Source organism: Coregonus lavaretus, assembly GCF_964263955.1.
Source record: "Coregonus lavaretus genome assembly, chromosome: 4".
NCBI lineage: Eukaryota > Metazoa > Chordata > Actinopteri > Salmoniformes > Salmonidae > Coregonus > Coregonus lavaretus.
Window position 1 is genome coordinate 17,510,038 of NC_139991.1, and position 133,935 is coordinate 17,643,972.

The window sequence follows — 133,935 nt, forward strand, 5'->3', positions numbered from 1 at the left end:
GGGTGCTGTAAGCACGGAGTGGGGACAGTGCTAGGTGGCGACTGATATTTACCCGTCCAGCCTCGGCTTGAACTTAAAGCGATACCGAGGGGAGAGCTTTAGCTTGGAGGGCACTTGTGCCCAGAACAACCATGTTTTAGCCCAGCTTCGGCTAGAGGTTGTAAAAACTAGCCTTGACGCGGTAGCTGGCTTGGTTTTAGAGTTTCTTGGACCGGAGGACCGTGTAGGTGGGACCAGTTAAGTAAGCAAGGACGACCGACTGAACGTAGGTGAACTATGCAAGAGAGCTAAGCTAGCCGTGTGCTAGCTGAGGTATGCCACGTGAGAGTTTAGCCTAGCTCAGGTTAGCAGTGGTAACGCTAGCCTTGCCGCGTTAGCTAGCCTGTTTTATGCCGTCTTGTGGACTGAATCACTGAGTAGTGGGACCGGTTCAAACAGTAAGCACAAGCAACTGGGTGCTAGGCGAACTATATACGAGAGATAGGCTAGCAATTTACCAGACGGTAGCTAATACCATGCTGGCGTTCACCGCAAGGGCTAGTAGCCTGTTTTAAGCTAGTAGCCTGGCTTAAGCTGACACAGACCAGTTCTAGATAACGCTGTACAACACTCAAAGGACTCGGGTTGCCGAGAGCTGCCTGAGCATGTTAACCGGGTTATGTGTGTGCTAGACGATGCTTAGCTATGAGGTTCTTGTAATTGGCATTAGCTAGCAAAGTGGTCACCCAGTGGACTACTAGCTTAGCTATAGCTAGCACTGGGTTAGCTGAAGAGAACCATGTTGCTATTCAGTCTAGAGAGCCTCTTTTGACCTTACTTCCCTGCTGTGTAACTGGTCAGTTTATTCGTAACTAGCAATTCCAGGAATTTGAGTGATTGGCTTAGTTCGCCCAGTACGGGGAAAGCAGTAGCCATAACTCAGAGAGAGACTGTTTTGTCAGCCAAGTTATGTGTGTACAACTCAAAGTCTGAACATGGGGTCTGTACAGCTTAGCTAGCTAGTAGCAGCCTAGTGGGCTAAACGCCTAGCTATATTTAGCACTTCGTTAGCCGGAAAGCACCGCGTGGGGATGATGCTCTACAGGCTGAAAATCTCCCACAACTGTAGTACGGAGAAGAGGCAAAACCAGTTAGTCTAGCCAGTGCGGGCGCTGATAAGCTAAACGAGGGGAGAAGTAATGCTACCAAGTGCAGGTAGGAATAGCTAGCAGAAGGAGTGAGCTCTTATCGTGTGCTGGCCGACGTTAGCTGTGGAGCTCATCCTGGCGTTAGCTAGCTAGCATTCTCCCTTTGGGCTAATAGCCTAGCTGTTGCTAGAACACTGCTAGCTGGAGAGAAATCATGTTCTTCGTGAGCTAGCTAGGTTAGCCTTGCCTTGGAGCATGGTCTAACCAAATCTCAAACGTCATGGTGGGAAAAAAAGTGTGCTCAATCCTCACGACGGGATGCTGTTATCCTACGCTCGGTGGCGAGTGCTGAACAGGTCACCTGTGAATATTGTGGAAAATAACCACTATACTTTATTACAAATAAGGTCTTACAGAGTTTTTGTTGCATCAAGAAATTACTTTATAAAAATTTCAACAAAGCCGATACCAGTCTGCAGAGTGGCACACCGTTCTTCCTCCCTTACGTCACATTATATACCATCATCCCCAACTCTTCTAGCTCTAAATCCCTCCCTCTTCAGTTTCCCGCTCTTTATCACTCCACACCCACTTCCTTTGTCCCTGAGGACGGCTGAACTATTACTCCAACCAATCACTCGCTCCCCTGTCTTGCACACACACTCATGTTTAGTTTAAACATGACAAGGTCCTAAATTCTTGAATCATACACAAACCTCACCCCCTCATGCTGTAATCAATCAAGAAGTTACCAAGGAGACAAAGGTCTAGCCCAAACTTTATTCAACCCTGGTGCCGCTCCCTTCACTGTGTTTGAAGAGAGAGACAAAAGGCCACAAGCTAGTTTCAGTCTCTCATCAGATAAAACAGCCATGGATTTAAGTAAGAGCAAGCAATCTGACCCTAGGGCAGATTCCCTTTCTACTCACCCACACAGTGAAATTAAATGACCCAATACAATTCCTGGCCCAGTAACAAATAATTCTAACTTTATGCTCTTGATTAACCCAGTTCTACCTCATAGTCCATTAAACTCTACAGTTCATTAATAATAATTCACCACATATCCCTCCTCATGGGATTACTAATCCCATAACCTTACAAAAGTATATTATGTTTATGCTATCAATCACCATCCTTGCATTCAAAGTTATACTCATAATGAACAATTTTAATATTTCTACCTAAACCAATTCCAATATAAGTGTTAGTATCCTAACACATTAAAACTAACGTAGCGTTGTTTTAGCCATACTACCTACGACATGTTTAAGAATAATATCAATATCTTTAACTCACATAACTTCATTCAGATCAATCAGTCAGCTTACATTTCATAATCATACTCAAATTAATTACCCAAAACAAATTTAGAATGACAATTCTTAGTTAGTCACCTTGGTTCCATCATTCAAAGTTAAAACTCTCACCTTGGCACATATTGACACTGGCATACTGTATTGTTATATTATCACAATTCTAACATGACCTTCCCCATAACGAGAATTACAACAGATCAGTATCCCAATGCATTCCTAGTCTAAATTACTATAAATGTAGCAGTGTATACTACCTCCTCAATTCAACATACTATCTTAACTAACACTCCCTTCCTCTACCGGCACTCAATCTTCTGGCGTCCTCTTTATGTTCTTCAGATAGCTTCATAGTTCATCTTGGATTGCAATGTCACACCTGAGCCGCCCCACCTCCACCATCATTCTGTTTTGTCCATTTTGCCAACCAGTATACCCAAACTATGAAGAATGTTGTATTGGCATAGATCTCTCTTCCTGCTCACTCCACATGGACTACTGTCACATTCTTGAGAGAAAAGGCACAAAAGAGAAGGCAATTGATTGCTTTGATTTGATGCTGGATTCAGGTCTCCTGGCAGAGGTGGTGTCGTACAGGAACGTCTTCAACGCCTTTGTTGCTCCTCTTCAGCCGGGTAGAGGGTTTTTGGTTTTTATTGAGGTTTACACCGTTCTGCACCAAATTATCTCTGCTATGCATTACGACACCATCCGTAGTAACCTCAGGAAAGGACAGATCATAACAGTTTAGTTGAGTTCATTTCTAATCCAAAACATCCCTATAAGCATTGACTATATGACAAATTATTATGTTTCACCACTCATTCTTAATACCAATTTCTACTACTTGATCCTGCTGCCTGATAGATCTTTCTTTGAGGGGTCCCTGTATTCCAAAGGCTATCTGTTTAAACGCCCCCTAGTTTCACATTCTCCCTTGAATTCTCCCAAATTATATAACCCAATTGTTTTATTGTAACATTCCTATATTTCCTCATAGTCTATTTGATATTACTCTGGTGCTTCCCTTTTCCTTGTTCCTATTCTAACAATTGCTTACACTTCTCTCCTCGTCCTGGTTGATCATAAACTTGTTTATAGTTAGAATTTCCTAAATATTACAAAAGTTGTGATTGAATCCTAGCACACAGTCCTGGTAACTGTGAAGATTTTGAACTACTGTTAATTATTTTACAGGAGATGTGGTGCATATTAGACTATTTTCTTTATTTAATTGTAATGTAATATATTGTACTCATCTATACCAATCATTGTTTAATGGCTCCTTCCATTCCCTTTCTTCTGTATTTGGTATGGCTCTAACATGTACAGGGTTTAGTGCACTTTCCCAAGGAATAACTACTCCAACAACACTTCCCCTGGAACTCTAACACTAAGTACTACATCAAATTGTTTACCTAAGTCTTGAACTGTTATCCTTATGTCTATGATCCATCTGTCTTTTTCTTTTATTATCTTAAGGTCACCGTTACCCCATGTGATTTCCCCATACCCCCTGTGCTGGTTCTTCCCACACCAATAACCATTTAACCCTTGTATTTTAATAGTGATCCCTTTCTGTATTTTAGTTATGGTTCCTGCCTGTGCAGGAATATACATTCTAATCCTGTCTATATCCCTTCTATGTCTTGTTCTTCTGCTCTTTACTATTATCAGTACCCCATTCCCCTTATTCTCAGGGAACTAGTCAAGTGCAAAGAAATCAATGATGGGGATATCTGGTGCGTCTTGAATGTCTTGAATGTCTGGAATATCTCGAAGATCTAGAAGGTCTTGAAAATCTTGAATGTCTCAAAGGTCTTGAAAGTCTCGATGTTCTGCCCCTCCGCCGAGGGAATCAGCAAGAACACGCAGCCGGCCGCGTTGTCCAGGGTAGGGGAGGGAATTGCCGGCAGGGATGTAGCTCAGTTGATAGAGCATGGCGTTTGCAACGCCAGGGTTGTGGGTTCGATTCCCACGGGGGACCAGTATGAAAAAAATAAAAAATAATAATATGTATTCACTAACTGTAAGTCGCTCTGGATAAGAGCGTCTGCTAAATGACTAAAATGTAAATGTAAAATGTAGCTCATCAGTAATTGTCATCCTCCCCCATCTGATTCTCGCTAGCATCCTCAGCTCTCTCATCTCTCAGTCCTCAGTTCCCTCACTCTGGTACAATGGTTTAGATGATACCAGGTCACGCTCCCCTCTATCCGTACCGCCGTTGGTGTAACCTGGTGTCATGATTTAACTGGATTTGAACCCAAATGCAGACAACTACACCAAGCCAGAGAAGGTTTAACAGGTTTATTTACAATGTTCAATTAGTCCAGGTTTCCAATAATAGGGGAAGAGCAAGTCCAGGTTACAGGGAGGGTAGCAGATCCAGGTCAGGGCAGGTGTGGTACCGTAATGTCCTAGTGTCCGTGGTGAGTCCAAAAGGGAGGTCCGGTAGTGGAAAGCAAGATGGTGGTGGCAGGAGTGAAGCGGAGGCAGGAGTCAGGTTCCAATAATCTGTGGCACAGGAGAAAAGTAAATAGAACAGGCCAAAAACACAAAGAGCGAAAACAAACAGGTTGAGTCGGCAGCGAGACTAACATGGTCGTCTTGACTATGATCTGATGATGAGTGGCAAGTTTGACCGGGTCTTAAAGGCTGAGGTGATTATGGTGAATGAGCTGCAGCTGGAACCCTGACTCCCGCACACCAGACTTCACTCCTGCAATCAAGGACAGACAGAGGGGAGGGGGAGAGCAGAGAGAGAGCTACCTAGCAGCAGTAGGCCTAACACCTGGACGACAATGTATGGTCACTTTAGCTATTAACCTTCTTCCATCACATAGTCTCCAGGGCGCAGAAAATACTCAGATTCTCCTACTCCGTTGGGCAGAGTTCCCTTTACCCATGGGAAAAAAATCTTAAGAACATTGTTAGGTTAGGTGAGATACAGTATGCTACTTACAGTGGGGAGAACAAGTATTTGAAACACTTCCGATTTTAGCAGGTTTTCCTACTTACAAAGCATGTAGAGGTCTGTAATTTTTATCATAGGTACACTTCAACTGTGAGAGACGGAATCTAAAACAAAAATCCAGAAAATCACACTGTATGATTTTTAAGTAATTAATTTGCATTTTATTGCATGACATAAATATTTGATATATCAGAAAAGCAGAACTTTGGTACAGAAACCTATGTTTGCAATTACAGAGATCATACGTTTCCTGTAGGTCTTGACCAGGTTTGCACACACTGCAGCAGGGATTTTGGCCCACTCCTCCATACAGACCTTCTCCAGATCCTTCAGGTTTCGGGGCTGTCGCTGGGCAATACGGACTTTCAGCTCCCTCCAAAGATTTTCTATTGGGTTCAGGTCTGGAGACTGGCTAGCACCTTGAGATGCTTCTTACGGAGCCACTCCTTAGTTGCCCTGGCTGTGTGTTTCGGGTCGTTGTCATGCTGGAAGACCCAGCCACGACCCATCTTCAATGCTCTTACTGAGGGAAGGAGGTTGTTGGCCAAGATCTCGCGATACATGGCCCCATCCATCCTCCCCTCAATACGGTGCAGCCCTTTGCAGAAAAGCATCCCCAAAGAATGATGTTTCCACCTCCATGCTTCACGGTTGGGATGGTGTTCTTGGGGTTGTACTCATCCTTCTTCTTCCTCCAAACACGGCGAATGGAGTTTAGACCAAAAAGCTCTATTTTTGTCTCATCAGACCACATGACCTTCTCCCATTCCTCCTCTGGATTATCCAGATGGTCATTGGCAAACTTCAGACGGGCCTGGACATGCGCTGGCTTGAGCAGGGGGACCTTGCGTGCGCTGCAGGATTTTAATCCATGACGGTGTAGTGTGTTACTAATGGTTTTCTTTGAGACTGTGGTCCCAGCTCTCTTCAGGTCATTGACCAGGTCCTGCCGTGTAGTTCTGGGCTGATCCCTCACCTTCCTCATGATCATTGATGCCCCACGAGGTGAGATCTTGCATGGAGCCCCAGACCGAGGGTGATTGACTGTCATCTTGAACTTCTTCAATTTTCTAATAATTGCGCCAACAGTTGTTGCCTTCTCACCAAGCTGCTTGCCTATTGTCCTGTAGCCCATCCCAGCCTTGTGCAGGTCTACAATTTTATCCCTGATGTCCTTACACAGCTCTCTGGTCTTAGCCATTGTGGAGAGGTTGGAGTCTGTTTGATTGAGTGTGTGGACAGGTGTCTTTTATACAGGTAACGAGTTCAAACAGGTGCAGTTAATACAGGTAATGAGTGGAGAACAGGGGGGCTTCTTAAAGAAAAACGAACAGGTCTGTGAGAGCCGGAATTATTACTGGTTGGTAGGTGATCAAATACTTATGTCATGCAATAAAATGCAAATTAATTACTTAAAAGTCATACAATGTGATTTTCTGGATTTTTGTTTTAGATTCCGTCTCTCACAGTTGAAGTGTACCTATGATAAAAATTACAGACCTCTACATGCTTTGTAAGTAGGAAAACCTGCAAAATCGGCAGTGTATCAAATACTTGTTCTCCCCACTGTATGTCCTCTCATCCATCAGGAGAAGCCTTGAGATTATGAAGCGCACCTCCTTCCAGCTCGTTGTAGTCCACTCATTTCATAGACAGACCTGCTCTACACCATGCCTCCTATCACAAAAACAAAAAAGATTTAACCTAACCCATAACACATTATTACTACTGCTCATATCCTTAATACAATTTGCATATCTTACTACAAAAACATTAAAAATATTAAAACCACTAAAAACCATTACATTTCCTATAAGCCCAAAAATCAGTAAAACACCTGTAAAACCCCTGTAAGCCCAAAAAACTAAATCGTTAACAACTTCCCCCCTTTGGACACATGCATCACATCGTGATTCATGTGTTCAAAAAACAAAACAACAGCAATATTGCTTGTTAAACCAAAAATAATAACTGAACTTCAAATGACAACCCTTGATGATATCTTAACCCAATTTCATTCCATAACATTATTCAAGGATATCTCTCCTTCAAGACTAACTCTCTCACTTCGTCCTTGTCCTGTTTGGCATGATATATAGGATTAATGCCAAATTATATACTTCCTCACAATTCCTTATTATAATCAACCCCCAATTCAACATGCCTCCAATATGTACAGTGTGGGTGATCAGGCCACACTATAAAGCCAGGACAGATTGCAAAGGTCATTTGAAATCATTCAATTCATTGTTCCATCAAATAGTACACTACTCATTAACAACCGTCAAAACATTTCATATATGTTGTATCCCAAGTGTACAGTATGACTTTAGTACAGCTCTTTTCAAAATAAATCACACTTATTTACTTATCCCTCAGTAAATAAAAGCCCAAATTACATGTGTTTGCCCCTTTTTCACTTCCATCCTGTGAAAAAACCTAAAATACAAATAAAAATCCTATACAGCTAACATTTCATACTAAGTGGTTTGTTTGTGATTATTTGAACACCATATAGTAAAACAATAAACAAACAAAAAATGGCCAGGCCTTATTTATCATCTCAGAAAATATTTCAAAGAAAAGAGAATCACTCCCCCCTTTTTCCTGGAAGAAAAAGTACACATTTAGTTAGTTTCCATTTTGATACCTCTTAATCCGTCCACACAATCTAAATTCGAAAATCTCACTCTCTTGCAACATCTCCTGATCCCTCCTTTCAGACAACCCTCAAGAACATAATTTGTGACTGCTCCCTTCTCCGGTGAATTCCACAATCCAGCGCACATAAAACAAAATAAAATCCCATAAGATTTAAACCCCTAGGCTTTTCCTTAGCCGCACTGCTACCACTCAATCACCCCCAACATGCTTCGTGACGTCGAAAACTCAAATATGCTATCTCTTGCCTCGTTGGTTGCACTTTCCCACATGCCCTGTGACCCCCCTCCTATAAAATCATTTACTAATGTGATGATGGTTTCACCCATTAGCGTCATCGTCATTTGACACCCATAACACTTTACTACAATCCATAACACTCAAATTCAACCCCTCTAGCAATTGTTTAAATGCAGCATGATACACCATTTGACTATTTGTAACCCTCATTCGCGCTGTCACCCATACATACTGTCAATTTACATTTCACCTTTCAGAATTAATTATCTTTGACCCTCGGAAGGATTCTTTAACCCCACTGAATGTAATACTTTTCCCTCTCACAAATACAGTCAATTCCTCAGTCTAAGGAATCAGTGATATTTGATCCCAAGTAAAAATATAAATTGTTGTGTAAAGCTGTGCCACTAGAGATCCTGGTTCGAATCCAGGCTCTGTCGTAGCCGGCCGCGACCGGGAGACCCATGGGGCGGCGCACAATTGGCCCAGCGTCGTCCAGGGTAGGGGAGGGAATGGCCGGCAGGGGATGTAGCTCAGTTGGTAGAGCATGGCGTTTGCAACGCCAGGGTTGTGGGTTCGATAAAATAATGTATGTGCTAACTGTAAGTCGCTCTGGATAAGAGCGTCTGCTAAATGACTAAAATGTAATGTAAATGTAATCAATCCAGAACCTACAAAAAGTTAGTCCTGTCCCCTAGTCCAAAATAACAGTTTATACCTAAATGTGATTGTTCTCCTCTTCCTGGTGTGGAAACCTGCTGCTTCCTTTTTTCTTCTTCTATCTCTACATTCCCTGTTATTGAGACTAAACCTGTGACCTGAGAATACTGCCCCCCTTCTGTGTATGGTGGTGGTGTAGTTGAACCAGCCTTTTTTGGTTCACTCCCTCTCTCCATTTTCTCTCTTTCTCTCTCTAATAATATTCTTCTGATTTTTTGTTCCCTTATCTTATCCCAAACCTATAAAATAGTGTCGTGTATGACGATTATGACTAGTCTTGAGGGACAAAGAAGAACTGTTTATCTTAAGTTTGAATGTAGCCGTTTGGAGGGTGACGCCCCAGGGGAGACTGGTGATTGGCCAGAAGAGGGAGCCACCCATCTTTTTGCATTGTTTATAAGTAAGGGGCTAGACAAAGAGAGGCAGAGCGGCCATTCTGAGGCGTCGCTCTCCGGATGTCATGACATCTGTCACTTATGCTGTAACCGTGTGATATTAATAAAAGCCTCTAAAACACGGTGCAGCCTAAGCGGACTCCTTGTTGACAGCAATAGCCAAGGACAACAGACACTACAATAGCACTGGATACTTTTCCTGTCCCTAACTATTTTCCCAGTACCCTATTCGTTCTAGGTCGCTAGACCACACCCTACTTTCCCCGATCAATATCCTCGTTACTGTATTTTTCAAAAACCCTCCCGTTGTACTAACGTACTCTATTTTCCCCGTATCTGAACTTTTGTATCTGTTTTCCCGTGGTTCTCTTTCTAATCTTTGTCTCTGCATTTATTCCCAAACCTTGGCTTTCAACTCTCCCATTTCCTTGTTTATATCTGGACTGCTACTCCCTATTCTAAATTCTCCTATCTAGATTTCTATTATTAATCTCCCTTACAGCTAGATTTGTACTCTCTAGTGTCTCTCTTTTACACGCAAACTAAAACATGGCATTAGTAAAGTCTATTCCCAACCCACCAATACCTAATAGTATTTTTGCATTCATATTATTAAAATACATTACTTTCCTCTGTCGTCCATACAATTCACCGTTGAAATTCTAACTTCCCTATTAAATTGCTTTCCTTTGTTATCAATTCAAATCACGGCCTCAGCTCTATCGCAATTGCCAGTCCGCTATTCAATTTCTGTAACTGTCCTTTCTGATTACGCTCTAATTAATAAAACAAATACTTGCTATCGTTGACAAGCATACATTTAATTCACATCCATATTCAATTCACTATTCCAAATTCCAATTATATTCTCAGTAGTTTTCAAATTATCAAGTCATTCGGGCGGCAGGTAGTCTAGTGGTCAAGAGCGCCGTGCCAGCAATGGAAAGGTCGCCAGTTCCATTCAATTTTAAATCAGCAAGCTGCTAAATCGTCCAGTCTTCTAACACAAAATGAACACTGACTGTTCTATCAATCTAAGCAACCCTTAAACCTAATTGGACTATAATCAGAACATTTAGATTTTAGTCAGTAATGCAGAATCTATGCTTTATTGGAATGACAAGTAAATCCTCCGTTATTCCAATTCTAAATGGTCTGTATTTCTAGTATCTTGCACATACCACATTTATCACAAAATAGCTTTGAAGGACACAGATCTCACACGCTCAACGTATAACTTAGCAGTCAACGAGTCAAACCCATATTCATTGACTTGGCAACAGATCTAACGACTTAACTAAATTAATTATATTTTCCCCCTAATATACTAAAATTCCTTGACTATATCACCTCTGCTTCTGAAATGATAGATAGCTATTATAATGCTGAACCTTTTCTACCACACGCTCTATGTACTGTCTCCCATCCCCCACGTACGTCTACGTGTTTGGGCGCGCAAGCCAGCACTTATATATTATTACACTTTTATCCACTCTCTATTAATCAATTACCCACACATAACATACATCATATGTCAATATTATTCATATCATCCACCGCATTCGTATTTCTAATGATTCTTTATTGCCACATGTTAATCTCCCCTAATCTAGTCCCAGCGGAACATCAATTTAACAACCTAGACCCCCGTCCCTCAGTCATAGCATCCTCTCAGAATCCTATAGACTGGTCACTGATCTTACACTATTCTATGCCAGGCCGCGTTGTACACCCCCCAAGATATTATTATATAAAAAAGCTTATTATCCACACGCTCTATAACATTATCATACACACCTCTTTATCTCTTCATCATATCACATTCACACAACGTTGTTCTCAAACACGCTTCATCACTATTTGCATAACCTACCGGAATATTCCTTTACTATGGTCAATTTTACCATAATCCTATATCCCTTCTAAATTTCCCAACTTTAATTACCCCCTAAAAGCTTGACCGAAATTCTTTGTGTCGACGTCATATGATCACCCCCGTACACGTGACCTGTTCCTTCAACAGGATTTCTCTCTCTCTCCTTTACGTTAGTAAATGAATATCCACTTACTATTAATGATTCTCTCCCTAATGCAAGATTGGGCTTTCCCTTTCTCCACCAGCCTTAGAAGCTTCAAACGACCTAAAATATAGTCCCTTTCCTTACACTTTCTCCACAAAGACAAGGCTATTATTTACAGGATTTCTTTTTGTTGTCCAATCACCCACACAGATAAGCCGCCACTCATGCTTAAATGAGTCAGACACAATGACAAGCAGGACGAACAATAGTGTCAGACGATTGAACGACGCTTACCAAATGACAACTTAATCACAATTGAATGAACCACAGCCGCTCAAACAAACCATTCCCCCGCACAAGATGAGCAGACCTACTCTATCTTATTATTTCTCTATACTTTGAAGCCCTGGTGGCTGTTCACAACCATTCACCTACTCAGGATGCCCGGCACTACTTCCAATTTATGGTGTCACCTTCTCAGGATGACTTACTTAATTTTAGCTGTCTAATTTGTGCATCACCTCAATCAGGATAATGCACACCTACCGGAGCCGTCCTCTAACGATGAACTCCACGTTAGAGCGGTACCGTAGGCCCTCTCAGTCTATGTACAGTACAGTCTTATGTACAACTCTTGGCTAGCCACCTGCTCTTCCAGCCCTCTGGAGTGCTAACTTAGCTCTCCACAGCGGTACCACAGGATTTAACTTATTTACACTTTTCAACAATCACATTGCATGCATGTTTATTCCTGTCACGATCGTTCAAGGAAATGTCGGACCAAGCCGCAGCGTGGTAAGCGTACATTTTATTTAATTAACGTACTTAACTAACACGAACAAAAACAACAAACCAAACGATACGTGAAGTCCTGGGTTGAACACAAACCTTCCGGAACAAGATCCCACAAAATAACAGTGCCAAACAGGCTGCCTAAGTATGGTCCCCAATCAGAGACAACAAGCTACAGCTGCCTCTGATTGGGAACCACCCTGGCCAACATAGAAATACACGAACTAGAACAAAACATAGAAAATAACACATAGAAAATCCACACCCTGGCTCAACATATAAGAGTCCCCAGAGCCAGGGCGTGACAGTACCCCCCCCCCCCAAAGGCGCGGACTGCGACCGCGCCAACCAAACACCAGAGGGTAGGGGCCGGGTGGGCATTCCGCCTCGGAGGCGGATCCGGCTCCGGGCGTGACCACCACTCTCTCTCTACCCCCCCGTAGCGCCCCTGGTCTGGTCTGGCCCCGCTGGTCGGAGCTGGACTGGACATCGGTGGAGCGGATTGCTCTGGCTCTGGTGTGGAGCTGGCGACGCGCACCACTGGCTTGGTGCGGGGAGCATGAACAGGCCGGACCGGGCTGGCGACGCGCACCACAGGCTTGGTGCGAGGGACAGGAACAGGCCGGGCTGGACTGTGGAGACGGACTGGAGGTCTGGAACGGAGAGTTGACACAACCCGTCCTGGCTGAATGCCTATTTCCACACACTCTGTGTGAGGCGTCAGCACAGGACGTACAGGGCTGTGCACTCGTACTGACACTACAGCACGTGGCACTGGCGCAGGATATCCGGGACCGAGGAGGGGTACTGGAGGCCACGAGCATTGAGCCGGCACACTCCGTCCTGGCTGCATGCCCACCTTAGCACGACACGTGCGTGGTGCTAGCACAGGACGTACAGGACTGTGCCGGAACACTCGCGGCACAGTACGTAGCTCCGCATAACTCGGAACCTGCCCAGTCTCACGCTGCCTAGCCTGAGTACGGGAAGTTGGCTCTGCTCTACCTCTAGGCTCCGCCAACCACCCTTCCAGCCCCCCAAACCTGGTGGCCTCCTCTCCTAAATCGCCGATGCGCCCTGTAGCTGCCTCCAGCAGCCCCGTCGTCCATGCCGTGTGCCCCCCCCCACATTTTTTATTGGGGTTGCCTCTCGCGTGTCCGTCGTCGGCACGGTTGGTGCCGTTTCTCCTCTCTTGCCAGGGCCTGTACCTTTGCCCAGGGCCCTCTGCCCGCGAATATGTCCTCCCAAGACCACCATTCGCCCACCTGGGACATCGCCAACTCCTCCTGCTTGGCACGCTGCTTGGTCCTTTTATAGTGGGATCTTCTGTCACGATCGTTCAAGTAAGTGACGGACCAAGGCGCAGCGTGGTAAGCGTACATTTTATTTAATTAACGTACTTAACTAACACGAACAAAAACAACAAACCAAACGATACGTGAAGTCCTAGGTTAACACCAAAACAAACCATACGGAACCTAGATCCCACAATAAACAGTGCCAAACAGGCTTCCTAAGTATGGTCCCCAATCAGAGACAACAAGCTACAGCTGCCTCTGATTGGGAACCACCCTGGCCAACATAGAAATACACGAACTAGAACAAAACATAGAAAATAACACATAGAAAATCCACACCCTGGCTCAACATATAAGAGTCCCCAGAGCCAGGGCGTGACAATTCCTCATTCCAACAAAAACTCTGCTTCTTCTGCTAAATCTGGTCCTTTAATTTCTGGAGAGAACCCTTCCGTACCCCACCCTCAGATTCAGCTTGATCGAAACACACAGTTTAAGTAAGAACAAAGCTTACCTTTCAAACAGTGGCCACTGAGTCTGTCTGAGTCGCTCAAACTTCCTCAGACGGTAAAGCAATCAAAGATCTCTATAACCAGTCCCATCTGGGTCGCCAAATATGTTGTGGAAAATAACCACTATACTTTATTACAAATAAGGTCTTACAGAGTATTTGTTGCATCAAGAAATGACTTTATTAAAATTTCAACAAAGCCGATACCAGTCTGCAGAGTGGTACACCGTTCTTCCTCCCTCACGTCACATTATATACCATCATCCCCAACTCTTCTAGCTCTAAATCCCTCTTCAGTTTCCCGCTCTTTATCACTCCACACCCACTTCCTTTGTCCCTGAGGACGGCTGAACTATTACTCCAACCAATCACTCGCTCCCCTGTCTTGCACACACACTCATGTTTAGTTTAAACATGACAAGGCCCTAAATTCTTGAATCATACACAAACCTCACCCCCTCATGCTGTAATCAATCGAGAAGATACCAAGGAGACAAAGGTCTAGCCCAAACTCTATTCAACCCTGGTGCCACTGTGTTCACTGTGTTTGAAGAGAGAGACAAAAGGCCACAAACTAGTTTCAGTCTCTCATCAGATAAGACAGCCATGGATTTAAGTAAGAGCAAGCAATCTGACCCTAGGGCAGATTCCCTCTCTACTCACCCACACAGTGAAATTAAATGACCCAATACAATTCCTGGCCCAGTAACAAAGAATTTTGTTCTACCTCACAGTCCATTAAACTCCACAGTTCATTAATAATAATTCACCACATGAACAGTTAAACAGGATAGTAGTGGTTCAAGTCATGCTGAGGAGAGATAGAGATCTTGCCTTTGCCATAAGTAAGAACACGAATCATAAAGTAGAGGATGGGAGCGTGGCACCTTATAAGGAGTGGGGTTCTCTGACAGATGTTGTGTAATTGGAGCTTCCTGTGACTCTGCCTAGAAGGGTGTGGCCCCATAGCGAGAGACCAAAATGAGTATTTGAAAGAGGACCCACTTCCACCATACCAAACTGTTAGCTGAAGGCGAAACACACATTGATTGTTACACAGTTGATTAATACATAAAGTGAAGGAAGAAGAATGCCTGAGTAGTTGTACACTCTGCATGGATACCTTCATCTGGATTGTGGTTTGAGAAGACCACAGCCTCTATCAAAGGACTGACATCATGAAAAGGCTCCAGACTACTCATCAAATGAACAATACAAGGATACCAATGCTTGGATAAATTTGAAGGGGAAATTATTTTTGTTTCACCCAGAATGACATCCCTATTATTCTATATTCCACTTGTGTAATAAACTGATGTAATTACTGTGTTTAATGCTAGTGGTTATCAATTGAGATAGGCCTGTAGGCTATGCACCAGGGCACTGCAGGAAACATTTTTACATATGTAAAGTCACTGTTGATGCAGAAGCATTTGGTAGGAAAACATGTTCAGATGGCCTTTCATTGTTCATAGATTTTTGCATAAAAGAAGTCCAACAGCTGAATATGATTATTTATTTGTAACCTAATTACATCCATCCCCTCAACAGGTACAGTTGAAGTCGGAAGTTTACATACACCTTAGCCAAATACATTTAAACTCAGTTTTTCACAATTCCTGACATTTAATCCTAGTAAAAATTCCCTGTTTTAGGTCAGTTAGGATCACCACTTTATTTTAAGAATGTGAAATGTCAGAATAATAGTAGAGAGAATGATTTATTTTAGCTTTTATTTCTTTCACCACATTCCCAGTGGGTCAGAAGTTTACATACACTCAATTAGTATTTGGTGGCATTGCCTTTAAATTGTTTAACTTGGGTCAAACGTTTCGGGTAGCCTTCCACAAGCTTCCCACAATAAATTGGGTGAATTTTGGCCCATTCCTCCTGACAGAGCTGGTGTAACTGAGTCAGGTTTGTAGACCTCCTTGCTTGCACACGCTTTTTCAGTTCTGCCCACATATTTTCTATAGGATTGAGGTCAGGGCTTTGTGATGGCCACTCCAATACTTTGACTTTGTTGTCCTTAAGCCATTTTGCCACAACTTTGGAAGTATGCTTGGGGTCATTGTCCATTTGGAAGACCCATTTGTAACCAAGCTTTAACTTCCTGACTGATGTATTGAGATGTTGCTTCAATATATCCACATAATTTTCCTTCCTCATGATGCCATCTATTTTGCGAAGTGCACCAGTCCCTCCTGCAGCAAAGCACCCCCACAGCATGATGCTGCCACCCCCGTGCTTCACGGTTGGGATGGTGTTCTTCGGCTTGCAAGCAACCCCCTTTTTCCTCCTAACATAATGATGGTCATTATGGCAAAACAGTTATATTTTTTGTTTAATCAGAGCAGAGGACATTTCTCCAAAAAGTACGATCTTTGTCCCCATGTGCAGTTGCAAACCGTAGTCTGGCTTTTTTATGGCGGTTTTGGAGCAGTGGCTTCTTCCTTGCTGAGCGGCCTTTCAGGTTCTGTCGATATAGGACTTGTTTTACTGTGGATATAGATACTTTTGTACCTGTTTCCTCCAGCATCTTCATTTACATTTACATTTACATCATTTAGCAGACGCTCTTATCCAGAGCTACTTACAAATTGGTGCATTCAACTTATGATAGCAAGTGGGACAACCACTTTTTTTCTTCTTTTTTTATGGGGGAGGGGGGGTAGAAGGATTACTTTATACTATTACAGGTATTCTTTAAAGAGGTAGGGTTTCAAGTGTCTCCGGAAGGTGGTCAGTGACTCCGCTGTCCTGGCGTCGTGGGGGAGCTTGTTCCACCATTGGGGTGCCAGAGCAGCAAATAGCTTTGACTGGGTTGAGCGGGAACTGTGCTTCTGTAGTGGTAGGGGAGCTAGCAGGCCAGAGGTGGATGAACGTAGTGTCCTCGTTTGGGTGTAGGGTCTGATCAGAGCCTGAAGGTAAGGAGGTGCCGTTCCCCTCACAGCTCCGTAGGCTAGGACCATGGTCTTGTAGTAGATGCAAGCCTCAACTGGAAGCCAGTGGAGTGTGCGGAGGAGCGGGGTGACATGAGAGAACTTGGGAAGGTCGAACATCAGACGGGCTGCGGCGTTCTGGATAAGTTGTAGGGGTTTAATGGCACAGGCAGGGAGCCCAGCCAACAGCGAGTTGCAGTAATCCAGACGGGAGATGACAAGTGCCTGGATTAGGACCTGTACCGCTTTCTGTGTAAGGTAGGGTCGTACTCTGCAAATGTTGTAGAGCATGAACCTGCAGGATCGGGTCACCGCTTTGATGTTAGCGGAGAACGACAGGGTGTTGTCCAGGGTCACGCCAAGGCTCTTTGCACTCTGGGAGGAGGACACAATGGAGTTGTCAACCGTGAGGGCGAGATCATGGAGCGGGCATGTCACGATCGTCTGGGTAAGGAGTAGACCAATACGCAGCGTGTTGAGCGAACATGATTGACTTTATTAAATAAAGCACGAAAACCAAAACAATAGACGATTCGTGAAGTCCACAGTAACAATGACCGTAAAGGAACAAAAACCCACAAACACAAAGTGAAACACAGACAGTTAAGTATGGCTCCCAATCAGAGACAACCAGCAAACAGCTGACACTCGTTGCCTCTGATTGGGAGTCACTTAGGCCAACACAGAAAACAACAACCTAGAACACCCAACCTAGAAACAACCCACACAGAACGAACACACCCTGGCTCAACATACAGAGTCCCGGAGCCAGAGCGTGACAGGGCAGTCCTACCCCGGGAGGAAGAGCAGCTCCGTCTTGCCGAGGTTCAGCTTGAGGTAGTGATCCGACATCCACACTGATATGTCTGCCAGACATGCAGTGATGCGATTCGCCACCTGGTTATCAGAAGGGGGAAAGGAGAAAATTAATTGTGTGTCGTCTGCGTAGCAATGATAGGAGAGACCATGTGAGGATATGACAGAGCCAAGTGACTTGGTGTATAGATAGAATAGGAGAGGGCCTAGAACTGAGCCCTGGGGGACACCAGTGGTGAGAGCACGTGGTGCGGAGACAGATTCTCGCCACGCCACCTGGTAGGAGCGACCTGTCAGGTAGGACGCAATCCAAGAGTGAGCAGCGCCGGAGATGCCCAACTCGGAGAGGGTGGAGAGGAGGATCTGATGGTTCACAGTATCAAAGGCAGTGGATAGGTCTAGAAGGTGAGCAGAGGAGAGAGAGTTAGCTTTAGCAGTGCGGAGAGCCTCCGTGACACAGAGAAGAGCAGTCTCAGTTGAATGACCAGTCTTGAAACCTGACTGGTTTGGATCAAGATCTTCACAAGGTCCTTTGCTGTTGTTCTGGGATTGATTTGCACTTTTCACACCAAAGTACGTTCATCTCTAGGAGACAGAACGCATCTCCTTCCTGAGCGGTATGATGGCTGCGTGGTCCCATGGTGTTTATACTTGTGTACTATTGTTTGTACAGATGAACGTGGTACCTTCAGGCGTTTGGAAATTGCTCCCAAGGATGAACCAGACTTGTGGAGGTCTACCATTTTTTTTCTGAGGTCTTGGCTGATTTCTTTTGATTTTCCCATGATGTCAAGCAAAGAGGCACTGCGTTTGAAGGTAGGACTTGAAATACATCCACAGGTACACCTCCAATTGACTCAAATGATGTCAATTAGCCTATCAGAAGCTTCTAAAGCCATGACATCATTTTCTGGAATTTTCCAAGCTGTTTAAAGGCACAGTCAACTTAGTGTATGTAAACTTCTGACCCACTGGAATTGTGATACAGTGAATTATAAGTGAAATAATCTGTCTGTAAACAATTGTTTGAAAAATTACTTGTGTCATGCACAAAGTAGATGTCTTAACTGACTTGCCAAAATTATAGTTTGTTAACAAGAAATTTGTGGAGTGGTTGAAAAACGAGTTTTTATGACTCCAACCTAAGTGTATATAAACTTCCGACTTCAACTGTATTTCTATTCCATTTCCCATCAGTTTTCAACATTTTAAACAAGACTGTATGCACAGACACAGGCTACCTTTTAAAGATGTTACAGAACAGGTGGTTAAATCCAGATGTGAATGATGCACAATATAATACTTTTTATGCATGTACTTTCACTTTCCTACTGTAGTTAGAAGTCTCAGGTTCTCTGGCTCTGATCTGATCTGAGAACAGATGGGAGTGCCACATGTTGGATCTTATTCCCTGCTTCATACCAGTCCCTACACGTCCAGGCTGTAATGTGTGTGCAGAGATAAGGTCATTCGAAAACATTCCTAATGTGTTGTATTGCGTTTCCTATTGTCATCCTAGGCTGACCTGATATTTATATATAACTATTCTGATTCACAGACTTGCAAGACTATTTGCTATCTTCAATGGTAATTCAATGCCAAACTCTGTAGGTTATTGTTTGTTGTGGCACTAAGAAGACGACAACAATTTAACATTTCCTGATTCATTCTCTAGGAGGGAGTTGTAGCATGGATGTGCGGAGCAGGTAGACAGGCAGAGAGGAAGAGGCGAAGGGAGAGGATTTACTCTGCCCAAAATCTGTCCGCGTGAGATGAGTCCTTTTTTGTATGGTGGTCTATAAGAGAGTGTCGAATTACGTAAGGCATATTTCATCAAATAGAAGTTTCATAATGTTTAGGCTGTTACAAGTGTACTGACATAAGTGGATGCAAGCTGCATTCCGGCACTGAGAAAAACGACTTAGTTGTGCCTGTTGTTCACACGCGTATCTGCCCTCTCATTGGCTAGAATGGTCCCACCTGATCTCGTTTGCCAATAAACATTGAGGACATGTATTTCCAGTCTTGTTATAACATATCATCTTTGACACAGGTGAGTCGCCGACAAAGGTGAGACTAGAACCATGTGGGAAAGTGCAGTTCTGTTGACTTGTGTGTCTGGACATTATTGCTTTATTGTGCTGAACTAAGGTAGGCCTAATTGCTGTCTAAATAAACATTGTTTCGTTTGACCAAGTTGGTTCAAAACCCAGGTGCGTCTCGTTGTCGCGGTGGGAGTTTCCCTATAAAATGCCAGTGTTTTCCAGTGGCATCCTGGACAGCCTAATCGTAAAGTGTAAAATTTCCAGAATGTTTCGAAAAACAGATTATCCACATGTAAATATAGTCTTACCATCATACACGGCTACAGGTTACCAGGTGTGTTTTTGATGACGACGAACTATTGCTAGATATAAAAACACGTTTTAAAATATTTTGTTATGGAGAATTACATTTGTACCATGATCATGCTCCTGACAAATTTAAGCATTGTACAGAACGAAGTCGTTTCCTCGCCAGCTGCGTAAAATTTACATTCTGCATGTATGCAGAATGTCCCGCATAAAAGTTAGATATAGTGGGCGATTGGGCATCTAAATTTGACATACAGTACACGTTCTAGGCTACATCTGACCTTTTTCTTGAACGCTTAATCTGTGACTGTCACTCTGGGTTCGTATTGAAGAGAGACTAGCCTAGATTCATTGGACATGCAAGCATTTCGTGGCGCACGGACTGTCGCCTCCAGGTATTGACGTGGTCGCCAGGCTCGAGGTAAATTAAATGCCCTCACTCGAACTCCTCTAGAATGGGTTCTTTCATAGAAAAAAATTTATCCAATGATTAATTCATTTGCTCATTTTTGGGGTTCACAAAGTCAGCAATCAAGGTTTTGATAAGAGTATGAAAAACTGAGTGCATGACAGTGCAGGTCAAATAAGGTGCAGGTCAAATCATTACATTATTAGAAATCATAGAACCATTATGCACTGTAAGATGTTGCCGCGTTGCTCAGTCAAATGAGTGTATCGTAATTCATGCATTTCAAGCATGAAACATCCCTTGCGTTTGACGGATAGCCTCACACCTACCCATGTTGGAGGATACATCAGATCGTGGGCGGCACCAGCTGTCTTTTCTGGTGTTTTCACCACCACATTGACCATCCTAGTGATGCACTGCACTGAAATATATTAAAGCTATTTGGCATGATGTGTTGTGGGAGGGCACATAATGCACATTATGTCATTCGTAACGCGTATGGATTAGATTTCTTGTTTAGAGAGAGCGAGAGAGCGAGCCTCTGTAGTAGGCTAGCCTTCGGTGGGGAGGCAGGGGGACGTTCTGTGGGAAACCCAACGTTTGCATGCCACATCAGTGCATTGAGCCCACGGGCGCAGTGAAGGCTTCGACTAGATGATTTTCAGAGCGTGGAGGACAGAGAGAAGAAATCTGTTGAGATAAATAGTCTGTTCAAATGGAGAGACATGGTGGTGGTGATGATGATCCAATGCAAACCATAAACAATCATGATAAAGTCTCTGGTAAGTTAATGCTGTTTGATTAAAGGCTGATTTGAAATTATTTTCTAAATGTACAAGCTCCAATAAAAAGAAGCGCACCACAGGTGCTATGGTTGTATAAGGTATAGAGCTACATTTGATGGATGAATATGCGGCAGGTTAGCGGTTAAGAGCGTTGGCCAGTAACTGAAAGGTCGCTGGTTAGAATCCCCGAGCCAAGCAGGTGAAAAATCTGTCCATGTGCCCTTGAGCAAGACACTTAATCCTAATTGATCCTTTAAGTCGCTCTTGATAACTGTCTGCTAAATGACTAAAGTAAATGTAAAATGTAGGAAGGCAGGCTTGTAGCCTAGTCTTTAATTATAATAAAGCCCACTCGATTTATTTTTAACACATTATTTTTTGCATGTTTATATTTGACACATTTTTGGGGGTTGGAAACGATTTATTACACATTTGTCATCATGACCATTCACTGTAAGGTTATAGCCGACTGTAATGTAGCATTGAGAGGTTTGTTTACCTGGCTGTCAGTGCTGATCAGTATTCCGAGACGAGTGTTCCACCGTGGAACCAGTTGGACTACTCTAGGCTACAGTAGCTGATAGAAGCACAGACTGAGATATTTATGTAAGCACGACTCCATTTAAGCATGCCTTATACTGTCATCCAAACCATTCTAACTTGAATTCATAAAAACAAATATGTTAAGAAATGTTTTTGACAGCTTTTGTTTTATACAGTATCTATCTATGACTACTATTGAATTATTCTAATGTTGAATGGTATGAGGAATGGAATTAGCATAGGAAGGTATTCTTTCTGATAAGCATGTAATTTCATTTTGCTTTAGCTACTCCATCACTACATATCATATTCCTTCAGCTCTCAATAAGTTCACATAGGTTTGTTTCATGTTGATATAACAAATCAAGCTTCTAAATCAGAAAAAAAATCACTTTACTATTTGCCAATTTTGATTCATATAGCATCTTTATGGAGAGATACAAAATAGTGTTTGTATCATTACTGAATATTACTGAATTGTAAATTCTAACACACAATTCTGCAGTGCAAGACAACATCAGGTCACTAGTTTTGACTGAATGGAGCTGTCAGTGTAATTATATCATGTAATTCTTAAGCCTATTATGGTCCATATCAGGCTCCTGCTAATTTCAGCACACACTCCTTTTTTCTCCTAAAGAGCACCAAAGGGCCCTTATCTGTGAAATGTTATTACAAGGACTTGACTTACAGTATATATGAGTCTTTGACTGTCAGAAGCTGTCCCTAGCATTGCCTAGGGTAAGGGAATCCTTGTGAGTCATTGCCCAAGAATAGGCAGATACTTGGTGGGGTTCCTTTGTATTCCTTCAAAGGTTTTCTCAATGTAAAAGGCATCTCAATGTTTCCTAATCAAAGACCAGATCTGTACATTGTCTAGGTACGCTAAGATATTAAAATATTGATAGAAATATTGTCATACAGGCATGTGGGGTGACAAATGAACACAAATCAAAGCGGTAAACCGAGGCAACGTTAGCCTTTAGGCCATGAGAGATTCATGGACATGCTTACACAACCAGTGCTTTTACATTAGCTCTTTGAAAAAAACAAAAACATTTTTGCTCAACATTCACACAACATGCACGTAGATGTTGAGTGCAATGAAGATATGATCAGATTCTCAGTGATTATAGTCAACTATATGGGTACTTCCTCATCCACATGGTTGGTTTACCCTAGAAATTAATACCCAAAGCATGTTGGTTCTTTTTTGTGGCTGTCAAGAACGTCATCATACAATACACAATGGTGGGATGCTCATCTGGACAGTGCATTCTTAGCACCATTTGACCTGAAAGCACATATCAGAGTATCAAATACTTATATTGTTCCAACCTAATCATATCTCTTTCCTCCCCCACAGGTAAAACCTTTATAGTACACGACCTCTCTGGTAGTCTTCTCACTGAGTTGGAAGAGCAAGGCGCCATGAGGAGGAATGACTATTATATCCCTGTATCCGTTGAGGAGAAGGCAGCTGACTTTGGGAACACTAAGGATGGTGGTGATGGCAAATACAACCGGTATGACTCCATCGTAAGTTGTCTTCTCTACATTGGGAATTTGTATTTGTATTTATTAGGGATCCCCATTAGCTGCTGCCTTGGCACTGCAGCCTTGACTCTTTCTGGGGTCCAAACACATTAAGGCACTTACATCACACATAAAACAAAATATAAAACAGTACATCATAGAGCATTATTACACCACTACATATCTGCAATACAAAATGTATAATACCACCATACAACAATATTACAATGTACGTGTGTATAGAGTGCGTGTGATGGCGTGTGTGCATATGCGTGTGTCTGTACCTGTGTGTATGTATCTCTTCACAGTCCCCGCTGTTCCATAAGGTGTATTTATATCTGTTTTCTAAATCTGATTCTACTGCTTGCATCAGTTACCTGATGTGGAATAGAGTTCCATGTACTCATGGCTCTATATAGTACTGTGTGCTTCCCATAGTCTGTTCTTGTGAAGAGACCTCTGGTGGCATGTCTTGTCGGGTATAATACAAAATAATTTGACATTTGTTCCTCAAGATCAAAGCATTTAATAAAGTAGTTCAAAGTGTGTAAACAACTGATGGGCATATCTAATCCTGGGTGGAATCTTTGTTTTAATCCTCATTCATCATATTTACCACACTAAAATGAACTTATGTGTATAATTAGTGTATGTTAATAACCTAAAACCATTCAAAATAATCTCTTCAGCACTGTTCAACTGGCTTTTGAAGAAAGAAATGGAGCAAATAAAGAATTCTCATAGGAAGTAGCCCCCATCTACTGCCCTGTGTTAGCAGTTGTGTAGAAAGTCAGAGGTGGTGTTCCTCTCTTGATGAGGACTACTCTCCTATCACTGTGAAGATTGTATGAGGTCAAACTTGTGGACCTTTCATTTGGTCAGCGGGTCATTTGGACAGTAATTGCAGTCTTGGTCTATCTAATCACAGACACTGGGAATGATTAAGCGAGCTGAGATAAGCACCTAAAGCAGGCAAGAAAGGTCAAGTACATTGTTCGAAACGCAGTCAATTAAATCAGTGCGGAATGCGGATGTATTGTTATGTATCAAGTGACTGCTAAAACATACACTGACTGATTATTTTTTTGGGTGAGGACCTATTTCCAGAATTAGCTTATGTATTCATTATGATATAAAAATTATGCAGTATTGTTGTTCAGCTATCCTATAGTGAACTTACGGGTGTTATGTTCAAACCTCTCCCACAGGACTCTGCTGATAGTGAATCGGCATGATAGTTAGATGGTTTAGCACCAATAGCAATACAGCTGTAAAGGTTGATATGTAAATGTGTAAGAAGATATGCATGCGTCTGTAGATTGGGGGGCCTGTGGCTGAGTAATAACACTTGATATGCATGCTAGTTTTGCTCACAGCACAGAAGTTAGGAGGTGGGTGGTTGAATTAAGGGTACTGGTTCTCTCCGTTCCTGTATCTGTAACATGCCGTAACCACATCCTTATTTTCCCTGTGAGGAGTGACCTTTGCTGTGACTTCCTGTTCTGAGGGGGCTGAGGCTTGTCGTCCAGTGGGATGCTTGTACTGAGATGTTTCTCCAACGAATAGGGCTTTTTTGTCTCTCGATTATCAAATAGGTTTGTTTTCCATGAGGAAACTACTGTTTGTTCTCAAGGCATGTTCCATATGTGATTGAAAAAGCAATGAATTTCAAGCAAATAATTGCAGAGCAAATATTGTGTTTGGGTGTGCCATACCAGTAGAGAGAACATACAGGTGAGGCCATTCAAACTAGAGTCCTTAAACAATATCTACACAAATGTACTTTGTGTTAATGCATACAATCCATTTTGAGTTATTTTAAGGTAAAAATACCTATATCCCTATTATATATCAATGTGTGTCACCATACCTAACAGTTATTTTGCAGTAACACATCTATATAGCACAAGGGGAAAATATGTGTGCTTAATATATAAATGTGTAAACATGACGGTATAGCATTGTATTCATGAACCCTTCCCCGCAGAGAAGGATTATTTCAGAGTCAAAGTTGTGGTGTTTGTTTATAACATACTATATGGCACACATTTAGCTTTTCACATATCAGCTGTAATAAGATGCAGTACATTTTATTTGACAAGGTCATGAGTTCAATGTGGACAAGTGCAGTCCATTTTTGAAAGATGAAAAACAATACATACGTCATTTACACAATCCTCATCTGTAAAACAAACATTTTTGATTCTGTAAATGGGGACAATTTGAACTACAACATTTATCATTTATTATCCCCTTTGGCCAGGGTCGGGGGCCTCACTGGGCCGGTGGCTCGAGGTGGGAGGGGTCGAGTGCACCCTTTGACAGGAGTGCCTGTTTGTTTTGTTTGTTTGCATTTTTAGATATCATTTTTAGATGTGTGTTTTGATGTTTTTGTTTGTGATGCATATTATAAAAAAACGACAATATTCCATTTAATTTAAAGCCTTACTTCAATTTGCTGCCAAATCCCATTTCACACTATAACAAATCGTGAATTAAGCAATAATGTTTTTAGGTCACAGGCTAAGACAAACACCAGTCTCTTTGTTACCATATGTTCCTCTGAGTCGTACTGTCAAATAGCGTATCATTGATTTGGTCACTGGTCTTCAGGTACAGTATGTCCTCATGAGTTGGATTAGGACATGTAGTATTATGAGAAAGTCTAACGTAATGTGTTGCAGGGTGCAAATACTATTTTGTCATCTTTTGAGGGGCATCATTTAATCTCTACAGAATGATTAAATTCCCCCTCCTTGAAGAAGGCAGTAGCAGAGATGGGGTTGAGTGCACAGATGCATCACGGTGGAGAGGGGGGATTTGACTAGCCACATGGCTTAAGCTTTTGCAATTTAAAAGATAAACAAATGTGCAAACAACAAATTCTCACAGGCTAGAATTACACATGCCTTGTCTTCATGATCTGCCAACATGTCTCCATTAAAAACTACAATCCCCTTTCTCTCTCTTCTCAGCACTTGAACTTCCTCAAGTCAGATGAAGCAGCCTCAGGCCCAAGGCAGGGGCCTACATTCCAGGATGGCCAGCGGCGGGTGGACTATGTTCTCACATATCATGTCCAGAAACCCCAGAGTGTTCACCGCAAGACATCCCGCTTTGCAGATTACCGCATCCTCAGGAGCCTACGCCGCTGTCTGAGCATGATGAGAAGTCGGGACACACCACCACCCAGAGAAGACCCTGAGATTGCTGCCTACAAGCATCGCCTTGACTACCATGAGGATGACAAGCGCTTCCGCCAGAATGAGTTTGAGGATAACCTTCGGGAGATGGGTCTGGAGCTAGAAAAGGATGAGGGGGTGAGTTAGTGGCCTTCGACTGTGTCTTTTCCCCACACTTTGGAAAACCTCAACAGTAGAACATCTCAAGAGGTCTTTTTGGAATAACCTAGCAATTAGACACCCTAACCTAACTGATACCAAAAATGTTGATCGAACTATTCTGTAGTAGACTCGGGTAGTATTCAAGCCCTGGTGTGGTGGTGCATTTAGCCTAGATGCTTGCTTGTTGTCTTTGAGGTCAGGTTGTACCATTGAACACGACTGAATTCTCCATTCCTCCTAATATTGACTGGTTGACATTTGTCCATCTATTGTTCATGTAGCGATTGTATCATCTATCTTTATACTGGAACAAAGCACATTGACCTGCCTCTTGCAGTGAGGGTTTCCTGTGTTCAGTTATGATTTTTCAAATCTACAATAGCCCTGTATTCGTCAAGTTATTGATCTTTATCAAATGAACAGCTTTCACCAAATATACAGCACCAGTCAAAAGTTTGGACACACTTTTTGAATGTTTTTTTCTTTAGTTAGACTATTTTCTACATTGTAGAATAATAGTGACGACATCAAAACTATGAAATAACATATATGGAATCATGTAGTAACCAAAAAAGTGTTAACCAAATGAAAATATATTTTATATTTGAGATTCTTCAAAGTAGCCACCCTTTGCCTTGATGACAGCTTTGCACACGCTTGGCATTCTCTCAACCAGCTTCATAAGGTAGTCACCTGGAATGCATTTCAATTAACAGGTGTGCCTTGTTAATTTGTGGAATTTCTTTCCTTCTTAATGCATTTGAGCCAATCAGATGTGTTGTGACAAGGTAGGGTTGGTATACAGAAGATAGCCCTATTTGGTAAAAGACCAAGGCCATATTATGGCAAGAACAGCTCAAATAAGCAAAGAGAAACGACAGTCCCTCATTACTTTAAGACATGAAGGTCAGTCAATCCGGAAAATTTCAATAACTTTTAAAGTTTCTTCAAGTGCAGTCGCAAAAACCATCAAGCGCTAGGATGAAACTGTCTCTCATGAGGAACACTACAGGAAAGGAAGACCCAGAGTTACCTCTGCTGCAGAGGATAAGTTCATTAGAGTTAACTGCACCTCAGGTTGCAGCCCAAATAAATGCTTCACAGAGTTCAAGTAACAGACACATCTCAACATCAACTGTTCAGAGGAGACTGCTTGAATCAGGCCTTCATGGTCAAATTGCTGCATAGAAACCACTACTAAAGGACAACAATAATAAGAAGAGACCTGCTTGGGCCAAGAAACACGAGCAATGGACATTAGACTGGTGGAGATCTGTCCTTTGGTCTGATGAGTCCAAATTTGAGATTTTTGGTTCCAACTGCCTTGTCTTTGTGAGACGCAGAGTAGGTGAACAGATGATCTCCGCATGTGTGGTTCCCACCATGAAGCATGGAGGAGGAGGTGTGATGGTATGGGAGTGCTTTGCTGGTGACACTGTCTGAGTTATTTAGAATTCAAGGCACACTTAACCAGCATGGCTACCACAGCATTCTGCAGCGATAAGCCATCCCATCTGGTTTGCACTTAGTGGGACTATATAATTTGTTTTTCAACAGGACAATGACCCTACACACCTACAGGCTGTGTAAGGGCTATTTGACCAAGAAGGAGAGTGATGGAGTGCTGCATCAGATGACCTGGCCTCCACAATCACTTGACCTCAACCCAATTGAGATGGTTTGGGATGAGTTGGACCGCAGAGTGAAGGAAAAGCAGCCAACAAGTGCTCAGCATATGTGGGAACTCCTTCAAGACTGTTGGAAAAGCATTCCAGGTGAAGCTGGTTGAGAGAATGCCAAGAGTGTGCAAAGCTGTCATCAAGGCAAAGGGTGGTTACTTTGAAGAATCTCAAATAGAAAATATATTTTGATTTGTTTAACACGTTTTTGGTTACTACATGATTCCATATGTGTTATTTCATAGTTTTGATGTCTTCACTATTATTCTACAATGTAGAAAATAGTAAAAAATAAATAAAAACCCTTGAATGAGTAGGTATGTCCAAACCTTTGACTGGTACTGTATATCTGATAAGAAAGGACAGCATGTGTAATAGATTTTCTCTACAATGGGAGTAATTATTTTCAGCCTTACATGCAAAAATAGGCCTAATGTCATAGGTTATTACATACACCATATAGAGTGGCTATTGACCTATTAATCATTACTCATTTATCATAAATCATTACATTGATCAAGACACAAGATACATTGTGTCTCCCATTCAGATTGAAATACCTTTACAGTATAAAACATGTTTGGGATTTAAAAACCATGGGAAACTGCCCTGTATGAAAGACTAATGGTAAGGCCATAGTTCCTAACCACTCCATTTTGCTAACCAATACTGAAACCACTTAAGTAAAGATTTGACATGTGTTTCCTGTTCTATCTTTTATTGTTGATATGTGTTTGTTACGTGACATTTTGGCAGAAAAATGGTAGGAGGCATGTGGTTCTGTGGGAGTTGGGTTCCCATTGCATGCATGAAGAGGTCTCCTACCATTTAGTGATTGTTGCTCACAAGGGAGAAGTTTTGTTTTGAGTGATATTAAGGCAAATTCAAAATGATTTCATACTTGTTCACAACATCCTTATGCTTTGTTGAGTAAGTCTGTACATAGTTTATTCAACACTCCTTGTTTTCTTTTATTAACTTGTCCATGAATGAGGGTTGTTTGTGGATAATCGAACCAGAGCCCGAAAATAGAATTGGCAGGATCTGTTCTGCTTGATATTGCTGTGGAAAGTGTAGTCTGCCACAGTGTTCTCAACAGACAGGGCCAGGACCCTGAAGTGGGCTGGGAGGTGTGAGGAAGTGGGTCAGGAGCATATGAGAGGGACTTACATAACGACAGTTGTTTTTTATAGAGGAGATTGTGGAGAGAGAACATTTGTCCGGTATATTTGACTATGAGACATTGTTTTCTTTTCAAGTGGATACAGCCTTTGGCTGACTCTAACCGACAACAATCCTTTCTACTGTAGCATTGCGACTTTTTTGCAGTTGCCATGCTGCAGTAGCATTGCTGTGCTTTACCTTGGAGAGACTGATTAGTCCTTAGAGGTGTGAAGGTAGCTTTATTCTAGAGACGTATATATCACGCAGATAAAACAGGGGAAACTTATTTCAGCACACGTAAAATTTCCATGCAAACCTTTTGCCTTATTTAAAAAAAAATTCAACACAACATTCTCTGTTTTCTAGAACAAAATCCCAGGAATTGGCTTCCTGAAGATCCATGCTCCCTGGAATGTGCTCTGTCGGGAGGCAGAATTCATGAAGCTCAAGATGCCCACCAAAAAGGTATGATCTGCCTTTAGATGAATCACTGTGGATCACTGGTCAGTTTCTATGGGAGGCCTGCACCCCAACAAGCTTCCCCCTAAAGTCAGGACAACGAAGTCCCTGCCCAACTTCCGAAAACGTCTAAAACCCTATCTCTTTGAAGGGTCACTTAAATAACTCTCACAGTGCCCCGACGCCTCCCTCTCCCCCCAAAAAAGAAAAAAATGCACTTCTCTTGTTCTACTAGCACTGATGTTGCTGATAAACACATTGTTGAGGGAACATGTTCTTGATAAGATTGTGATGAGTTGTTGTCTCACCTAGCTATCATAAGATGAATGCACTAATTGTATGTCGCTCTGGATAAGAGCATCTGCTAAATGACTAAAATGTAAAAGATATAAGAATTATGTAACTAAAAGCCTTTCATGCACTAATTTCTCAACATGTTTTCTTCCTGTTTTCCCTTTCTCTTCAGGTGTACGAGGTCAAACAGGGAAGTAATGTGGTGGAGAGGATCAATCTGTTCATCCACAAAGTGACTGCACCACTTCATCCTAAAGTGGAGCCGAATAGACCCCAAAATGTGAAGCATCTCTCCCACCCTTTCTCCAGGGAAAAGCAGCACCTGTGAGTATAGTAGTAGCACTGAGACATGTGGCATTGAACATTAAGCACATTCTGACGTGATCAACTTTACGGAGCTCAAAGGTTAATAGGTGTACTTCCTGTACTATGGATGTGAGAAATTCAACGTGGCTTGAAATGTGTGTCATGCAATAGGGAAGATATATATTTGCAATGCAAGACATGGGTACAATGCTACAGTATAGCTATTGCAATCATTACAGTAGGGGCCTCCTGAGTGGCGCAGCGGTCTAAGGTGCCACTACAGCCTGGGTTTCGATCCCAGGCTCTGTCACAGCCGGCCGTGACTGGGAGGCCCATAGGGCGGCGCACAATTGGCCCAGCATTGTCCGGATTAGGGGAGGGTTTGGCCAGGGGCTTTCCTTCGCTCATCGCACTCTAGCGACTCCTTGTGGCAGGCCGGGCATCTGCAAGCTGACTTCGGTCATCAGTTGTACAGTGTTTCCTCCGACACATTGGTGCGGCTGGCTTCAGGGTTAAGCGAGCATTGTGTTAAGAAGTGGCTTGGTGGATCACGTTTCGGAGGACACATGACTCGACCTTCGCCTCTCCTGAGCCTGTTGGGGAGTTGCAGTGATAAGACAAGATCGTAACTACCAATTGGATATCACGAAATTGGGGAGAAAATTGCGTTATTAACACTAGAACCACTAAAGCAGTCATTTTGACTGCTCATGAATTTAAAACAATTATTACTCTGCCATTTTTAAAGTCTTGCCCCCCTCCGTCCTTGACTTTTCCTAAATAAGTCTATATAACACGCTAAATGACTAAAATGTAAATGTACCGTTAGAATCTTAATATGAAAAACAGAACTGGAGTTATAACCAGTTTTATGTTTTTCCCCCATTGTTCCTCCTTTTCACGATAGTAGAGCCTGCTCTGCTTCTTCTCCCAACAGTGAAACTTGCAGTTTATAATTACCCCAATAATTGCCTCGAAACTATACCGAAACTAATTTCACACATATAACAACAGATGAAATAAATGAAGAAAGTATGACTGGGAGGATGGGTGTGTTGACGAGCGAAGGGAAGCGAACCATGCATAATTATGCAATCACCAATTATGAATGAAGAACAGGGTGGCCCATTCAATTTTATTAGTATGTTCTAATTATAAACTCAAAATGTTATGTACCCTATTTCACTCCACCAAATCTAAGCAGGTTTATCAGTCTACTCTGGCCTACTTGGAGTACACAGTGAGAGCGTGCGTAATTTACAATGGCAAGAAGACCAAGACGAATGGATGCACATGCTGCGTTAGCGATGCTACAAGATCCAAATGAAAATGACTGATGGCGGGGAAAAAATTGATCATGACATCTCTGATTATTCTTCTGATTCTGAGCTTCAGCCTGAATAACCTACACCTTCTAGGCTTAAGCACAAAAAAGCCAGAATGATAGGCACTGCGTAGGTGCCCCCGCCACTACCAAATGAAACAGTGAGACAGGAGAGAGGAAGGGATGGCACTGTTTAGATAGAACAAGTCGATGACAATTCTACATGGCGATTATCAGCACAAAATGTCATCACTGAGAGAGCAGGCCCTACTTCTCAAGCAAAAAACATCAGCAATGCAGTCACCAACTTTCGTTGTTTATGGGACTGTACTGTGGCTAAGGCACATACGGAGTAAGGAGACACTGCCTGGGATCTGTCTGTTGATGAGCTGGAAGCGTTCATTTTAATCCTGTATGTCTGTGGAGCATTCGTTGGAAAGAGTGTGTATATGGAGAGCTTCTGGTCAGACATGTATGGGATACTTTTCTTTGGAGAAAACATGTCACGGGATCGCTTCAGAGAGAACATACGTTACCTCCATTTTGATAACAAAGAAACAAACAAATTCACCATGGTATCCAAAGTTTAAATAATTGACTGTTTTTCAGTGGTGTCATATCGATGCTTCTTATAATGCCATTATTGCTTATGTGCTGATTTTCACTATTTATCAAGCACATTTGGTGCCTATAATGATGTTTAGGCTACTGAAGTTTTTTTTGTCATTATAAACAATAATCTGTTAGCGTGTTCAATGGGCATATTGTATGCTTTCTGTTTTCATAGTTGTAACAAAGGCACTCCACAAATAAAATTGATTGAACACTTTAATTTTTGTGTTTTTATTTTATACTTTTTTTTTACATACTGTATAGCCTACAGTAACATAACCTAATGAAAATGCAATTGTTATTTTAAGTAAAATAAAGAGTATTCTGTTAGAATGTTGCAGTCAAAATGACAGCTCATTAGCTTGAAGAGGGGGTCCCACGAGGCACAGCGGTTTCAGTGTAAAATATTTTAATTAGAGAGCTGGATGCTTTTACAGTGGCTTGCGAAAGTATTCACCCCCCTTGGCATTTTTCCTATTTTGTTGCCTTACAACCTGGAATTAAAATTTATATTTTGGGGGTTTGTATCATTTGATTTACACAACATGCCTAAAACTTTGTGAAACAAACAAGAAATAAGACAAAAAAACAGAACTTGAGCATGCATAACTTTACCCTGATCCCACCAGATCTTATTTAGGGGCTTCATAGCAAAGGGGGTGAATACATATGCACGCACCACTTTTCCATTATTTATTTTTTAGAATTTATTTAAACAAGTAATTTTTTTTTCATTTCACTTCACCAATTTGGACTATTTTGTCCATTTAGATAAATCCAAATAAAATCCATTTAAATTACAGGTTGTAATGCAAAAAAATAAGAAAAACGCCAACGGGGATGAATACTTTTGCAAGGCACTGTATGTGCAGAAGATGTGATTATGTATGAATGATACAGGCTGCTACCTGTAATTATTAATCTCAGTAGGTGCATTTCCCCATAATGTGTTATGGCCCTCTTCTACCCCCGCAGTCTTTGCCAGTCTTGAGCTTTTTCTCATTTTTTCATGGCTAATGTCCCCACTGTGCCCTACAGTAATAATGTAGAGGTGCAGTCAACAGGCACAAAATGTGAACCAAGATGTTTGTAAGACATCCATACTACGATTCAATATTATTTTTAAACAGAGACTTATCCTCTGATGTTCAGGGAATAGTTAATCCGCATTTGGATGTTAGAATATTATGTATTGTGAAAAGCACAATATTTTAATGTGTTTTGAGCTAGGTTTTATTCAAGAGAGTGGGCATAGAGGTTACAGGCTATTTTGAGCTCCTGACTCTCAATGAACACTGTGTAGGCCAGGCTGCTGACTAACACTAGCTACCAAGACATGTTGCAACCATATTCTCCCTGTAACCACCTTGTATTGTATGTCTGGTCTAACTAATGACAATATGTGTATGACATCTTGGCCACAAAAAAAACATTGCTGTCCACGTACAGTACCTACAAAACTGATATGATACAGTGCCTTGCAAAAGTATTCCCCCCCTTGGCGTTTTTCTTATTTTGTTGCATTACAACCTGTAATTTAAATGGATTTTTATTTGGATTTCATGAAATGGACATACACAAAATAGTCAAAATTGGTGAAGTAAAATGAAAAAAGTGGTGGGTGCATATGTATTCACCCCCTTTGCTATGAAGCCCCTAAATAAGATCTGGTGCAACCAATTACCTTCAGAAGTCACATAATTAGTTGAATAAAGTCCACCTGTGTGCAATATGTGTCACATGATCTGTCACATGATCTCAGTGTATATATACACCTGTTCTGAAAGGCCCCAGAGTCTGCAACACCACTAAGCAAGGGGCACCACCAAGCAAGCGGCACCATGAAGACCAAGGAGCTCTCCAAACAGGTCAGGGACAAAGTTGTGGAGAAGTACAGATCAGGTTTGGGTTCTAAAAAATATCTGAAACTTTGAACATCCCACGGAGCACCATTAAATCCATTATTTAAAAAATGAAAGAATATGGCACCACAACAAACCTGCCAAGAGAGGGCCGCCCACCAAAACTCACGGTCCAGGCAAGCAGGGCATTAATCAGAGAGGCAACAGAGACCAAACATAACCCTGAAGGAGCTGCAAAGCTCCACAGCGGAGATTGGAGTATCTGTCCATAGGACCACTTTAAGCAATACACTCCACAGAGCTGGGCTTTACGGAAGAGTGACCAGAAAAAAGCCATTGCTTAAAGAAAAAATAAGCAAACACGTTTGGTGTTCGCTAAAACGCATGTGGGAGACTCCCCAAACATATGGAAGAAGGTACTCTGGTCAGATGAGACTAAAATTGAGCTTTTTGGCCATCAAGGAAAACTCTATGTCTGGCACAAACCCAACACCTCTCATCACCCCAAGAACACAATCCCCACAGTGAAGCATGGTGGTGGCAGCATCATGCTGTGGGGATATTTTTCATCGTCAGGGACTGGGAAACTGGTCAGAATTGAAGGAATGATGGATGGCGCTAAATACAGGGAAATTCTTGAGGGAAACCTGTTTCAGTCTTCCAGAGATTTGAGACTGGGACGGAGGTTCACCTTCCAGCAGGACAATGACCCTAAACATACTGCTAAAGCAACACTTGAGTGGTTTAAGTGGAAACATTTAAATGTCTTGGAATGGCCTAGTCAAAGCCCAGACCTCAATCCAATTGAGAATCTGTGGTATGACTTCAAGTACACCAGCGGAACCCATCCAACTTGAAGGAGCTGGAGCAGTTTTGCCTTGAAGAATGGGCAAAAATCCTAGTGGCTAGATGTGCCAAGCTTATAGAGACATACCCCAAGAGACTTGCAGCTGTAATTGCTGCAAAAGGTGGCTCTACAATGTATTGACTTTGGGGGGGGGGGTGAATAGTTATGCACGCTCAAGTTTTTTTTTGTTGGTCTTATTTCTTGTTTGTTTCACAATAAAAAATGTTTTGCTTCTTCAAAGTGGTAGGCATGTTGTGTAAATCAAATGATACAAACCCCCAAAAAATCAATTTTAATTCCAGGTTGTAAGGCAACAAAATAGGAAAAATGCAGAGGGGGATGAATACTTTCGCAAGCCACTGTATGTCTGCATGGAACACCAACATACTTTCTCCTGGTTGAGTACATTGCCCTTTAAATAAACCCCTGACAAAAGGCTCCTCTGTCTTCTGTATTAACAGGTTTGATCTCTCAGACAGAGAGTCTTTCTTCGACAGCAAAACCAGGGCCTCAATAGTAAGTACTATAGATTTGCTTGAATGATGGACAAGACAATAAAAAGCTCTTCACACCACAAGTAAATTTATGATTTGTAAATGTAATTCACTTTTCATTGGATTTTTTCTCAATCAGCATAGATTGCTCCCAGTGGAGATGGTGTGGAACTTTACCGCTTAACAGAAACATCAATACTGAGCTATAATGACTTTGGAGATCGCTGTGAAGCTTGAAAACAACTTGTCCATCAATGCATTTAGAGTTGTTCATTAATGGCCAGGAGTTGAATTTTAAGAGGTCAATTTCTTAACATTCATGGCACAAGACAGGATTTCTGCCCTATTTGGATGTGATGATTACCTGAGTTCATCTTAATACATTGCAGAGGTATTTTTTTTAATTTTCATGTTATTTACCCATTTAGGTATATGAAGTGTTGAAACGTACAAGATGCACTAAAGCCAAATACACCATGGGTAAGCCAAGCCATGTCCCCTCTCTCTTAGGGATATTATTATTCATTCTGATCCTTTAGGGGTGTAAATGACATCTGTCTTATTATCCCAGTAAAATACCTTTATAGACAGCACTATATGTAGGATGCTATAGTAGAATATTATTGCTATTGTGTGCCTTCTGTTTGATAGTAAATTTGATCTCTTGAAAATGATGTTTACAGGAATCACCAGTCTCCTTGGCAATGGTGTTTACACTGCTGCGTACCCTCTTCACGATGTGAGTATATTACCACACATATCAATACCCATGCAAAGCCAGGCGCTTTGTGACCAGACAACACTCATTGTGTCATTACTTGTCTTGCAGGGGGATGTTGACGGCGTGGGGGCGGAGGCCAATGACAGAAAGGTGAGACGAGCAAATCATTGGTCATGTCAATAAGCAATCGATGAAACCACAAACTAATCCGTTATTTGTGTCACTGTTAGCGATTATCATAAACCATTTTATTTTTGTGAGGACAGGAATGTCTTGTCGATAGTGACAGAGCATATTGAAAAGGTTAAAGCACAGAATTCAAACGCTATCTAAACGCAAGCCCTTAGCAGCGATGGAGAGGAAAAGCCCCTTTTGGCTTAGAGAATAATTATACTGTATGTATTGAAAGTGTCACCACGGCAACAGGCTTAATCCCTTTTCACCATCCTCAAGCATTGTATGACAATCAGTCTGGTCGAATCTAAGCGATTTAAGCCCAGAGCAAAGAAAATCCTAAAGCCTCAGAGAAATACTCAATATCCAAGCTGCCGTATGGCAGTGGTATGTTTTTTCCCACCCATGTGCTGTAGTCCGGTGCACAGAGCAAATTGAATGCTCACAGAAATTATGTTAATTATTAAATTATGTTCTTGAGATGACGGCATGATCACATTTCAGAGTTGATGTCGTTATGAGTTGTACCATGGTTTGTTGTTTTTCCAGTCCTGTGTTCTTTTACGCTGGTCTATGATGAGTCACAGGCATCACTAATTTCTCTTGCAAAGTGGGCGCTCTGTTTGGGAACAGACAGGGCCATTGGGGCGGAGGATAGTAACCTACTGAAGCTCTGTTTGGTGCTGTGCCATTGGGACTACTGTTCAGTAAAAATATAATATTTGTGAGGCTCTGATGGCAGGACCCCTGGGTGCCCATTTCCCTGCCTGAGAGCGATGGCATTTTATTAGTGAAACCTCGTCTGACAGGCAGAGGAGTGCAACATGAGACCAACAATGAAATTCACTTATATAATTTCATGTAGATGCACGTTAGCGACTAATGATGAGCAATATGTGAGTCGTCTAAATAACATTTGATGCTCAAGGATGACCTTGAGCTTGAACCGCCTACTGTCAGACGACACAGACCACAGAATCTGGGCCTGAAGTATGGAAGTCCAGAGAGGACATATTAATACAAATAATTCCCTCGTTATCGAGATCACAACTTATTTATATCATGATCACAACATAACAAAAGTTGTCTTGTCGAGATCACAAGATAAACTCTATAAATAGGAGTGGACGTAATGATGCTGGATTGTCAGTATGGCTGAGGCGGCAGAGCCCACAGTGGATCAGCGCGTACGTTTCTATTGATTTATACACTAAGGGATGGTACATTTCATGCTAACATCATGCTTTCATTTGTGTTTGGAGCTCATTATCAGTTTCTAAGTTAGAATGTTAGCAAGCTAAATGTCCCTTACCTTGAGCTAAGAGCTTCTGAACTCGTGGGGCATTTAAGCCCTGAACGATGCCTGAAAGGCAGCACTGTCTCCGAGGCTGTGCGCCACCCCAATGACCACAGCCAATCGCATGCAAGCAACAACGCAACTAACTTGCCTACTCTTGTGAGTGAGCGCGTGAGCTACCTAGGTAGTCTTGTTAGCTAGCTTGTTATCCATGCTGGTTGTTGCTTGCATAACTGATATGTGTATAATTGTAAGGGACACTTGGGTCATTCTACAGATTCGGTGCCTTTTGTGATTGAGGAGGATGAAACAATGAACATTAAAATCTTAAGCTTTTTTTTATTTGATGTGACAAAGTAATGTGTGTACTTGATAGAAAATACCTTTTCCCATCTCAATGTAGAGTATTAAGTTATTATTCTGTATTATTTTCTCAAACAAGTCCCAATTTAATTCAACCCCGTCACAGTCATTTTGTTATTCAACTATTCATTTTTCCAATAAGCTTGAGATCAGCTTCTGGCATAATCTCACAGTTTAGATATCCCTTGTAAATAATGGCATATTGTAATTAAAGAGAAAATCAAGAAAAACTGACCAGCACCATCCTTTCCAGTTTACGATGAAGAAATGTCTAATCTAACTCCACATTTTCGCAAGAAATGTGCAAGAATGCTGCGTAATTCCTGACAAAATTGAAATAGCCTTATTTACCCTGATTTAATACACACAATAAAAACACTATTGATGTTATATTTTGTGTATTTAATACAAAAATGTAAAAAAATAATCTCGTAACAGGGATGAATGCACCGCAACAGGGTTGAAAATCATGTAACAGGGTTGAGTGAAAAGCATCACGTGTCATATGTTTTATCTTTTGAGATCACTAACATGTTGCCATTTTTTAAACATTTTAAACATTTTTAAACCTACTGTCAACATAGCTTTTAAAATCTAAAGAATCTAGATGAAAGCTAGACAGAGTAAAAAACATTAATGAACTAATAACAGTAACAACATTTCATTGATTTCATAAAAATATCCATCTGATAATGGCAGGAGTCTGTTTGAACATTGAGCAAACATCTTAACATTGATAACCTATATAGGTCACATGTTGCCATTTTTTAACATTTTACACTACTGTCAACATAGCTTTTAAAGTTTAAACAATCAAGATGAAATCTAGACAGATTAAAACACATTAATAAACTAACAACAGTTACAACATTTCATTGATTTCATAGAAATATCCAGAGTAATGGCAGGAATGTCTGTGTTGTTTGAATGTTTGAACATTAAGCAAACATCTTAACATTAATAACCTATAGGTAAGCCTACAGTTTGTTCACCATTTTTACTGAGAGAGCCTAGCCCACACTTCCTTCTGTATTTCCATGTGCCTAGAAGTCACCGGTTTAGGGGGATCAATGTGTTCCAAGATGTCCTCAAATGGATACCACAGGATATCATCAAGAAGTGGCCAGAAGTACCTATTTGGTCCAGCACAGCACATGCATTTGACCTGCACATGGGATTCATCTGTGGCTAGAATTATTCTGGGATAGAAATCGTCATCATATTTGGCCACGCACCATTTCCCGCATATGTCTGGATTTGCCCAATCAACCTCCCTCTGTGACACGACTGATGTAACTTTAGGGGTAAATGTGAAATGTTGTGTATTGAAACACTGGCATTCCAGTTTCTTGTTGTGGACTGTGCACATACAGCTTACATCACGGTAGGCAATTTGCCTTGCAGCCACACAAACAACTTGGTGGATCCGCATTGTGGATGGAACTACTGGCAAATTGGCTGGCATACCTTGGACGGCTTTCTCGATGGCCTCGTCTTCAATGAAGTAAAGCTTGATGGCAGTGTTGTTCTCCTCTAAGACCCTGTACAGAGTATGAGCATTTGGGATGTCACATCCTTGACTTATCAGCCTGTCTGTGGTTCTTTTTAGGGTTGCACCAACACCATCTGGTGCTCCCTTCCCATGCCCTGCTTCAAAGAAATTCCAAGACCCTGCCCTCAAGCCCCTCTTGGCCAGTTCTGTGCTGAACAGAAAGAAATTGCCTTTTTGCCTGTACTGGGTACAAGGGCCATCGCTGAAGAAGTGTACTGTTGATATGTTGGGGTGGGTATGTTGCAGGTCATCAAGCACAGGACTGAGGTGTGCCCAGATAGCAGGAGGAGCCTTATTCCTTGATGGAGAAATGGTGGTGAAGCAAGTTGGTTGCTGATTCTGTCCAACGTAGAGGACACCTGTGTGGAGGACGGCCTGTTCATGAGATGAACCAAAGTGAACAGACTGTATCTCTGTCCCATATCTGCAGGTGAAGTTTTCTGAAAAATCAATATGGATAAGGCACTCATCTGCAGACATGTTTTTCTTTAGTTCGCGACAGTAAGCATACTGCTGTTTAATGTTGAAAAGATGTTTCCGAAACCTAAAGAGGAGCGTATGAAACAACTGTACTAGTTGTTCCTGCGTCATGTTTACCTCATCCTTCACAGTGACTTTTACTGTTTGACCTTCCTCATTTTTTCTTTGCTTTTCTTTGACCATCCACTGGAGAAAGACAACATTTTCATCAGCAGCATACAAGCTTGACATTGGAACTGTTTGGTTCTTGCATTGTTCACATTCACCGTACATGCACTGCTTATTCAAGGAACTACAACACACACTTTCAACTAAATCTTCAAGCACTGACGATTCAATAAGCTTAATTTGTTTGAGCTTCTCTGCGACAAAGGTCAGGTTTTCGTGAAGCTTACACATACAAGTGTCCCGATCAGCAAGGGAAGGGTAAACCACCCAGAAAGGCCGGAGGCGGCTGAACATGGAGTATGAAATTTCTTCTGTGTTCTCTGCAAGAAACTTCCTATGCAGATTTTTCAACGTGTCAAGGAGGAACCTCTTCTGCATCTTCTGTTTGTTCTTTGTTTTAGTTTGCTTTTTGCCAGTGGTCATTCTACTGATATCATCACGTGTGAAGAAATCCCTCACCCTCTTCTTGATGTCCACAAAGTTTGAGATTTTCTTTCTTTGAAATGTAGATACACTGCCTGTGAGCTTCCAGCGTTTCTTTGAAAAACCCAAAGCAGACTCTGAAAATGATTGCAGTCTATACTTCTTAATAATGTTACCTGCCACTACTCTGGATATAATTTGCTTCTCTCGTTCAGTTTTTGCATTTTTATAATGCTCCTTTATTTGAGCAACGAGTGCTGTGTGATGCAGTGCAGATCTTCTGACATCACTTGGTACAGCTGTGGATTTTGACGAAGTCTTCTTTTCTAAACGCTGGAGCCTTTTTTTTTACTTTTCTTTGGCCCTCCTTTCTTCATCAAGACATTTCTGTAAATCAGCTACCTGCTTTCTCAATTTGTCTTTTGTCTTTCTTGATTTTTTCTTCCCCTTCACAGATTGTCTAAAACAAACAAATAGACAATTCAATTCAATTTTATTTATTGTATCAAATCATAACAAGGTACGTTCATAAGCAGTATAAATAAATGTTAAGGATACTATTACAATGTGAATATGTCTAAGCAGTTTTGAAGAAATAGTGTACAAAGTTACCAGAAATCATATTTGTATGCACTCCTTTGCACTCCTATTCTCTCTCTCTCTCTCTCTCTCTCTCTCTCTCTCTCTCTCTCTCTCTCTCTCTCTCTCTCTCTCTCTCTCTCTCTCTCTCTCTCTCTCTCTCTCTCTCTCTCTCTCTCTCACACACACAATCTTTTTCCTAACCTTGTGGGCTCATGTGACATCACCACGTCTCTATCAGGACTTTGTGGAGGGGTGGCAATAGTATTAACAGCCATTTCCCTTTGCTTTTGCCGCTCCTTCGCTTTTCTCCATCCCGTTCTCCTCATCTTTTGACCTCTCTTATCTAGATCTCCTATTCCTTTCTTCTTTCCTGCTAAAACATATTTTGTCCATCTCATGCGTTCACTCCTGAGGTACTTTTCCCTTCGTTCTGGATCAGCATTTCTTCTTGCCCTGTACTCTCTTTGCCTTTCTGCTGCTGTTTTTGCCATTGTTGAATCTGAAATTGTAGGTCAAGGTCAAGTCAATGACCAGTTTACTCTCCAAAACTAATTACTGTATCCTTTTAATCACTATGTAGTAAAATGAACGTGAACTTGCAGATAATACTCCTAAATATGTCAGTACAAACCAGTCGGCTAGTGAACATGAACCCCTCACGCACCAGTTGCCAAGGCAGTATACTGTATGTCTTTTTAGACTAGTCTTCATTTACATTCTCTAGTCTTTTTATGCATTACCAAATTATGCTATAAACAACAAAACTTTATTTTCTGTTGATTGTGTGTCCATGACCACCACCACCTCGTGTCTTAAAGATCTTACATTTCCAGGAGAATTACCTGACCACCGGCGCGCGGATGTCCCTCACCTTCCTCTCTATGTGTGTTTCCTTTCTGCTGCTGTTTTTTCCATTGTTGAATCTGAAATTGTAGGTCAAGGTCAAGTCAATGACCTGCTTACTCTTCAAGACTAAATATTGTATCCTTTTAATCACTATGTAGTAAAATGAACATGAACTTGCAGATAATACTCCTAAATATGTCAATGTATATAGGAGAGAGAACAAATTAATTGTCACTTTTTTAAAGTTATTATTTTCAAAAATTCCTCGTACTTTTAGTTGATACTGTAAAACCGTAAACAACAAACATTCAACAAGAAAATATGATTGGTATTAAGCAATATACATTAAATATTGCTAAGATTTAACAGCTATTCAACCCTGTAACAGCCATTCAACCCCGTAACATTGAAAAATGTGATGGGGTTGAATGTGACAGAGTTGAAGATTTTGTGCTAATCTGTTGCTAATTCGGGATGCTAGCAGCTAGCAGTGTGCCACATGGCCTTATTCAACAAAAGACATTGTTATACTTCATAGCTATAAAAACAATTATTGGTAAAATCTTAACTATGAATTCCCCCCCCCCCAACAGAGTTGAATACCTGAGATTGACAAAGCCCATATGTGCTTAAAAAACATGAAATATTTATAAAAAGTGAGAGAGCAGCTTACCACTTGTCACACCAGGCTTCTCTGAAGACTTGTATGATGTCACTTCCTCATAAATGATGTCCACAGGATCAAACCATTATTTAATTGTGAGTGGGGGTATTGTTGCGTTACGGGGTTGAAAGAAATACAAGGACAGGGGTAAAAGCCTGAATTTCTCAGAAAATAAAATGTCTTATGCTGAGAAAATGGATTATGCATAATAAGGGGGCATATACAATTAATTTAACAAAAAAAAAGCATTATTATTTAACACTGTGTACTCAAAATGAGTCACGCCATTTGCATGATGGTCAATAGGGACAGGCGAAATTCTTAATACTCCTAAGAAAAGCAAACATATAAGTATTGAAATTCATCTCTGTTTAAAATCATATTCTCTACTCCATATTAAAAACATGTAAAACTTTGAAATGTTGTAATTTAAGTGTAGTTTGATAAATGTTCTGACAAGTTATAACACTAGTACATCTTGGGACACTGACAATACTGAAATGTCACCGAATCTGTAGAATGACCCACTTCATGTTATATGGATAATTTAAGTTTACAGAGTGGGTGAGCTCTATTCCTGACAGGCTGATCAGATTCGAAAGCAGCCTCAGAGGCTGATAAGTGAGGATGCTGCCTTGTATGCTGTCTGCAAGGAGCCTTACATATGAAACAGCCTACAAAGCAGCATCCTGGCTTATCGGCCTCTGACGCTGCTATTGAATGATCAGCCTGCCAGGAAAAGAGCTCAACCCCTGGATCAGATATGCATCTGCCTATAAAGCATTTTGACAGATAATCTGCCTAAAAGGAGCCTTACTTATGAAACAGCCTACAAGGCAGCATCCTGACTTACCAACCTCTGAAGCTGAAATTGAATGTGATCAGCCTGTCAGGAATGGAGCTCACTCACTGTACATTTTTTAATATTAACACAAAACATGTGTCCCTCATACACCTATCAGTAATGCAAGTTAACAACCAGCACAGATAACAAGCTAGCTTGCTAGCTAACAAGACTAGCCAAGTTAGCTGCGTTGTTCCTTGCATGCGACTGGCTGGGGTCTTGGGGGCGGCACACAGCCTGGGAGACAAGGCTACCTGTCAGGCATTGTTCAGGGCTTAAATGCCCTGCATTGCAATCAACGCAGCCACAGAGCTCCTTGATGAGGTGGTTATTGTGCATCTGAACAAATGAATGGATGATGCGGGGTACTTTTATCTCGTGATCTCGACAAAACAACTTTTGTTATGTAGTGATCATGAGATAAATAAGTTGTGATCTCCACATAGAGGGACATTTTTATTTTGTATTCATATATCCTCTCTGGACTTCCGTACTTAAGGGTTTACCTTAAGGAATAATTTTCCCTTACCTAAGGGAATTGTTTAACCTTTTACTGCAGTGGGCTAAATCAGGGTCACGGAGTGTTTCTTGGTAGTCTTAAACAAATATACTTTGAAACAAAGGTATGCACCTCACACACATGGTTATGGACTTTAAAAAAAGAAATGTTGAAATGTATTACATTTTTTGTTGGCGTCCCAATATTACACTTTATATACATCACAGAAGACTGAAATATAAGAACCAGTTGACATAGAAACACCGGATTTTCTGTGTTTAAAAAATAAATGTTTATTAATTATGAAATAGTGAAAAATATTTATATTATTAATAACATTCCACCCATGAGGCCACTTGGTCATTTGACTGCAGGAAAGGGTTTTAAGGACGTTGCATAGAGACCCTCAAATTTATCCTCATGTAAAGGCATACGTAAAACCTGTTAAACTCTTAGCGGTTGTTCCAATTCACTGTGCCATTTTGGGCTGAGAGGAGACTCACTACCCAAGCCAGACTCAACTAGTTTCAAGTGTCCAAGAGACGTCATGTGATCTCCTACTGCTTTCTAGTGGACGAACTGGGAATCAGACAAAGGATATATTTACATCAATGGATCGGTAGAGACTTCAGCTTTCTCCTCATATGTATAAAATGAAGGTATGGCACGTTACACAAGCCCTGCACTTTAAAAATGGCTGTGTTCCAATGGGGATTTGCACATGTTTAGAGTGCCACCATTACGTAAAAGATCTGTCCCAAAGAAATTCATACTTTTTTTACATTCCTTTTGGAACAGTAATTGGTGACATATTTTATCTCAAACCTAGACTTTCAAGCCTCTTATTCCCCAACATGGGGACAATTGGGGGGGACCCCCACCCTATGAAAAACAAATGTAAATGTGTTTTGTTTGGTCTGCTGTATCTTGGGCTCTGTAGTAGTCACATTGTTTCTGACACCTTTATCGGAGTCCCACAGTTCTTACCGTTCTACCAGTACTAAGAATGTGTTTGTAGGACTTATAGTTTTGGAACCGAAACGTAGTTAATGTAGGTAGTATACAATATTATGCGTAATTTAGAAAATGCCACCAGAGTGGGTCAGAGTTGAACAGGTTAAGGGGTTTTATGGTAGTTTGAAGGCATGTACTGAAGAAATAGTATCTGGTTACCATGGAGATGGCCTGATTCACTGACTAAACGTCTCATCAAAGAGATCACATTTATTTTGTGATCTAGCAAAATAGAACTTCTACAATCAAGACAGGATAGCCAAATTGCTTCAGAAGATAATACACCACGTTCCTTGTTGTTACTTCTTTCTCAACTTGTTTCTATTAGTTTTGAGCACTTCAAGCTAGCTTACAGAGTAGCTAGCTAACTAGCCAGCTAGCTTTGTAGCTATGGATTGTGCATCTTCCATTGTTTAGTTAAGTAGCTTAGCTGGATGATGTTTTCCTATTGTAACCAGGGCAGATGAAAGTAACATTCACCTCCACAAATGCTGTTTACATTGATATCCATACTGAATGAAGCAGTTAAGGGACTTCATAGGCACCCTTAACTTTTTTTACTTAATTTAGGGGGGGAATTCAACTTAACTTTAGTCAGTTGCACAAAACATTTTAAGGAAGCTTTAAGGGAAAATATCAGGGGAAAATAACAAATGTTATGCAACCGGCCCCTGGGCCTTAATGGCACTGATTCTGTGTACAGATGTACTCAATCACACAGGTACTGTACTTTGAATTTGGCAAAACTAAGGCTGCAAATATAGCATTGAGATCACAGCACAGCTGTGACTAGTAACGGCCATGCAATATTTCATAAGGGCTTTGTGATGGGACTGACCGTTTCCTATCGGCATTTTTTAAATGCATAATCGGCATGATGAATTTCAATCATTTATGATCCCAAACCGACTTCTCCTCTGTTCTATAATGAGAGTCTCAGAGGTAAGATAATAAGCTCGATTAAATAGTCATTTAATTAAATTGTCTTCCATCATGGATTTGCCTCACTAAGTATTTTGTTTCATTAAAAATGTTGTTTTACCCGTTATTGTCTCATCAGATCTTGTATGAAGAATGGGCAAGCTACAGTGTCTTCTACAAGTACCAACCAATTGGACTAATCAGGTGAGAGAATCCTGCTCTAAACTCTAGGACATGACAAAGCAGAGACTATATACTATACTGTCTTGGAGCAATCAAACAGACAAAGCATTATATAATTGGCTTGAGTTAATGTTAGTTAACCACCATATCTGAACTGATTCCTGATGTACACTACCAGTCAAAAGATTGGACACACCTACTATTTACTATATATATTTTTTTACATTGTAGAATAATAGTGAAGACATCAAAACGATGAAATAACACATATGGAATCATGTAGTAAACAAAAAAGTGTTAAAACAAATCAAAATATATTTTACATTTGAGAATCTTCAAATAGCCACCCTTTGCCTTGATGACAGCTTTCACACTCTTGGCATTCTCTCAACCAGCTTCACCTGGAATGCTTTTCCAACAGTCTTGACGGCGTTCCCACATATACTGAGCACTTGTTGGCTGCTTTTCCTTCACTCTGTGGTCCGACTCATCCCAAACCATCTCAATTTGGTTAAGGTCGGGGAATTGTGGAGGCCAGGTCAACTGATGCAGCACTCCATCACTCTCCTTCTTGGTAAAATAGCCCTTACACACGCTGGAGGTGTGTTGGGTCATTGTCCTGTTGAAAAACAAATGATAGTCCCACTAAGCCCAAACCGGATAGGATGGCGTATCGCTGCAGAATGCTGTGGTAGCCATGCTGGTTAAGTGTGCCTTGAATTCTAAATAAATCACAGACAGTGTCACAAGCAAAGCACCCCCACAGCATAACACCTCCTCCTCCATGCTTTACGGTGGGAAATACACATGCGGAGATCATCAGTTTACCCACACCGCGTCTCACAAGACACGGCGGTTGGAACCAAAAATCTCCAGACCAAAGGACAAATTTCCACCGGTCTAATGTCCATTGCTCGTGTTTCTTGGCCCAAGCTGGTCTCTTCTTCTTATTGGTGTCCTTTAGTAGTGGTTTCTTTGCAGCAATTCGACCATGAAGGCCTGATTCACATAGTCCCCTTTGAACAGTTGATGTTGAGATGTGTCTGTTACTTGAACTCTGTGAAGCATTTATTTGGGCTGCAATTTCTGAGGCTGGTAACTCTAATGAACTTCTCCTCTGCAGCAGAGGTGACTAGGGGTATTCCATTCCTGTGGCGGTCTTGATGAGAGCCCGTTTCATCATAGCACTTGATGGTTTTTGCGATTGCACTTGAAGAAACTTTAAAAGTTCTTGAGATTTTCCGTATTGACTGACCTTCATGTCTTAAAGTAATGATGGACTGTCGTTTCTCTTTGCTTATTTGAGCTGTTCTTGCCATAAAATGGACTTGGTCTTTTACCAAATAGGGCCATCTTCTGTATACCCCCCTATCTTGTCACAACACAACTGATTGGCTCAAAGGCATTTAGGAAAGAAATTCCACAAATTAACTTTTAAGAAGGCACACCTGTTAATTGAAATGCATTCCAGGTGACTACCTCATGAAGCTGGTTGAGAGAATGCCAAGAGTGTGCAAAGCTGTCATCAAGGCAAAGGGTGGCTATTTGACGAATCTCAAATATAAATTGAGTTTTGTTGAACACTTTTGGTTACTACATGATTCCATATGTGTTATTTCATAGTTTTGATGTCTTCCTTATTATTCTACAATGTAGAAAATTGTACAAATAAAGAAAAACCCTTGAATGAGTTGGCGTGTCCAAACGTTTGACTGGTACTGTATGTACTCAGTGCTGCTTTCCTTCTTCTCCTGCAGGAAGTACTTTGGGGAGAAGATTGGCCTGTACTTTGCCTGGCTGGGGGTTTACACCCAGATGCTGATCCCTGCTGCCATAGTGGGGGTCATAGTGTTCCTGTACGGCTGTGCCACTGTGGACAATGACATTCCCAGGTACACTGACCTCCCACAACTACAACTACAATTAAACCCACAACTATAAACAATTTCACCTAAAACTTCACTTACACCTAGACCATAATTTAGATTTCTAATGGCTTGGAAGCACTAGTGATGGTTTATCAATAACCCATTGTTGTAAGAGTTGCTAAATACAGTGTTGTAATAGTTGCCTGGCACAGACATGCCGTGATGTTTTGTAATTGCTTTTCATTTTGAGTCTGTGCGTTCTTGGTATTTTATCTGTATGTATCTATAAGCGCCCCTACCTGCCTTTTATATTCTCAGTCTGCTGGCCTGAGTTAAGAGACTCTACCAGTTATGACAGTGTGTCATCTTGGCCCTAAACCAATGCTCCTGTGGTTATTGCCACAACACAAACAGTCTATCTAGAGCAGAACGAGTGGGTGGCAGACCAATTTTATGATCACATATCCCTTCAGGACATTCCCTGGAGAGCTATCATCCTGTAGGTTTTTGCTCCAACCGCAGTTGTAACGAACCTGATTCAGCTTATCAACCAGCTAATTATTAGAATCCGGTGCGCTAGATTAGGGTTGGAGTGAACCTACAGTACGGTAGCTCTCCAGGGGCCTCATTTGTCAACCGTGCATACATTTCTCACTAGATTCTGGCGTCTGTGGAGTCTAGGATTTGCATGCTCAACAAACTGTTGTATGCAACATATACGCATGTTTTCATTGATAAATCAGAGCCATACTGTATTTCTGCGCTCGTTAACGAGCGTTACAACCCCGCCTAGAAAACGCCCTCTATTCACCTTTTATGGTACCAAAAATGCCCTGATTTGCTGGAGATGTTGGAACTGGACCATGACAGTTTATAAAAGAAAGTGCAATGGCAAATTTGATCACATTTCTGTAGAGGTGTGGGCAGTATGTTTTTGCAGTAACTTCTTTAAACAAAAAATGAATGCTGCCTATACCGAGTGCAAAACACTGGCATTCTACAAGATTGATTGTCTATTGAACAGCCAACACTTCTATACAAAATACATATTGTTGTTCAGTATTTTGTTTATCAATACATGATTGTGTTTCTATCTCCCGTTCATATCTCCTGCCTTGGTATAGCTCTGAGATGAAATAGGCCATTATGTCGTGCTCCTATTGCACAGCAATACTGTAGCCTACCCATACCGTCATAGGCTACCATTCGATTTACTTTCGAGCATGGTTGGCTATTGAATGAGCGATGGATAAATTGTAGGCTAATATTTGTTGTGTAGCGGTAAATAAATGCTGCTATGCGATCTTCTTACCAACGGCAAATACATCCGTTTTATCAGCAGACCTATGTTTTTATTAGCTTACCATCATTATAATTACTGTTCATCAACCACCTCCATTTCCCCCCAAATGACAACATTTGCTTGCAATACAGTTGATCAACCACTAGAAGTTGTGCATATGCATGGTCTGAGATTTGTGTGGAGATATGCACACTTTCCTGTCAAGTTCAACATTTGATAAATAACAACCTTTGCGGGAAGTGGCGCAGGCAAGATTTAGTATTTGTGTGCGCACGCACCTTTGATAAACAAGGCCCCTGGAACAGGGTTGGAGAGCCCTGCCCTAGAATATTTCACTATTACATTATTGCATTCCTCGTTTGCTGTTGGACTCTATAACCTCTAAAACTGGTAACTGAGTTGATGCTGATCATTATGGTTAGATCTCTTTTACTGAGGCGTTCCACTAATGTTTTTCTCCCACGCAGCATGGAGATTTGTGATCCGAGAAACAACATCACCATGTGCCCACTGTGTGACCGCGCTTGCAGCTACTGGAAGCTGAAGACCGCATGTGGCACAGCCAGGGCCAGCCATCTTTTTGACAACCCGGCCACCGTCTTCTTCTCCATCTTCATGGCCCTCTGGGGTGAGCCGTCCCTCCCATGTTCTCTCCCATCTTCTGCCAATAAAACAATCCCATCTGCTACAGACCACAGGACCAGGCAGAGTCCTGCAGGGCAACCAGGTCTCAGCCAGGTCCCACCCTGCTTTCATTTTTGCCTTAAAAAACCATCTGTCTTATGTAACCATACCAAACGTAGCATATCATACTAATTTGAGTGTCCCGGATTTACATTTACTATGTTATGTCTAGTCTATGAGACCAGGCTGTGCAGAGTCACAGGGAGACCAGTGTCAGTTGCCATTATAAGACCGTCTTTTGAGTTAAAATTGTAGTAATGGTTTGGATTTTAGCTTCCTATTTTAGGAGGAGATAAGATCATAACCTGTTTGCGTTTTAGAGATGTTTATCTTTTTTAATATACTGCATTTGAAGTATAAACCCTGGTCCATTCACTTTGCTATGTCTTTCTCGTACTGTAGTCATTAAGCAGTCACTCCAGGATTTCGTGGTGATAAAAAAAATTATACTTGTGGGCAGAAATGCTTGATTTTACTGCTGCAATTCTGATATTGTTCATTGCAATATGCAAAAACGTTGTCCAATTTGTCACACGTGCGCTGATGAGGGAAACATTTTGACGTGACTTGATTGAACCATATTATGCGGTAAATGTGCCGTGATTGGTTGAAATTGCGAGTCCTCTTTGTAGTGCGGTGATCCGTCAGTTTTAATGGGATAATATTGCAGTGATTTGACTGTTTTATGTGGTAATAGTGCAGTAATTGGTCAAATTTGCAAGCCCTTGCATAGTAGTCTCGAAAACCAGACCCTAGGCAGTGACTAGGGTCTGGTTTCAATGTTGGACTCTTTTGGCATAGAGCAGGGGTATTCAACCAGGAGTCTGCGAAAGTACTGCAGGGGGTCTGCAATTTTTCCCCAATGTATCGCTAGCAACAACAGAATAAATGTTATTTTTTTATTACATGCCTACAGCAGAAAGGAGGAGAATATCTTATTTCTAATTATGTCAACTTTATGGCTCAACTCCTAAAATTGAGCAAATTACACTAATTGGAGCCAATTACACTCACTGGAGTATCTGACATAGGCTTTAAAAAAACACCCGTGAATAGGCTACCAGTGTGGCAAGTGCAACTGGCTGCTAGGAAGCTTTCTTGACTTAGACATACATTTTTGCCAACACATTGCTAACCTTTGTTTAAACAGCTGCTCTTAGGAGTTTCGAGATACCTTTCTAGCTTATGGGCTATGTTAGTTTACGCTTTCTCTTCCAATTATGTGGGGAGGTCAAAATAATGAAAAACTATTTTTAAATGTTGATTACTTCTCCTTGCCATATTATTTTATTTTTTGCTAACGTATGATTGGGATCCCTGGGCCGCCGGTTTGCCTGGGAGGGGATCCCTGGGCAAGAAAAGGTTGAATACCCCTGGCATAGAGGAACTTCAACACTGCCGACATCAGTCAGTACTCTATCCACTTGTATAAAATACAAAATAGTAGCTAGCAAGATGGAGATCAGAAGTTACTTTTAATGAGTGCATTTCGCAAGTGGCTAGTTTGCATTAACTACCTTTACTAAAACCACTGCAAAGGTTTGCCTTCAAACTTTGGTTTTGAATCGCGACGTTCTGGCATGTCTGCCTTGTGATTTGTTGGGAGAGTTTCTGTCTGAAGAGGACCCACCCCGGATAGAGTAGTGACATAGGCAGTGACGTAGTTCCTCTATGCCAAAAGAGTCCATCGTTGAAACCAGACCCTAGACACTGTTGCCTAGTGTCTGGTTTTCGAGACTACGCATAATATGCAGGAAATTGTTGATTTTGCTAAACAAATTTTGATCCCAAAATCCTGGAGGGACTGATTTTAAGGATGGGTTGTGTTTTATTTCCCAGCTGCCATGTTCATGGAGCACTGGAAGAGAAGGCAAATGAGACTCAATTACATCTGGGATTTGACTGGCTTTGAAGAGGAAGAGGTGAGCCTATGCCCTTGCTTTGGAACCTGTTTGGCCAATTTGGACATGAATATCTGATACAATAAACAATGAAAAATGATTTATTCTCTTAATCATGTTTTTTATGTTTTATATTATGGTGGTTCCTGAAGCAGGCGCACAAGGTTTGAAATAGATTTTATTTATTTATTAACTTAATTTTCTAGCAGCTTCCTCTGCAGCTGCTGTTACTCAATACTAACCAACTTCCCCGGACAAGGTTTATAACACTCTCCCTCACTCTGACACTTATCTATTTCAGACAGAATTCATGGTATGTTATCTCTAAAATAGAATAAGTCAATGTTTATATGACCCCCCTTTCAAACAGTCCCTTATTTGCCACTTTGAGGGGTGGGAGTAGGCTAGTGGTGATCTGGCCATCATTTCAAGTTTCAACGTTTATTTGCCACGTGATACAACGGATGTAAAACAGTACAGTGAAATGCTTACTGGTGAGCTCTTTCCCAACAGTGTAGTGATGAAAGTAACAATATAGACAACATCAAATCACAAATAAAAACACAAGAAATACGAGATAAAATAAAGAAAATACCGCAACGATGACTAGGTCTTGAGGCAGAATTTAATGTAGCACGTTTTTTACCCACACCCTTTTTTAGATATAAAGAAGAGGCAGTATAAAGAAGGTGTTTTTTTGTCTAGATATAAAAGGAATATCTGTTCTCTCTCTTACCATCTGCCTGTCGTCTGCGTCTCTCCCTCTCTATCGCGCTCTCTCTCTTTCTTTGTCTCTCTCTCTCTCTCTCTCTCTCTTTCTCTCTCACTAAAGTGCTTCTTAACATCCCCTGTCCTCAGCATTATATATATATTTTTCGTTTAGGCACTAGGCAGCACCTACTGATGGTAGCAGAGTTGACAGTTGCTTACCTCATACCTGCCTTACCACCAGGGTGTCTGGTAAACTGTTCTTCATGACTGACTGCTGTGGTTCTCCATCGGCTCTTTGCATGTCAGAGATGGTTAAAAGACACTTGCTTTACCTCCTCTGTTTCTGTCTGCTCGCACAGTTATGGGCTGTCTTCTGTTTAATATAAAGTGACATGCAGTGGTTTCTGTTTACTGGTAGATGGGGTTAAGGTTGTTAAGAAGACCGGCAAGATAATTAATGTCACCTGTAGAGGTATTCTAATAGGTGTCTTTATCAGAATGAGGGTAAAGTAAATATTTCCAAATGCATGAATGCCAAACTCATATTTGAAAGCCTGCATCCCCTCTTACTGATACTGTACTCACATTGTTCTGTCACACATTTCCTCCTGTATGCTAGAAATGTTGGTGTACCCCGCCGCGCTGAGCTGAAACACTTAGCAACACCCACACAAAAAACTCTGTCATCTGCTATGTACTTGACAACTGGTAAAAACGCCATTTGACCTGGATGATGTCAGTTCCTCCATCTTGAGGAAAATGTGTTGATACCGCTAAGGTGATACCGCTGGACGAGCATGTTTATTAATGTGTATCTGTCCCCCCTAGGGCCACCATAGGGCTGAGTATGAGATCAAAGTCATGCAGAAGACCCTGAAGAAACAGGATATGTCTCCCAAGGTAGGCCTTTTCCGATCCCTCATGTGCCTCTTGGTGGGCTGTCAAAAACACCATAAATAATATTCAATTATTTATTTATTCTATGTATGCTTCCATGCATAGAATAAATTAATTATTGAAGATTATTTATGTTGTGTTGTCCATCTCTTTCAATATGGACTTTTCCTTTGGATAATTAATGTGTTCAGTGTTACTCTGTCTATTATTTTTCTGCATCAATTGTCTGTTTCGCTGGTGCGAAGATGGGGGCTGGAACCATCCTAATGGAAGCACACAGACTGCTTCTCCCCTCTCTTAATTCTCTGGGCGACATTTCCCTTTCGCAAACACGCATGCACTATGAGTAAAGGCACTGTAACGTAACACATGGAATTTGTCGCCTCACGTGAACTCCACTATTGTAAAGTTAAACATATTAGCCACAGTCCAGAACTTTAATGTCACCTAAGAATTCCAATCTGAAGTTGGACTCCTATATAGATGACCTAAATTCTACTGTCACTGTATCCACATGCACATCTCATCTTCTCCTCTAAAATGTAACGTATCCTGGAGTTGTCCACAACCCATACCCCCACCCTCAGATACTCCTATCAACTCTTTTATTAGTCTTAGATGCTCTGCAGTCTATAAGCTGAACAACCTTCACTGTCTCTATTTACTGCTGTATAACAACAGTTAGCACAGGTTGGATATCAGCACATGCCAGGGTGGTTGTTTCTGTCTGGCTTCCTCTGTTCAGCAGCAAAACTGCAGTTCATGCATGTCAGCTCCTTTGTCATCAGACCACGAAGGGGTCATTACATTGTCTTGCTCATCTGGAAACACTGTCTGAAGTCGCTGACCCTCTTTAAAAAAAAAAAACAACGTATACACATTGAAATGCGATTTGACCGCACGGTTTCGCTCCCATTATGTGTGCTTGGTTGGAGCGGCGTCAGTCTGCTCGGGGCGAGAGTCACTCTGGCTTGTTTGGAAATGGCCGTGTCAGCATAAGCAATCACTGCTGAGGTCACGATCGCCGTCAGATAGATACTACTGCTTGTTTTCTTCTTTATGTGTGCTCTTATTTCTCACCTGATTGTGTATTAATTACTCTGTTTCAGGATGAAAAAGTGAAACTGACATGTACAGACCGTGCACCAGCATATTTGACTGGCCTTTTCATTATGCTTTTTATGGTAAGTTGATGTGCCCAGGGCCCACATATCTTGTTAGTCTGTGGTATTAGATCCAGGGACGTCACTAGGACCGGGATTTCAGGGCTTTAGCCCTGAATGACTTTGGGTTAGCCCCAAATGTTTTGCGCTGCTGTGATGGTGTAAAAAAAAAAAATTGTCAACTGAATGCGTCGCTTAGTTCATAGAGCCGTGGTTACGTGAAATTCCCAAAGTCATCCAACCGTTATAATAAATGTAAAGCAATTGCAGTGTGTGGTCAACTAGATGGTAATTTCAGCACTGTTTTGATTGGGACCACGGCATTGTGCTGCCTTGAGACAAGCACGGGAATTCGTCTTGATAAATCAATCCATGTCTGATTTTTGTTTTCACTGAATCTCTGTTTGAATATTTGGTTACACAATTAGGCTGGGAAATGTTAGCTAAGTTGAGGTGAGTGCTCATGATCATCGGTCTAGCAATTGAAAGCAATGCAGATCTTCTGTGCACACGCACAATTAGGCCTACAGGTAAATTAGGGAGTAAATGAGGGATACAAAGTATATTGAAAGCAGGTGCTTCCACACAGGTGTGATTCCTGAGTTAATTAAGCAATTAACATCCCATCATGACGTTTTCCTGAATTTTCCAATACTTTTCTGATGCATTTCAGTCACTTAGCCTACTGATGCTAATACAAATTTTTACACTTTTCCCATAGGCTATTCAATTTTGACATATTTTCTTATTATCCTTATGAACATAGAAACTGTGCTACAATGGTTAAAAAGGTCATAAGGCCTATATCGTTTCTATAAAAATATAGCTAAAACCACTATCCAACTCATTTTCGAACGCTTTTAAAACATGGAAGCCAAACACGGAAACTATGGATACAACTTCCTCTCCGCTCGTGCATTATCATAATTCATGTTTTCCACTAGAAATCCCTGCATTAGCATGATTCTGTTAGCTGATACATACTGACAAAATACACCATATTACTGGCCTGCTAATGTGCCTGGACCATGTAGGCTAAACTGCTGAGAAAAAACCCATATCTGATCCAAATGGTTGCCCAATCAAGCATCCAAAACGCCAGGCTTTGGAGCGGCTATTCAAATGACCTAGGCTATTCACTGCAGTTTACAGCCTAGACTGGAGTTGTGTACTCACTTGAAAAAAATAATAATATTCTTCATTACATTGTGTTGTTGTAGCCTAGGTAGCATACATTTCTTGTCCCTAAAAAACTGAAACAAAAGGGTAGCTTTTCGAGCTGCATACCTGGGGACTGGGAGGGAGGGCAAACGCAGCCTCGGGAGTGCACATAGTGTAGGCTACGATTTCGTTATCTGAAAAAATAATACATAATTAATTGTGGAAATTGACGGTTATATTCACTGACTGGTAATACAGACATGCTTCTGTTGGTCACAGATACCTTAATAAAAAGGTAGGGGCGTGGATCAGAAAACCAGTCAGTATCGGGATTGACCAACATTTGCCTCATGCAGCGTGACACATCTCCTTTGCATAGAGTTGATCAGGCCGTTGATTGTGGCCTGTGGAATGTTGTCCCACTCCTCTTCAATGGCTGTGCGAAGTTGCTGGATATTGGTGGGAACTGGAACACGCTGTCTTACACGTCAATCCAGAGCATCCCAAACGTGCTCAATGGGAGACATGTCTGGTGAGTATGCAGGCCATGTAAGAATTCAAACATTTTCAGCTTCCAGGAATTGTGTACAGATCCTTGCGACATGGGGCCGTGCATTATCATGCTGCAACATGAGGTGATGGCGGCAAATTAATGGCACTACAATGGGCCTCATGATCTCGTCACGGTATCTCTGTGCATTCAAATTGCCATAGATATAATGCAATTGTGTTCGTTGTCCGTAGCTTATGCCTGCCCATACCATAACCCCACTGCCACCATAGGGTTACTCTGTTCACAATGTTGACATCAGCAAACCGCTCGCCCACATGACACCATACATGTGGTCTGCGGTTGTGAGGCTGGTTGGACATACTGCCAAATTCTCTAAAAGAGATTTGAGGTGGCTTATGGTAGAGAAATTAACATTAAATTATCTGGCAACAGCTCTGGTGGATATTCCTGCAGTCATCATGCCAATTGCATGCTCCCTCAACTTGAGACATCTGTGGCATTGTGTTGTGTGACAAAACTGCACATTTTAGAATGGCCTTTTTATTGTCCACAGCACAAGGTGCACCTGTGTAATAATCATACTGTTTAATCAGCTTCTTGATATGCCACACCTGTCAGGTGGATGGATTATCTTGGCAGAGGAGAAATGCTCATTAACAGGGATGTAAACAAATTTGTGCACAACATTTCAGAGAAATAAGCTTTTTGTGCATATGGAACATTTCTGGGGATCTTTTATTTCAGCTCATGAAACATGGGACCAACATTTTACATGTTGCGTTTATATTTTTGTTCAGTGTATTTCAACTGATTTTCTTTAGCCTACTAATAGCCTATTGGAGGACAGATGCATGCTTGCTCTTGCTTGCTGAATGTAAAATAGGCTAAAGCATTAAGAACGGGCGGGGAGTTGGAAAGGAGAAGCCCATATTTTCCTATAGTAGGCCTAACACGATAGGCTACATCCTGACAAAATACACCATATGATTGGCCGGCTAACGTACCTTTCTGGACCTTTCTGGAGAATAGACCCAAACTGATCCAAATGGTTGCATAATCAGGCCTAGGGTGTAGACCTATGCAGTTATTTTGGCATGAAAGAAAACAGGATGTTTGAGCGGTTATTCAAATTTACAGCCTAGGGCCAATAATTGTGGACTCACTTGATAACAATAATTGTCACGCCCTGACTCAGAGGACGCTTGTATGTTGAGTCAGGGTGTGTATTTTCCTTGCTGTGTTTGTTCATGTTGTACAGTCTAGTATGTATATATCTATGTTGGCCTGTGTGGTTCCCAATCAGAGGCAGCTGTCGCTCGTTGTCTCTGATTGGGGACCATACTTAGGCAGCCTATTGGCACTAGTGGGTTGTGGGATCTTGTTCCGTGTGACGTATGTTGTTTGTGTACCTTGGACTTCACATTTCGTTTCTTGTTTTGTCGAGTGTTTATTAAGTTTAAATAAACATGTATGTATATCACGCTGCGCCTTGGTCTGACCCGTCCTTCAACGAACGTGACAATAATAAATTCCTCATTGCACTGTGTTGTAGCCCAGGTATAATAATTATCTTGTTTAAAGACGGAAGCCTAGGCCTAATCAATAGTGGAGCTTTGAGTGCCTGACAACCACAGAGCGCAGCCTGAAGGAACGCACTACAGATCTGCCATTTCATCATCTGTTTTTTCTTGCTCTTCAATATTTAGCTAATGAATGGCCTAATATCTAGATAATATTTAGCTTCTTACTCTACACATCAATAGCCTCTCTCTTCCATCTGTTCCTGTGCGCAATAGGCTATATGCCACCGGTTTGGTCAGAGTAACCCTTTGTAAGGCAACGGGTTCTCCCTAGAACCTTTAACATCCTAAGAACCATTTTTGGAAGACAGGTGTCTTAGATGATTCTTTGGAAGGTAAGAAGGATTCTTTGGAAGGCAAGAAGGGTTCTACATAGAACCATATATAATATTTCCCAGCATGCTCTATTGCAGGGATATTTTCAGAATTGTTTGTTTTACTGTAATATTTGTGTTTTTGCATGTACATTAATAATACTAATAATAATAACATTTAGCAGACACTTTTATCCAAAGCGACTTACAGTCATGTGTGCATACATTTTTTCTTATGGGTGGTCCTGGGGATCGAACCCACTACCCTGGCGTTACAAGTGCCATGCTCTACCAATTGAGCTACAGAGGACCACATTGATTGGTTTATTTAATTGTATGCTACACAAAAATAAATATAGTTTTCTAAACTAATCCAAACTGTTAGTATTTGTATTTATTGTACCCCTTACTGAGTTGTTTGTTCCAGTTTAGATGATTGAGGTAGTCTGTGTTCAATCTCCCTTATCCTGGCAGTTATTCTGAATGTAGGTTGTGGGTTATTAACAATTGCACTAGTTGGATATCCTAACGCTGGCTGAACTCCAATAGGAATTACACATCACTTTGTAAGCCATCATAATGTGGCTTGCATGCCTGATGTGGCCTGTAAACCAGGAGATTCCTAACACCACTGTGTTAGGGTATAACTAGGCCCTCAAAGAAAGGCCTTATGATATACTGTATGTAATGTACTGTCATAAATAATGACATTTTAAATGCTAATAAGGCTGGTGGAACCGTTCATAGAGGGTTCTAGGAAGAACCCTCCAAAGATAAAAGGGTTCTCGGCAGAACCCTTTATAGAGGGTTCTATGTAGAACCATATACAGGGGGTTCTTTACAGAATCCTGCATAGACAGTTCTAGATAGAACCCTCTGCAAAGGGTTCTACCTAGCACCAAAAAGGGTTCCCCTATTGGGACAAACCGAAGAACCCTGTATGGTTCTACTTTTTTCTAAGAGTGTACAGCATAGAAAATGCATGTCGGGGAAAGTTGAAGAGCGAAAGTGCATTGGTGTGATCACTTTTGGCCAGTTATGATAACATTGTTGCACTGATGCATTGCAAATAGTTGTACAGGACAGAGAGATGATCACTGAAAAAGAAGACCCAAAGGACTTGACAACCGTTAGAAAAATGGAAATCACTTGAAAACCACTTGAGCAACGAGGCAATGACATACTGTAAAAGAGGCGCAGGCTAAACAGCGTTTGTTGTTGAATTGCTACATTTAAATACAAGTTACTAAATTTTTCATTGTACATTGAAGTATTATTTGCAGTTGTCACTGTGACAATGAACACACCCTGAAAGCACTGAATGGTCTTGTTTTACCAACTTAATAGGCAGTGTGCAGTAGGATGCGTTGATCAGTTGATTGACAGGTGTAGGACTGTAGAATGATAAACTTCCTCTGGAGTGGATACTCACCAACGTTTTATAGTTAGCCTATAGTTTATCATTATAGTTATCATTATTGGCTTGGTGGCTGGCCCTTAACTCTGACACAACACAACTAACGTTAACACAACAGAACTAGTAGGTCTAGCTAACGTTAGCGAACTTGAACCAAATAAATATAAAATTACACTTAATACACTTACGCTTATACTTGTTTACTTAACTTTTATGCTGTATAAATTGATTCCTTCAAATAATTTACACTGGCAAGTTTGCCACCTGCGCACTGCAGTAGGGAAGTAAAGCAGAAGTCGGAATCCATCACTTCCTTTGTTTGGCTGTACCCATAGCAATGTTCGAAAATGAGGTGGATAGGTTATTTTCAATAAAAAGTCACTAAGTGGGGAGACCCAGCTCTGCTAAAATCATTGACAACTACTTGCCGATTTTAAGGGATTGTTAAATAAATGTTAGCCTATAACTATTTGGTTTTAATATCATCACCTATTGAGCATAGTCAGAACTACAAATGTCAGATTATTCCATGCAAAACAATTGCGCACATTTAGCTCTATCATCAGAGTTATACAGCAAGTAATCTTAATTCAGTGTACTTGTCTTTAACTGCCATTTCCGGAAAGTCCGACTCTTCCCACACATCAACATATTTTTCTCAGCTTCAGAAGCATCTGCATTCACCAAATGTGGTGTGGTTATCCTTAGATATATTATCCAGACTTGCCCAGAGGGAATTGTTGCTATGCTGTCTTTAGTATTTTACAGATTGAATGATGAAAAGCGTATTTATCCACAATCTGCTCTGGACAAGTCCGCTCCTGGAGTGTCTTGACAAAATGAAACAAAAATATTTAGGCTGACTTCATCCAGTGTCCAGAAAAAAAGAATTAGCATGATATGAAAATATGTGCATATTTAATGAGATATATAGCCTAATTTGCATATTTTAAGACTATTTCAGAAACATTTTAATACAAATAAGCATTTTATTTGTGTTTACATTCAACTGGTAAAAGTTGATTTGTGATATGATTAAGAGAAACAAATTATCCCTATTAGGGTGTGGAGCCTGGCCATAAACAGCTCATGAAGTCGAAGGTTGTCTTCTCTTGCCTCCTCTGCAGGTTGGTGTGACCTTTGCCATAGTGTTCGGGGTCATCCTGTACAGAATCTCCATCAGGGCTGCCTTACACATGAGCTCCAATCTCACGGCTCGATCCAACATCCGGGCAACTGTCAAGGGCACCGCTGCTGTCATCAACCTAGTGATGATCATCATCATGGATGAGGTCTACGGTGCCTTAGCTCGCTGGCTCACTCTTCTTGGTTAGTTCCTTAAATATGAAAAGGATGCTGTGATCACACAACTGTATCATATTAGCAAAGCTCACCCTGTATTAGGCCCTGCAGTCTATCCGCGAGTGCTACCTGTATTGACTGTATTTCAAATTGTTTTATTACATTTTTAACTACCTTCCTCAACTACTTTTCGGTGTCGGCTACAAAAGCTACAGTTCTGGATTATAACCCCCTTGATCACTGAAACCTCTCCAGTTTTTTATCAATCAGGTGACTCATTGTGTTTGTATTCTCAGAGGTGCCAAAGACTGACAAGAGTTTTGAGGAGAGGCTGATTTTCAAGACCTTTGTTCTGAAGTTTGCCAACGCCTTCACCCCCATCGTCTACCTGGCCTTCTTCAGGGGCAGGTTAAACTCTCCTCTACTCTATTTGACTAATAAGCCTCTTCACAACTCAAATATCTAAACAGATATTTGCCATAGATACTTTCACCATAAAACCCAAGTATGTTTAATCATTTGTATTGTAGTGTGATTTACACTTCTTACAGATACAGTGGCCAATGAATGTTACCTTTTTTCAACCTGAATGTCCACAGAATGGTTGGGCGTCCTGGGGACTATGTGTATGTTATCGGGTCATACAGGATGGAGGAGGTAATCAACTGTGTTCATCTTTATTATTTATTTTTAAACATTGACCAGAATGCTGACCAAAAAATTCTAAATCCTTCATGACGCAATGCTGGATAATCAATGAAAATATTACCATATGCTGTAATGGTTATAACCCTCCCTTGTTTACAAAATAACAGGGGAAAGATCCGTTATAGGTATCCCAGGGCAGTCATATAGGTTCCAGGCCTGGTGCCCTTGAGCCCTATCCTAAAGACAGTTGGCATTGTAGATAACATCAAAGCTAACCAACCTATTAGAGAAAACAGAAGTATAACAATTATAGGCTAGCCCTTCCAACCTGTTAGATTGAGATTACCTCTGTTATCTGTGTGTCTGACTGGTTTGACTGCTGTCTCGTCTGCACACCAGTGTGCCCACGCAGGTTGCCTGATGGAGCTGTGTATTCAGCTCTGCATCACCATGCTGGGCAAACAGCTCATCCAGAACAACCTGTTTGAAATCGGCATCCCGTAAGTACAGTACAGAACAGGCGCCAAACTGTCTGGATGAAACTAGGACATAATCACACACGCACCCACTCACTCTCACACACACACACACATGCATGCAGGCACACACACACGCAAGCACACAAGCATTAAAATAAAGATGCTCAGGGCTAGACTCATATTAATACCATTTATTTTCTCTGCTCACTACAGTAAAATAAAGAAGCTGATCAGGCGTCGGAGGTCTGAAATGGACTCTCAGCAGCAGGAGGACTATAACATGACCCTACAGCGCCATGAGAAGGACCACTTCCTGGGTCCCTTTGTGGGCCTCAGCCCAGAGTACATGGAGATGAGTGAGTCATATGTCAGTCTGTCTCTCTGCACATCATGTAAAGCTCCTGACAGCTTACTGAGGATCAGCCGCCCTCAGCCCACCCTATTCCAAATGCTCCTTATCACATGAGACAGAAGGAAAATGAACTACTGCAGTGTGCCGTCAGTAGAGATTTGGAGCAAAGGATCATAGAGATCTTATTCCATTCTAGGGATGTGATAAGCATTGGCATTTCCCTTTTAAGGTCAACTAATTACTGCCAATTAATTACTTCAAATGTACTGTGCACCACATACTGACCAGTAGTGTGTACATTAGTTGACAAATTATTGGTTTTAAGCTCTTGCTATTGAGGTCAGGTCTTTGTGGGTTTTTTGTGCAGGGATGACAACCATGTTTGTATGAAATTGGCAACTTTGTTAAATGTTATTGATTACTGGAAATAGCAAGCAATAAAATGTTATCCTCAGTAACCACTGCTCTTTACGCAGTAATCCCTTTATCGACAGCATAGCATGACATTTGATTTAATGATAAGAAATGTTATTTCATGCCACTCACAGTATTAGATCCTGATTAGTTGTAAAACCTCTGATGTGGAACCCTTTCTGAAATGCATATTCTCTGCATGAGATAATATTCAGTGGAGAAGCAGAGAACCATTCCGTCTATAATGCCCATGTAATCAGCATAAGTGGATTCAGTTGACCTGATTTTACTTTAGTCCTTATATGTCTTTATCAGTGGCTTCTTTCATAATTGCAGCATCAGACTGAATAACTGGACAATCTCTAAAGCATGTTCATTGAAAAGACACATTGTGTAAGATGGAGATGGGGGAAACCTCAAACATCTGTACATCTGTGCCATAACATACTGATACTACTACAATCTTACTGCTCCCTCTCACTATCCGTGCAGTGGATAAACCTTGAATAATTACTGTATGGAATTCAGTCACAGTGTTTTGAGCTAAAGTGTTTATAATGCAGTTCCATGACCATACCCTGGCACACCACACCATACCGTGGCACACCACACCATACCCTGGCACACCACACCATACCCTGGCACACCACACCATACCGTGATGCATAGACGCCATAAAGAAGGATTGAGGTGCTGATTCCAGGGTTAGTTCAATCTGTCTAGTTATTAGTTATACTAGTTATACTGTACAACTTTATCAACTAGAAATGGTTAATCTCCGGGTAGCAGCTATAGAAGCACTGTTATATTGCTGTGGCATACAGTCCCATCTACACTGACTCAAAGATTCAGTCCATCTTTAGGTTGGTAGGCATGCCTGTTTAAGTGGCTTTTTCAAGGGTACTCAACTGAAAACCAGCTAGAATTAATATATGGATGCAGCAGACATGAAACCTGCACACAGGCACAAAAGGCCAGAGTGTTTGAACCCATTCAGACTGTGAAGTGGGCCTTTTTTTTGTTGTTGCTTGAATCTCTGCAAGTTTTACCCAGTACATTTCAGTAAGGTTTCTGACTGTGGCCATCTGAAAGCAAGTGCAGAAACATGGTGTGTCCTCATTCCACCATCTGATTCATTTTTGCTAAGACATGTTCATCTCGCATGTGTTCTCTTTGTAGTATGTACTGTGAATTTAAATGTAAAAAATGTAAAAGGTTATCTAGCATAGTCTGGTATTAGAAGGAGATGATTATAGGCTTCATTTCAGACATGCTCTGTGCTCCTCTTTACAACTTCCCTCTATACCCGTGCTCCAGTTATCTAATTTGAGATCTAGTCTACCCAGCATGCTTTGTGTTGATCTCCTTGTGGTTATAATGTCCATTTGAATATATCAGTTTTGTTTTTTAACTCGCAGTCATCCAGTTTGGGATGGTGACCCTGTTTGTGGCCTCCTTTCCCTTGGCGCCACTCTTTGCTCTGCTCAATAACATCATCGAGATCCGTCTGGATGCTAAGAAGTTTGTCACAGAGGTCAGGAGGCCCATCGCAGCCAGAGCAAAAGACATTGGTAAGTTTCCATCTACACACTTTAACAGCACTGGTCTATTGATGCTATAATAAAATGGACTTTTTTTACCTAATTTCTTCGACTTTTCAAATTGAATTTGACTTAATTGGAGATTCCCAGGATTGACCCTACATGATAGATACTAAATTAATTGAAATAGGTAGCAGGAGTTTCCCATCTGAAAACACAGGTCCCTCACAAATGTTTTGGTCTTGTTTGTGTGATTACGTCATTGAGTCAGTCTCTGACATTGACCAAATACTGTGGCTATTTGGTTTGAATGCAATACATTTTTATCATAAAATAATGCAGTAAAATCTAATGATCCTTAAACCCCTTATCATTATATCCATTCAGTGGGATATACATTTATTTTTGTTTGTTTTTCTGGTGGTGCACATTTATGGTGTGACCATTATACATTTATTTTAACAAATGAATCAACCATTGCATCTACCATTTTTTATTAAAGTAGGTACATGTTATAAAGCCCACTTGTCTACCCAGTTATTGGTGTTTTGGGCATATCTCCATATCTTATTTTTTCTCTCAGGCATCTGGTATAATCTTCTGAGAGGGCTCAGCAAAGTAGCAGTCATTGTAAATGTAAGTGCATACCTTCACATTAATAAAAACATTTAAAGTGCTCATTATTTCCAGGTCTGTCATCAAGATTATACTATGTTGACATTTTGTAATTTGCATTAGTGGACATTTTAAGATAATTTTGCTCATAACACCTCTCCCCTCTCCTCTGTCTGCTCTCTCCAGGCGTTTGTGATTTCCTTTACGTCAGACTTCATCCCTCGACTAGTCTACCAGTACATGTACAGCCCTGATGGCTCCATGCATGGCTTTGTCAACCACACTCTGTCCTACTTCAACGTCAGTGACTTCCAGCCTGGCACTGCTCCTCTGCAGCCAATGCACCTGTGGTATGAAGTGCAGATATGCAGGTAAGACAATCCAAATATTATTGCCCCCCACGATGAAATCGGGAAGGGGACTATGAATCTGTCTCCGTCCATACGTGTGTGCGTACGTACATACGTCACACACGATATCTCAGACACCACTGGCCCAATTTTGACGAAACTTGGGTGAATGATGTCTTGCCATAGAGGTCCGACATTTACACAATTACACTGATTGGCCAGATGGTGGCGCTATAACAAGCGATTGAAAATGACAGCTTTGAAAGGTCACGCTCCTCACTCTGTTTGACATAATGTCATGAAATTCGCTACATAGGTCCCCCTCTTCACAAGGAACAATTTTGCCTCAGCGACCTGTAAGATCCACCATGATGGATTCTCCGCCATTTTGAATGAAAAACACTAAAAACGCTACTCCTCTGGCACTGTATGATCGATCTGCATGAAACTTGCATGAAAGATCTCAACGCAATATTTTCCAGACTTAGTAATTAAAGCAACATGGCCGCTATTGACCAAAGCTAACGGTAATTTACCAAAGTAACCGGAGTCTTCAATAATTTGGGCAATTTAACAGAATCTATGGCAATCTATGGTAACTTTTGTCATTTCTACTTGAATAACTTTATTATTTTTATATATGTGTCCATATTGTCAATGAGTTTCTATTAGATAAACCATATGGTTCAAGAGAAAAATTGCCTAATTAATCTCAAAAGCATCTAATCAACAATGGCATTATTTTCAATAAACTCTGCAACTCTTCCAACTATTGACTTTTTTCACAACTGTCACCAGTTTGACGACAAAACATTGACAACAAATACCCTACATGACCAAAATGTCGAACATCTCATTCCAAGATCATGGGCATTAATATGGAGTTGGTCCCCGCTTTGCTGCTATAACAGCCTCCATTATTCTGGGAAGGCTTTCCACCAGATGTTGGAACATTGCTGCGGGCACTTGCTTCCATTCAGCCACAAGCGCATTAGTGAGGTCGGGCACTGGTGTTGGGCGATTAGGCCTGGCTCGCAGTCGGCATTCCAATTCATCCCAAAGGTGTTCGATGGGGTTGAGGTCAGGGCTCTGTGCAGGCCAGTCAAGTTCTTCCACAGCGCTCGACAAACAATTTCTGTATGGACCGCGCTTTCATGCTGAAACAGGAAAGGGCCTTCCCCAAACTGTTGCCACAAAGTTGGAAGCACAGAATCGTCTAGAATGTAATTGTATGCTGTAGCGTTAAGATTTCCCTTCACTGGAACTAAGGGGCATAGCCTGAACCATGAAAAACAGCCCCAGACCATTATTCCTCATCCACTAAACTTTACAGTTTCGGGCAGGTAGCGTTCTCCTGGCATCCGCCAAACCCAGATTTGTCAGTCGGACTGCCAGATGGTGATGCGTGATTCATCACTCCAGAGAACGCGTTTCCACTGCTCCAGAGTCCAATGACGGCGAGGTTTACACCACTCCAGCCGATGCTTGGCATTGCACATGGTGATCTTAGGCTTGTGTGCGGCTGCTCGGCCATGGAAACCCATTTCATGAAGCTCCGATGAACAGTTATTGTGCTGACATTGCTTCCAGAGGCAGTTTGAAACTTGGAAAGTGAGTGTTGCAACCGAGGACAGACAATTTTTACGCGCTTCAGCACACGGCGGTCCCGTTCTGTGAGCTTGTGAGACCTACCACTTTGTGGCTGAGCCGTTGTTGCTCCTAGACGTTTCCACTTCACAATAACACCACTTACAGTTGACCGGGGCAGCTCTAGCAGGGCAGAAATTTGACAAACTGACTTGTTGGAACGGTGGCATCCTATGACGGTGCCACGTTGAAAGTCACTGAGCTCTTCAGTAAGGCCATTCTACTGCCAATGTTTGTCTATGGAGATTGCATGGCTGTGTGCTCGATTTTATACACCTGTCAGCAACAGGTGTGGCCAGGGGCGGTGTGTTCAATAGGGCGATATGGGCGACGCACTGCCAAACGGGAAAAGGAAGGGATTTTTTTTCTAATCAATTATATCACGGCAACAGTAGTTATCAGTGTTCTAATCTGATCTGACTGCCACTAAATGTCAAATCAGGCTAAAGTCGTGCTTCAAATGGCCCCGCCCGTTTTTGGGGCGATTTCAGTCATGTTGAAAATCGCCCAGAAGTCTGTCATAGACTCCCATGTAAAATCTATTTTTTTCAAATTTCAAAGCTTTCAATACAATCTCTATGGGTGTCTGTGGGCTTGCACTTACGCGCTTTCGTCATACGTGACGTAACCATGAACGTAACTAAGAAAATAGCGGCTAGCAGCGTCTCTGTTGCGACCTGCAGTGTGGCGTTATCTTATGTTTTTAATTTGTACACTTAGTGGCGTTATTTTATGTTTTTAATTTGTACACTTAGTTTACAAACATTCTGCCAACCATGGATTTCCAGTGGTGGGTTTTGGACTGATCTTGTTGATCGTGTACATACCCGCTACGAACGGACTAAATAATGAAAACGCTGCTGGCAGCGGAATCCAATACAGCTGGGAGACTTGGCTGGATGACAGAGTCCCGGACAGAGAAGTGGAGCCGGCCGGCTTCACCCTGGTCAGAGCGGACCGCGATCTGACACAGTCACAGGGAAAATCGATCCTGGTAAGAGAGCGACTCTGTACCCCCGACATTGAACTGCTTTCTGTGTCACTGCGACCTTACTATCTGCCCCGTGAGTTCCCCCAATTGTTTGTTACCGTTGTGTACTGTTGATAATCACAAGTTTACTGGAGAACTGAGACCAAGTAGAGACTTTGGACAGGGTGGATATGGTATAATAAAGGCAGTTTATTCAGAGGTAAAGATATCTGGAATCGCGTGCACGGACTCGTTCGTCAAACTCTTAGGGAGCTATCTGAAGAGAGCCCCGAAAACATTGTGTGCAGACATTTTATACAATAAATGATGTAGGTTGAATCTAGTAGTTCTGATCTTCTGATTGGTCCTGATGAGTTGGGCGAGGTCCCCTCCACTGTTGCATTGGCTCTGAGTCGGGTTCTCTGTCTTCAAATGTTCAGCCTAAAGAGAGGGGATTTTTGTGTGTGTGTGTGTGTGTGTTTAACAGTGATGATGTGTGTGTGTGTGTGTGTTATCAGTGATGATGTGTGTGTGTGTGTGTGTGTGTGTGTGTGTGTGTGTGTGTGTGTGTGTGTGTGTCCTCAGAGCAAGAACTCGTGAGTTGGAAGAACTGAGAGACCTATGGCGTGGGTGTTGTCCTTGGCCACCTGCTGACAAGGCTGACAAGATAGGACTCTTTTGTCCATTGTTATAGGATAGGAACAGCATTGATTGAAAACAAACGCCCAACACAAAATGGGTCATGCACAAGATTTTAGTCAGACCAAGCTATAACATTATATATTTACTACGACAGTACATTCAACCAAAAGCTAATATAACAAAGGCATCAGAGATTATTTATAATCTGTCACAGAAACTGGAATCCATCTCCCCAGATCAGTCAATAAATGCTTCTGGTATTGACTTATATGCTGCCCCTGTCTTCATGTTGTTGCTGGACATATCTTTTTTAAAATGTGTGTAGGTCACCTAAATCATCAGAAAAATTGCCCCTCCTGAGAATTTTTTCAGGAGCCGCCACTGGGTGTGGCTGAAGTAGCCGAATCCACTAATTTGAAGGTGTCCACATAAGTTTGTATATATAGTGTACATATTGACATAGTAAAATAAATAAAATGTATAATAAAAAGGGATCATGCTGAAACCCTCATATTAAACACCAATGGTATTCACTAAGTTGATGGTTTAGGATAATGTTTTACAGCTTTGTCATTCTATTATTGTTTTTTCATTATTTCAAATATTTTACATGTGATAAGGCCCCACAGAGGGCCAAATGTAATTACAGACACCTGTAATAATCTGTCTTGTGATGGATTACATAAATTCCTTGAAAGATACAACAAAAGAAACCGTCTCAGGGAAGCTCATTTGCGTGCTCGTAGTCCTCGCCAGGGCCTTGACCTGACTGCAGTTCGGCGTCGTAACCGACTTCAGTGGGCAAATGCTCACCTTCGATGGCCACTGGCACGCTGCAGAAGTGTGCTCTTCACGGATGAATCCCAGTTTCAACAGTACCGGGCAGAAGGCAGACAGTGTGTATGGCGTCGTGTGGGCGAGCGGTTTGCTGATGTCAACATTGTGAACAGAGTGCCCCATGGTGGCGGTGGGGTTATGGTATGGGCAGGCATAAGCTACGGACAATGAACACAATTGCATTTTATCTATGGCAATTTGAATGCACAGAGAGACCGTGACGAGATCCTGAGGCCCATTGTTGTGCCATTCATCCGCCGCCATCAACTCATGTTTCAGCATGATAATACACGGCCCCATGTCGCAAGGACCTATACACCATTCCTGGAAGATGAAAATGTCCCAGTTCTTCCATGGCCTGCATACTCACCAGACATGTCACCCATTGAGCATGTTTGGGATGCTCTGGACCGACGTGTACGACAGCGTGTTCCAGTTCCCGCCAATATCCAGCAACTTCACTGACTCAACCGAATCCATTCGTCTCCACTCGACTCTCAGTTGCGCGACATACATCATCAATTTGGGCACCAGGTGTGTCCGAATAGCCTCTCCCGTTTGAATTGTTGCCACTAATTGGCCCAAGTGGGAGCGCTGCATCTTTGGTGGGGGACGACACTGTGTCTTGTTTCAAATAGGTGTTACATCATGAGAATGTGTGTGAAGTCTATCATACTGGTTGGATGCGTTGTCATTTTATATTAAATAATTTAGCCAATTCTATCCCCACTCCAGATACAAGGACTACAGAGAGACACCATGGTCCAACACCCCCTATGACCTCTCCAAGGAGTTCTGGGCTATACTGGCTTGCCGGCTGGCCTTTGTCATTGTATTTCAGGTCAGATGCCTACACAAAAACAAACAAATGAGTCATTGAGGGTTCAATCTTTTTATGCTGAAAGCATTTTGTCATATCCTTTTGAATGACTGTTTTTGGAATTTTATTGAAGGTATTGTGAAAGAAATGCCTCAATCTATACCATCTTTTCTCCTTCTAGAATGTGGTGATGCTGATGAGTGACTTTGTTGACTGGCTGATCCCAGACATCCCCAAGGACATCAGTCTGCAGATCCACAAGGAGAAGCTCCTCATGGTGGAGCTCTTCATGAAGGAGGAAGAGGGCAAGAAGCTCCTCCGAGACAACCACACCAACCAAAGTCCTCTTCAGCCCCGCTCTCGCCCTGCTTCGCATACACCTTCTAACTGCTAGTGCCCTGGTGGGTGGCTCCATCTGCCCATTCATCTGGTCTGGTCAAAAACCTTCAGCCCCTCTGTCTGGACTTGGACACTCCACACACACAGCGGCCTACTCAAGAAAAGAGGGAGGCAGTTATTGGCAGGCTTCTGCACCTGCACCCCTTCTGACTTGTAGCAAGTCATTGCCCATCTTTTTGGTGAACCAGGTATCAGGCAGAAGGCTCAGAGGGCTTTTTTTCTCTTTTGCACAAGAATAATACAATGCAGGAAAACATGTAGATCTTTTATGAATATGCAATTTTGCTAGCTAATGTTTTTATTTTGTAACTTTTGCCTTTTTAAGACACTGAGATCAGGTAAAGGAGCTTGCCATTCTGCCTGTTTACCATGCCAATTTTCCCTTATGTCATGTTTTTTATGTCCTGTTTGTTATTATACTAATTAATATCTATCATGAGCTAGGTTTCCATCCAATTCGCTTAGATTTTCATGTGAATATTCTAAAATCTGCATAAAAACAATATGCACATTTTCCCACCAGAGATGTTTCCATCAAATTGACATGTTGCAGATAAAAGTATGCGCATGATGACATAGTGCACATAAAAATACCTTTTGCGGTTAAATTCCCACCTACCGAAAAAAATTTTTTTGCCTACAAGTTAAAGGTTTCCATCACATTTTCAACTCTACTGATGGTTTTCTCACAAAAAAAAGTTGTGTTATATCAGAGGCGCAACTTTGGTTTTAGAAGTGGGGGGGGACATGATTTTAAAAAATTCCAGTCGGATAAACACTCCAAACAGCCTACCCGACCGCTCGGAGGCGTCCGCATGATCATAAAGCACACCGTTGTCTAGTTTTGGATCACATTACAATGATACAACTGGGGGGGACAAAAATGCAGTTTCAGAATGTGGGGGGGACATCACCTTGCACTTTCACCACCATATAAAGTTCATCATAATTGATTTAATCTGTAGCCTAATAAACTGCATGCTTTCCCGACGAGTCGTAGTGGCAGGACCACACAACATTTCATCGCGTGACTCCAAGTTTACTTCGATATGATGGTTATTCCACCAATATTTTACACAAAAAGAACCCACCTTGTCTATCGTATTCTGTTTCCATTAGGCCTGTCATGACATTTTTTGACATGTACTTTACTGGCATAAAAAGGTTGGATGGAAGCCTGGTTACAGAGACTTTATAATAGTAACGTTGTGAATAAAATTCGAACAATGCTCTGTCAAACATTTAGACGGGGACAGTGGCCTACATTTTTGTTTCATAAGAACAAAGCACAAATTCTTTTTAAGGAGTTTATTTTCTGATTAACTGAAACTTGAATGGATCCCAAGCACAGACAACTATTTCAAGGAGAGGAAGAAGGTATTTTGTCAGCTCATTTTGTATATCATTTGTAAGTAAACTATATACTTTGTAATGCATATCCAGTCAATAGTGAATCCTATCAATATACACAGTCTACAAAACATTAGGAACACCGTCCTAATATTGAGTTGCACCCCCTTTTGCCCTCAGAATAGCCTCAATTCATCAGGATATGGACTCTACAAGGTGTCGAAAGCGTTCCACAGGGTTGCTGGCCCATGTTGATTCCAATGCTTCCCAAAGTTGTGTCAAATTGGCTGGATGTCCTTTGGGTGGTGGACCATTCTTGATTCACACGGGAAACTTTGAGCGTGAAAAACCCAGCAGCGTTGCAGTTCTTGACACAGTCAAACCGGTGCGCCTGGCACTTACTACCATACCCCGTTCAAAGGCACTTAAATCTATTGTTTTGCCCGTTCACCCTCTGAATGGCACACATAAACAATCCATGTCTCAATTGTCTCAAGGCTTTAAAAAAATTATTTAACCTGTCTACTCCCATTCATCTACACTGATTGAAGTGGATTTAACAGGTAACATCAATAAGGGATCATAGCTTTCACCTGGATTCACCTGGTCAGTCTAGGAGAAACTTTCATAAAACATTTCTTAACACAAGTAAAACAACATAATTAAAAGTATTTTTACAGAAACTGTTTTATTTTTATTTTTGATCAAACCAAGGCCATATTTACAAATGAAGCACAAAAAAAATACATATATATCCTTTGTGGTACCATGTCCTGTTTTGCTTGTTTGTGACAACTGTTTTTTATACAGTAGCATCTGTAATTATGTGTCTGTGTTTAGGAATGTGACAGACCTTTTGATTTAGTCCCTTTTTTGTGACAGAAAAAAATGTAGATACTTCACTTCAATGGAATGACATGGAACCTGCCCCCCAGACTGTTGGAATGTATTACATTATTCACAATTAACAATTATGATATTTTATATTTTCAATGATATGTAGGATATTTAACTGTCTTAAACTTCTATTTTGTGTGTATCAACATCGACCTCTCGCAATATAATATGTTTGGAATATTACATTACTCCTGGATGCATACCCAGGTGTTTGTACTTTGATACTGATTATATGAGATGTCTTTCATTTTGCTTATAGAAAGAACTCTGATGTCCATTAACATAGTCTAAAATGTATTTGTTAGGACACTGCAGAATATTGCATCACCTCATATTTTAATTTCTGATGCAAGGACATGTACTTTTTTTTCCAACTACTAATCGACTTAATATTGTATGTTCACTGTATGACTTATAGGCCTATGCTGAATGGCAGCCACAATACCTTGCTTTTGATCTAGTGGCATCTTATTCCCAACTGATCCTTTGGATATTTCAATCCTTGATATTCATCTTGATATAGATTAACTAGAGCAGTAGAGAAAAACTTGGTGTTTAAATATTTACCTGAATTGTACAGCAACATTACAACTATATTTGATTAGGATAGTACTACAGGGATTATATTTCCACTAGAGGTCTCTTGTCAGCCTAAAGTAAAGATTTTTGGATATTTGAATTACAATAAAATAATACAAGTCATGAGAAGTGTATATGTATGTGTATCATGTGTTCTTTATAGAATTGATGTCTACTGTTAGCAATACAATACATTGTTTTCTCCCTGAACATGGAACAAAAGCACCCCCAGTGTTAATCAAAAGCGAAACATTGGCAAGAGCTGTCGTGTGTGTGTGTGTGTGTGTGTGTGTGTGTGCTATTGTAGCTGGAAACTGCTGATTTTTAATGGAATATCTACATAGGCGTACAGAGGCCCATTATCAGAAACCATCAGTCCTGTGTTCCAATGGCATGTTGTGTTTGCTAATCCAAGTTTATCATTTTAAAAGGCTAATTGATCATTAGAAAACCCTTTTGCAATTATGTTAGCACAGCTGAAAACTGTTGTGCTGATTAAAGAAGCAATAAAACTGCCTTCTTGAGACTAGTTGAGTATCTGAAGCTCAGCAATTGTGGGTTCGATTACAGGCTCAAAATGGCCAGAAACAAATTACGTTATTCTGAAACTCGTCAGTCTATTCTTGTTCTGAGAAATGAAGGCTATTCCATGCGAGAAATTGCCAAGAAACTGAAGATCTCATCAACGCTGTGTACTACTCCCTTCACAGAACAGTTCAAACTGGCTCTAACCAGAATAGAAAGAGGAGTGGGAGGAGCAAGAGGACAAATACATTAAAGTGTCTAGTTTGAGAAACAGAAGAAAATAAAAAGCCATATCTCAGACTGCCCATCTTAATCTTTTATTTGTATTGGCCAGTCTGAGATATGGCTTTTTCTTTGCAACTGCCTAGAAGGTTAGCATCCCGGAGTCGCCTCTTCACTGTTGACGTTGAGACTGGTGTTTTGCGGGTACTATTTAATGAAGCTGCCAGTTGAGGACCTGTGAGGCGTCTGTTTCTCAAACTAGACACTCTAATGTATTTGTCCTCTTGCGCAGTTGTGCACCGGGGCCTCCCACTCCTCTTTCTATTCTGTTTAGAGCCAGTTTGTGCTGTTCTGTGAAGGGAATAGTACACAGCGTTGTACAAGATCTTCAGTTTCTTGGCAATTCTCGCATGGAATAACCTTCATTTCTCAGAACAAGAATAGACTGACGAGTTTCAGAAGAAGGTTATTTGTTTCTGGCTATTTTGAGCCTGTAATCGAACCCACAATTGCTGATGCTCTAGATACTCAACAAGAAGGCCAGTTTTATTGCTTCTTTAATCACCACAACAGTTTTCAGCTGTGCTAACATAATTGCAAAAGGGTTTTCTAATGATCAATTAGCCTTTTAAAATGTTAAACTTGGATTAGCAAACACAACGTGCCATTGGAACACAGGACTGATGGTTGCTGATAATGGGCCTCTGTACGCCTATGTAGATATTCCATTACAAATCAGCCGTTTCTAGCTACAATAGCCATTTACAACATTAACAATGTCTACACTGTATTTCTGATCAATTTGATGTTATTTTAATGGAACAAAAAATTGCTTTTCTTTTGAAAACAAGGATATTTCTAAGTGACCCCAAACTTTCGAACGGTAGTGTAGATGTAGACATGACTGAGGCTAGGAGAGAATGGGGTGAGGACGCGAGAAGGTCTGTGGAGAGATATAGAAATAATCTGTTTTATTCATTTTTAAGGACATATACAAATGTTTCAAAGGATCCAGTCAGTGGCTGGGGTGTATATCCCAGATTTTAATGTTGGAGTATGTCAGCGGTTAACTGATTGTGTCAGTGTATAGGGCATAGATGATTGCCATGTTTATAGGTTTGAGATGGGTGGAGGAGGTGAAACCTCGCAGTGGTAATCTGCTCTGATTCGACTGCAGTGTTGAGTAGTGTGAAGACGGGCAAGTCGAATAGGGGAGATGATGGTGCTGTTAATGGGATTGGAGAGGATGGGAGTAGTGGTCATCTTTTGTTGGGTTCCCACCCATGTGGGTGTCGAGGGTAATGAGAAGGCCGATGTGGTGGCTAAGAGTGCTGTGAAGAGAGAGATAGTCCCGCTGGGCCGCAGGGAAGTCAAGGGAAGTCAAGTCCTTGATCCGGGTAAAAGGGCTCGATCCTTGGCAAAGATAGTGGGATGCCATTACTAAGGGGAGGCAATTTTATTGCATGCATCGGTCAGTAAAGGAAGAGGTGGGGAGTATGGGATGTAGGAGAGAGGAAGTTGTGTGGAGTAGACTATGGTTTGGGCATACAGGTTTGAATGCCACATTGTGGATGATCTGGAGACATGAAACAGGTCTGTGTGATGAGTGTTTAGTGGAGGAAACGGTGGAGCATGTGTTGATTATTTTGTGAATTGTATGAAGTAGATAGGGAGAGATTGTGTTAAAGGGTTAGAGAAGCAGGATGGGGTTTGGGTGGTGTAGTGGGGGGAGGAAAGAGGAGGGAAGTGGTGTCTAGGGATCTATTTCACTTTCTTAGAGGAATAGGACTAACGAAGATAATTTAATGTAGTTTGGCCGTGCCTGGCCTCATACTCCAGTACAGTAGGTGGCGGTATATGCACCTTAAAAGTTGGATGCGATCCGCCAACCAAATCCCAAAGAAGAAGAGCTGTCGCGTATGTGTTGGTAGTTCCTTGGTACACTACAGCCAAGATGAGCGCGTTTAACAGCGTTTTGCTGAAGATTTCAGGTGAACTTGTTGTTGATCAATTGGAGAAAATGAAGTTCCTTTGTCTCAAAGAAATAGGAAAAAATCGTCTCGAGAAGATTACCAGTGGCTTTCAACTTTTCATGGTCCTAATGGAAAGAAATAAACTTGGACCTGAGAACACAGTATTTCTAGTTTCGCTTTTGACAGACATTGGTCGCATAGATCTTGCGGACAAAATTACCAACTGTGAAAGTCAGTATGCTGGGTCACCGAATTATCTTCCTAACGATGAGCAAGGTAAATTAAGTGGTTATCCCCACTCCTGAATATTGATGGCAAAATGTTGACATACCATAGTATAGGCCATTTTGGGGGGGGCTGTGACGCCTGTTTCAACAGTTAAAGGGGAGGTGTTGCTTAGTCATTCTACAGAGGGAAGTGCCCTATGTTTTGTTGAATGTATGTAAGAATGTATCAGAGATCATCGCTTCATGTTATTTGGGGAACCCTGTCACAACTGCTATGAAAGATATTAGGCTACATTGTCACTATCTTTCTGACATGATTGCTATCTTTCTGACATGATCTCCCATACAGTAAATATTTGCCAATGTAAATATAATATTTCCTCTGAGGGAAAATATAAAACATGAAATCCAACTGTATGCCTCAGAGAATGTATAGCCTACTGTATATAGTGCAGTGTGTTGGAAATATGACTTTTGTAGGGGACTTATTTACATTCCATCTTCTCTTTTCCCAGCAAAACTTGACATTGCAACGAAAGTGATCATTGACAACCTTGGAAGGAAGTGGCGAGCATATGGCCGTAAACTTGGCTTGCCAGAGGCCAAACTGGACCATATCTCACAGAAGCACCCTAATGACCTGGAGGAGCAAGTGGTGGAGCTTTTGAAGGAATGGCGGAAAATGCACAAAGCTGAGGCCAAAACAGACACTTTGATAAAGGCCCTTCGTTCCTGTGATCAGAACTACACTGCTGATCTGATACAGACAGAACTTGAAAAACTTAAAGCCAATGGTGGACAGTGAAAGTGTGACGATCATCTTTTCTTAGGCCTTTGTTATTTTGTTGTTTACTCAATGGATTATTTATTCATTGCTTTCACAATGAGTTTGGTGCTTTTATAAGATTCAGTAAATCACCACACTTTGTTGGCAATATTGGTATACCAGTATACTCATGGACCAGTATAATTTTATGGAGAGTAGCCCAGTGCACTCTGGGTACATACATTCCTACTACGTACTGTAAAGGAATTTGGGAGAAACTTTATTGAACTATGGATATTATAAAATTGTATAGATAATGTGCATTCAAATTTGATATTGATGTATCCACTGTTGAGATTAGTTAAACTTTGTTCAAAATAAGTCTGTTTCCCTCAAGCTGGTAAAAATACATTTCTAATGATTTAATGTTGAAGTAAACACAAAAAGGATTTGTTTATGATTGTAGTCATGCCATTCCAAATCCAACAAAACCCACAAATGTTTGTTTGGGGTTACTGTCAAGATGTTCCATAGAGGCTCTGTCGTAGCTGGCCGTGACCGGGAGACCTGTGGGGCGGTGCACAATTGGCCCAGCGTCATCCAGGGTAGGGGAGGGAATGGCCGGCAGGGATGTAGCTCAGTTGGTAGAGCATGGCGTTTGCAACGCCAGGGTTGTGGGTTCGATTCCCACGGGGGGCCAGTATGAAAAATAAAAATAATATATGCACTCACTAACTGTAAATCGCTCTGGATAAGAGCGTCTGCTAAATGACAAAACTTTTTTTTTTAAATTAAAATTGCTGTAATACTTGTTCAAAGCATTAGAATACTTATGTTGGGTAAAGCATGTTGTATGGACACAGATTAAGCTTTTGATTTCAGTTGATCATATATTTATTGTGATTATTAGAGGTTGCAGCCTTGATGTTTTGAGGCAAATTACATTCTAATAGTTCTACCACTAGAGGTCACTCTACTCCTTCAGCGGAATGATCTTGAGTCCATCAGAAAGTGAGACCACAGGTATCCAACTGTTTCTATTGGGGAGAGAAAATGTGTGATTATTTAATCCTACACATAAAGCTATGTCCATTGTGATATATTCTCCCACCCTCAATGTCACAGTTCTCACAGTTATTAAGCTCTAGATATATTACAGCTATATTAGCTCTTGGGAAGAGCAGCCTTGGCCTAGATTGAATCATCCAAACCCAAGTACTGTAAATTGTTCAGTGTGGCAGTACTCACAGCAGCCATACAGCCTGTTCAGCCTGTCGATGTCGTTCTTGCTCATCTGAGTGGCTTCGCCGAAAGACACGTTACTGTCTGGGAAAGGCACCATGGTGGGGCGGTTGTTCTTGGAGAAGGCGTACCTGTAACCACACCAAATCACAATACATCAATATTCAGGTCAACTCAACAATGTCACTAATGAAGGTACAGTATAGCTTGGCCTGAATGAAAGCTCACTGAGGAATGGATGGAGTAATAGCACTTACAATACAATAAGGGTCCACTCCAGAAATATTTGTAATGATTATAAAGACATCATAGCTGACCTGTGGTACTGCATGACAGAGTTGTAGTCATAGGAAGTTCCCTGGTTCAGGGTGGCGATCTTGTCGAATGCGTACTTATACTCTGGAAAACATAAGACAAAATGTTCACAGAGTTGATAGGCTGTGTTTCAATCTACTTCATGAGCAAGGTCAGTAAGGGGATTCGATTAAGATGGCCCGGGTGCAAAGTGATTGCATTCATTTGGAAACGGGCTGCCTCCGCTCTGGCCAACGGCGAATTGGGCGCAAATCAAAAGTGAAGTATGTTAAGCATGTGGAGTAATGTAGGATTCTTTGTTTTAACATGCAAATGTGATTGCTTTTGGTACAAACGTTTTGGGCTTTATTCAGTCCATATTGCGGAAGTTCAGCATTACAGCATAATTGAAATGTAAAGGCAATATTCCTGTGTTAGCGGAGACTGGATTCATGGTAAACGCTGCATATGTCGGCTCAATCGGAAATGACCTTGACATTTCTATCATGCAATCTATAGTGCTTCATCTATACAGATTGAATAGACCCCAAGATCTGCATTCCCAATGAAAACTAGTTTGACAATTCAAACATATATTTTATGGAAAAGAGATGGAAAAGAGATGCAGATTATGGTTCGATTTCAGCAGGGCACGCCTCCCCACAGATTATCCATTATATTGACCAGATAGGCTACTCCATTGGCCACTCTAGCTAGGCTAGGGGTTACGGTTAAGTTTAGGAGTTAGATTAAAGGGTTAAGGTTAAGAAAAGGGTTAGCTGAAAGGGTTAAGGTTAGGGGAAGGGTTAGCTAACATGCTAAGTAGTTGCAAATTAGCTAAAAATAAGTAAGTAGTTGAAAATGTGCTAATTAGCTAAAATGCTAAAGTTGTTCGTGATGAGATTCAAACACGCAACCTTTGGGTTGCTAGACATTCGCGTTATACACCCTCCTTTCTTTTTGCCTTAAGTAACCTTCTGTCTTATGTAACCATACCAAACATAACATATCATACTAATGTGAGTGTCCCGGATTTACATTTACTATGTTATGTCTAGTGTATGAGACCCAGGCTGCCATTCTAGCCAATGAGACGGCAGATACAAGTGTGACAACAGGGACAACTCTGATATAAAGTGTTTTTTCTCAAAGTTGCCGGGATGTCATGTGTCCTACTTATATCATTACACTAGTAACAACCTAAGCATTACAAAACTTATATTTGATCAAATAAGCCAATCCATTTTTAGTTAACCAAATTTGCCACTCTCTCATTGACCTCCATACAAAAACAGCAGTGGTTCCCAACCTGGGGTCCGCGCCCACCTTAGGGGGGCGCCAGAGTTCACGGGGGGGAGGGGGGGGCGCGTGATCTCATTTGCTTTGGGGTCAAACATGCATAACATTTTCCACTATAATTTAATTGTAAAATTAATACATTTTTAAATGTTATTAAAAATCATATGTTTGCAATGCCAAGGCCAATCTAAAAAATAACAATAATGACAGAGAAACGTAAAAGCGGTAATTCCCCGGAAAAAAATTGTGCACATCAATGACCCGCACTCAATCCGTTTCAGCTAGCAGCTTGTTTTTCCTGCAGTCAGAGCATCACTATTTTATGAATAAAAGAACATTGTAGAGAGGCTGTGTGGCCCACAGGTGGTGGATACAGTGAGAACCGTCCCACTCTCTGACAACACTGTCAAAGACAGAATTTATAAAATGGCTGGAGATTGTTAAAACCAGCTGCACGAGAAGCTTAGGAATGTTCCCTTCAGTTGGATGAAACAACAACAGTGTCAGTCGAATCCGTGCAAAATATTGATGGTGATGACTTGAAACAAGACATTCTTATGTCTACCAATCTAGCCACAACAACAACAGGCCAATATATTTTTATAGCTATGGACTCATATCTCTCGTCCAACAATCTGACCAACGAGAATATTGTTGCATGCTGCACTGATGGGGCTGCAGCGTTGATGGGCAAAAACAAGGGATTTAACAGCCGATTGAAGGAAAAAGCCACGGGGTGCGCAATTTTCCACTGCATGCTACATCGCCAAGCATTGGCCAGTAAAAAACTTTCGGAAGACCTTAGTAACACCCTGGTAACTGTTGTTAAAGTTGTCAACTTTATTAAGGCTCGCCCTACTAACAAGAGACTGTTTGCCCAGCTGTGTGAGGATGAAGCGCATCAAACACTGCTGTTACACACAGAGGTACGCTGGTTGTCACGTGGACAAGTGCTTGTGCGTTTTATGGAACTGCATGAAAAAATTAAGGAATTCTTGCAAGATCACAATCGACGACTGTGCGAACAGCTGACTGATGCGTTTTAGATCAAAAAGGCATACCTAGCGGATACATTCACTCTCTACAATGAGACAAACAAGCGGATGCAGGGTCCTGAATCAAACGTCATGCAGTGCAAAGACTCTCCCGAGCTTTTGTGCGGAAACTGGAGTACAGAGTTGGAAAAATGTCAAAAGGGGAGCTACAACAGTCTCCACTGCTGATGAAACAGTCTGGTGGCACTGTGCCTGCGTCTTTACGCACTGAGTTTACCAGGAACATGAACATGCTTCGGGAGGAAATTAAATCCCGTTTTGCCGATGTTGACGAATACTTATCAAAGGAATCGTGGGTGATGGAACCTTATATTTGCAGTCTCGAGGATGTGGAATACCTCGGCTGTGAAGATGAGCTTGCTGTCCTTCAAGCCGATTCTATGTCAAATAAATATTTCCACGAGAACGGATACAAAATGTTTTGGATTGTCAAAGGACACGCTGTTGCACCCAGACTGGCCAAACACGCAGCTACAAGGGTTATTCTACCATTCAGCACTACATACCTGTCTGTGACGGCCTTCAGCGCGCTTGTAACAATAAAAACAAATGCCCTTAACAGGCTCGATGTCCACCAGGACTTTAGGCTGGCTGTCACTAGCATCACACCTGACATCCCATCCCTGGTCAGAGGTATGCAGGCCCAAGGTGGCCATTCGTTTTTTAAGGAAGGAACAAGTTATTGATTGTAACGTACTGTTTGTTATTGTTACTTATTGTTATTTTTATAACACATACATTATAGCTGTGTCAAAACCAGTGTTCACATGATGTGCATGTGTGTATGCAACAAACTGCCCCGTTTCAGTTAATTGGTCTGAGGAAGATCTAGGACAGAGCTATATAGGTGCTGTTAATCACTTATTACACTGATAATGAATCATTATTATTATTTTGGTAACAATGTGTGTGTATAGGCCTACAGTTGATTATACACAAAGATAACCAGGGCAAACCAAAGAGAAAAGGAAATAAAAACTATAATTGATGTACATTTTTGCCAATAAAGATTTGGAATGAATCACTTTATTATAATTTTTTTTGGGGGGGCTCAGCTTTTCTTAGATACAAGTAGGGGGGGCTCCAAAGAAAAAAGGTTGGGAACTACTGATCTATAGGCCTCAAGTGTGGAGTCTATAGATTACACTAACGTTACAGCTGGACAAACAAAAAGTAAAAGCAGGCGTGCTGACAAGTTATATGCAACCCCAAAGAAGTCACACATTTAAAAACCCAGTGTCTATTGTTAGAATTATCAGTGAGATAGAGGCACTCCATTTCGTATCATTAGAAATTCATGTCAGTGAAAGGGAAACAGGATAAAGGTATCAAACCATCAATGATGTTCTCCCAGGCGACACGGATGTGGTTGTCACGGTCGCTGCGGGTCTGCTCATGGTTAAAGCCCAGGGCGTGGAGGAGCTCATGCTGGACGGTGCTGTGGTACAGGCAGCCCTGACGGGCCAGAGACACAGTCTGGGCATTACCCTGACGGCCAACATAAGAGTAGCACCTGGGAAGAAGAGCAGAGGAGGGTGAAGGTGCACCAATCCAAGGCCAGAAATAGGGCCTACCCTAATCATCTAATTCATTGTAAGTGTTTTAGGAAACCTCAGGATAATGGATTATGATCCTCAAAGGGAAATTCAATTAACTATGTGTTGATGTGACATAATTGTTTAATGATGTTATTGAAATACTAGAGCTGAGGATATAGGGCAGCGGAGGATCAAGGCGGAACATTAAATCCAATGGCAGAAAATATCCTAATGATGTATGTAGTCAGTTCAGTAATGCTGTGTTCATAACCAAGTGGGAGGTGGTAATTTACCAGTTGTGAAGTCATGAATACCAGTTGGATGCATTTACAGGCTTTGAACTCGTTGAGAAACGCTGATTGGCTAATGGCCAACAACTTGTGTAAACCATAAACTAAAAGTACAGCTATCATGCTTGTAAACTAATTATAGTGTTCAAAAACCATATTAATAGATGGCTGTTTATAAATAATGTTTTGTCGTCTCCACTTCCCACTTTGTTACGAACGCAGCATAAGGTTCAGAAAACTTCAGGCTAATGAAAGATAAAGGTAAATCATGAAGGATAAAGGAAGCGGGCAGGTTTGCAAAAACAATTATTGTATGGATGATCCTCAATGGGAAATTCAATAAACTATGTGTTGATGTAATATTCTAATTGTTTAATTATGTTATTTATATTCAGGCTCACCCGCTGCGATTCTCAATGCTGAGATAGTCCCTCTCATTCTGGCGCTGGAAGAAGCGGATGCAGGTAGTTTCGGCAAAGGAGTCAAGACCACGCTGAATGATGGCTACTTCGCGAGATGCTGTTGTAGAGATCAAATTAAGAACAAGAGATAGTCAAATTATTGTATCGCTTGTACAATATCTCAACATATGAAATTAAATGTACACGAAAGTGAACACTTACAGAAGTGGTTGGCAATGACATAGGGCACCCAGATTCTTCCATCACTGTACTTTTGCCACATACACCCGCGGCCGGTGCAGGGGTCAGCGTTCTTCTCAGAGGGCATGGCAATGTCTCCCATCAGAGTAGGCTCATCAGCTTCGGGGGCTTGAGAATAGAACACGTAGAACAGGTTACTCTAGTCATAAAATGCTCTTTAATCCTTGAGCATTGAACATAGTGCCAACTTACTGAGATCGCTGTTGGCTCTGGCCAGCAGCTCACCAACAGAGAGCTCAGCAGAAGTGTCTTCCTCAGCAACATTCTCTGTAAGAAGAACATTGGATCTATTAAATCTGCAAAATCATGACATGACATTGTTCATATTTTTCATATGGTGGGAAATGTGTGATAATGCCAAAATAGTTTTTTTCTTCTCACCTTTAGACTTCGGGGGACAACGTGACATAAGACAGACAATGACAAAGTAGAATACATATGAAATGAATGTAAAGTATATGAACACATTACATTAATATATTTATTGTCCAAAAATTACAAAATACCCTAAAGACCAACATATCAAAATAAATGACAACATACGTTTGCAAAGTATTGCATTCAATTAAAATACATGTATTTTAGCAAGTAGCCCTGTTAACAACGTTGTCAGTAATTGTTACAGAAATGCTTTACTTGCTATGACTGTGATTGAGTTTTTTTATCTATCTTAGTTGAATGCACTACCTGTAAGTCGCTCTGCATAAGAGCGTCTGCTAAATGACCCAAATGTAAATGTAAAATCTTTATTGGCCTTGTTTCAGGGCAAAGCTCATTAGAATAATAATAGGCATGCTTTGCAAGTGTTCATTTCTACATTTACATAAAAATGTTGGCCATTTAACAGACTCTCTTATCACACAATATAGTGCCATCCCAGCAAACCAAAACTGGTTCTGTGAAAGTTCCCAGAACATTTGTTAGGTCTCGGCAAATGTTCTCATAACACAAAAACTGTCCAGTTGTGCTGATGATTATAGAATGTTTGTATAAAACATTCACCTGATGTTGCGTGAACGTTCCTAGAACACATTTTGTCTGTTCTTTAAAGTTTCCCAGAATGTTTTATTAGGTTGTGGGAACAGTCTGGTGAGAAGATTGTGGAAACATCACAAAATATATGTTCCCAATAAAGACTGTCCAGTTGTGTGGATAATTCTACAATGTTTATTTAAAAAAAACATCAATTTGATGTAGCAAGAACGTTCCCAGAACACATTTAGTCTGTTATTTAAAGGTTCCCAAAATGTTTCTTTAGGTTGTGGGAACATTATGGGGATATGACAAGAGATAGGTTCCCAAAACACTAAAACTGTGCAGTTGTGCTGACATTCAGATAATGTTTATATCAGGGTGCACAAAACAGTCCTTTGATGTTGCAAGCATGTTGACAGAACAGCCTTTCTGAGTTCTTTAAAGATTTCCTGAACATTTAATTTGGTTGTGGGAACAATGTGGGTACATTACAAAATATACTCAGTTGTGATGACATTCATACAATGTTTAAGTTAGATTGCACAGGACATTCCTATAATGTTGTAAGAATGTTGACAAAACACCTGGTTTAAAGGTTCTTAGAACATTTAATTAAGTTATGGGAGTTGTCTAGGATGTTGCAAGAATATTCAAACTTTACGCATTCTGACCAGCAAAATAAAGTTATGAACCCGTTTGAACCCCAAAAATGGAACGATTTATATAATTATTTTCTGTTTCTTCACCAATCAGTGTGGCTAGAGCAGCTTGCTGTAGCGTGCAAGCTATAGTTGTTTACATGCATTGGACAGACAAGTGTAGGGCGTGAGATGCAACTGAAATTTTGCAGGTGGGGAGAGAGCAAGAGGGTGGAGGAGGAGGCTTGGCTTGGCTTGAAGTGCTGGGCATCTTGTTATGACAAGCATTATCTGAATTTGGCCCACATAATTATACCTACGGAGGAGCTGCTTCTATGAAGAAACTTTGAATATCTTTGAACTTCCGAGAGTTGGCTTAACGTTGGACCAGCGCTAACAAGGTTGTGTGTGCAGAGCGGGACCAGAATTAAAATAAAAAGGTCTTACTTTTTTGTAGTTAATAAATCCAATGTGAAACATGATAACTATAGTTTCCTTAACTAGCATTGAAAAAGTAAATCCATTCTTCTCTAATTAAAAACCTCTCAAATATCTGAATCACGTTTGTAACGTCAGTAGGCTACAGTAGCCTATACTTCGGAGGGGGAGGGATAGCAAAGATTTTCAGCTGGCAGGCAGACACTGGAATAAGTTTATGAGTGTCTGAGTGAGGGCTTTGTATAGGTGCTTTGTTGCATTTTTTGTGGGACTGGAATATAAAATAACGCTATTAACCGGTTCCCATGCTTTTAAAATAACGGTCCTGTTCTGTAACAGTATAGATCACTTTCATTCCTGGTTATGATTCTGTTCCTCTGAAAATGTCGTTCTGTTACAGTTTTCTGTTCTGTTCCCTGAACCGGTTCCAACCCCTGGTTAGAAGATTAGTGTACATAGAATTATAATAGGGAGAATAGTGTACACTAGTAGGATATACCCTCATCTATTGCCTGCACTAACCATGGAACTGTGTGATGACAAGGCCAAGTATTGCACCATGCGTAGGGTTCAAACTGTTACGGCTTGGTCTGCACTCCACTCCAAAACGATTTAATTAGACATCATGCCTGAAGGGAACTAACAGTAAATTGGCAGTTGAATATGTGTGGTTAGGCCTACTGACGGTCAATATTGATAGTGGCTAATATTTTACATGATAGAAATAGGAAGAGAAATTTGGGGTAACCTAAAATTAAGACATTCGAGAGTGCCCATACCTACAATAAAAATTCTGCATAATGGCATTTCAAAAACTTTACTGTGGGAAAGTTGGTATGTTTTTTTATTTAATTTACTATTTAATTTTGTATTATTGAATATTAAAACATACAATCTACTTGCAGTGAAGCCGCTCAACATTTACATTACATTCACACGTCTCCCGAGTGGCGCAGTGGTCTAAGGCACTGCATCGCAGTGCTAGCTGTGCCACTAGAGATCCTGGTTCGAATCCAGGCTCTGTCGTAGCCGGCTGCGACCGGGAGACCCATGGGGCGGCGCACAATTGGCCCAGGGTATGGGAGGGAATGGCTGTTTGCAACGCCAGGGTTGTGGGTTTGATTCCCACGGGGGGCCAGTATGAAATAAATTACAAAAAGTATTATAATAATGTATGCACTCACTAACTATAAGAGCGTCTGCTAAATGACGTAAATGTAATTCAGTCATCTAACAGACTCCTATCCAGAGCGACCCACAGAAGCAACCAGGGTCAACGCCCTGCTCAAGGGCACGTCAATAGATCTCCCACAAGGTCAAAAACGGGGACCCGAACCAGCGACCTATCAGTCACTGGCCCAAACTGTCAGGCCACCAGCCCTCCAAGATCCCCCCTGCTGTTCCCTGAGAGCTGCCACTCAAGCAGTCTTGAATCTTGCGTTGTTTTATATATCAACTCATACACCCTGTACCATGGAATCGGTATATCAGAAATCTCAACTATTTTGCAATCTGTATGGCAAAGCTGTCAACATCCTGGTCCTCAAATGAAACTGGTATACTTTCCTATTTCATGCTATTTTTATTCCTCTGCCAGTTTTGATCCTTTATATTGGGCAGACAGTCCAGTTCCCTACCTCCTCCCGTTGCCACCTGCCTCTTCCATTTTTGGGGTAATGCTGTAATCAGTTGGTTGTAATTGAGCAGACCTTCCCATACAATTCTGATAACTCCATGAAAGACATAACTCTTTCATTCCAATTTACAATATAATTTAAAACAAAATACCCTTTTCAAACATACAGGTATTTTATCAACCAGCACATTTGAGTAAATTAGCTAGCTAACGTTACAGTCCTGTATTGAATTCATATAGCTAGCTAGCTATATTTTTGATTCACAGTCAATCAATTTCGCCTATGCCATGGTAGTCACTGCTAGACTGGTACCTTCAGCAGAGTAAACATGTTTGTTTGTTCGTTCTATCTTTGACTAACATTAGCTAACGTAAGTTAGCTTACATTAGCAAATAAGAGTAGCTCAATCTGGTAGCCATCTATTCCACCCTTATCTGGAAAACACTCTGTTACAAACACTCTGTTACAAACACAGCTAACTCACTCTCTGTTTGTGTATTGATAGTAATCAATGATTAATGTGTATAAATATCCGAAACCTTGAACATCCCACGGAGCATAATTAAATCCATTATTAAAAAATTGAAAGAATATGGCACCACAACAAACCTGCCAAGAGAGGGCCGCCGACCAAAACTCACAGACCAGGCAAGGAGGGAATTAATAAGAGAGGCAACAAGGCGACCAAAGATAACCCTGAAGGAGCTGCAAAGCTCCACAGCGGAGATTGGAGTATCTGTCCATAGGACCACTTTTTAAGCCATACACTCCACAGAGCTGGGCTTTACAGAAGAATGGCCAGAAAAAAAGCAATTGCTTAAAGAAAAAAATAAGCGTTTGGTGTTCGCCAAAAGGCATTTGGGAGACTACCCAAGCATATGGAAGAAGGTACTCTGGTCAGATGAGACTGAAATTGAGCTTTTTGGCCATCAAGGAAAACGCTATGTTTGGCGCAAACCCAACACCTCTCATCACCCTGAGAACACCATCCCCCCCAGTGAAGCATGGTGGTGCAGCATCATGCTGTGGGGATGTTTTACACCGGCAGGGACTGGGAAACTGGTCAGAATTGAAGGAATGATGGATGGTGCTAAATACAGGGAAATTCTTGAAGCAACACTTGAGTGGTTTAAGGGGAAACATTTAAATGTCTTGGAATGGCCTAGTCAAAGCCCAGACCTCAATCCAATTGAGAATCTGTGGTATGACTTAAAGATTGCTGTACACCAGCAGAACCCATCCAACTTGAAGGAGCTGGAGCAGTTTTGCCTTGAAGAATGGGCAAAAATCCAAGTGGCTAGATGTGCCAAGCTTATAGAGACATAGCCCAAGAGACTGGGTGAATAGTTATGCACGCTCAAGTTCAGTTTTTGTCTTATTTCTTGTTTGTTTCACAATAAAAAATATTTTGCATCTTCAAAGTGGTAGGCATGTTGTGTAAACAATTTAAATTCCAGGTTGTAAGGCAACAAAATAGGAAAAATGCCAAGGGTGGTGAATACTTTCGCAAGCCACTGTAGATATGTACATGTACATATATACAGTGGGGAAAAAAAGTATTTAGTCAGCCACCAATTGTGCATGTTCTCCCACTTAAAAAGATGAGAGAGGCCTGTAATTTTCATCATAGGTACACGTCAACTATGACAGACAAAATGAGATTTTTTTTTCCAGAAAATCACATTGTAGGAAATTTAATGAATGTATTTGCAAATTATGGTGGAAAATAAGTATTTGGTCAATAACAAAAGTTTCTCAATACTTTGTTATATACCCTTTGTTGGCAATCTTTTTAAGTGGGAGAACTTGCACAATTGGTGGCTGACTAAATACTTTTTTCCCCCACTGTAGGTAGGGATAAAGTGACTAGGCAATAGGATAGATAATAAACAGCAACAGCAGCGTATGTGAAAATATGTCAAAAGAGTTCGTGCAAAAAGGGTAAATGCAGATAGTTAAATAATAGCTATCGGACTAACTATTCAGCAGTCTTATGGCTTGGGAGTAGAAGCTGTTGGTTCCAGACTTGGTTTATTGGTACCATTTGCCATGCAGTAGTTTGGCATCTTTAACCATGTTTAGGACCTTCTTCTGACACCGCCTGGTATAGAATTCCTGGATGGCAGAGAGCTCAGGCCCAGTGATGTACTGGGCCGTACGCACTACCCTCTGTAGCGCTTGTGGTCAGCTGCCAAGCAGTTACCATACCAAGCAGTGATGCAGCCAGTCAAGATTATTTTATATTTTTTTTACATTTTAGTCATTTTAGCAGACGCTCTTATCCAGAGCGACTTACAGTTAGTGAGTGCATACATTCTTTTTGTATTTTGTATATTTTTTTCATACTGTGGCGTTGCAAACGCCATGCTCTACCAACTGAGCTACATCCCTGCCGGCCATTCCCTCCCGTGCCGACGACGCTGGGCCAATTGTGCGCCGCCCCATGGGTCTCCCGGTCGCGGCCGGCTACGACAGAGCCTGGATTCGAACCAGGATCTCTAGTGGCACAGTTAGCACTGCGATTGAGCCACTCGGGAGCTGCTCTCAATGGTGCAGCTGTATAACTTTTTGAGGATCTGAGGGCCCTTGCCAAATCTTTTCAGCCTCCTGAGGGGGAAGAAGCGTTGTCGTGCCCTCTTCACGACTGTGTTGGTGTGTGTGGACCATGATAATTCATTAGTGATGTGGACACCGAGGAACTTGACGAAGCTCTCAACCTGCTCCACTACAGCCCTGTTGATTGGATGGGGGCATGCTCAGCCCTCCGTTTCCTGAAGTCCACGATCAGCTCCTTTGTCTTGTATTGCTGACGTTGAGGAAGAGGTTGTTGTCCTGGCACCACACTGCCAGGTCTCTGACATCCTCTCTGTAGGCCGTCTCATCATCGTCGGTGATCAGGCCTACCACCGTCACATCGTCTGCAAACTTAATGATGGTGTTGGAGTCGTGTGCGGCCCGGCAGTCATGGGTGAACAGGGAGTATAGGAGGGGACTAAGCACGCACCCCGGAGGGGCCCCCGTTTCGAGGGTCAGCGTGGCGGATGTGTTGTTGCCTAGCCTCACCGCCTGGGGGCAGCCCATCAGGAAGTCCAGGGTCCAGTTGCAGAGGGAGGTGTTTAATCCCAGGGTCCTTAGCTTAGTGATGAGCTTGGACGGCAATATGGTGTTGAACGCTGAGCTGTGGTCAATGACATTCCCACAATGTTCCACAATTTTCCAAATAAATCTGTTTTTATGACGTTCATAGCATATTTGTTTTAAGTTTAAACCCTTTGACACATACAAACAAACGGGTGTGATCATTCTACAGTGGTCCCTGCAGCGTACGCTCAAGCCGGTGTGATTAGAATACTTATTTAGAATGTCCAGTTAGAATTGATGCAACAGTCAGTGTTTGAGCTGGCCACAGTTTTTTCACAGAAAATGTTTGCACAAACACAGTCCTTACAAAGTTATGTCCTGAATGTGACCAGTTTATTTTTGGATGCAATGTTCAGACATTCACAGAAGTAGCGATAGCATAACACAATCATCCAAACCGGAAAATGTAGGCTACATTAGTCCTAGTGCTAACTGAGGAAAGATTTAGCTAACTCTCGGCTGACAGAAACCACAATATGAATTAGCTAATAGCAATTTCTAGTTACAATTCATCACATCACGGATGAGCTCACCATTGATTGTCATTTTTTAGTAAAACACTTTCTAAAAATCAAAAGTAATCCAACAATAGGTAGTTTGTGTGCGCCACCATGTTTCTTTTTTTCCGTCAACCAAAGATAAGAAGAGGAGACAAGATGAGTTGCACTGTTTGCAGTATGCACCTTTGGTCTGACGGACGTTTAGTAGACACACAGAATGCATTGTATAATGTCGACAAACATGGCACCACACATAGCTGGCAAATAGCTTAGCATTAGCTCAACATAATCAGTACAACCTTCAAAAAAGTATTTTACACACATCATAGGTGTCTATTACAATCTATGCAATGATCGGAATGCATGATTTGTCACCAGTACTTGAAAACATGTGAATAAAACTGCTACAGTAAAAATGACAACACAATATACAGAAAATAAGGCACTAACTTTGATAGGAACGCTCACATGTCCAAAGTTATTATTTGTAAGGAAAACAACAATGAAGGCAATGCGAGCGCCAGCCAGAAAATATGCCAGGGGGAAATAGTTTGTGCAAGACTGCGCAAATGTCTGCATACTTGATCTGCGTAAACACTGGGGAAGTGCTTGGCCTCTCCTCGAAGAGAGAAGTTTGTCTGGCTCAGTAAAGCCTGAAACATAAATTGTCCACAACAGTGAAATGGGCTACTTCTATGTGAATTAATGAGGAGGTGGAACACACCTCAATTCAAACTGTTGTTAGAAAATAAAACTTGTTCGAAAATCATTTGAAATTGATAAGTGGAAACATAGCCCATAGATAATTAGCAGGCAGCATGTCTTGGTTTGAGGGCAGCGCGGGTTAACTGTCTTGTTGCGTAACAATCTCATTTTGGAACAGTGAGTACATTCTGAAATCACGTGCATAAAAAAACTCACGCTGGGGCGACCGTTAGAGATATTTGGAACTCACATGTGAAGAGGTTAACATAATATTCCATTGATGTTGATAAACAGTGCATTTCGGAAATAATTCAGACCCCTTTGTTATGTTACTACCTTATTCTAAAATGGATTAAATTACATGTTTTCCTCATCAATCTACACACAATACCCCCTAATGTCAAAGTGAAAACAGGTTTTTAGAAATTTTTGCAAATGTATAAAAATTTAAACAGAAATACCTTATGTACATAAGTATTCAGACCCTCTGCTATGAGACTCCAAATTGAGCTCAGGTGTTTCCATTGATCATCCTTGAGAGGTTTCTACAACTTGATTGGAGTCCACCTGTGGTAAATTAAATTGATTGGACATGATTTGGAAAGGCACACACCTGTCTAAATAAGGTCCCAAAGTTGACAGTGCATATCAGAGCAAAAACCAAGCCATGCCAAATAAATTGTCCATAGAGCTCCGAGACAGACAGGATTGTGTTGAGACACAGATCTGGGGAAGGGTACCAAAACATTACTGCAGCATTGAAGAACCTGATGGTCACTCTGACAGAGCTCCAGAGTTCCTCTGTGGAGATGGGAGACCTTTCCAGAATTACAACCATCTCTGCAGCATTCCACCAATCAGGCCTTTATGGTAAAGTGCCAAACGGAAGCCACTCCTCAGTAAAAGGCACATGACAACCCGTTAGTGGCAGCATCATACTGTGGGGATGTTTTTCAGCGGCAGACACCGGAAGACTAGTCAGGATCGAGGGAAAGATGACTGGAGCAAAGTACAGAGAGATCCTTGATGAAAACCTGCTCCAGAGCGATAAGGATCTCAGACTGGGGCGAAGGTTCACCTTCCAACAGGACAACGACCCTAAGCACACAGCCAAGACAACACGGGATGGGCTTCGGGACATGTCTCTGAATGTCCTTGAGTGGCCCAGCCAGAGCCCGGACATGAACCCGATCAAATATCTCTGGAGAGACCTGAAAATAGCTGTGCAGCGACACACCCCATCCAACATGACAGAGCTTGAGAGGATCTGCAGAGAAGAATGGGAGAAACTCCCCAAATACAGGTCATACCCAAGAACACTCAAGGCTGTAATCGTTGTCAAAGGTGCTTCAACAAAGTACTGAGTAAAGGGTTTGAATACTTATGTATATAAGGTATTTCGGTTTTTAATTTGTAATACATTTGCACAAAAAAAAAACAATTTTAAACCTGTTTTTTATGAGGATTAACATTTATTTAATCAATTTTAGAAGAAGGCTTTAACGTAACAAAATGTTGAAAAAGTGAAGGGGTCTGAATACTTTCCGAATGCACTGTATATTTTACCTTCTCTTGGAGGTCCTCAGACATTTCAAGAACATTTAGAAAATGTAACATTTAAGTTTTACCACAACATTCTCAGCATGCAAATTTGTAGTTCCTTAAAGCAGATTGCAAAACATCCCCATTATGTTTCTCTCCAGATTGAATGGCTATTCACATTTGAGGACTGTGTCTTAGGTGATATAGAGACACATGGTATTTACGTTTCATTCATAGGACATTTGAATAGCATTTATGGTCAATTAAGAACACCATGTTTCCTTCTTAGCCTTATGTGGGTTTGAACCTGCAACATTGAGCTTTGCAGCCAGATCATTAACCCTTTGTGCCACCAGGAGATAGCTGTAGTAGTGCAGGGTATTTTCAGTCTAATATGGTCAATCAGGACACAGGACACCATTTCTGAGTTAGAAGGTTGCCACACCTATTTGGAGTCATTCCTGTCCTAGAGAGGAAATTCTTGTTTAGGTTCCACCTCGAAGATTGACGGAGGCTGCTAATACATATTCAGGTATTGGGAGTGGGAACCTTGTGGTGATTTTCATGTGTAGCAGAGAAATAACAACAAATAGGGTACTGACTGACAGCTGTCAGTGTAACTTGGTAGCATGCTAACCTTAGCCAGCTATTGAAAGTTATGTGAGCACCATTTTAGTTAAGACAGGCTGTATTGTTAGTCAGGTGAAAATAATTATTTCAGATAAAGACTACCAGCCTACCTGTCAAGAGATGAGTCTCATCTAAGCTGTGCCTGTATGAGCTGTTGACATGTTGAGGGTTGACGTTTCTCTAACTCTTGCGTTTTGATAATTCCAGTAAAACCGTGTCGGATTCCAGATGTCATTAATATTTGGACATGCACACGGACATTATCAAAAAGCTATATATTCTTTGTTCTCTCTGTTATCATTTCAGTAAGCTAGCTAGGTACAGTGGGGAAAAAAAGTATTTAGTCAGCCACCAATTGTGCAGGTTCTCCCACTTAAAAAGATGAGAGAGGCCTGTAATTTTCATCATAGGTACACGTCAACTATGACAGACAAATTGAGAAAAAAAATCCAGAAAATCACATTGTAGGATTTTTAATGAATTTATTTGCAAATTATGGTGGAAAATAAGTATTTGGTCACTGACAAACAAGCAAGATTTCTGGCTCTCACAGTTCCACTCCTCTTTGTAGATCTTCTCCAAGTCATTAAGGTTTCGAGGCTGACGTTTGGCAACTCAAACCTTCAGCTCCCTCCACAGATTTTCTATGGGATTAAGGTCTGGAGACTGGCTAGGCCACTCCAGGACTTTAATGTGCTTCTTCTTGAGCCACTCCTTTGTTGCCTTGGCCATGTGTTTTGGGTCATTGTCATGCTGGAATACCCATCCACGACCCATTTTCAATGCCCTGGCTGAGGGAAGGAGGTTCTCAACCAAGATTTGACGGTACATGGCCCTGTCCATCGTCCCTTTGATGCGGTGAAGTTGTCCTGTCCCCTTAGCAGAAAAACACCCCCAAAGCATAATGTTTCCACCTCCATGTTTGACAGTGGGGATGGTGTTCTTGGGGTCATAGGCAGCATTCCTCCTCCTCCAAACACGGCAAGTTGAGTTGATGCCAAAGAGCTCGATTTTGGTCTCATCTGACAACAACACTTTTACCCAGTTCTCCTATGAATCATTCAGATGTTCATTGGCAAACTTCAGACGGGCCTGTATATGTGCTCTCTTGAGCAGGGGGACCTTTTCAGTCCTTCACGGCGTAGTGTGTTACCAATAGTTTTCTTGGTGACTATGGTCCCAGCTGCCTTGAGATCATTGACAAGATCCTCCTGTGTAGTTCTGGGCTGATTCCTCACCGTTCTCATGATCATTGCAACTCCACGAGGTGAGATCTTGCATGGAGCCCCAGGCCGAGGGAGATTGACAGTGCTTTTGTGTTTCTTCCATTTGCGAATAATCGCACCAACTGTTGTCACCTTCTCACCAAGCTGCTTGGCGATGGTTTTGTAGCCCATTCCAGCCTTGTGTAGGTCTACAATCTTGTCCCTGACATCCTTGGAGAGCTCTTTGGTCTTGGCCATGGTGGAGAGTTTGGAATCTGATTGATTGATTGCTTCTGTGGACAGGTGTCTTTTATACAGGTAACAAACTGAGATTAGGAGCACTCCCTTTAAGAGTGTGCTCCTAATCTCAGCTCGTTACCTGTATAAAAGACACCTGGGAGCCAGAAATCTTTCTGATTGAGTAGGGGTCAAATACTTATTTCCCTCATTAAAATGCAAATCTATTTATAACATTTTTGACGTGTTTTTCTGGATTTTTTTGTTGTTATTCTGTCTCTCACTGTTCAAATAAACCTACCATTAAAATTATAGACTGATTATTTCTTTGTCAGTGGGCAAATGTACAAAATCCACAGGGGATCAAATACTTTTTTCCCTCACTGTATATCAATGCAATATCTAAATTGCAGCCACGAATCCACCATATAACTAGAAAGAATATAAGCTCTGGTAATGTGAATAGCCTATTGAATGTTTTGCAGCGTGTATTGAAGCAATGGGCGGGTTCATTTTGAATGGCCCGATGCCCAGGTTAGGTGGAGATTTATCTTAGGATCAATGGAATGGTTGAAAATGAGCAAACCCTGCACACCCAGGGCACCGGGCCATGCAAATTAATTTGTCTAAAATGTTAGTGGTCAAAACAATTCATCTTGGGGGGCGGGGGGATCGGGGTTCTAAAATGCAATCATATCACACAATTTTACCATTTATAAAATGGTAATATATTTTTGGAACACAGACTACCTAAAAAATAAGTGAAACTTGACAAATTATCCAATGGACTGGACATCCTGGCGCCGATGAAGATGGCGGCCTCGCGACTAGCTCTTAGCAGTATTTAGTTTTTTTATGTATTATTTTTTACATTATTAGCTCAGAAAGTGTTTTGCATCATTACATACAGCCAGGAAAAACTATTGGATATCAGAGCGGCGGTAACTCACCAGCATTACGACCAGGAATACGGCTTTCCCGAAGCAGATCCTTTGTTTGCTCTCCCCAGGGCAACTGAACTGACTCCAGCGGCTGACACAAAACATTGCCGGCAGAGGAGAGGCACTCGGAGCGGCCTGCTGGTCCGACTTAGGAGGCGCGTACACCACCCACCGCTTCCAAGTATTCTACTCACTAATGTTCAATCTTTGGTTAACAAAGTCGACGAACTACGGTCAAGGATTTCTTTCCAGAGAGACATCAAGGCCTGTAACATACTCTGTTTCACGGAAACATGACTCTCTTGGGATATTCTGTCGGAATCGGTCCAGCCAGTTGGGTTCTCAGTTCATCGCGCAGACAGGAATAAATATCTCTCCGGGAAGCAGAAGGGCGGAGGTGTGTGTTTCATGATTAACGACTCGTGGTGTAATTGTAGTAACATAGAGGAACTCGAGTCCTTCTGTTCACCCGACCTAGAATATCTCACAAGCAAATGTTGACCGTATTATCTCCCAAGATCATTTTCTTTGGTTATAGTCACGGCCGTGTATATCCCACCTCAAGCCGATACCACGACGGCCCTCAAAGAACTTCACTGGACCTTATGCAAACTGGAAACCACATATCCTGAGGCTGCATTTATTGTAGCCGGGGATTTTAACAAAGCAAATTTGAGGACTAGGCTGCCGAAGTTCTATCAACATATCGACTGTTGTACTCGCGCTGCAAAAATCCTCGACCATTGCTATTCAAACTTCCGGGATGGTTATAAGGCCCTCCCCCGCCCTCCTTTCGGCAAATCTGACCACGACTCCATTTTGCTTCTCCCTTCCTATAGGCAGAAACTCAAACAGGAAGTACCTATGCTAAGGACTATTCAACGCTGGTCTGACCAATCGGAATCCACACTTCAAGATTGTTTTGATCACGCGGACTGGGATATGTTCCGGGTAGCTTCCGAAAATAATTTAGACATATAGACTGAAACAGTGACTGAGTTTATCAGGAAGTGTATAGGTGATGTTGTGCCTACTGTGACTATTAAAACCTACCCTAACCAGAAACCGTGGATAGACGGCAGCATTCGCGCAAATCTGAAAGCGCGAACCACCGCATTCAACCATGGCAAGGTGACTGGGAATATGGCAGAATACAAACAGTGTAGCTACTCACTCCGCAAGGAAATTAAACTGGCAAAACATCAGTATAGAGACAAAGTGGAGTCGCAATTCAACGGCTCAGACACAAGACGTATGTGGCTGGGTCTACAGACAATCACGGACTACAAAAAGAAAACCAGCCACATCGCCGACACCGAAGTCTCGCTTCCAGACAAGCTAAACACCTTCTTCGCCCGCTTTGAGGATAACCCAGTGCCACTGACGAGGCCCTCTACCAAGGACTGTGGCCTCTCCTTCTCCATGGCCGATGTGATTAAGACATTTAAGCATGTTAACCCCCGCAAGGCTAACGGCCCAGACGGCATCCCTAGCTGCGTCCTCAGAGCAAGCGCAGACCAGCTGGCTGGTGTGTTCATGGACATATTCAATCTCTCCCCTTCCCAGTCTGCTGTTCCCACATGCTTCAAGAGGGCCACCATTGTTCCTGTACCCAAGAAAGCAAAGGTAACTGTGGTCCTCTGTAGCTCAGCTGGTAGAGCACGGCGCTTGTAACGCCAAGGTAGTGGGTTCGATCCCCGGGACCACCCATACACAAAAATGTATGCACGCATGACTGTAAGTCGCTTTGGATAAAAGCGTCTGCTAAATGGCATATTATTTTTTATATTATAAATGACTATCGCCCTGTAGCACTCACCTCTGTCATCATGAAGTGCTTTGAGAGACTAGTCAAGGATCATATCACCTCTACTTTACCTGTCACCCTAGACCCACTTCAATTTGCTTACCGCCCCAATAGATCCACAGACGATGCAATTGCCATCACACTGCACACTGCCCTATCCCATCTGGACAAGAGGAATATCTACAGTGAGGGAAAAAAGTATTTGATCCCCTCCTGATGTTGTACGTTTGCCCACTGACAAATAAATGATCAGTCTATAATTTTAATGGTAGGTTTATTTGAACAGTGAGAGACAGAATAACAAAAAAAAATTCCAGAAAAACGTATGTCAAAAATGTTAGAAATGTATTTGCATTTTAATGAGGGAAATAAGTATTTGACCCCCTCTCAATCAGAAAGATTTCTGGCTCCCAGGTGTCTTTTATACAGGTAACGAGCTGAGATTAGGAGCACACTCTTAAAGGGAGTGCTCCTAATCTCAGTTTGTTACCTGTATAAAAGACACCTGTCCACAGAAGCAATCAATCAATCCGATTCCAAACTCTCCACCATGGCCAAGACCAAAGAGCTCTCCAAGGATGTCAGGGACAAGACTGTAGACCTACACAAGGCTGGAATGGGCTACAAGACCATCGCCAAGCAGAAGTTGGTGCGATTATTCGCAAATGGAAGAAACACAAAATAACTGTCAATCTCCCTCGGCCTGGGGCTCCATGAAAGATCTCACCTCGTGGAGTTGCAATGATCATGAGAACGGTGAGGAATCAGCCCAGAACTACACGGGCGGATCTTGTCAATGATCTCAAGGCAGCTGGGACCATAGTCACCAAGAAAACAATTGGTAACACACTACGCCGTGAAGGACTGAAATCCTGCAGCGCCCGTAAGGTCCCCCTGCTCAAGAAAGCACATATACAGGCCTGTCAAGTTTGCCAATGAACATCTGAATGATTCATAGGAGAACTGGGTAAAAGTGTTGTGGTCAGATGAGACCAAAATCGAGCTCTTTGGCATCAACTCAACGTGTTTGGAGGAGGAGGAATGTTGCCTATGACCCCAAGAACACCATCCCCACCGTCAAACATGGAGGTGGAAACATTATGCTTTGGGGGTGTTTTTCTGCTAAGGGAACAGGACAACTTCACAGCATCAAAGGGACAATGGACATGTACCGTCAAATTTACATTTTAGTCATTTAGCAGACGCTCTTATGCAGAGCGACTTACAGTTAGTGAGTGCATACATTTTCATACTGGTCCCCCGTGGGAAACGAACCCACAACCTTGGCGTTGCAAACGCAATGCTCTACCAACTGAGCTACACGGGGCCCCAAATCTTGGATGAGAACCTCCTTCCTTCAGCCAGGGCATTGGAAATGGGACGTGGATGGGTATTCCAGCATGACAATGACCCAAAACACACGGCCAAGGCAACAAAGGAGTGGCTCAAGAAGAAGCACATTAAGGTCCTGGAGTGGCCTAGCCAGTCTCCAGACCTTAATCCCATAGAAAATCTGTGGAGGGAGCTGAAGGTTTGAGTTGCCAAACATCAGCCTCGAAACCTTAATCCCTCCTGAGATGTGTGCAAACCTTGTGGCCAACTACAAGAAACATCTGACCTCTGTGATTGCCAACAAGGGTTTTGCCACCAAGTACTAAGTCATGTTTTGCAGAGGGGTCAAATACTTATTTCCCTCATTAAAATGCAAATCAATTAATAAAATTTTTGACATGCGTTTTTCTGGATTTTCTTGTTGTTATTCTGTCTCTCACTGTTCAAATAAACCTACCATTAAAATTATAGACTGATCATGTCTTTGTCAGTGGGCAAGCGTACAAAATCAGCAGGGGATCAAATACTTTTTTCCCTATTTCTTTCTATGCTTGTCCTAGGGGAGAGAAGAGCTGACAAATCAGAATTGAGGAGGTTTGTTACTGAGCCCCATGAGGAACACCTGATGCTGCGCTGACTTCTCTCTCCTGGATGCTGTCCAGCCCAAACTGTCCTGTTGTCTGTTTCACCGCCTCTTACCCCAAACAAGGCGCTTCAGAGGGTGATACACACAGCCGTGATACACACAGCCGAACGCACCATTGGGCGCACACAGCCTGCCCTCCAGGACACCTACAACACCAGGTGTCGCAGGAATGCTTTACAGTACTATTTTCCTTACTGTAAAACATTACAGCATCCCTGTAAATGTACAGCAAGGATGCTGTAAAATGTCTTTACAGTAAGGAAAATAGTACCGTAAAAAATATTGCTGTAAAGCAAAATTACAGTATTAAGCTGGCAACTGTGGTGGCAGTATAATGCTGTACATTTACAGGGAAAGGTTTTACAGTGTAGATAAAACCCTAAATAGAACTTAATGGGAATCTTAGCTAATGTTCTGTGAATGTTCCCGGTTTGTGGGGATCAGACTTCTGAAAGGAGGCCACAAAATTGTGAACCACTATAAAAATAAAAATAAATTTATAGAAAACTATTTTGTATTTTCAAAATACAAATTACAGCTCTCGAAAGTATTTTGTTATAAAAGACTTTGGATTGTAGTTCAGGCAAATGGAATATAAATTACAAAATACTCAAAGGTAATTGAAATTCTGTACGTATTTCAAATACAGTCAATGTTATGGCATGGTAGCTCCGTATCCTGTGTCACTCACCTCAGTCAGTTCCTCAGCCCAGGCAGAGGACACCAGCATCAGGGCCAGGAGACCCACAGTGAACTTGAACACAAACATGGCAGCAAAAGGACTGTAGGATAAATACAACCACATAGGGAAAATCATTAAAACCAGCCATAGTGTTAGTCATTGAAGCTCACACACATACAGTATGAATATTGAGCACAGTGCTATTACCTCAGAGCTCCGAGAAGGAATGGGTGAAATGGCAGTAGTTAGGGTCGTTTTTTATATTTTGGCCTCAGGCATACACGTAGATATAACGGATCCCCAAATAAGGAAATATGAGCACAAAAATATGCTGACAGTTCAGGACATTAGGTGGGAATTCTGCAGGAAATCCTTGAAACGGGTGTGAAACATGACATGTGTGAGGTGTGCATGTACACTTTTTGTGTTCTTATGTTCGACCTTGAGGATTTCAAAGCAGGTGTTCCCTTCTCTGTGTGCCATTCTCCTTTTCTAATTTCATTCATTGCTTTTCCCATGTTCAGAAATAGTAGTTATACTTTGAGGTGTATAAAAACATTGTTGATTGATCTTTTTCATCATTTTCTCATTGAACAGAAATCAACTTATTGTTAAATACACATGTTGGCAATCTCCAAAAGACCCCTCAAATAACACACTATGAAATCTTCTGATGTCAGTGTGTTCTCTCATTCAATATACTGTAGATATCACATTACTCTTGTGCACATAGAGTAATCAAATGTTGTCTAATTCATAATAGGTCTTATACTGTAGGCCTATGGATGGGGCTAGAAGTAGCTTGCTATATCCTTATTGTTGTTAACTTTATTTTTCTCTACGGTGAACTGATTTAGTCGTTTGAATGTGTGCAAGAACACACTGGATAAGATTATAAAGGTTTTGCTCTGGATAAGAGCGTCTGCTAAATGACTAAAACGTTAAATGTTTCCAGCAAGGTCATAGTGGGGCAACCAACCCAATTATCAGATGTTTTTCAGAAATAGACTTAAGTAGTAGGAAAAACAAATAGGCTACCATCCTTGACTGTACTGGTCTCTCCCTCTACAATGATTGTAACCTCCTCCCCTCATGTCATTGTTTCAGACTTCCAAAATGCAAAAGTAACAGAACGTTACATTTCCTTTATCCTGTATAATAAAGGATTTTCTGTCTGTGGGTGTGGGATTTGCTATTATGGAACCCTTTCACAACCACTATGAGAAATAAATAGGCTACATTGTCACTATCATTCCATATGATCTCCCTTACAGGAAATGTTTGCCAGTGTAAATAAAGCAGCTGTCGAATAAAAGAGAAAACAAAGATGGAACAACTTTATTCATTCATCAAGGCTGCCTCTGAAATATATTTTTTGTGGTGGTGATATACAGTACATTTACATCGCTGGTACCTTCTCTTTTTCCAGAAAAACTTTGCAACATTGCAACCAAAGTAATCACTGACAACCTTAAAGGAAGTGGCGAGCATATGGCCGTAAACTTGGCTTGATAGAGGCCAAACTGGACCATATCTCACAGAAGCACCCTAATGACCAGGAGGAGCAAGTGGTGGAGCTTTTGAAGGAATGGCAGAGAATGCACAAAACTGAGACCAAAACAGACACTTTGATAAAGGCCCTTTGCTCCTGTGATCAGAACTACACTGCTGATCTGATACAGACAGAACTTTAAAAAACTTAAAGCCAATGGTGGACAGTGAAAGTGTGACAAACAATCTTCATATTTTCTTAGGCCTCTATTTTGTTGTTTACTCAATGGATTAGGCTAGACCTGGGTTGGTTTTCTCAGGGGTTGGTTGTCATAGTGCTAATTACTCCCAAACTAAATAGCGCTGTGTAATCATTCTAATGGTAAAATGTGTGAATTCTTTGAAAGAACTCATCCAACTGGTCAATTAATGTCAGCATGACAAAACATTAAGGTGAGGGGAATTAATGTGTTTTTCATAGGTAAAAATAAAAAACAAATCTTGTTACTTTCTTTGTAAATGTATGCATTTTGGGAGTATCAATGAGCAAATATGTTTGTTAAAAAGAGGAAAGTTCCTAGGTCGATCTACTTGGTAACTAACAAGCATCAAAATTAACATGGAATGTGGGGTTGGTTGTCACAATCAACTCACAATCAATAGAATTATGGTAACAGAACTGTACTGTGCTGTACTTTACTGTACTGTACTGTACTGAACTATACTCTAGTGTTTTCTAAGACCAGAAATCAAAGCCTTTGCTTATTCCTTGAAAAATGTATATACAGTATGCCTTAATTTCTCAAAAATTTAGCCTAGACTTAGTTTCATTTGACACCAAATTTGCTGTGCTCCTATGTTACTGCTCATGGGGCCTTTTACATGAATATACCCTTGTCACAATCCAACCCATTGTAACCATATTGTTCGGGGACATTGCCACTGCCAGTAAACAATAAATCCCAAGCTCCCTTTCGTTGCCTCCCTCTCACACACATATATTTTTTCTGTCACACACCCACACATGCACACATACATGTGCAAACACACGCATACACACACAAATGTACTATAAATATCATATGTTATTATCAAGGCATAAAATGCAGAATTTTGTTAGGTATATCGTTCTGTCAAAGAAAGGCTATTTCTAAGACTGTATGCTATGTTGCTTCATTTCATGTTACAAAAGGCAATGGGGCTGGTTGTCACAGGTGGACGGAGTGTGTTTGATGGCTTATAACTCCATGTTGGAATAAGATATGAGGATAAAAAGGGTCCCCATTTCAACCCAAGACCTTGGTCTTTCTCCTAATATTGAAAAGATTCTTGTAAGATATACTGGTGCTGAGAAACAAGAGTAAAAAGTGTGATAACCAACCCTGGTCTCCGCTATTCATTCATTGCTCTCACAATGAGTTTGGTGCTTTCCTTATATGCTGATGACATTCTATTGCCGATTAAAAAACCCATGTCATCAATCCAACTGCTGCTCAAAACTGTAGAGATATTTTCAGTTATTTCTGCCTCTAAGGCAAGCAACCATTGAGCTCTTTACAAAACCCTCCGGGTTCTCACTGGGAAGACTACACCCCCATGGCATCAGTGAAGGCACTCGATGGGTCTGAGCTGGGGCCCCCGGAACAGCAACTCGAGCACTGGAGTAAACACTTCTCCACACTCCTCAACCGCCCTGCTCCACCTCCCTCTCCACTACTAGATGAGCTTGCCTTCTCCACAGTGGAAGACTCCACCACCAAGTCAGAGCCACCTTCTAAAAAAGAGGTTGAGGAGGCCCTAGGGAAACTGAAGCTAGGCTGAGCAGCAGGTGCAGACAACATCCCCGCTGAGCTCCTAGTGAAAGGGGGGCCCGCCGTAGTCCAATGGCTGCACAGCCTTATCAACTCCATCTGGCAGACCATGACAATCCCCAAAGACTGGCTCCTGGGAGTGTGCAGCAATTACAGAGGCATCACACTCCTCAAACGCATACGCCCCTTACTTCTGCAAAAACAGTGCTGTGAACAAAGCAGATTTACCCCTGGCCGCTTATGTTACAAAATGCTTTTAAAGGTTAATAATGACACATGAAAATTTGAGAATTGTATGGCAAAGGGATTTACAATGTGAGATAGATACGAAGATATGGTTGTATATTATTTCAAATATTGGATAAAATGTCAGAGAAGCCAATGGAAAAGGTATTCAGTTGAAAGTTTTTCATAAATTTGATTTTACTCTCATTAGGTTACAATAGGATGGGTTTGTCACAAGAAGATGTGTGTTGGCAATGTAAGGGAGGAAAAAGCAACCCTCCTACATGAACTGTGGGAAGGCCGGGTGGTGCACGGCTAACAGAGCCTAACAGTGTATGGAGGACGGCCTTGGAGTTCCTATTCCTAGATCACCCAGAGCTCGATTCAGTCCGTAGCACTGAAGATCTGCGCTGCAGCGCAGTATAAATCTAAAGTCAATGTTCCCGAGTTTGCGGAGACTGCATTACTTTTACACTTCAATCCCATTATATAACCTGCAACTTCTGCAATACGTATTGAATTGAACCCCTAGACCAGGGTTCTTCAATTCTGGTCCTGGAGGGCCGAAACACCTCTGTTTTTCATCCTCTCCTTCTAATCAGGGGCTAATTCAGACCTGGGACACCAGGTGAGTGCAATTAACTACCAGGTAGAAATAAAAAACAGAAGTGTTTCGGCCCTCCAGGACCGGAATTGAAGAACCCTGCCCTAGACTGTATGTTGAGTGACAAGTCCGAAGTAAGAGGGATTAACCAGACAACATTTAAGAAACACAACCCAAACAAACTGCAAACGCATACAACAAGTTTGTAGAGTCACAAGCTTGATGTAGTCATTGCATGCTAGGAATATTGGCCCAAATACTAAACTTTTGACTAAATTGAATACGCTATAAGGGAATTTGTCCAAATACTTATGACACCTTCAAATGGGGGGATTAGATACATAAAGTGCTTTCATTTCTAAACAGTAAAACAGATATGAATAAAAATACCCTCAAATAAAAGGTGACATTCTGTACTGTCGCCTCATATAAAACAAAATGCTGGAGTATAGAGCCAAATTAAACGTAATAACTTCACTGTCTAAATTCATACTATGTACTATAAGGGAATGACAGAAAACTTGGATAAACTATGGATATTGTACACTTTTATAGATGATAATGTGCATTCAAATTTTATATTGATGTATTCTCTGTTGAGATGAGTTAAATGTTGTGAGGGAGAAGTCAATTTTTTTTGTTTTCCTCTAACTGGTTATAATACTTTTCTAATTATTTCATGTTGAAGTAAACACAAAATACTTGATTGTATTGGTTATAAAACAATTCAACACAGCCACAAATGTTGCTGTTTCTGGTTACTGTGAAGATGTTCCATAGTTGCTGTAATACTTGTTCAAAGCATTAGAATACTTATGTTGAGTAAAGCATGTTGTATGGAGACATATTTGGAGAACTGTTTTGAAATGGAAGGATCAACACAGATTAAGCTTTTGATTTCAGTTGATCATATTTTTATTGTGATTATTGGAGGTTGCAGTCTTGATGTTTTGAGGCAAATTACATTCTAATAGTTCTACCACTAGAGGTCACTCTACTCCTTCAGCGGAATGATCTTGAGTCCATCGGAAGTGAGACCACAGGTATCCAACTGTTTCTATTGGGGAGAGAAAATGTGTGATTATTTAATCCTACACATAAAGCTATGTCCATTGTGATATATTCTCCCAACCTCAATGTCACAGTTCTCACAGTTATTAAGCTTTAGATATATTACAGCTATATTAGCTCTGGGGAAGAGGCATCCAGGGGGGCGGAACGAGGAGGTTTGCTCCGGTCACGCAGCCTTGGCCTAGATTTTAATCATCCAAACCCAAGTACTGTAAATTGTTCAGTGTGGCAGTACTCACAGCAGCCATACAGCCTGTTCAGCCTGTCGATGTCATTCTTGCTCATCTGGGTGGCCTCGCCGAAAGACACGTTGTTGTTGGGGATGGGCTCCATGGTGGGGCGGTTGTTCTTGGAGAAGGCATACCTGTAACCACACAAATCACAATCCAACACAATTTAGGCCTACTCAACAATGTCACTGCTGAAGCCACAGTATATCTTGGCCTGGATGAAAGTGCACTGAGGAATGGATGGAAATGTATGTATAGTAGGGGTCCATTCCAGAAATATTTGTAATTATTAGAAAGACATCACATAGCTGACCTCTCATACTGCATGACAGAGTTGTAGTCATAGGGAGTTCCTTGGTTCAGGGTGGCGATCTTGTCGAAGTTGTACTTCATGTCTGGGATAAACAGATTAAAGACAAAATGTTCATAGAGCTGATAGGCTGTGTCGCACCCTACTTTATGAGCAAGATCAATGATCAGTAACAATACTAAATAGAAATGAACAACAATAGATAACAGAAATGAACAACTATAGATCTATAGATTACACTACAGCTTGAAAAACAAAAAGCAGGTTTGCTGACAAGTATTATGCAGCCCCCAAAAAATACAACTGAACAAATCCATTGTCTTTTGTTAGAATTAGCAGTTAGAGATAGAGGCACTCTCTTATCATGTAAAGTGAAGTTAGTTAAAGGGAAACAGAATAAATGCATGGTATCAAACCATCAATGATGTTCTCCCAGTAGACATGGATGTGGTTGTCACGGTCGCTGCGGGTCTGCTCGTGGTTAAAGCCCAGGGCGTGGAGGAGCTCATGCTGGACGGTGCTGTGGTACAGGCAGCCCTGACGGGCCAGAGACACAGTCTGGGCATTACCCTGACGGCCAACATAAGAGTAGCACCTGGGAAGAAGAGCAGAGGAGGGTCAAGGTGCACCAATCCAAGGCCAGAAATAGGGCCTACCCTAATCATCTAATTCATTGTAAGTGTTTTAGGAAACCTCAGGATAATGGGTTCATAAGAGATAAAGGTGGTGGGGATCACCTGACAGTGCAGGTTTAGATTATGATCCTCAAAGGGAAATTCAATTACATATGTATTGATTTGATATTCTAATTGTTTAATGATGTTATTTAAATGCAGGCTCACCCGCTGCGAGACTCAATGCTGAGATAGTCCCTCTCATTCTGGCGCTGGAAGAAGCGGATGCAGGTAGTTTCGGCGAATGAGTCAAGACCACGCTGGATGATGGCTATCTCACGAGATGCTGTTGTAGAGATCAAATTAACAACAAGAGATAGTGAAATTATTGTCATGAAATTATTGTATCGCTTGTACAATATCTCAACATATGAAATTAAATGTACACAAAAGTGAACACTTACAGAAGTGGTTGGCAATGACATAGGGCACCCAGATTCTTCCATCACTGTACTTTTGCCACATACACCCGCGGCCGGTGCAGGGGTCAGCGTTCTTCTCAGAGGGCATGGCAATGTCACCCATCAGAGTAGGCTCATCGGCCTCGGGGGCTTGAGTAAAGAACATGGAGAACAGGTTACTCTGGGGGCTAGTCCCAAATAATTAATCTGCACGCTCTTTATTCCTTGAGCAATGAACCAACTTACTGAGGTCCCTGTTGGCTCTGGTCAGCAGCTCACCAACAGAGAGCTCAGCAGAGGTGTCTTCTTCCACAACATTCTCTGTAAGACAGAACATTAGATCCATTAAGTCTGCTAAATCATGACACGACATTGTTTTTATTATTTATATGCTTGGTAATGTGAGATAGTGCCAAAACAGTTTTTTCTCACCTTCAAACTTTGGATGACAACGTGAAATACAAACAATGACAAAGAAGAATGCATATAAAATTAATATAGAGTATATGAACTCATGAAGAACACAATACATGAATATACATTGAGCTCCAAAAGTATTGGGACATTTGTTGTTATTTTGGCTCTGTACTCCAGCATTTTGGATTTGAAATTATACAATCACTGTGAGGTTAAAGTGCAGACTGTCATCTTATATTTGAGGGTATTTTCATCCATATCACAAATATTATACCCCCATGACATGCTAATTAGACATGCTAACTTCTCACCATTACAATAACGGGAGTCTAGCATTTTTTGGGGGGGTATGATATTTGTGCGTCTGTAACTTTCTCACTCATAATTATTCACGATTCATTCAGGATTATCAGTAATCATGGTAGCATCCATATTAATGTATAAGTGTTTAGAAACATATTCTATTCTTATTTACAATAAAAGTGTCTCCAAAATGACACAATAAATTATTTACCATTAATTTCTATTGGGCACAAAATAATCTGAAACACAACCAAAACAAACAGCAAATGCATCCAACACATTTTTAGAGTCACAAACTTGATGTAGTCATTGCATACTAGGAATATGGGACCAAATACTTAACTTTTTACTACTTTAATACACATAATACACATTTGTTCCCCTAAAATGGGGGGACTATGTACAAAAATTGCTGTAATTTCTAAACGGTTCACCCAATATAGATGAAAATACCCTAAAATTAAAGCTGACAGTCTGCACGTTAACCTCAGTCACTGTATCATTTCAAATCCAAAGTGCTGGAGTACAGAGCTAAAACAACAAAACATGTCACTGTCCCAATACTTTTGGAGCTCACTGTATTTATTGTGTGAAGTATTTTTAAGGTCCCACTGTTACTGGGGTCCCGGTAGGTCCCAGTGTTACTTTGAATATGCATTAACTGTTTGATTGAGTTTAGCAAAGCAGCGATCTTATAGCATGGTAGCTCCGTATCCTGTGTCACTCACCTCAGTCAGTTCCTCAGCCCAGGCAGAGGACACCAGCATCAGGGCCAGGAGACCCACAGTGAACTTGAACACAAACATGGCAGCAAAAGGACTGTAGGATAATACAACCACATAGGGAAAACCAGCATTAAAACCAGCCATAGTGATAGTCATTGAAGCTCACACATATACAGTATGAATAGCGTCGTCCAGGGTAGGGGAGGGAATGGCCGGCAGGGATGTAGCTCAGTTGGTAGAGCATGGCGTTTGCAACGCCAGGGTTGTGGGTTCGATTCCCATGAGGGGCCAGTATGAAAATAAAAAAAATTATGTATGCACTCACTAACTGTAAGTCGCTCTGGATAAGAGCGTCTGCTAAAATGACTAAAAATAATAATAATTAAAAAAATATTGAGCACAGTCCTTACCTCAGAGCTCCGAGAAGGAATGGGTGAAATGGCAGTAGTTAGGGTCGTTTTTTATATTCTTTCCTCAGGCATATACACGTAGATATAACGGATCCCCAAATAAGGAAATATGAGCACAAAAATATGCTGACAGTGCAGGACATTAGGTGGGAATTCTGCAGGAAATCCTTGAAACGGGTGTGAAACATGACATGTGTGAGGTGTGCATGTAAACTTTTTGTGTTCTTATGTTCGACCTTGAGGATTTCAAAGCAGGTGTTTGCTTCTCTGTGTGCCATTCTCCTTTTCTAATTTCATTCATTGCTTTTCTCATATTCAGAAATAGTAGTTATACTTTGAGGTGTATAAAAACATAAAACATTGTTGATGGATCTTTTTCGTCATTTTCTCATTGAACAGAAATCAACTTATTTTTAAATACACAACATGTTGGCAATCTCCAAAAGACCCCTCAAATTACACACTATGAAATCTTCTGATGTAATATCTGCTGCAGTGAAATCTTTGTTGGCAGCCCATACACTCCATTATGTGTCAGTGTGTTCTCTCATTCAATATACTGTAGATATCACATTACTCTTGTGCACATAGAGTAATCAAATGTTGTCTAATTCATAATAGGTCTTATACTGTAGGCCTATGGATGGGGCTAGAAGTAGCTTGCTATATCCTTATTGTTGTTAACTTTATTTTTCTCTACGGTGAACTGATTTAGTCGTTTGAATGTGTGCAAGAACACACTGGATAAGATTATAAAGGTTTTGCTCTGGATAAGAGCGTCTGCTAAATGACTAAAACGTTAAATGTTTCCAGCAAGGTCATAGTGGGGCAACCAACCCAATTATCAGAGGTTTTTCAGAAATAGACTTAAGTAGTAGGAAAAACAAATAGGCTACCATCCTTGACTGTACTGGTCTCTCCCTCTACAACGATTGTAACCTCCTCCCCTCATGTCATTGTTTCAGACTTCCAAAATGCAAAAGTAACAGAACAATGTTACATTTCCTTTATCCTGTATAATAAAGGATTTTCTGTCTGTGGGTGTGGGATTCGCTATTATGGAACCCTTTCACAACCACTATGAGAAATAAATAGGCTACATTGTCACTATCATTCCATATGATCTCCCATACAGTCGAGGTTGCTGCACATCAGGTGGGAATTCTGCAGGAAATCCTTGAAACGTGTGTGAAACATGACATGTGTGAGGTGTGCATGTAAACATTTTGTACCATGACATCATATCATGGCTAAATATGTTTGACCTTGAGGATTTCCAAACAGGTGTGCCCTTCTCTGTGTGTCATTCTACCTTTTCAGGATGCATATAAGTAATTCAATTAATGAAGTCTCTTATTTAAAGTTAGATTTTCTTTCTGCTTTCATTCATTGCATTTTTTCATATTCAGAAATAGTAGCTATACATTGAGGTGGGACAGGTGTGTTACAAGTGTTAAAATGTATTGATGGATTTAAAAATGAAATACACATTTTCAAAAGGCCCCTCAAATAACGTTTTTACATTTGAGTAATTTAGCAGACGCTAAAGCGAGTTACAGTAGTGAGTGCATACATTTTCATTTGCACTGGTCCCCTGTGGGAATCCAACCCACAACCATGGTGTTGCAAGTGCTAGTAAAACCAACTGAGCCACACGGGACCACAATAACACATTGTGAAATCTTCTGATGTTATATCTGCTGCTGTGAAAGTAGCTGTTTCTCCTTACTGTTGTGTTTATATACTCATTATTTCTCTATGGTGGCCTGGTTTAGTCATTTGAATGTGTGCAACAAGAACAGACTGGATAAGATTATGAACCAACACAATTATCAGAGGTTTTTCAGAAATAGACTTAAGTAGTGATAGAAAATGGTAACACTTTACAATAAGGTTCCATTTGTACAGGGTTTATAAGGGTTTGTAATTCCGTTATTAACGGGTTATCTAAAATCATTTGTAAATGCATTATAAACCATTAATTAATGGTCAAAATAGTGCGATAGCCAGTCAGTGCCTGCCAGATAGTGAGCCACTATTTACCTCCAGTTATTAACCATTTATAAATGCATCTACAAATGCGTATAATATTGAACCCTTATGTATCATCATGCAACCTTATTTTTTAATGGTTGCACAGTTCAACAATAGTTATTTTCTCACTGTGTGATGCATTGTTGCTCTGTCCCAGGAACAGAAATGGTTGGTTTTCAGACCAATGGTCAACTCCCATGATGTGTCTTGCCCCACGTTTCAAACTCTGATGATGCATTGGAACACTTATTTATTCCAGGAATGAAGGCTTCATCTAAAGATTTCAAGCCATATTATTGGTGTGGTTTGCTAGTTTCTGAGAAATTCTCCCAAATTTGTGAGATCTACCAATCTGTGAAACACTCTTGAAATAAAGACGACCTGGAACGTGGGCAGAATTTTGTGTTGACACTGACATCATGTGACAGTGTGTCATGAAAGGATGGACAGAAGTCGCAGTGTTGCCAATTTAGCGACTTTGTCGCTATATTTAGCGAGTATTCAGATCCCTCTAGCGACACATTTTCAAAAAAGCGACTAGCGACAAATCTAGCGACTTTTTCTGGTGTTATTGGAGACTTTTGGAGACTCTGACGTGAAAGCACGTATCGTTCTTACTCTTCTCAACAAGCAGCGGATGCATTGTTACCCCTGTCCCAAAGCACTCACAGGCGGCCCAGTCCTCGTGCAGCAGTCCCTCCCAGCTGCAGTCAGAGCAGGAGATGTTCACCCCTCCGCGTCCAGACTGCAACTGAATCACGCATGCGGGAAGCCGCCGCTGGCTGATCCCGCCCTGGCTTACATTCAGGGAGGGATGTAAATGTAATTTATTTAATTTTTTTTAAGAATCGACAGAAGAAAGTTCATTTGTAGTTCTAAACATATTTAGGGTGTTTTTTACTCACTTTTTGTCTCTCCCACAAAGTTATTCCTCTCTCCTACAGCGTCCATCACAATTACATGCACATGGCCAATTATGCAAATTAGGTGATGACGTCATTTAGCGACATCTAGCGACTTTTAGGACAGCCAATAGCTACTTCCCTTACTGAGGAGTTGGCAACACTGCATACAGTCTGAGATTAGATTGTGCGAAAGAAACTACCTAGCTAGCTGGGAAACGTAAGCTAGCTAGCATTACAGTTGAAGTCTGAAGTTTACATACACTTAGGTTGGAGTCATTTAAACTTGTTTTTCAACCACTCCACACATTTCTTCTTAACAAACTATAGTTTTGGCAAGTCGGTTAGGACATCTACTTTGTGCATGACACAAGTAATTTTTCCAACAATTGTTTACAGACAGATTATTTCACTTATAATTCACTGTATCACAATTTCAGTGGGTCAGAAGTTTACATACACTAAGTTGACTGTGCCTTTAAACAGCTTCGAAAATTCCAGAAAATTATGTCATGGCTTTAGAAGCTTCTGATAGGCTAATTGACATAATTTGAGTCAATTGGAGGTGTACCTGTGGATGTATTTTAAGGCCTACCTTCAAACGCAGTGCCTCTTTGCTTGACATCATGGGAAATAAAAGAAATCAGCCAAGACCTCAGAAAAAAATGTTTGACCTCCACAAGTCTTGTTCATCCTTGTGAGCAATTTCCAAATGCCTGAAGGTACCACGTTCATCTGTACAAACAATAGTACAAAAGTATAAACACCATGGGACCAGGGAGCCGTCATACCGCTCAGGAAGGAGACACGTTCTGTCTCCTAGAGATGAGCGTACTTTGGTGCGAAAAGTGCGAATCAATCCCAGAACAACAGCAAAGGACCTTGTGAAGATGCCGGAGGAAACAGGTACAAAAGTATCTATATCCACAATAAGACGAGTCCTGTATCGACGTAAGCTGAAAGGCCGCTCAGCAAGGAAGAAGCTACTGCTCCAAAACCACCATAAAAAAGCCAGACTACGGTTTGCAACTGCACATGGGGACAAAGATCATACATTTTGGAGAAATGTCTTCTAGTCTGATGAAACAAAAATATAACTGTTTGGCCATAATGACCATCGTTATGTTTGGTGGAAAAAGGGGGTTGTTGCAAGCCGAAGAACACCATCCCAACTGTGAAGCACGGGGGTGGCAGCATCATGCTGTGGGGGTGCTTTGCTGCAGGAGGGACTGGTGAACTTCACAAAATAGATGGCATCATGAGGAAGGAAAATTATGTGGATATATTGAAGCAACATCTCAAGACATCAGTCAGGAAGTTACAGCTTGGTCGCAAATGGGTCTTCCAAATGGACAATGACCCCAAGCATACTTCCAAAGTTGTGGCAAAATGGCTTAAGGACAACAAAGTCAAGGTATTGGAGTGGCCATCACAAAGCGCTGACCTCAAAATGTGTGGGCAGAACTGAAAAAGCGTGTGCGAGCAAGGAGGCCTACAAAGCTGACTCAGTTACATCAGCTCTATCAGGAGGAATGGACCAAAATTCACCCAACTTATCGTGGGAAGCTTGTGGAAGGCTACCCAAAACTTTGACCCAAGTTAAACAATTTAAAGGCAATGCTACCAAATACTAATCCCACTGGGAATGTGATGAAAGAAATAAAAGCTTAAATAAATAATTCTCTCTACTATTATTCTGACATTTCACATTCTTAAAATAAAGTGGTGATCCTAACTGACCTAAGACAGGGAATTTTTACTAGGATTAAATGTCAGGAATTGTGAAAAACTGAGTTTAAATGTATTTGGCTAAGGTGTATGTAAACTTCCGACTTCAACTGTATGTAAAACCTAAAATGTATTTTTGAATATAGAAATTCTGCTAGACGATTTAGCATGAGATCATCTTTGGCATGATATAGTTAGCTAGCTAAGTAGATCATGTTTGCTGGCTATGTAGCTTCACTAGCTAACATCAACATGACAGAATATCCATGCAATTTGTTTAGCTAGCTTTTTGGATTAGCAAACTAGCTAGCTAGTTATCTAACCTTTGAACTCAGGTACTGTCTAGATAGGTAGCTGGTACAGTGGCTTGCGAAAGTATTCACCGCCCTTGGCATTTTTCCTATTTTGTTGCCTTACAACCTGGAATTAAAATGGATTTTTGGGGGGTTTGTATCATTTGATTTACACAACATGCCTACCACTTTGAAGATGCAAAATATGTTTTTATTGTGAAACAAACAAGAAATAAGACAAAAAAACAGAAAACTTGTGTGCATAACTATTCACCCCCCCCCCCCCCCTCTTTGTAGAGCCTCCTTTTGCAGCAATTACAGCTGCAAGTCTCTTGGGGTATGTCTCTATAAGCTTGGCACATCTAGCCACTGGGATTTTTGCCCATTCTTCCAGGCAAAACTGCTCCAGCTCCTTCAAGTTGGATGGGTTCCGCTGGTGTACAGCAATCTTTAAGTCATACCACAGATTCTCAATTGGATTGAGGTCTGGGCTTTGACTAGGCCATTCCAAGACATTTAAATGTTTCCCCTTAAACCACTCGACTGTTGCTTTAGCAGTATGCTTAGGGTCATTGTCATGCTAGAAGGTGAACCTCCATCCCAGTTTCAAATCTCTGGAAGACTTAAACAGGTTTCCTTTTAAGAATTTCCCTGTATTTAGCACCATCCATCATTCCTTCAATTCTGACCAGTTTCCCAGTCCCTGCCGATGAAAAACATCCCCACAGCATGATGCTGCCACACCGTGCTTCACTGTGGGGATGGTGTTCTCGGGGTGATGAGAGGTATTGGGTTTGCGCCAGACATTGCGTTTTCCTTGATGGCCAAAAAGCTCAATTTTAGTCTTATCTGACCAGAGTACCTTCTTCCATATGTTTGGGGAGTCTCCCACATGCCTTTTGGCGAACACCAAACATGGTTGCTTGCTTTTTTCTGGCCACTCTTCCATAAAGCCCAGCTCTGTGGAGTATACTGTGGGGTTCTATTTTCTAATAATTGGATCTGTATGTGATGAATAGCTTAGAAGGAATGCATTAATGATAAGCATAGGTTTGTACTGTACTGATATGAATTGTTTCACATAACAGGCTGTGATTCATGTAAGGAACGTTAGGGGGAAGGACAGATAAGACTTGTATTTCTTACAGATACGAACACTGCCTCTTTGTTGTCTGTGAACCATCTTTGGACGTAGGAATGGTGTCTAGGGGAGCTGGCTCTTCTCACCATGACAGGTTGTTATGATAAGAACTTATGCCTGGCAACAGGGATGCGCCAAGGGCCTGGGACTAGCCGGTGCGCCAACGGATTGGCTGAGTAAGTTTAAACCACGCTCAGTCTCTACCCTGATAGGCCCAGCAGAGAGCGGGAACTGAAAACTGTCAGAGTATTTGAAGAACAATCTGAAACAATGGATTAGTTCTCTGTCTGCCCTGCGTGGTATTTCAGGGAGCCCGTATATACGAACATCATATTTACCATTGAAGGTTTTGCATTAATTAAAATACTAGTCTAATTAGAAGACGTGTATTGACCTCTTTTGTTCCTAATACCAGATTTGAATTGACGCAACTTTGACAATTGGTGACTTCCGACGTGATCTGGTAAAGGGACTTCGCTGGGTATTGTCCGGCCCATTTGGTCATCTCTGTCATTGGACGGTGTGTTTCACAAAGAGTCCGGACTACTAAAAAAAAAGGTAAGCAGACACCTATTGTTATATAACTAAAGTTCTGCACATTGGCTTTATCCAAATGAATTTTGTGAAACACCTGTTTGATGTAAGTGAACTAAATTATGAAACTATTATGAGTAGATAAGCACAATATTGTGACATGCAAACCTTTGGTGAATGTGATGTTAAACCATGGTACCAGAGAGTATTTGTGCTACCGGCAAGGTCCGTAACTGTGAGGTACGGCTAGGTTCAGGAGACAATACTGACATCTATCGGCAAGGTCCGTAATTGTGACAATACGGCTAAGGTTCGGAGATACAGGGAATAATTGATTTAAGTAATTGCTATCGGCAAGGTTCGTAACTACGTCAGTACGACTAGGTTCGAAGAATTACACCGGCAAGGTCCATAACTTCAAGGATATGGCTGGGTTCGGGAAATTTTAGATAAATACTAGCGACTGGCAAGGTCCGTAACTTCGAGGGTACGGCTAGGTTCAGCAGAGTATTTTGAAGATAGTAGAGGAGGCTGTGTGCCCAAATAGAAGAGGCTGTGTGCCCAAATAGATTGTGTGTGGAGTGTAAGTGTGTCATTTATGATTGTGTGACATATTTGACTGTGTGATAGGATTATGACTGTATATTGTGAGTGAGTGCGATAACTGTGTACTATTTTGCTGTGTGATAACTGTATACTACGTTTAACTGTGTACCATTTTTGGCTGTCAATACAAATAATATTTTAAAACAGTAAATAATGAGAATTACAATTAGGAAATAAAGTTTAAATTGTGCAAACGTTAACAAAAGACACCCATAGGAGGTACTATAAAAAGTTAGACAGTGCGAGTGTTGTCGTATGCATGAGAGTGTGAATGATAAACCTGTATACCTTGATAGAAAACTAATTGGGAATCAAATATGTCTGTGGCTGTCCAAACTCTATAATTTGGGGATAACTGTTGGGTTTGTGGTTGCTTAAACCACATAACCCGTTAATAACAATTAGGAACATAAAGCTAAAGTGATGAATTGTGTGACTGAACTGAAACGTTTGAGCTGATATGATTGAACTGTGGCGTTTGGTGTTAGACATAGCATAATACTGGTTTTAGGTGCTTGGGTTGAGGCTTTTTGGTTGATTATTTGATGTAACGTTTGATGTTTGACCCTGCAAAATACTGGTTAAACAATTAGACTGAAATAATTCGGTTTATCGTTTAAATATAAACGTGCACCAACTTTAACTAATTAGGTGGGAATGATTTGATTTAAATAAATAGACTAAAGTACCTTAAATAACGGCAGAATATTGGAAACACTAGCTCCTCAAAAGAGCCTCTTCCCACTGGACACGGAAAGAGAGAGTTGCGAGGGGAGGGGCTGGAGACAGCGAAAGTGTGGCTTTTGGAGCCATGATAGACTAGGAGTTATCTGGGAACACCACGGGGCGATTGTTTGAGAGGTACCTATAAATTTATAACGATATATACGTATGGGCTTGCTCACCCGAACGTAGACGTACATCATGGGTGAGAAAGTAGAAAATATTTACATTTGCATTTTTGGTAATTTGGCGGACGCTCTTGTCCAGAGCGACTTGCAGGAGCGATTGGGGTTGAGTGACTTGCTCGAGGGCACATCGGCAGATTTTTCGCCTGGTCGGCTCGGGGATTGGAACCGGCGACCTCTTGGTTGTTGGCGCGGCGCTATTGGTCACTAAGCTGCCTGCTGCCCCATATGAGTTTAAGGTTGTGGCGTTGTTTGATCATGTGATAAGGTTTAATGGGTAATCGGACCATAACTAAAGTGGTTATAGAAGTAATGTATAAATAGTAGTAGAGCCAATAGAGGGTTCCATTGAACTTATGTTTTGTTGGGCATTTGAATGGCATAAGGTGAAATATGTGTGTATGAGGGAATTCAACGGCTGGGCTGAATGGTAACCGGATACTACTTAGTATTTGGTTGGTTAATGCTAAATGGAAGATTTGGAGCGTGGTTGGGGGTTAAAAACTCACTTATTCAATAGGGAATGGGTGGAGAGAGAGAGAGTTTTTACGTGTATTAAAAGTTTCATAAGATAGCTTTAGTAGTATTCTAGATAGGTCTATGAAAATATGTTACAAGTACGAATGACATTATGGAATATCATCCTTAAATGTATGCTTATCAACGATATCAAGTGTTTGTTTTATTGATTAGGGCCGAATCAGAGAGAACGGTTGAAGAAATTGGATGGCGAACTGAAGTAGCGATAGAGCTGTGAGGGTTGAGTTGAGGACAAAGGAGAATGATTTGTGGCTCTGGTTGGCGGGAAAAAGTGGAGGTCGGGAGACTTTACTGAGAGGAAGTGCTTTGATGAATTCAAATGGTTATTACTTTATTGTATAGGTTGAGTAACACCAGTGGTGGATGAAAATAAATGGTGGATTCTAAAAAATAATTTAGTTTCGTTATGTGAACAATGGGATATCGTTTTTACTATTAGGATGATGGATTGAAAAAACATTGGTTATAAGTACACAGTTTGAGGAGGAAAAAAAAAAGAAGGAGGAAACAAATTTTTTAGAGACACAGCAAGAGCAGGAGAAACAGAAAGAGCTTGAAAAGCAGAGAGAGCAGGAGAAGATGAGACAACAAGCAGTTTTACAGAAGGAAATTACAGAACTCAGGGAGAGTAGAGAGGAGATACACAGTTTAGGGGATGCCAATGGAGCAGTCCTACCATGGGCAAATGATGGGCAATATGTTGGGAAAATAACTGAGTTGTGTAATAATGTAAGGGAACATTACCATCGACATGCTGACTTCTCCAAAGTACATGAATGTAAACAGGAAGACAGTGAGACCATCAGCCAATACTTAGAGAGACTGAGAAATGTATTTAACGCAAATAGTGAAATACCTGAGCCTCCCCAGGGGCAGGGAAATGATACTCCGTACCATCAGCAGCTAAAAAAATAGCATTCCTTAGTGGAATGAGACCAGAAATAAGCAGGAATATTAAGAGGACTTTAGTGGGATGGGGAACTACTTCGTTAGCCGAGGTCAAGAGATATGCAATCCATCATGAGCGGAATAGTAGACAGGATAGAGTAAGAAAAAGAACATACGGGAGCAGAGTATTTAATGGCCACTAGGGGAAATAGCTGGTAGAGGTAGAACTCCAGAATAGAAGGGGAGAGAGATTTTCCTAGGGGGTTGAACAAATAATTGATAATGGATCATTTGAGATGAGATCACATGTAGCAGAGTTAGGGTAATCAATTAAATAATCATTGTATACTCGAGGAATTTTGAGTGGTTTAATGAATTAGTTACTAGATTGATACAAACAATTATTGATGGGTTAAGACTGGGGATATCTGTATCATGTTTTGTGTGTACTACCATCTTTAGATTATAACCAGGAGAAAGAGATTAGCTCATCTCAGTTAGGCAGTATTTAGGTCATAAAAGTGAGCTACCAAATTAAGTGAGGCCTGGCTATTTGTGGTTGTTGTTTTTCAAATTGGGTTTTTCAAACAAAAAACAACACACCTAGTATGATGTTTATAAAGCCTTGTTGTTTCAATTTTGGGGGGGGGGTTTCAGCAGGTCAAGGGTGATAGGTCTTAGAGGAGCACACACAGTGAATTTTATGGAGTTTTAATTTTTTTGTAGGTTTTGGCTGAGTTTTGGGTATATATGATTTCTTATGAGAATGAATGTCATGAGGACTTAATGAACACTTGGGATAACTAACATTTATGAAATATTTTTAATTAATATTTAGAATAATGGTAATGTTTGGTATACTATGAGATGGAACAGTTCGTTGAATAATTTTAATTGCCTCTGAACTCTGTTTTAACCTTCTGGTGTTAATTAATCATCCACACTAGTAAATTCTAAAGGCATGAGAGGAGGACTTTAAGATAGTTTATTTTACTAAGTTGAGGGTAAGTTATAGTACTGTGAAAAGTGTGAAGAAGATTATAATTTGGTAATAATATATATGATTTAAACCATAAAATAACAGAAGAGAGAGTGGAGGGATGGCAATTGGATAATGAATTACCTAAGTGAATGTTTAGGTAGGTGGTAATATTGACACATGGGCAAATCATGTGTCAAAAAGGGGGAGTGATAGGATTAAATAATAAATATATATGAAGGAGAGGACAAAATACTTTAAAAAAAAACAACAACAATAGAAATTGAGAGCTGAACATGTATGTGTGAAGATAGTTTATTAACCACACCCGTATGTCAGAGGTTTTGTGCCCCACAGGTGAACTAAAGGAGAAGGTGACCCACTCTATCTCACCAGGAGACTGGGTGAGCATCCAGTCCCTAAAAGAAGAAAAACTGGAAGCAGGCCTGTTGGGAAGGGCCCTATCAAGTCCTATTAGATCCACCTGGGTGCATGTCACACACTGCAAAAAGGTAAACCCAGTTACACCTGATGAACAAACACAGAGTTAGGAGAAAGAACCGATCACCACTAGGGCTCGGGGGTTGGCTCCTTAACAAAGATTCCCTTACCCTGTCTGATCATCCCTGTGTGAGTTCGATAGAAGGTAAAGCAATGGGTTGGCCTCTGGCGTCTGACATGTTCTCAGGGCGAGGGTGGGGATTCACAGGTCTCCCGACGGTAGGTAGCTGTCTGATTGTGGGGGCCATATTCCTAGCACACTCAAACCCTCCTGATCAGCCAGAAGTAGTAGTTAACCTAACACAAGTTGATAAAATAATACCTGAGCACAGTCTACGAAGGCATAGGAGACAGCTAGACATAGGGAAAGGGGAAGTACTAGGGACTTTAGGGAAGGACATCACCATATGTATGTCACCATGTACATCCTGGGACTATGTAGTTGCTCATACCGAGCGGGGGGGGGGATATGTCAATCTCCATACACAGTTTAGGGACAGGTGTAGTATTGTGAAAGTAGGGAATTACCAGAAATGGCAGTGAGACCCATATAAGGGTAGGTACTGTCTGGAGGTCTGAAGTACGCTAAAACAGGTTACAGACCTGAACAAGTGAGATATCCTCTTCAACTGGGGCACCCTATAGAGTAAACCTCTCTAAGGGAGGTAGTGAGACGGGGCTGTGTAAAGATAGTGCAAACTATAGACCTGAAGAAAGTAGGACAGGTGGAGACGGGGTGTAGAAATCTTGACCTGTGGTTGGAATGGATTTAGTATACGGCAAGAACTATGTCTAAAGAGGACTGTTATGCCTGTGGGACAGCCAAACCAAGGTTAACAACTACTCCGTTCCCCTTGACAGGCTTTGACTCTCTGTCGGGTTTATCCTCCATGCAAGCCACCTGGGAATGTGGTGAAAGAGTATTGTAGTAACTTGCACTATCTGTATCCCCCGATAACAAAGTCATCCGACCTGGGTTGCCTCCGTTTGAAGTCTCAGGGGATTCTAATTGTTTTTCTAGGACTAGTAAGATAGGATACAGGGTAGGGCATCTTAGCTCCTGCTCCCACACAGAGAATATCACAACTAAAGAGACCATGACTGTCACGCCCTGGCTCTGGGACTCTGTTATGTTGAGCCAGGGTGTGTGGTTTCTATGTGTTTTGTGTGCTAGGGTGTTTATCTAGTTTATTTGGTTCTATGTTGGCCGGTGTGGTTCTCAATCAGAGGCAACGTGAATCAGCTGTTGCTTGTTGTCTCTGATTGGGAACCATACTTAGGTAGCCTGTTTTGCCACAGTGTTTGTGGGATCTTGTTCCGTATGGTTTGTATTGTAACCAAGGACTTCACGTTTCGTATCGTTTGTTGTTTTGTTCGTGTGATCATTCAAATTAAAAGAATGTTCGCATTCCACGCTGCGCCTTGGTCCTCTGTGTATGACGATCGTGACAATGACTAATCTCTCCTCTTTGTTGCAGCCAGAGGATTTTAGGAACCAAAACCAGGCCCGTGCTGACATCTGATGGTTGTGTGGTGATAACTGATTGTGAACTCACCTACATACGCAAACAATCAAACGTGTCAGAGACTGGTGAGTTGTCACGTAGAAAGTGGGACCTCCTCCCGGGATCCTTTGATGAAAAGATATATATATTGATGGGATAGGAGTACCTCAAGGGGTTCCAGAACAATTCAAAGCTAGGAATCAGATCGCAGCTGGGTTTGAATCAAGTCTTTTTTGGTGGTCAACAATTAATAAAAACGTAGATTGGATAAATTATATTTATTATAACCAGCAAAGATTTATAAACCACACTCGTGATGCAATAAAGGGATTAGCTGAGCAGACAGCGGCAACTAGCTTAATGACATGGCAGAATAGAATAGCTTTAGATATGCTTTTGGCTGAGCGGGGCGGAGTTTGTGTTCTGTTTGGATATATGTGCTGTACTTTCATCCTCAAACAACATAGCACCGGACGGGTCCGTGACCAAAGAGCTTCAGGGACTCACCACGCTGATGAACGAACTGGCTGAGAACTCTGGTATTGATAGCTCCATAAACGGTTGGTTAGATAACATATTTGGTAAATGGAAAACTATTGTTGTAACTATTCTGGGTGAAGTTATATCTTCTATGGGTATACTTGTTCTTTGTGGATGTTGTCTTATTTCCTGTGTCTGAGGGTTGGTGAGAAAAGGAGGTGGAGAACGTGGTTTCCCAACAGATGGTGAGATACGGCCCAATCCCGGACTCCGACCTAAGGAATGAAGGATATGACCTACCAGGCTTGGTGGAGTGACACTCTAGAGGGTGTCTAAAGGGGGCCAAAATGTACTTCCCTGTTTGTGTTTTATGTTTTAATAATCTTATGTTTTGTGTTCTATTAATCCTGTGTTTTATGTTTTATTAATCAAGTTAACCATTGTGAATGTTTGTCTTTCCTTATGTGATGGTTTGAAGTTCCTTGGTGACTGGTAACCAACAATTTGCAAGTTGGGTGTAGATGGACTGACACCCTGTGTTTTCTTATTTTGGGTTCACACCCAGTGGGTGTGAAAAGGGGGATTGTGGGGTTCTATTTTCTAATAATTGGATCTGTATGTGATGAATAGCTTAGAAGGAATGCATTAATGATAAGCATAGGTTTGTACTGTACTGATATGAATTGTTTCACATAACAGGCTGTGATTCATGTAAGGAACGTTAGGGGGAAGGACAGATAAGACTTATATTTCTTACAGATACGAACACTGCCTCTTTGTTGTCTGTGAACCATCCTTGGATGTAGGAATGGTGTCTAGGGGAGCTGGCTCTTCTCACCATGACAGGTTGTTATGATAAGAACTTATGCCTGGCAACAGGGATGCGCCAAGGGGCTGGGACTAGCCGGTGCGCCAACGGATTGGCTGAGTAAGTTTAAACCACGCTCAGTCTCTACCCTGATAGGCCCAGCAGAGAGCGGGAACTGAAAACTGTCAGAGTATTTGAAGAACAATCTGAAACAATGGATTAGTTCTCTGTCTGCCCTGCGTGATATTTCAGGGAGCCGTATATACGAACATCATATTTACCATTGAAGGTTTTGCATTAATTAAAATACTAGTCTAATTAGAAGACGTGTATTGACCTCTTTTGTTCCTAATACCAGATTTGAATTGACGCAACTTTGACAATACGGCTTAAAGTGGTCCTATGGACAGATACTCCAATCTCCGCTGTGGAGCTTTGCAGCTCCTTCAGGGTTATCTTTGGTCTCTTTGTTGCCTCTCTGATTAATGCCCTCCTTGCCTGGTCCGTGAGTTTTGGTGGGCGGCCCTCTCTTGGCAGGTTTGTTGTGGTGCCATATTCTTTCCATTTTTTTATAATGGATTTAATGGTGCTCCGTGGGATGTTCAAAGTTTCGGATATTTTTTTATAACCCAACCCTGATCTGTACTTCTCCACAACTTTGTCCCTGACCTGTTTGGAGAGCTCCTTGGTCTTCATGGTGTCGCTTGCTTGGTGGTGCCCCTTGCTTAGTGGTGTTGCAGACTCTGGGGCCTTTCAGAACAGGTGTATATATACTGAGATCATGTGACACTTAGATTGCACACAGGTGGACTTTATTTAACTAATTATGTGAATTCTGAAGGTAATTAGTTGCACCAGATCTTATTTAGGGGCTTCATAGCAAAGGGGTTGAATACATATGCACGCACCCCTTTTCCGTTATTTTTTTTTTTGAAATTTTTGAAAAAATAAAATAAAATTCATTTCACTTCACCAATTTGGACTATATTGTGTATGTCCATTACATGAAATCCAAATAAAAATCAATTTCAATTACAGTTTGTAATGCAACAAAATAGGAAAAACGCCAAGGGGGATGAATACTTTTGCAAGGCACTGTAAATTAGCTAGCTTGCATCATTTGTCAGCACACTAGTGCTGAACAATGAGTGCTTTTTGAGGTCGGTTCAGTTTCGGTTCAATTATTTAAAAAATGAGTCAGGGTTTTCGATTCTGGTTTTTATTCTTTTTTTAGACATTAATTGCACTATGCATTATGTGGGTTGAATGCTGTAACAACACTGAATAAAACAATTAATACAAGTCCCGTGATGTAGTGACTGCCCATTACTGCTTATCACTTATTAACAATCATTTATTGACATTACTTTACTTGTTTTATTTGATTACTTTATTATTTCATTCCAAGTCATCGCATCTCTATAGAGCTGCTGCCTATGCTGTCTGACAAAATCACAATTTTAGTAGTTCTTCAAAGTAAATAAGGCATATTTATATGACTGCTGAATACCAACTATCAATCACTTAGATCAGGCATTTTCAGGCTCAGGAAGAAACTCCTTTCTATCCCTCTCGATCACATGTTCTTTCTTCTCTCAGTCTCCGTGTCTGCTCCGCAAAGACCAGACAAGTTTAAGTGGGCGTGCAATGAATTATGGTCATTGTAGTTAATTACCGTCTGAAGTTTGCCAGTGACCATCTGGATGATCCAGAGGAGGAATGGGAGAAGGTCATGTGGTCTGATGAGACAAAAATAGAGCTTTTTGGTCTAAACTCCACTCGCCGTGTTTGGAGGAAGAAGAAGGATGAGTACAACCCCAAGAACACCATCCCAACCGTGAAGCATGGAGGTGGAAACATCATTATTTGGGGATGATTTTCTGCAAAGGGGACAGGACGACTGCACCGTATTGAGGGGAGGATGGATGGGGCCATGTATCGCGAGATCTTGGCCAACAACCTCATTCCCTCAGTAAGAGCATTGAAGATGGGTCGTGGCTGGGTCTTCCAGCATGACAACATTCCGAAACACACAGCCAGGGCAACTAAGGAATGGCTCCGTAAGAAGCATCTCAAGGTCCTGGAGTGGCCTAGCCAGTCTCCAGACCTGAACCCAATAGAACATCTTTGGAGGGAGCTGAAAGTCTGTATTGCCCAGCGACAGCCCCGAAACCTGAAGGATCTGGAGAAGGTCTGTATGGAGGAGTGGGCCAAAATCCCTGCTGCAGTGTGTGCAAACCTGGTCAAGACCTACAGGAAACATATGATCTCTGAAATTGCAAACAAAGGTTTCTGTACCAAATATTAAGTTCTGCTTTTCTGATGTATCAAATACTTATGTCATGCAATAAAATGCAAATTAATTACTTAAAAATCATACAATGTGATTTTCTGGATTTTTGTTTTAGATTCCGTCTCTCACAGTTGAAGTGTACCTATGATAAAAATTACAGACCTCTACATGCTTTGTAAGTAGGAAAACCTGCAAAATCGGCAGTGTATCAAATACTTGTTCTCCCCACTGTATATCCTCCAAACACTGTCTTCTCTGGCATTATCACTTAAATGGAAACTACAACTCCCTACTACATCGCACAGTTCAGGCTTCATCTGATTTATCTCTAAATCAGATGAAGCTCACAGAAAGAAATGTAACCCATGTCAGTCAATTAGTTGTTTATAAAACAAAAAATAACCAACATGTTGGTTAATCACTCAGCACTACAGTACACTAGTGGTTCCAACTTTAACACTAACTTACTAGCTAGTGTATTAGCAAAAATTGTGATAACTAGCTAACCCCTTTAATCTGTGGTAGCTAGCTATTAGTGTTAGCAAGTAATGTTAAACACTAGCTAGCTATTATTATTATTAGCTAGCAGTAGATAACATAACAAGCTAAGCCTAAATTGTATAAATCATGATAATGAGGATAGTAGAGTTATGTGTAGCTAGAGTGTCTATGATAAATTGTCATATATTCCTCTTCTCTCCCAGATATTCCCATAAGGTCTTAGATTCCAGGATGGGGAAATGCTTAACAAGAAAGACACAAAATGGGATCATGAGACCCTATGTTAATGTTGTATTTTTAAATAGTTCATCTGTTGTCAATTTCTATTCTGACTTGTAATGTTAAAAAGGGGAGAAAAATACAACCCCTGTTTATCTGATGTAGCTAGGCTACTCACTATACCAATGATAGGCTACAGATTTTGAGACACTGCAATCAACAAAAAATCCCAATGTATCCTTCTATTAAATTAAATTTTGTTATTTCTGTGTATTGCATGTTTGAGGAGATTATATGCCGTTATAAATATTTGCAACTCGTTCATAAATTGCCAGAAGTTTTCCACTTTCTTTTAAGGTATATTTTTTGAAGTTATAAATATTGTTAGGCCTAACTCATTAATAAAATGGTCAGTAGGTTTCCACTTTCTTTAAAGATATCTTTTCAGCAGTTATAAATGTTGGTAACTCATTTGTTAATGTGTAAGGGTTGGTGTGAGGTGTGACCCAGGTGCGGTGCAGGATAGACAGTAGGCAGTAGGCAAAGATGGTGAAACAAGGATCTTTCCTTGTGGTCCCAAAGCCAGGATACAAAATTACGGACTTATCATGAAAAATAAAGGTGGAGCAAATTGGTCTCCAAAAACAGTCTGACAGCAAAAATACGAACGACTAACTATGACTGAAAACAACAATGAAACAGGGAGAACACTTCTCATGTACCTGTACTTCCGTCTCGTGATCAGACACTGATTCGTACTGCTTGACATCAAGAAACTAGCAGAGAAAACTGAGCAAGGGAACACAGGGAAGTGAGGGCATAAATACGCAGGTGAACAGATAGACACAGGTGAGACCAATAGGATGATGATTAGTCCCGACTGTGAGTGAGGAGGTGCCTAAGGTTGTTGGATGATGACACCTAGTGGGTCGCTCCGGAACTGCGACCCCCCCCTGTAACATTAATGGTCAGTGGATTGCCACTTTAAAATAAGGTATAATTTTAGCAGCTATAAATGTTGATAACTCAGTTATAAATGTTCATAGGTCTGTCACTTTAAAATATGGTATACTTTTAGCAGTTATAAATGTTGATCACTCAGTTATAAATGTTTGTTGGTCTGTCACTTTAAAATAAGGTATACTTTTAGCAGTTACTGTATACATGTGGGTAAATCATTTATAAATGATTTGAGAGTTCCCTCAGAGCTTAGACATACTGTATTTATAGGCAGTGTTGGGTAATCATCACTACATACATGAGAGATGATTCAACACTTTGTTAAACATATTCAGTCAATGAATGGTGGGTATGAAGACCAAAACATTCAACGTTGTGAGATGATAGCTCCTCCACTGCTTCACCAACCAAAGGTATTATGTGTGTTGATATAATCTGGTAAGGGGTAATATACTAGGAATGATGATTGAATAATATCCTGGATACTACTTTGGCCAGGGCATCAGGGTTTCAAAGGTGGGTCAAGACACATCATTAAAACCAACCTCTTCTCTTCCTGGGACAGAGCACCAATACATCACACCCAAAAGTGAGAAAATAGCTATTGTTCAACTGTGCAACTATTGAAAATAAGGTTGCATGATGATACATAAGGGTTAATCTTATAAGCATTTGTAAGTACATTTATAAATGGTTAATAACTGGAGGTAAATATTGGCTCACTATTTGGCAAAAACTCACTAGTTATTGCACTATTTTGACCGATGCGATATAACCGTTTATGAATGGTCTATAATGCCTTTACAAATGATTAAACAATCCTTAATAACGTCATTATAAACCCTTTACAAATGGAACCTTGTCGTAAAGTGTTACGGAAAAAATAAATAGGCTACTATCCTTGAATGTACTGGTCACTCCCTCATGTCGTTGTTTCAGACTTCCAAAATGCAAAAGTTAAATTTCCTTTATCCCGTATAATAAAGGATTTTCTGTTTGTGTGGGAGTTGGGACGTGTGTTATTGCTGTAGGCTTTGGTGAGATAGCCTTGTTAAAATACAAAAGGTTTCAGTTTGACTCACTAAACCAATTGGACACCTGTGCACGTTATATGATAATCCCCATCAATGTACCATTTCAATCAGAAAAATCAACATAAACCAAAACAAACATAGAGCGGTCTATCAAATACATCTTATTTATTGTGATAATGCTTCAGTAGTCTACAGTACTTTGCTTTGCCATACCAATGTTCTATCTATGATAAGCTATATCAGATCTGATATACAGACGTAAAGATATACTTGCACAAAAAATGGTTATCTGCATCTCAATTCATTCTTTCAGCATGACATATCATTTGTTTCTTGAGTTCATGTTCAAAGTCGAAAAGCAAGCTATAACTGCAGTTACAACCTCAGCAGACGCTCTACCAGCGCACTTCTCAAATCACTCCAACGGCTGTCCCGCTAATAAAAGAGAAGGGAAAGAGAAATTATATAATTAGAATTAACATACTGTATTTCTGCCTTTTGAGTTGATGGTGCTCAAGGCTTTAAAAAATAAGCTGTACACCCATTTATAACAGTATAAAAACAGAATATTACTACATTCAATTCAAATACTATATTCCCAAATATTTCTAATTGATTGAGCGACGATGGGGTGAAGCTTACAGGCAGGTACAATAATCACAACTTTTATTCTTCACAGTTATGATAAACAGGTCTTCTTAAAATAGCACTTACTGCAGTTGTAGAGACGATTGATCCGCAGAATATCAATCGGGCTCATCTGAGTTGCTCTGCCAATAACTGCATTATTGTCAGGGATTGGAAGAATGGTGGGCTGTGTGTTCCTGGAGAAGGCAAACCTGGAACCAGACAACATAGGGCAGAAAGCTCTCACGCCATCAATTGAAATTAGAGGATGACATGAGTAGACTATGAAAGGGAAAATGATTTATCTTATTTTAGCCATGTAACATTACAGCTGTTATTGTAGTAAAGAAAACCTTTATATTAATTCCCTCAACTTACCTTGAGTAGTGCATGACAGAATTATAGTCATATGGAGTCCCCAAGTTAATTGTGTCGATCTTTCTGAAATTGGATTCCATTCCTAGGATGGAAAATGTATGATAAATAATTTTCTTACACATTATAATAACTTTCATGAGTAAGTCACGCTTATAAAGAAATGCTTTACAGATTATGAATGTTATAAATGCTTATTAATTGTAAAGCTTATAATGCTTACAAATCCTTGTCAATGTTTCTACATGTTTACAAATAATTAAATACTAATGTATTATTATTATAATCAAATAGTAGTACACTATAAATAGTTTAATCAAGCTTTTCCATTAATATTATTAAAGTGATACTAAGATTTCTTACTCAAAACGGGCAGGAATAAAATTTACATATGTTGTACACAATATTATTTATTATTTCCCTATGAAATTGTTTCAAAATATATATATTATAAAGCCAGCCTCCATGGACGTAGAAAGCACTAACCAGGAATAATGTTCTGAAACAGGATTTGAACATTGCTATCACGGTCACTGCGTGTTTGCTCGTGGTTGAAGCCCAAGGCGTGCAGCAGTTCATGCTGCACCACAGACAGAAAGACACATCCGTTCCTACTAAGAGACACCACCTGGCCATTGCCCCGGCGTCCAATAAACGAGAAACAGCTACAAACAAGGGTGTATACGGAAGACAAGGTCATTTCTAAAAGCGATAGAGTATTATTTGTATGTAGCAATAACAGTAAAGTAAATAGTCAAGTAAATACTAAGTAAATAAGAGTGGCAGAAGACAAGTATAACAGGCCTAGCAATGTAATGTGCAGTGGTCATACCCTGACTGCGACTGGATGTCCACAAAGTCCCTCTGATTGGTTCGGGGAAAGAATCGGATGCAGGTTGATGCAGCAAATGTTTGCAGGCCACCTTCAATTACGGACCTCTCCCGGGCCGCTGCTCAATGGAGCGATAAGAAAGTCAGAAACTCAATACACACACCTGCACACAGACTCATATAATATAGTAAAACCAAACCATTAGGCTCAGCATAAACTCATTTCAGAGAACAAAATACTTACAGTATTGATTAGAGATCACATAGGGCACGTAAACGTTCCCATCAGAGGACTTCTGCCACTTGCAGCCACGAGCTGTGCAGGGGTCAGCGTTCATGAACCCAGTATATACTGCGATGTCCCCAAACATGACTAGTGGCTCATCAAGTCTTTTTCCTAGAAAACAACACCAAGTGAAGGTTATTATCTGTTTTTCATTCTTGATGTCATTAAATATAGAGTAGGAACATACAGACTGCCTTACCAAGATTTCTGTTGGCCTTCTCAATGAGCGTTGAAGCAGAAAATTCATCCTCCTCAATGCTGTTGGTTCTGGTGCTGTCTGTAGAATGGGATAAAAATGATCTTAAATGCAACTGTGTCCTTAATAACTAATATAATAATAAGATAATATATGTAATTTACATTATAACAATGAATGATTAATAAAACCAGGTTTAGATGACATGATACAATGTCATGTAACAGCTCAATGCTTATAAAGAGAGGATGAACATACCAATTTCCATGTCATCTTCAGTCCTTTCAAATGAAGCTTTCTGTATGGCAATAGCAGAAGGAAATATGTTCAAATTTGTTTAAAACTCACATAATTCAGCATCATGCACAGCTTTTTCCCAATAGTCTCAGATAGACCCTTACCCTTGTAGATCGGCCCTGAACTGAGCAGAGAACAGCGATGAAAACGGTCAGCACAAAGACGGGTGCCATGGTAAATGATTGCTTGATGCCCGGAATCAGTCTGTTGTGAACATGATAGACCTGCAGTTTATATACTGTAGGCTGACAGATGCTGTGGTCTCTCAGAATATTGGTAAATTGCAAAAGCACAGCAGACGTTAACCAATTCAACCAAAGTCTTGCTTCAAGATGTTTAAAAAAAAAAGTTTCTCAAATCTTGGGAATGTTGTTTTGTGATGTCCAGTCAGTGAAAATCTTGCACACGCTTACATGTCATGGGTAATTAATAAGATAAATACTATACAACTGCACTATAACGGACGGATGCCATTGAACTAAAATATTGGAAACAACTAAATGAGAGCTTGCATAAAGGAATAAGAACACTCAGGTCACACAGTAATGAGATTTATTTTTACTAAAGAAAAATTACTTTTAAGAGGACAGAATAGTAGCCTGACTGATTTTTCTCAGGTGGGCAGTCCATATGCCCCATGTCTGATATTTGGACTTGGACAGAAGAGCCAGAGTTTCTGACGATGCTGGTGGGGATGTAGTTTTAAAGCAGTAAAGGGGGCCATGCCATGAAGAGCCTTGTATGTGATTACAAATATTTTGTAGTATATTTTGATCCTATGCAGCCATATACGTTTTCAAGAACCAATAATGGGGTCTCATTATATGGTCACTTGAGAACTTGGTCAGTAACACCATATTCAAACTCTATTGCAGTCCAGTTTGGAGGTTACATACTGTAGATATCAGTGAACGTTATGCAGACATGACAGATGCAGATGGCATTTGGCAGGTTGAGACTGTTATGCAAACTCCCGAAAGGTGGTTTATGTAATGAAATCAATGTTGAAATACTACCCTTCATGTTTTGCTTTGTTCCTGTTTTGTCTTGCATAATGTTGCATAATGTTTGCAAATTGTAGGTTTGAGCACACACTTGCAACGGTATTCAATCTGGCCATGGGAGTTTTAATGTTAAAAACACAGAAGGAAAGAAATATTGTACATTATGTTGTCATATCAAACCTCTACCATGTGAGAGACAGCTAAAAAAGTATTTTAAAATATCTTCAGTTAATTGCACATCATTGTGGTTTCATTGCACACCCACATGAAGAAACTCATCCAGACAAAACTCAGAGACTCAGAAGCTTTTTCTATGTTCATAACTACTAACAATAATTCCCTAAAGGAACTAAAACATCAATCTAACAATCAACCCACAGGTAGGGCTTTTATTCATTGTTTTCAATCAAAAATCCACTGGAAGTGCATAGTTGTACATTTGTCAAATGGATGGGCAGTGTTCCTCCTCAACCCCTTCACAACATCCCTCCTCAACTCCAAACCACATTCTCCAAACACTCAGGTGACCATCGAAAAAAGCATTTCATTGTGAGCAGTTCCTTTCGAGTATTTAAAAAAAACGATAAGAAAGTTGCTACCTACCAGCTTGTTGATGTCTAACTAACACAGTCACTACTGTCTTGTGTTTCTGAGCCATTTAGTCATGTTTTATTTATAACCAAAATCCTATCAAAGCCACAATTACATCATGTCTGTTTTATTTTCCATTTTGCAAGGTGAAGTATATAATTATGTGAATGATGGCACTGTGGTTAAAATAACAATTTCCATTTGAATGCCCTTCTGTTAAAACATTTTTATTCGATTATTTTATTCGATTTATTAGGATCCCCATTAATCAAATCAAATCAAATTGTATTTGTCACATGCGCCATATACTTACAGTGAAATGCTTACTTACAAGCCCATAACCAACAATGCAGTTTTAAGAAAAATAAGTGTTAAGTAAAAAACAGATAAGTAAAAGTAAAAAATAAAAATAACAACTAATTAAAGAGCAGCAGTAAAATAACAGTAGCGAGGCTATATACAGGGGGTACCGGTACAGAGTCAGTGTGCGGGGGCACAGGTTAGTCAAGGTAATTGAGGTAATATGTACATGTAGGTAGAGTTAAAGTGACTATGCATAGATAATAAACAGAGTAGCAGCAGCGTAAAAGAGGGGGGGGGGTAGCCATTTAATTAGCTGGTATAGATGTACTGGGCCGTACGCACTACAGTGCCTTGTGGTCGGAGGCCGAGCAGTTGCCATACCAGGCAGTGATGCAACCAGTCAGGATGCTCTCGATGGTGCAACTGTATAACTTTTTGAGGATCTGTGGACCCAGACTGAATCTTTTCAGTCTCCTGAGGGGGAATAGCCTTTGTCGTGCCCTCTTCACGACTGTCTTGGTGTGTTTGGACCATGATAGTTTGATGGTGATGTGGACACCAAGGAACTTGAAGCTCTCAACCTGCTCCACTACAGCCCCGTCAATGAGAATGGGGGCGTCTCGGGCCTCCTTTTCCTGTAGTCCACAATCATCTCCTTTGTCTTAATCACGTTGAGGGAGAAGTTGTTATCCTGGCACCACATGGCCAGATCTCTGACCTCCTCCCTATAGGCTGTCTCATCGTTGTCGGTGATCAGGCCTACCACTTTTGTGACGTCGGCAAACTTAATGATGGTGTTGGAGTCGTGCCTGGCCATGCAGTCATGGGTGAACAGG

General features: G+C 41.1%; 5 protein-coding genes across 5 annotated transcripts; 2 read left to right on the forward strand and 3 right to left on the reverse strand.

Annotated features, from left to right (window-relative positions):
• Nucleotides 1-21,294: 21,294 nt before the first annotated feature.
• Nucleotides 21,295-73,174, forward strand: LOC311127243 (anoctamin-1-like; the record flags this gene model as incomplete). The annotated part of the gene is made up of 25 exons (XM_084159044.1): nt 21,295-21,361; nt 23,274-23,446; nt 26,419-26,763; nt 29,997-30,095; nt 30,556-30,707; nt 35,796-35,850; nt 36,257-36,308; nt 36,512-36,567; nt 36,658-36,699; nt 46,516-46,580; nt 48,317-48,451; nt 50,198-50,358; nt 52,254-52,336; nt 53,855-53,926; nt 55,033-55,107; nt 61,200-61,401; nt 61,671-61,782; nt 61,974-62,031; nt 62,422-62,522; nt 62,715-62,857; nt 64,686-64,838; nt 65,392-65,444; nt 65,610-65,794; nt 70,605-70,710; nt 70,871-73,174. 25 exons carry the CDS (start codon nt 21,295-21,297, stop codon nt 71,081-71,083), a joined length of 2,958 nt encoding a protein of 985 aa, XP_084015170.1. The 3' UTR covers nt 71,084-73,174.
• Nucleotides 73,175-76,593: 3,419 nt separating this feature from the next.
• LOC311128143 (FAS-associated death domain protein-like) lies at nt 76,594-78,438 on the forward strand. The gene is made up of 2 exons (XM_084160124.1): nt 76,594-76,910; nt 77,377-78,438. The coding sequence occupies exons 1-2, from the start codon at nt 76,616-76,618 to the stop codon at nt 77,664-77,666; spliced, it is 585 nt and encodes a 194-aa protein (XP_084016250.1). The 5' UTR covers nt 76,594-76,615; the 3' UTR covers nt 77,667-78,438.
• Nucleotides 78,439-78,491: 53 nt separating this feature from the next.
• On the reverse strand, nt 78,492-101,281 carry LOC311128144 (low choriolytic enzyme-like). Its single transcript, XM_084160125.1, has 9 exons — nt 101,271-101,281; nt 101,069-101,163; nt 84,200-84,274; nt 83,969-84,115; nt 83,747-83,864; nt 82,852-83,030; nt 79,187-79,268; nt 78,876-79,000; nt 78,492-78,664 (listed from the first exon to the last, which is right to left on the reverse strand). Coding segments are annotated over exons 2-9 (810 nt in total). The 5' UTR covers nt 101,151-101,163; nt 101,271-101,281; the 3' UTR covers nt 78,492-78,662.
• A 4,854-nt stretch (nt 101,282-106,135) lies between these two features.
• LOC311128145 (low choriolytic enzyme-like) lies at nt 106,136-109,803 on the reverse strand. The gene is made up of 9 exons (XM_084160126.1): nt 109,736-109,803; nt 109,325-109,419; nt 108,127-108,201; nt 107,884-108,030; nt 107,648-107,765; nt 107,222-107,400; nt 106,809-106,890; nt 106,505-106,629; nt 106,136-106,251 (listed from the first exon to the last, which is right to left on the reverse strand). Coding segments are annotated over exons 2-9 (810 nt in total). The 5' UTR covers nt 109,407-109,419; nt 109,736-109,803; the 3' UTR covers nt 106,136-106,249.
• An 18,926-nt stretch (nt 109,804-128,729) lies between these two features.
• On the reverse strand, nt 128,730-131,401 carry LOC311128142 (hatching enzyme 1.2-like). Its single transcript, XM_084160123.1, has 9 exons — nt 131,306-131,401; nt 131,163-131,202; nt 130,908-130,985; nt 130,667-130,819; nt 130,424-130,541; nt 130,078-130,256; nt 129,595-129,676; nt 129,304-129,428; nt 128,730-129,024 (listed from the first exon to the last, which is right to left on the reverse strand). Exons 1-9 carry the CDS (start codon nt 131,372-131,374, stop codon nt 129,005-129,007), a joined length of 864 nt encoding a protein of 287 aa, XP_084016249.1. The 5' UTR covers nt 131,375-131,401; the 3' UTR covers nt 128,730-129,004.
• Nucleotides 131,402-133,935: the final 2,534 nt, after the last annotated feature.

Bases quoted from the DNA above. Each gene is read 5' to 3' on its own strand.
- LOC311128143 (XM_084160124.1), top strand. From the start codon at position 76,616: ATGAGCGCGTTTAACAGCGTTTTGCTGAAGATTTCAGGTGAACTTGTT. The intron at 76,911-77,376 runs GTAAATTAAGTG...CTCTTTTCCCAG, and splicing joins TCTTCCTAACGATGAGCAAG to CAAAACTTGACATTGCAACG.
- LOC311128144 (XM_084160125.1), bottom strand. From the start codon at position 101,150: ATGTTTGTGTTCAAGTTCACTGTGGGTCTCCTGGCCCTGATGCTGGTG. The intron at 84,275-101,068 runs GTGACACAGGAT...TTCTTCTTACAG, and splicing joins TGAGGAACTGACTGAGGTGA to AGAATGTTGCTGAGGAAGAC. The intron at 83,031-83,746 runs GTGAGCCTGAAT...TCTTCTTCCCAG, and splicing joins AGCATTGAGAATCGCAGCGG to GTGCTACTCTTATGTTGGCC.
- LOC311128145 (XM_084160126.1), bottom strand. From the start codon at position 109,406: ATGTTTGTGTTCAAGTTCACTGTGGGTCTCCTGGCCCTGATGCTGGTG. The intron at 108,202-109,324 runs GTGACACAGGAT...TCTGTCTTACAG, and splicing joins TGAGGAACTGACTGAGGTGA to AGAATGTTGTGGAAGAAGAC. The intron at 106,630-106,808 runs GTCAGCTATGTG...GTGTGGTTACAG, and splicing joins TCTGTCATGCAGTATGAGAG to GTATGCCTTCTCCAAGAACA.
- LOC311128142 (XM_084160123.1), bottom strand. From the start codon at position 131,374: ATGGCACCCGTCTTTGTGCTGACCGTTTTCATCGCTGTTCTCTGCTCA. The intron at 130,986-131,162 runs GTATGTTCATCC...CCCATTCTACAG, and splicing joins TGAAGATGACATGGAAATTG to ACAGCACCAGAACCAACAGC. The intron at 130,820-130,907 runs GTAAGGCAGTCT...GTTGTTTTCTAG, and splicing joins GAAGGCCAACAGAAATCTTG to GAAAAAGACTTGATGAGCCA.